This window comes from Polypterus senegalus, chromosome 11 (assembly GCF_016835505.1).
Source record: "Polypterus senegalus isolate Bchr_013 chromosome 11, ASM1683550v1, whole genome shotgun sequence".
In the NCBI taxonomy this organism is placed as follows: Eukaryota; Metazoa; Chordata; class Cladistia; order Polypteriformes; family Polypteridae; genus Polypterus; species Polypterus senegalus.
In genome coordinates, this window is record NC_053164.1 from 66,872,805 (window position 1) to 67,016,983 (window position 144,179).

The following is a 144,179-nucleotide window of genomic DNA, read 5'->3' on the forward strand; positions in this document are numbered from 1 at the left end:
AATATGTAATACATGCTCTGATTGAGTAGCTTCTAAGCCATCCGCCAATAGCGTCCCTTGTATGAAATCAACTGGGCAAACAAACTGAGGAAGCATGCACCATAAATTAAAAGACCCATTGTCAGCAGAAGCGGCGAACCAGCGAAAAATCCATGATATATATTTAGATGTGCTTACATTTAAAATCCAGCGATAGAGTGAAGCCACGAAAGTAGAGCGATATAGCGAGGATTACTGTATATATATATACACATTGTGATGCATGAGTCGCTCTCTTGCACTCCAAAAACAAGACCGAATCTCAGTACTTTAGTTTCTCCAGCTTTATTCAACTTGAAACAGGAACAGCACAGTTATTTATTATAACAGGATCTACCACTCTCATATATACAGACACAGCAAGCTGGCAGGATCGGGGCCAGGTCAGTGGCCAAGTTATACAGTTCCCTACATTTATAACGTTCCTTATGTCACCCATCAACGGCTGGCAGTTATAGCGTGACCCTGATCGGCTTGTAGTTGCTTCTGTAGCACTAAAATACAAGCCCTGTGAGCGTGTGGTTGCCTTGGCAGCGGATGGCAGTCTTCAGAAGAAGCAATTGCACTTCAGCGTGTCATCTCGTTGGGATGGGGGTGATCCCAAAAGATTTCAGAAGGCTCACAATATATATATCTTTTGAGGCATCTAGGCTTAAGTCCATTCAAACCATTATTTGGCAGGCAGCCACAAGGGGTGCTGGATATTTTTGGGAAGAATGGACAGGGGTTCACTGAAACTCACAGTGGTAGATTTATCGGGTCATTTAGCTCCAGGAACAAATTTCTAAATTATCCTCTATCACAGTGGAGCACCAGCAGCGAACAGGTGACACAAAAACATAAATATAACAGGAACAACAAACTTCACGAATTCAAAAGGCGTCGGGTACTTGTTTTGATCCTGGCTGACCCACATAAGTTTCCAGCAAAATGGTTGGATCCTGCAGTAGTGGAGGAATGCAAAGGCACTGTGAACTATGAGGTTAGGATTCCCGCCTGGCAAAAATCATGCAAATCTGACATGTTAAATATTTTGAAGGAGTGGCATGCTTTTAATGAGGTGCTGGCTTGTACGCTGGAGTGTCTCAGACTGAGGTTGCTATTGGAGATGATTTGACAGACATGGAGAGGCTGAGTTACTGTCCCTGATTGGAAGGAACTCTGATGTCTTTTCATCTTTACCTGGCCAGACTGAAATTGCTGAACACAGGATTGTGACTGAGCTTACTGTTAAGGTACAGATGCACCCGTATTGTATTCAAGCAAAGAGGACTGGAGGAGATGAAGCAGCTTGATTTGGTTGTGATTCGCAAGAGTAGAAGCAAATGGCATAGTCCAATTGTTCTAGGCTGTTTATTTTGCCCAGAGGGGACTGGGCGGTCTCATGGTCTGGAATCCCTGCAGATTTTATTTTTTCTCCAGCCGTCTGGAGAATTTTTTTTTTTTTCTGTCCACCCTGGCCATCGGATTTTACTCTTATTCTATATTAATTAATGTTGACTTATTTTATTTTCTTACTGTGTCTTTTATTTTTCTATTCTTCATTATGTAAAGCACTTTGAGCTACATTTTTGTATGAAAATGTGCTATATAAATAAATGTTGTTGTTGTTGTTGTAGGTCCAAACAGGACTGCTCAGTTTGGTTTTGTATAGATTTCAGATGCTTGAATAAGATTTCCAAGTTTCATGCTGACCCAATGCCACATATTGATGACTTACTGAAGAAACTCGGGCAAGCCTCACATATTTCCACCCTGGATTTCACGACGGGGTACCAGCAGGTGCCTCTGGAGGATTCCAGTCGTGAGAGCACCATGTTCATCACCCCAGATGGGTTGTTCAATTCACCAGACTCTCATTTGGTTTTCATGGCGTGCCTTTAACTTTTCAGCAGATGATGGATCAGATTTTGAGGCCCCATTCCGCATATGCTGTAGTGTATCTCGATGATGTTTTCATTTTCAGTAATGATTGGAGATCACATCTCAACGCATACAGGCAGTACTTGACAGCTTGCGGCAGGCTGAGTTGACAACTAATCCCTAGAAGTATAAATTGGGTATATCGGAAACACATTATTTGGGGTATTCTATGGGGACGGTTTGATTAGACCATAGTTGTACAAGGTGGGTGAGGTGCTTGCATATCCACACCTAGAAGCAGAAGCAGGTTTGTGCTTGGTCTCGCTGGTTATTACAGGAGGTTCATTCGAATGTTGCACATAGGGCCGCCCTCTAACTGACCTGACAAAGGCAGTAAGAACCATTACATTGTCTGGTCTGACTTGAAAATCGCTTTGTCATTAATCCATCAGTTGAAATGATTTGTTACAAACGGAACAATAAACTATAATGCACAGTTGTAAATTATTTATTATCACAATACTGTACACAGTTCATCCAAATTTTTGAAGTTTAAAATAATGTTTATTTAAAGAAATTATAGAATTGTTTTTCTTTGAATCTTGTACAGATTTAATACAGCTACAGAAAAGGGCAAATTTTAAAGTAATGAATATGCTAATTGAAGCAAAAAGGCACAATTATCCTCATTGAAATATCTTCAAATGCAGTCTGAAAGAAAAAAAGATCTTATGTAAGGAATAAAGTAACAGAACTTTATACCTTGTGATAAAAGCAATCATTATACACCAATTTCATCACCTATTATCTGAATCTGGTATTTCCTGCACAGGTTTTGGAAAGCCACAACTTATGTTGGCTATAAAGATACAAATCAGAAGTGTGCAGAGGATGGCTCAGTAGTTCAAGAAGGGTTAAATCACATTATTTGTCCTTTGTAACTTACTTTGTTGTCTGTCCTCTCTTTGTTTTCATTGTCTATATAAACAACACAATAGCTATATCATCAATGAAGAACTTGAAAAATGACAACAATGACAACTACAAATACCTGAATAGTGATATCCTAAAATATACTGTATTCCCACCACATAGCAAATTATTTTTTCTGATAGGAAGACCTGGGATGAAATGCCATCTCTTTCATTATTTATCTCGCTATTTTGAATATTTCAGTACTCCTTTTATATTTTTGAAGAATATATTAAATTAGATAAAATCTAGTTATTTAATTCAATAAATTATAAATTATCGTCTTAACTGAAGGCATGTATGATTCCAAAGTGCATCTGTTTGTTAGGTATGGATTACTGAGACAATAACTGCCCTAATAACAGTATTTTTTAATGTAGCACCTATTATTGTTCAAAATATGTTGCATTTTAATAACCCTGGTAGGTTTCCTACAGCAGAAAGTACAATTCCTGGGACTGCAGCACTGAAAGAGACTAGGACAGTGCACTCCACATCTGGCCCAAGTTAAGTGGCTAGGCCAGCAAGGCTTGCAGTGAAGACTCCTCATATTAATTTCACTCACCAAAATCTGTGTCTCATTAATTATTCATTACCACAATATCAAACTTCCAGAACACTGTGATACCTGTCTGAGTATTGCAAGAGAAATAACATAGGCAGCCTTTAGAAACTGAAGCCTGATGCACAAGCTGTGGTGGAAATGAGGAAAATGAAGAAAGCTACAAAGAATATATATGAGGAAATTAGAAATTAAATGAATAAATATTCTAAGGAACAGGTAGAGTAAAATTAATATAATGGGCACCAACTTGATAAACTTAAATTATTGTTGACTATTGTGCAGTGGACAACTACAGCAGATTTTGACTGAGACAGCTGTCAGGGTTATTGCCTTTGAGATCTTCAAAACAGCAGAGCCTAAAAATAAAGCTAGTGGGAAAGATGTGGTAAATAATTAGGATATACAAATGGGCAGAAACAGGAAATCCTGTTAAATTCATCATGAAGTTTTAAAGTAATTATAATTATGGAAGCAACTATTATGGAAAACCAGGAAAATGAAAGAGGACATTGCTTTGCTTATGTAATAGATGTTCTCAAGACCTTTCATTTTAAATTTTGACAAATTTCAGGAATAAGAAAATGCATAATGCTACACAACAGTGAAGAAAGATTATTATTTTCAAGGGCATTTGGATCTGTATTCTTCTGAACTACGTTTAAGGGCATGTGCTTGTCCGGCATTCAAAAGGGATATATTTATCTAGCTAAACTAAAGGTTGCAAATAGAGATTACACTTACATATATAATTCAACTGAAGACATGGTCCCTGAAAATAATCCCCAAACATTTTCCAAACCTGATTAAGATCTGAGAAGGACTGAATGAGGAAAATATAAAAGGACATGTATAAGTAACAAAATGTCAGAAATCGGCTAGAGTTGAAACAGATAACAATTATTACAAATTATGTGCATTACTATGTATAAAGGTCCTCTACCTCATCTGTTCTAAATTAGTCACCTGTCTATTATTGTTATTCCAGTTTATGTCGGCTTTAATTCTGCTCTGTTGCTCTGTTTTGGCTTGTATCCTCTTTATCTTCCTTTTGTCTTTTGATTATCTATTATTTTACTATTATTATAATGTATAATGTTGCTTTCATTAACATAGCACTGTTATCACTATTATTATTTATTTTGATTTTTCTGTTATTACTGTTTCATGACAATTACTTTTTGTACCTCACTATTTTTCTTCTGCTTAAAATCATTATAGTTAGTATTAATATATAATGATACAGTGCTTCTCTTTGTAAATACCCACAGCATCCATGACAGTACCATGGTATGGCATGGCAGGCATGCCCACCTCTGTGTACCAGCTGCAAACTATATTCTTCTGCCAATAAACTGTGGTAGTGAGCCAGTGCTGAATCATGTGCATTCTGTCATCTGCTTGAGAATGATAGAGTTGTCAGGAGCAAGAGGAAGCAGAGTGACACAGTGCAGAACAACGGACAGTGTAGCAAACTAAATGTCTTAATGAAATTATTTTGTACATCTGAATTGCGGTTTAGCAGTAAAACATAGTTGCTGCTAGTTTGCTGCTCAACATGCACCAAAACAAATATTACCTCACTATTATTACTAAAAATGATAAGCAACTAAACATACTGTGTAATATATTGCTCTGAATTAAAAGCAACCAAGAAAAGACCACAGGCTTAAACATATATCATGATGTGATGCAAATAAACCTGTTGCCCCTTCTATAATATATTTTATCATTATAATGACACAGTTAAAACTGACACAATTCAGATTTTTTCTCATATCTGTTTTTTATTTAACTGTTAATATAATTTTGCAAGTATTCCAAAGCTAATTTGAGTGTCTATAGATATCTGTTTTGAAGATGCCCTGAAAGGGAAAAATGACAAAAAGAAATTTGTAAGACATATGTGATCAATAGCAATAGACCGCAATGATTACCAACAGAATGCTGACAGCTTTGTTATGTTACATCCTTGTCAGTGCAGGACATCTATGAATTGATCAGTTCATGATGGGTAGAAAGAGCAATAAAATCATAAAAAATTACAGCTGCTGCTTTGGTTGCAATTATCACTAACAAATTTGTATGTAAAACATTGAGATATGTGAGGGAAGTAGTTTGCCAGTTTTAGAATGTAATTCAGTCATTTACATCAGTATCTGTATTCAAGACTGTCTTTTGAAAACTACCTGCTTGAGATGTGACATTTCTGTTGGAAAGAATATAGCACATGGTCTTTATTGGCTGGCAATAGTTACCCAAATGCTAATTAAGTTATCATTGACAAACTGAGTTTGTATGATAATTCATCTAGATTTTCAATGAAGAGATATGACTGATGTTCTATTAATAGAGAAATAAAATTGTGCAAACTTTTAGTGAATTCTGATTCAATAATACATCTCACGTTCAACTCACATAAGTTATTGTTGGATTTAGTACCACATATGTAAGTGGTTTAAATCTGGTCTGAAAAGTTCTGAATTCTGTTTTTGCTGCTCAAACTTTTCTGAAAAGATTGGATGTGTCACATACCAGTGAAAAAATCGAAACTAAGCTGCAGTAAGAAGGTAACTTACAGTAGTTGTATTCAATTACTGGAAAAACCTCATCAGTTTCTGAGATACTGGAAGCCTCTGGTATCCTTTGGAATTCAAATCAGAGTGGAAATAACATCCTGTCTAAGGATACTTCATTTGGATAAGGCATTTAGACATGAAGAATGTCTCTAGGAATCATGGATATGACTGAAAAAACCAAACACATGCACAAATGTCTTTGCTTTTTTACCTGGGCATGTAAGTCTTACACTTGCCCAGCCCCATCTTTAACTCAAATGCCAGCTTTACTTGTCCGAAGTGAAGTGTCAATAAATGTAACTATATTATTGCTTTGAAAGAAATAAAAAAAGAAAAAGGCATTGCTGGGATGCATTTTCCAGAAGAAACCTAAATAAATGACATGAGGAAATGTTCTCTTCATTCAAATAGCTCAAAGGGCTCATTTATGTTTCTTAAAAATATGATCCAGTTTTCAATTAATTTCTTCGTATCTAAGAAACATTATTTTGGATCACATTTTTGTCTTCCACAAAGTTAAATGGGAGTCTTACAAGTATGAGTAAAACTACTGTTTGTCCTTTCATACTGAAGCAGTTGCTGCACAGTAAACATGCACTTTTCTGGTGCTCCACAAATGATTTTACTTCTCCAGACCACTGATTGTCATTGGGCTATAATTAGTGATTTTGGATATTTGCACAAGCAAAAGGTGACAATAGATGATGATGTCTAACCCATCTTAATAAATGATTTACAAATGATTGCTTTAATTCTAGAAGTTTCAAATATAAAACAATTGAGTTAGAAGTGTATGTAGTGGAGCATAATTATGATTTTATAGTAATAACAGAAACCTGGCTAAATAACAAAGATGGGGATGACTATAACATAGAGGGATGCACATTTTAGGAAGGTTAGACAGAACAGAAAAGGAAGTGGGGTTTCTGTTTATGTCAAACAGAATTTATACACAAGTCCTCTTCAGTTGGAAAATGAGCCCCATCTTAGTGAGGACATGTGGCTTTGATTGGCAAACATTAGTGAGAGAGGTTTTATTTTAAAAGTGTGTTGCAGACTGCCCAATGCAGAAAGTGATTTCAATGCACATCTTTTTGTTAATATTATAAAGGCAACTTTACAGGGGATGTTAAAGTCATGGGAGACTTTAACTACTGAGTATTAACTGGGATAACTTTGCAAATAGTGGAGCACAAGAACAACAATGGATTTTAGACAAAAACAGTGACTGTTTTTAACCCAGTATATTAAAATATCAACATGGAGTGAAGCCTGTCTAGATTTAGTATTTTGTAATAATTAGGATAGAACTGAAGGTTAAGAGGTGATTGAACCACTAGAAGTCAAATGACCATAATATAATAAATACAGTTCTCAGTGTTTTGGAAGAGATACTAAAACTATAAGTTAAGTATAAGTTAAGATAAGTTTAACTTTGGTAGGGAGAATTTTGAGCAGATGTAGCAAAGTCTAATGAGGGTATACTGGGATAAGCTTTTAAGTGCGGAGACAGCTAAGGAGCAGTGGAACAGATTTAAGAACGTTTTAAATATAATGTAGGAGAGGTAAATACCTACATTTGGAATTAAGAAATTTATAAAAACTTTGCAGTGGGTTAATAAGTTAATAATGAGTTGAAAAGAGAGAAGTATCCCGATCCAGTCAGGACAGTTTTAGGCCTCAGACAGATCCAAGAAATTCAGACACTATGAGGCCTGGAACCTGTTTATGTTCATGTGAGAAACACAACGTTTATTTTTACCTTTTGTATAAATATACAATTAAATAATTTCCTATAATTTACTAATTGGATTCAGTGGACATTTTAATGCACTGTGTTGCTTTACCTAGAAAATTGCTTCATTTTATTTTTTCACACAAAAACTTACATTGGCTTCTGAAAACAAATATATATATATATACAGGGATGCGCAAAAGTAGGTTTACAGTCGTGAGTTAGCTGGAATAATCATAACCTGCATGAACTCAGAGGAAGAGGGTCATGTAGCCGGGACAGGTGGGGAAAATAGGCTTATATCATGCATCCTACATGGCCCTCTGCCTCTGAGACTGCATGTCCCTCTATTTCTGAGGGGACTTGCAAACTACATGACCCTCTGCCTCCCAGCTGGCATGACCTCTGCTACTCCATCAGACCCTATACCACTCCTGCCTGTTTTAAGTTACATGTCCCTCTGCCTTTTCACTATTAAACCCCCACCACCTTTAAATCAGAGTTCAGGATTCTCACAGCCAAGCGGTGGGTGGGGGCAGCCTCCGGCTATCCCTAGCCCACTGAGGTTCCACAGTGCTAGAGTATTGTAATGTTTAGGGAGGGATTCTGACTTAGATGTGTTCAGTCATAATCCTGCAGATGGTAGCTTTGCACCATTGGCTCCTCAGCCAAGCACATACACCTAATATCTGAACCTATGGTTCCTCTCGTACTGAGCGGATTGCTATTGTGACAACACCATCATTGTTAGGGTAAAACTAACCTGTCTCACAACGGTCTAAAGTCAGCTCACGTTCCCTATAAATTGGTGGGTGAACAGTCTAGCGCTTGGTGAATTCTGCTTCACAATGATAGGAAGAGCTGACATCGAATGATCATAAAGCGATGTTGCTATGAACACTTGGCGCAACAAGCCAGTTATCTCTGTGGTAACTTTTCTGACACCTCCTGCTTGAAACCCAAAAAGCCAGAAGGATCGCTTTCACAGTCTGTACTCATACAAAATATCAAGATCAAGCAGAGGTTTCTGGTCTCCCTGAGATCGCCTTATAATACATGCATTATGGTGTGACAGGTGTACCTCCACAGTCAAACTCCCTACCTGCCACTGTCTCTGGAGCGGTAAAATGGTATTTCACTGGCAGCCTGTGGTCCCAGGTGGGGTGGGGAGCTTCCCACTTATTCTATGCCTCTCGTATCTTTTCACAGTCCCAGACTAAAGTCAAACTCAGCAGGGTCTTCCTTCCCTGCTGACTTTACTAACTCACTCCCTTGGCTGTGGTTTCACTAGATAGTAGATACGGACAATGGGAATCTCATTCATCCATTCATGCACTTCACTAATTAGATGATGAGGTATTTGGCTAGTTTGGAGCCCGTTATAGTTACTACCGCTGTTTACCCATGTCTCATTGAATTTGGGGAAAGAAGGGCGGCCAGGCAGGACTTGGCAGGCAGGTCAATTCCTCAGCCCCAGGAAGCAGCAAGCTTGCAGGTGGGGCATGCTGAAACACCACTAGTGGGTGTTGCCAGCCACCATCTCCCTATGGCTCTTCACTGCTGACTCAGTGCCGGTTGGGGCAAACAACCTGAATCTGAGGAGACCTGATCCTGGTGCAACAAGGGCCATCACTGGCTTCACACTATCCATGGGTGCAGCCCGATCAAAGGAATTTGGGCCCCACTAGATGCCAGGAAAGTGGTCTCCTGTACACCACATTTCAAGTGTCCAGGTAAGGGCGAGGGTTTTCAGCACTGGGCTCTTCCCTCTTCACTTGCAGTTACTGAGGGAATCCTGGTAGGAACTTTGGTAGGGAGAATTTTGAGCAGATGTAGCAAAGTCTAATGAGGGTATACTGGGATAAGCTTTTAAGTGCGGAGACAGCTAAGGAGCAGTGGAACAGATTTAAGAACATTTTAAATATAATGTAGGAGAGGTAAATACCTACATTTGGAATTAAGAAATTTATAAAACTTCTTGCAGACCGCCAACTGGTCACCTTCTCTGCCGGGGAACCGAGGGAGAAGGTCGCCGCAACCCCTCCTTGGGGTGGGGCGGCACATGGCAGCCGTATGCCACAGGTCTGCTCTTGGGGGACAGAGGGCCTGGGTCCCTGCAAACTCCCCAGCTGTGCTGACCACGGGGAGTGGTGTGGCAATGATCAGAAAGGTGACCCTCAGACAGATGTCGACCCAGGAATGACCCAGGGCTGCATGGTGCGTTTGAAGTGTTGATGATCAATGTGTCCTGCAATTCATATTAGTTCTTGCAGCTAGCTGCGTCCTTCATCGACACACAAGCTAAGTGATCCACTACTAAGAGTAGTTTCTCTCTTTCTCTCGGGCATGGAGGTGGTACCAGGTCATTGAACCACATCTCCGAAGCATATAGGTTAACCCAGCCGTCCGATGAGGGTGAGGGAAGGCAACTCAATGACCAACCTGGCTTGTGTGGGACAAGAGGTCGGGCGAATGCCTGGGAGGGTGAAGCCTGCCACCTCTCCAGCTGCACCCCAGGGAGGACCACCTTTCCGGGAGAGACAGAGGTTCAAGTGTGGAAATTCATGAGGAGGGAGGGCATACTCAGAAAACACCCGTTCACACCACCCTCCGACAACCGTGCACAGGGAGACTTTCATATGAAGTTCTCACCCCAAAGGGGCCTTCGGGAGGGTATTGGGGTGGCTCGGATCTAACTGGTTCTTTCAGTACTCCATGAGCAGAAATAGTAATACGCAGAAACATATCAGCTGGATCCAGAAGCGAATGTCAAATTGGCCAACCAGCCTCAACCGAAGTTTGGGGACCTTTTGAGGACCTGGTGCAAGCTTTTAGGCAGAGTGTCATGTAACTATTTAACATGACCCCTGCCCAGTTTTACATGACCCTTGTTCACTTTGAATTTACATAACTAGAAAGCCCGGTTTCATATGACCCCTTGTCCACCTTGAATTACATAACACCTTGCCCCCTGATGGCAGTAGAACTAGTAATGTGCAGAAACATATCAACTGGGACCAGACTTCCCTGAAGGGTACCAGGGTGCCCGTCAGACTTAGCAGAACAGGATGAGGTGAAGGTCTGCTGCCCTCAATGGCTTCTGCAGAGTACCCAGAATGAACCTCCTCCAAGGAAGAGGGAGAAAAATTTCTACAGTCGGAGATTTGCCTAGGACTCTCAGTCTCAGGACTCTCAATAAAAGATATGAGGCACAGAATAGGCTTGGCTTTGGCTGCATTTGGAAAACCTAGCAAGATTTGGAAAATGAACAAAATATCTAACAAACTAACAATTAAACTCTTTGAAAGACTTGTAACCCTAGTGTTACTATATGAATCAGAGTGCTGGTGTCTTTGGAAGGCAGATGAGAAAAAATACTTATTAGGAAATAAATTGGTTGAGATGGATATTCGCAAATCACAAAGGGAGAAAATATGAAATGAAGTGATTAGAGAAATATTTTGCAGAAAAGAATGCTAATTGATCAGAGAATGAAGACTTCTTTGGTTTGGGCATGTAATAAAAATCAATTAGAAATGACCAAATCTAGAGAATTGTACAGCAATATTGAAGGAGGTTGGAGTAGAGGAAGACAGAGAAAGAAATGGATTTATAATGTAAAGCACAATTTGGAATATAACAGGTTGGATTTGGGAATTAAGCTGAAATGATAAGAAATTGAGTAGAGACATCTTGTTAAAAGCTCATCTTCAATGTAAGCTAAAGGATGAGAAAGAAAGAATAAAAAGAAGGTTGAGTCCCACGGTTACAGTGTCTTTGGTTGAAAAGGAGATAAAGTGTACACCATGCGATTTTGTGGTTTAAATAGTCAGTGAAGCGTTATGCTGTGTAAGCAAGGTGCCTTAAATGCAAATCAGTTATGAGAGCCAAGTGTATAAATAAGGCCTGCACCTTTTCTGCAGTGAGTATGCCTTCTGCTAGTATGGTAGCTGTGGGGATCTCCCTTTTTCAAATAGAAATTAAAGAGATGCCAAGCTTCCTCATGCCTGGTTCTTCCAAGTGAGTATTTCTTCTTCTTATTATTATTATTTTGTATCCTTAATTATGATTTTTCTTTTAGGTGATGATGGCTGGTAATTTAACCAATGACCAAAAAGTAGACATTTAAACAATACTGGAAGAAAGGTCCGAAAGGTTCAACAGAAATGGGCTGAACAATTTGATGTACCTCCACCAAGTATACAGACAATTTAAAGTATACGTAGTAAATTCGACAAAATTTGGTCCTCCTGCAATGCTCCAAAAGCGGTGGACCCGTGAGTGTTAACAAGCAAGAAATGACAGAGTACCCCAGAAAATTATAAAGAGCCTCCTTTGAGTTGGGCATTCCCCATAGATCTTTGAGTCCTCTAATGTACGTTTATGAAAATGTATCGGCCAAGATTGATTCATGGGTTATTAGAGAATGATCCAGATTGTTGTTTATAATTCTGTGAAGTGGTTATGAATGAAGGTAATTGCATTATTGATAAAATTACATGGTCCGACAAAGCTCAATTTAAACTTTCAGGTTCTGTAAATCACCACAGCTGTGTCTACTGTTGCACAGAAAATCCCCATGTAACTACTGAAAAACAGATGAATCACCCAGGGGTTACAGTGTGGGCATAAAGGGTTCTTGGACCTGTTTTATTCCTACAACTCTTACACATGATGCATAATAATGAAGACATCTTCTTTCAACAAGATGGAGCTCCTGAACACTATGCCATAAAAGTGCATGAGTTTCTTGATGAACAATTACCCAACAGGTGGATAGGTTGATGAGGTCCAGTGGAATGGCCAGCACTATCACCAGACCTCACCCCAATGGACTTCTTCTTTTGGGGTGTTGTCAAAGATACGTCTTTTAATGACAACCACGAATTGTGGATGAGATGATTGGCTACATAAGAGAAGCATTTCAAGAACTTGATGACAATAAAGAACTCTGTGCCAAAGTGAGCTTGAGTGCAGCAAGTAGACTACGAGAATGTGTAAATAATGAAGGCCGACAATTTGAGCACTTACGAGATTGTACCTAAGGGTATTGTGCCCTTGTGACATTCTTTAGAGTTAATCTATACTAATAAAGGCAAAGCCCTCACTCACTCACTGACTCACTCACTCACTGACTCATCACTAATTCTCCAACTTCCCGTGTGGGTGGAAGGCTGAAATTTGGCAGGTTGATTCCTTACAGCTTCCTTACAAAAGTTGGGCAGGTTTTATATCGAAATTCTACGCGTAATGGTCATAACTGGAAGCAGTTTTCTCCATTTACTGTAATGGAGATGAGCTTCAACGCCGTGGGGAGTTTCGTGTGACATCATCACGCCTCCCGTAATCACGCAGTACATAGAAAACCAGGAAGACCTCCAAAAGCGCTTAAGAAAACATGCATTATATAATTGAGAAGGCAGCGAAACAATAAGAAGCGGCGAGTGACATATACAACCATATTCATGACTTCTGCTACTTGAAACAAAGCACGATGTAAACCTACACTTTAAATTAAGTTCATAGACAGGCTGCGCTGGCGTTTGTAATTTAGTGCCTGCCCATATAAGGCCGTCCGTCAGCGGCAATCCAATAGCAAACTGCCACGGGTAAATATTCACGGGTGAAGGACTGTGCTTATGGAGAGGAAGATGAGATGGTCAGGGTGGTGTTTGACACAAACTCAGCGAAACTGCGAGAGAAAGTTTTAAGTGCCAGGACTAAGGTAACATTAAATACAGCCATGGACATAGCACGAGATGGCACCAGCACAGCTGGGAACCTTCGATGCATGTACAATGGCGGCTCACGTGAACTGGCGCAGTGCACAGATAAAAGCAACAGTTTCAAAGAGCTGAACAAAACGAATTACACAATTGAAAAGGCAGCAAAAAATATGAAGCGTCTGATAAGCATATTCATAAATCCAGCTACTGCGGAAACAAAGCACACGGTGGAAAAAATCAATGTCCCGCTAAAGGAAGACAGTGTAAAAAAAACCCGTGCATGCAGTGTGTCAGGTCTCAGATAAAGAAGAAGACGAGCTGTTTATTGATGCAGTAAGAAACGAATCGATGAATGAAACCTGTTATCTTTACAGCGATTGACAAACACGGAATGTGACTTGAACACAACACATCCTACAAATACGAGCCTGATTGAAAGAAATAATGATAATCAAATCCTTGATGACAGCAACACTCAGTAACACTCACAAAACAAATACTGTATATTGACAGTCATGTTACGTTATGTTTAAAATGTTCCCTTTTCTTTTTCTAGCTTTTTAAACACACTACTTCTCGCTGCATCTGCGGGTATATATATATATGTATATATATATATCCCGATCTACATACTCAATAATGGATACTTTATTCGCCATCAATGATTGTTTTGGTAAAGCCATACTCAGTGTATTCATTAGATGAGCGGTAAAAAGTAAGAGCGAGGGGAGGATGACTTATTGAGGCATGGAGGCAAAACCACAATAGCATACGGGCTCGATGTACGAAAAAATACATCTTTTCAAGTTCTATTTAGTCCATATTTGTCAAACTCAAGGGCCACGGGCTACATCCGGCCCGGCGTGTAATTATATCCGCCCGAGATCATTTTATATACTGTATTATTGTTATTAATGGCCGGGGATATGAAGCACTGGTAACACAATAAACTACAGATCCCATAATGCAGGGCTTCAGCTGCCTTGCGAACACTTACAGCGTCACGCCGTCTCTTCAGTCGTTTCCTTACTTTGCGAAGGAAGCAGCTTTTCAGAGCTTCTGCACTGTTTTATAAGCGAGCGATATATAAGAAAGTCCTTTTCCTTGCTTATGAAGCAGCCTTTTATTTAATCCACGGGTTCTCCGCTGTTTCATTGTTCATTTATTACGATTTTTATAGTTATTGTGTAGGTTTTATTTAATCCACGGGTTCTCTTCTGTGTTCACTGCGGTGTCTTCTTTCGTTTACGAGCTTGCCAAGGAAGCAGCTTTCTCATAGCTTCTGCACTGTTTTAAAAGCGAGCGACATATAAGAAAGTGCTTTTCCTTGCTTCACCAACGAAGCAACCTTTTATTTAATTCACGGGTTCTCTTCTATTTTATTGTTCATTTGTTACGATTGTTACAGTTATTGTGTAGGTTTTATTTAATCCACGGGTTCTCTTCTGTGTGTCACTGCGGTGTCTTCTTTCGTTTCGACCTTAGCCAAGGAAGCAGAAACTTACAACCACGAAACTTTGTAGCGGCACAAGACTTCAGGTCACATCTCTATAAAACAACCTAATTGAAGCAACTATATTTACTGGCAGTGCCTCAGTGACACAGTTTTATTTCGCATCCCGTTATACCATCTAATCTCCCATTTTAATTCAAAGCGTTCAATTTCCAGTAAGGCTCTGCTTCAATGACAATTAATAAGTCTCAGGGACAAACACTACAAAAGGTTGGCATTTATTTGAGGGATTGCTTTTCATATGGCCAACTGTATGTTGCATGCTCAAGAGTGAGCTCAGCACACAGCTTAGTCATATTACAACCAGAGGGCCGAACTGACAACGTGGTATACAGAGATCCTTAACAATTAATTTTTGACATATTTTCGTTCAGTCTAAAATGTTTACTTTTTATTAATAAAAATATTCAGACAGTATTTCACCTCTTGAAGCCTTGGTATTTTACTAGTAGTTAATAAAGCTATTGTGTCAATAAAGGTATTGGAATATTCATAACCTGCATGTCTTTTTCCATACAAACAACTGTAACTATGAAAACAATAAAAAGACACATACATTCTGTGGTTTTGTTTCAAATGCAGAACTGAGAGACCTTGATAGTTTAGCAGTTTAATAAATGCGAATACACAGGCCTCAAAACTACCAAATCAACTGGTTTCAGAGCAGGAACTAAAAGGAATTGAAATCGACATGAGGAGCATGTAATGTAAGAGTTGGTACACCAGCAAAACAGAGGAGTGGTAGCTGGAAAGTGGGTGGAGTCAAAGAGATGCCAACGACAGGGGTGTCAGCTTATGGAAAAAACACAAACATCAAAACAGCAGATGCTTTCATATTTTTCTGAGGTCTTCACATTTGAGGAATTGGATAACCTCCCACCAGTAAAAGGGACTACTAAGGAGGGAATGAGGAATTACGAAATTGAAGTGGGAGAAATACTGCTCAGGTTGAAATCAAACAAATCACCAGGACCAGATAATATGTATTTACCCTCGAGTTCTTAAGGAGATTAGCGACTACAAATGAAAGTTATTGCACACTCAAATTCTGTAGGACTGGAAAATGACAAATATCATTCTGTTATATAAAAGGGTGACCAGGCAGTTTCAAGCAACTATAGGCCAGTAAGCTTAACATGCATCACAACTGAATTAATGGAAGAAATTGTTAAGGATAACATTGAGCAACACATGGCAAGAACAGGAGTTTTACTGAACAGTCAGCAAGGGTTCAGAAGTGGGAGGTCATGTTTTACCAATATGCTGGAATTCTATGAGGAAGCAACAAATGGATATGATTACAATGGAGCATATGATATTATTTATCTTCAGTTTCAGAAAGCAATTGATAAGGTGCCACATGAGAGGTTGGGCATCAAACTAAAAACAGTGGGTGTTTAGGGTGATGTTTGCAGATGGGTGAAAAATTAGCTCAGACACAGGAAGCAGAGGTTATGGTTCAAGGAACCCTATCAGAATTGGCTGATGTCAAGAGTGGTGTTCCCCAGTGGTCAATGCTAGGTCAACTGCTATTGACAACAAGCTGATTAAAGTTGCAGATAATATCAAAATAGGTGGATTGGCAGATAATTTATAATTATAATAATCATTACAGAGGAACTTGGACACCATACACGCTTGGGCAGATTTGTGGCAGATGAAATTTAATGAAAGTAAATGTAAAGTATTACACATAGAAAGTAAAATTGTTAGGTTTGAATACACAGCGGGAGGTCTGAAAATCGAAAGTACACCTTATAAGAAGGATTTAGGAATCATAGTGGACTCAACACTATCCCATAAGAGAACAATATTTGATTTTAGTTCTGTGTTACCTTCTGTGTTTGAAAGTTCTGCACATAAGTTCAAGTTGATTAACAGCTCTAAATTGCTCCTATGTTAATATGTATATGGTTGAGACTGAATGTATGGAGTTTGAATACTGCCCAAAGGCATTTTTAAATGTAAGTTACTTTTTGAGTGCATTTTATTAAAGGGCTAGTTACTGTATATTTTAAGCACGTTTTGCATATGTTTTGAGCACAAATTCTTTTCAGAAGATTCAGTTCAGAAACTGCATATTGTATATAAGCTTTTATTTCAGACCACATGTTTTAAGTCAGCATGCTAGGTAGACTCAATGCAACTTTTAATTTCATCCAATTTCATTAAATTTAGGTGTCTTTTTTAATTTGTCCTGTTATGGATGGGCACCTTGTCTAGGGTTGGATCCATTATTGCACCAGTGCTGCTGCCACAGGTCCATTCTACCTTCAATGTTATTTTCAAATGAGTGGACTTGACTGGTCCTAGGTGAGGGATGAGACAAAGAGCAGTTCAACAAAACCTCCTATGAAGAATAAAAAATTTGGACGGCGTTTTCCTTCGCCCGGACGCGGGTCCTGGGGCCCCTGTCTGGAGCCAGGCCTGGAGGTGGGGCTCGATGGCGGCGCCTGGTGGCCAGGCCTGCACCCATGGAGCTCAGCCGGGCACAGCCAAAGAGGCAACATGGGTCCCCTTCGCATGGGCTGACCACCAATGGGAGGGGCCAAGGAGGTCAGGTGCAGTGTGAGTTGGGTGGTGGCCAAAGGAGAGGACCTTGGCGGTCCGATCCTCGGCTACAGAAGCTACCTCTTGGGGCGTAGAATGTCACCTCTCTGAAGGGAAGGAGCCTGAGCTAGTGCGTGAGGTCAAGAGGTTCGGCTAGATATAGTCGGGCTCACCTCGATGCACAGCTTGGACTCTGGAACCAATCTCCTTGAGAGGGGCTGTACTCTCTACCACTCTGGAGTTGCTCCCGGTCAGAGCGCCGAGCAGATGTGGGCACACTTTGCCCCCGACTTGGAGCCTGTCCATTGGGATTTACCCGGTGGGCGAGAGGGTAGCCTCCCACCACCTTTGGGTGGAGGGCGTTTCCTAACTGTTGTTTGTGCGTATGCATTGAACAGCAGTTTGGAGTACCACCCTTTTGGAGTCCCTGGAGGGTGCTAGAGGGCATACCTTCTGGGGTCTCCCTTGTACTGCTGGGAGACTTCAATGCTCATGTGGGCAATGGCAGTGAGAATTGGAAGGGCATGATTGGGAGGAATGGTCTCCCGATCTGAACCAGTGGTGTTTTGTTATTGGACTTCTGTGCTTGTCATGGATTGTCCATACGAACATCATGTTCAAGCATAGGGGTGTTCATATGTGCACTTGGCACCAGGACACCTAAGCCTTAGTTCGATGATCGACTTTGTGGTGTGTGTGGGACTTGCAGCCACATGACTTGGACACTTGGGTGAAGACAGGGGGGGCTGTCAACTGATCACCACCTGGTGGTGAGTAGGCTTCGATGGTGGGGAGGATGCTGGTCAGGCCAAGTAGGCCCAAATGTATTGTGAGGTTCTGCTGGGAGCGTCTGACAGAGTTCCCGGTCAGAAGCAGCTTCAACTCCCACCTCCGGCAGAATTTTCAGAATTTTGAGGGAGGTAGGGGACATGAGTCCGAATGGGCCATGTTCCGTGCCTCTATTGTTGAGGCGGCTGACCAGAGCTGTGACCATAAGGTGGTCAATGCCTGTCGTGGCGGCAATCCCAAACCCATTGGCAGACACGGTGAGGGATGCCGTTAAGCTGAAGTCGTCACGGGACCCTTTTGTCCTGTGGGATTGGCCAAGTGGAATGTGGCTTCGGTGGTTGCTGAGGCAAAAACTCGGGCGTGGGAGGAGTTTGGGGAGGCCATGGAGAATGACTTTCGGATGGCTTTGAGGAGATTCTGGTCCACCATTCGGCGTCTTAGGAGGAGGAAGCAGTGCAGTCTCAACTCTGTATATGGTGGGGATGGTGTGCTGCTGACCTTGACTCAGGGCGTTGTGGGTGGGGGGGGAGTACTTGAAGACCTCCTCAATCCCACTAACATGCCTTAGAATGAGGAAGCAGAGCCTGAGGACTCAGAGGTGGGCTCCCCATCTCTGGGACTGAGGTCACAGAGGTGGTCAAAAACTCCTTGGTGGCAGGGCCCTGGGGGTGGATGAGATACGCCCGGCGTTCCTTAAGGCTCTGGATGTTGTAGGTCTGTCTTGGTTGACACACCTGTGCAGCATCGCATGGACATCAGAGACAGTACCTCTAGATTGGCAGGCTGGGGTGGTGGTCTCCCTCTTTAGAAGGGGACTGGAGGGTGTGTTCCAAATACAGAGGGATCACACTCCTCAGCCTCCCTGGAAAAGTCTATTCGGGATCCTGGACAGGAGGGTCCGTGGATAGTCGAATCTCGGATTCAGGAGGAACAGCGTGGTTTTAGTCCTGGTCGCGGAACAGTGGACCAGGTCCACACCCTTTGCAGGGTCCTGGAGGGTGCATGAGAGTTTGTCCAACCAGTCTAACTGTGTTTTGTGGACTTGGAAAAGGCATTTGACCGTGTCCCTCGGGGAATCCTGTGGGGGGTGCTTCGGGAGTATGGGGTACCAGACCCCTGATAAGAGCTGTTGGTCCCTGCACAACCGGTGTCAGAGCTTGGTGCGCATTGCCGGCAGTAAGTTGAACCCGTTTCCAGTAAGAGCTGGACTCCACCAGGGCTGCCCTTTGTCACCGATTCTGTTCATAATTTTTATGGACAGAATTTGTAAACACAACCAGGGTGTTGAGGGTCGGTTTGGTGGACTCAGGATTAGGTCACTGCTTTTGCAGATGATGTTGTCCTGTTTGCTTCATCAGGCCGTGATCTTCAGCTCTCTCAGATCTGTTAGCAGCTGAGTGTGAAGCGGCTGTGATGGAACTCAGCACCTCCAAATCCAAGACCATGGTCCTCAGGTGGAAAAGGGTGGTGTGCCCTCTCAGGGTTGTGAGTGAGATCCTACCCCAAGTGGAGGAGTTCAAGTATCTCAGGGTCTTGTTCACGAGTGAGGGAAGAAAGGAGCATGAGATCAACAGGCGGATCAGTGTGGTGTCTGCAGTGATGTGGGCTCTGCATCGGTCTGTCATGGTGAAAAATCTCAATTTACCAGTCGATCTATGTTCCTACCCTCACCTATGGTCATGACTATGGGTAGTGACGAAAGAACGAGATTGCGAATACAAGTGGCTGAAATGAGTTTCCTCTGCAGGGTGTCTGGGCTTTCCCTTAAAGATAGTCAGATGAGGTGGCTCGGGCATCTGATCAGGATGCCTTCTGGGCGCCTCCCTGGTGAGGTGTTCATGGCACATCCAACGGGAGGAGGCCCTGGGAAGACCCAGAACACGCTGGAGGGACGATGTCTCCCAGTTGGCCTGGGAACGCCTCAGTATTCCCCGGAAGAGCTAGAAGAAGTGGCCAGGGAGAGGGAAGTCTGGGCATCTCTGCTCAAGCTTCTGCCCCGCGACCCGACCTCGGATAAGCGGAAGAGGATGAATGGATGGATTTGACATAACAACTAAAATAACTGTTTGTTTGTCAAATTAAACCACCTTTAAAAACATTTAGTTTTACATGTTCATGTTTAAAAAGACAACTTGTTTATCAAAAAATAATTCAGTATCCAGAAAACCTACATTAAAGGTAAAAGAGTGCAAAGATGCACCATGCCATGTTTGGAAATGTGTCATTAGATACTGTTCAGTACCAAAATAGCATCATATAACAAGACATAGATTGCAAAATAAATTAGAGGAAATATAAAAATCTAGGATATTATCAAACAATAAAGCAACTAGTTGAATGAGTTTATTGACAGTAAAAACTAAACAAAAGTGGAGCAAAGTTAGCATCATTGTGCTAGGAACAGAGTGGGGTGACGGGGTTAATTTGAGGATGCTGGCAGCAGCACTCAACCCACACTCTATGGTTTCAGTGTATTTCATTATAATACATGAAGATTTATCACTCCAGTAATTTTCCACCTGACTACCTAGTTCAAAATATGTGGTAGTACTGGTTGAAAGTCATGGCACTATCCTTAGACTGGGAACAAGTTACTTGACAGTTTCACACAGAAAACCACAGTAGTTTGGCATAAGTAATGTTAGTATAGGGTGTCCCAAAATTCACGCAAGATTTGAATTTGGCCATTTGTGTGGTAAAGTGTTGCCAACAAAAAAGACAGCGTGACAGCTCACAGTTCAGGGTTTTTAAAATGGAGTGCTACCGAAAGAACAAAGCGTTTTCATTGTTGAGCAATATTTTTAAATTATGAAGGTTTGGCAGCTACAGTTACAATTTTAGTACAAAATATGGTGAATAGTGATTTAACTTCATCAACTGTGTAGAGATTAATTAAAAATTCAGATCATGCGATTTAACGTTGTTGGACTTTTTCTTTGGGGTTTTTGAAGTCTAAGGTTTATGCCATCAAGCCCACGACCACCCATGCCTTGAAGGAGGAAATTGAGCCACATTTATGCAAAGCGGTCATGGAAAATTTCAACAAAAGAGTGCGTATGTGCCAGCAAAGCCATGGAGGTCATTTACCCAAAATGCTATTCCATACATAACCCTATACTGTATACCTTATGAATCAATTAAAATTTTACAATTTTATTTAAAACCTGTGTTTTCTATCAAAATTACTTCTTGCGTGAATTTTGGGACAACCTAGTAGGAGACTTTCAGAACTTGTCTTGGCGCTATTGTGCTGAAGTTAGGTGAATAGGATCAATGAGTTTCATTGAGCAGAATAGCATGTTCTTGCTAAAATCATTATAACAAACTAAATAGGAGTTTATGTCATATGAACATTAAATACACATTTAGTACATCATGAATGTTTAAATTTATTTTTGTCTCATATACTTCAACAAATCAACAAGAATAAAAAGTCCACTAACTGACTGATGATGACAATGTGGGTGATGCAGCGGTTATCACTGCTGCCTTATATTTCCAGAAACCCATGTTCAAATCCTAGCCTCATCACTATTTGTGTAGAATTTGCAAGCATTCTCTATGTTCAGTTGATACTAACATGTTCACCAACTAGTGGATATTTCATAAAGCATGACTGCTGTTTCAATAATCATTATCAAATATTATCTTGACTAGGCAGCAGGATGGAGCAGTTGTAGCAGTGCTGCCTCGCAACAAAGAGTCCGTGTTCAAGACCTAGGTTCTCCTATGTGGAGTATGCATGCTCTCTGAGTGTCTGTGCCCCATTTTCCTCCCACAAACCTAAAACATTCTGGTTATTTGGATTGTTATTGATAAGTTTACCCTAGTGTGTTTGTGTGTTCAACCTGTAATATCCATGTGTTCTTCCTGTGTTGCAGCCAATGAGTTCTGGAATAGAGTCCAACTGGCTAGTGTCCCTACCCTAGATACGTGGGGTAAGAAAATAGATTGATGGATTAGTTTAATTTGCAAAACATATAATGTTTACTAAGCGATATCAAACAACATAAAACAAATCACTGGACAAAAGGCAGACTAGAACCCCATAAAGGGTGTTTGCTAAGTGGCCATTCTAAATTGGCCCCAAAAGAGTGAGTACAGGTATGAGAAGTGATGAACTGACCCCATTTCCTGGATTTATTCCCAACTCATGTCAAGTGCTGCTGGGTTAATCACCAGTTGTGTCTATGAATTCTACACACACCTACTGGAAGGGAATGGATGTAATTCATTCTACAGCACTTACAGGAATACACACATTTTGGTATTCTAGAGGACATATAAAGCTGTGGTAGCACTACTGCCTAGCAACAAGGAGGCTAAAATTCATGTCCCAGGTCGTTACTGCATGCAATTTGCATGTTATCGTGTATTCACGTATCTGAGTGCTCTGCTTTCCTACCACAATCCAAAGATATGCAAGTTAGGTGGATGGCAATGCCAAAAGTGTGGCCATAGTGTGCATGTGGTGTGTGTTTGCCCTGTGATGGATCTGGTACCTTGTCCATGGATTGCTCCCCTCTTGCATCATATTCTTGCTGGGTTAGGCTCCAGCTCCGCCATAGCCATGATGAGAATAAAGTAGGTTAGAAAATGGATGGATGGAGAGGACATAAAGACACATTTCCAGAATTCACATTTTGCCACTGGTACTACTAACAGTTTGTTTGCTCATAATACATAGAATAAATACCATTAATAGCTGTCCAATTACAGTATGTACTGGTTGTTAATATGTATTGATAAGTAGGCACTGTGAATTATGGGTGAAAAATTACCAAAATATTCGTAATTAACAATTATTGCCCTCGATATTGTAATTCTTAGTATTAATTTCAATTAAAGAACTACAATGAAACGTATAATGTGTTTCCAACTGCATATACTGTATGCTTTATACACACAACACATTAGAAGCTTCATTTAGTAGTTTTCTAGGTTACCACTTAAAATTGTTGATGTCAAATTGTTAAATGCTGGATTTGTTCAAAATTAAGTCCATTTGAGCCATTATTTGGTAGGTGGCCACGAGGATTATTGGACCTTTTCTGGAAAATTGGACAGGGGTTCACATTGACACTTAAGGGGCGAAATTTGTCGATTGGGTCGCTTTGCTGCAAGAACATATTTCTAGATTGCCATCCATTGCTGTAGAGCATCAGCAATGTGAACAGGAGACCAGAAACATAATTTTGATATAACAAGCAAACTTTGTGAATTCAAAAGGTCATTCAGGTTCTGGTTTTGATCCTGTCTGACCCAAATACTTTTGTGGCAAAATGGCTGGGTCCTTTGGTAGTGGAGGAACACGCAAGTCCAATGAACTATAAAGTTAGGATTCCTGGATGGCGCAAGCCCCTGCAAATGCAACAAGTTAATCTTTTGAAGGAATGGCATGATCTGAATGAGATGGTTACTACTTCCATGGCATTCACTCAGACAGAGGTTGCTATTGGTTATGATTTGATGGAAACTCAGAACGCTGAGTTACTGTTCCTGATCGGAAGGAACTCTGATGCCTTTTATCTGTACCTGGCGGACTGAAATTGCTGAACACAAGATTGTGACTGAACCTGGTGTTCACATACAGTTGCACCCATATCATATTCCAGAAGCAATGAAGGCTATGATACGAGGAGGTATAGCTGATGTTGATACAGGTGTAATTTGTGAGAGTAAGCGAATGGTGCAGTCCAGTTGTTCTGGTTCCAAAACCAGATGGCTCCATTTGGTTTTGCATAGATTTTCACACTTAAATAAGATACCCAAATTTGATGCATACCCAATGTTACATATTGATGACTTACTGAAATGGCTTGGGCAAGCCTTGTATATTTCAACTGTAGATCTCATGAAGGGGTACTGGCAAGAGCCACTATAGGAAACCTGCTGCGAGAACTCTCTAGACACCCATCTGGTCTCCATCGATTTCAGTGGTAGGTCATATGCATTAATCTGAAACTCTTGTAATTCTTGTAATGTTAATTTCAGCAGTAAGTTACTGCTGGATCAGATTCTGTGACTCCTTTCTGCATATGCTGGGCGTATTTTGATGTTGTAGTCATTTTCAGAAATGATTGGTGGTCGCATCTTGACTGCCTACAGGCAGTGTTTGACAGTTTGAGGCAGCCTGGGTTGACAGCTAACCCTCAGAAATGTAAACTGCGTATGTTGGAAACACATTATTTAGGGTAATATATGGGAGTGGTTTGATTAAGCCTCAGTTGGACAAGGTGGGTGAGGTGCTTGCATATCCGTGTCCAGAAGTACAGAAGCAGGTTTGTGCTTTCCTCAGAGTCACAGGTTATTTTTACCAGAGATTCATTCTGAATTTTGTACATATGGCCATCCCTTTCACTGATCTGACAAAGGGCAGAAGAGCCACAGCATTGCCTGGACCTATAACTGTGAAAGGTACTTCTCTGACTTAAAGTCCACTTTGTCTTTGCTTACAGTTCTGTGGAATCAAGACCTTTCTAAGGAGTTAATTTACAGACTGATGCAAGTGTGTTTGGTTTGGGGGCTGTACTTTTCTGAGTTTCAGTGGGGAGGAACTGAGCAGGAAGTTGCTTCCCAGAGGGCGTAATTGCTTGAATATCGAGAAAGAATGTTTGGCTATCAAGTGGGCAGTGGGGCTCCGCTACTACTTGTGGGGTAGGCAGTTTACCCTGCTGACTGATCATGCCCCACTCCAGTGTCTCTACAGGCAGAAGGATATGAATTCTTGACTAACTGGGTGGTTTATTAGCTTTCAACCATTTGATTTTGATTTTGATGCTCACCATCATCCCGGTTCAGCGCATGTCAGCGCTCTCACATCCAGCTGAGCCTAGCTTAGACTGTCACTTCACTCACACTGGTGTGAAAAAGCTGAGTGGGGGATTTGGGATTTTTGAGACCATGAAGCCCCCAACTGCATTGTGCACTGACATTCTGTTAATGCAGGCAGGGACTGGGTTGTCCACTGCGGTGCAACTGCAAGCTCAGCAGCTTCCTGTGTAAGGTGTCTGTTGCTTGCTGGTTGATGTGGGAAACATTTAAAACCAGCCACTAATCTGGCCATGTGTGCCCTTTCTGTCTCTGCACTTGTGTAGGAACACAATCTGTTCTTTTGATCTGAGAATAGAAAAATGCAGGATGACATCATCGTCCTGCTTACATGCTGTGTGTGTTTGAGTGACAGCTCCTGTTTGAATAAATAAGTTTCCGCAGGGCTCCACGGAAATTGGAGTTGGGTGTAGTTCTGTTGGGTCCCGCAGGCACCGCTAGGGTGCTGCAGCTGGGACTCCTGAGCGGTATGGGCAGCGTATTCGCCACACCGGAAATGCTCCAGGTTGTTGCTTGCTGAGTTCGGCTGCACTTCCGGTCGCAACCACCACTAAAGGAGGAGGATGAAGCTTGGAGGAGGAGTGGTGGAAGAAGAAGAAAGTGTGTGGTGTGTTTTGGTGGTGTTTTATTTATACTGGAGACTTTGTTGTGCCTGTGGGGATTACGGGAAGACATGCCCCACAGGTGAAGAAAAAATAAAAGTTTAATTTTAATTTTAATGTGCCTCTGGTGTGAGTCTGTGTCGGGTCAGGCACCCATATAGCACCTTTTGTTACAGTGTATATGATATGTTCTGATGTGCTGCACTCTCTTACCTCATTTAATTGCAGTTGTTTCCTTTGATCAGGAAAAAGGTCCCTATTGCCACACCTAGTAATCCCAAGTGTCAATCCAACGGCACAGAATGCAGTCTTTCCAGCATCGGACTCTGTCTTCATTTCTGGTTCTGTTCAGGTAAAAATTAACATGTTTATATATAAAAGATGCAGTCTGCACACATTATGTTTTTGATAGATTTAATTTATATGTATTAAAAAAATTTAAAATTACAAATCAAACCCCACCCATGAAAATAGTAACTATGAATAAGTTGAAAACAAGATGTACCATAAACTTTTGCTACATCTTGTTTTCTTGTTTTTGAATAATTGAAATTCAGGACTGCCACAATTAATTGACATCTATAATACATTTTATTTATATAGCACCTTTCCCATGCTCAAGGCACTTACAGAATATAAGAAAGAATGGCAGGGTATACAGCAAGGCTTCCCAAAGAGGTCGATATTGACCCCTGGGGTCGATTTGAACTTTCTAGGGTCGATAGTTTCAATAAAAATTTGGGGTCGGCGACAGCAAAATAGACCCCTTACTACTGCTATTTGTTTGTTACTTCAAAATATCTATGATTCCAATAGGTACCTAATTATGAAGCAAAATAATTCAAAAAACACTTTTTGATAAAAATACATTACATACCAAACTTGTGAGCGAAAAGGTAAAATGTGTCATTAAAAGAGTCACACGTAAGAATGCATGAAAATACATGTAGCACAAACATGTCTGTGCATAGTCTTAACGAACTTATCAAAGCAAGTGTGGACATGAAAAACCATTGCATGTGACTAGGGGTCGATGGTTTTAAAAGTTTTTAGTAAAGGGTCTGCGGCAAAAAAGATTGGCAACTCCTGGTATACAGTATATTGCATTGAACAAACCAAATAAATAAATAAAGAAGATTACGACAGTGAATTCAGGGAAAAAAAAGCCTAACAGACAACAAATTGATGTTCTAGCACACGCACATACAGGTTACATGAGAAGGGTAATAAAGTCAAGAGCTAAAAGCCTTCCTGAACAGATGAGTTTTAAGTTGTTTTTAAAATAATTCATGGAGTCAGCTGACCTGATTAATATCGGTAGGTCATTCCAGAGTCTGGGCTATATAGCTGAAGGCCCTGTCACCCATGGAGTGTAGATTAGTGTGTGGCACAACAAGATTGCTAGAATCAGAGGACCTTAGTGGGCAAGCAGGCACATAGTGATAGAGAAGGTCACTGATGTAGTTTGGCATGAGGTTATTTAAGGCTTTGTAGGTTATTAGTAGGATTTTATATTCGATTCTGTAAGACACAGGGAGCCAGTGAAGGCGAGCAGGATGGGTGTGATGTGCTCGCTGCTGCTGGTTCGAGTAAGTACTCTTGCAGCCGAGTTTTGAATAAGCTGGAGCTGTGATATAAGATTAGAAGGGCACCTGCCAACAGCGAGTTACAATAATCGATGCGGGATGTGATAAAGGCATGGACAAGTTTCTCAGCATTAGAAAAGACAGGAAGGAGCGAACACGGGATATGTTACGGAGGTGAAAGTAAGAAAGTTTCTTAATGTGATTTATGTGATTTATGTGGGCGAATAATAGAGGGAGGAATCAAAAATGACACCAAGATTCTTTGCAGTAGAGGCAGGTCTGATGAGATCACCGACTGGGAAGGAGCTCATTTTATTAAGTTGCATTTTAGTCCCAATTTGCAGGAGTTCAGTTTTGTTGCAATTTAATTTTAAAGAGTTCTGCTCCATCCAGGTTTTAATTTCACTTAGCTAAGAAAGCTCTGATGAAGTTCCACTTTTAACATTGAAGTAGAGTTGAGTATCATCTGCATAAAATGATAGCCCAGTCCATAGCTACGAATAATATGGCCAAGGGGAAGCATATAAATACAGAAGAGAAGAGGGCCGAGGACAGAGCCCTGAGGAACTCCTTGTGTGACTGGTGCCGAGCTGGATCTGCTGTTGCCAAGACTAACAAACTCTTGCCTATCAGTCAGATAGGACTTGAACCACTGGAGGGCAGTGCCAGAGATACCCAGCATGTTCTCCATTCTGGACAGTAGAATGTCATGTCTGACAGTGTCAAATGCTGCACTGAGGTCTAATAGAATTAATATGCTGGTTTGTCCAGAGTCTGCTGCCATAAGCAAATCATTGGTTACCCATAGCAGAGCAGTTTCACAGCTGTGCTGCCCTGAAACCAGACTGAAAGGGTTCCATCGGTTATTAGTGGTTAAGTAATTGGTGAGCTGGGAGACTACAACATGCTCAAAAGCCTTTGACAGGAAAGGTAAATGGGAAATAGGTCGGAAATTTTTAAGATTGTCAGCATCAAGGCCAGACTTTTTAACATTGGGGTTACAGAAGCATTTTAAAAGTGAGCAGCACAGAGCCAGTGTCAAGGGATGAGTTTATTATTGTTGTAACAGTCGGGATTATGGCATGAATGCAGGATTTAAGTAGTGTGCTGGGGATGGGGTCCAGTACAAAAGTAGTCTGCCTCATCTTACAAAGCAGGTTATTAACAAACGCAGATGTGACTGGTGAGAACTTAGAGAAGGAGCTGGATGGAGTCAGAAAACAGGGAGAGATATAAACAGATGATGTATTTATGTTAGTTGAATTATTTAGATCTTTAATTTTGTTACAGAAAAAGTGGAGGAATTCCTCACAGACTTCAGTAGAAGAGGTAGTTGGGCCAGATGCAGGATGGAGTAGTAGTTTATTAACTACAGAGAACAAAACCCTTGGGTTATTGTGGCCACTTTCTATTATTCTGCCATAGTGGGTGTTCTTAGCAGCAGTTAGTGCTTCTCTGTAAGCTTCTTTGGTGGTCAGAGAAAGCCTGGATGTGCAGGTGAGGCCAGTCTTACGTGACAGTCTCTCAAGGCGGCGGCCAGCTGCTTTCATAGATCGCAATTCTGAATTATACCATGGAGCTGAACGCTTAAAGGAAACCTCCTTATGTTTTAAAGCAGCTGTTTTATCTAATGCTGAATGAAGGGCTGAGTTATAGTGGTCAACAAGACTATCTAGTGTTGACGGAATAGGTACAGACAGTAAAAGATCAGAAATGGATCCAGAAAGGATAGAGGGACAGATATTTTTAAGGTTTCTGTAAGAAATTTGTTGTTTACAGGTAAGAGGAGGGAAAGGCAGTGAGACAGTGAAAAATACTGCTTTATGGTCAGAGAGTCCCAAATCAGTGCTGTAGATTTTGGCAACAGATAGTTCAGAAGTGCAGATCAGATCCAGTATATGACCACCAGAGTGGGTGGGAAAATCAACATGTTGTGTCAAGTCAAAACAGTCCAGTAAGGATAGGAATTCATTTCTCAGTTTAGATGTAGTAATGTCAATGTCCTGTTAAAGGATGTTTCTTTCTTTAATAAGTTTTGGCATCCAATGTTAAGGCGTTCTGTACCCGGAGAGAACTCCCAGCAGAATCTCAAAATTGTGAAGCTGACGAGGTATTTATGGTGCGTCCAAAATTAGGACCAACTTGTTCCCATCTGCATGGTACTCCCCTCCGGAGGACACGATCGTCAGACCTGAAAGCGGTAGGAGGAGGCATGTTCATTTGTTCTTTTGGGGATAAGGTGCTGGGTTAGGCGTACAGTAATGCCGTTAAAATAGGAGTGTTTTGTGTTTAGAGTTAAGGTTAGTTTTAGTGTTATGTTAACAGAGTAAAAAGAATTTTGTGAGTTGCTTTTGCCCACTAGAGAGCATGCATCATCTCAGGGATTCACCAGGATGCATCGGAGATTGCCGGTGAGTAAAGAATAGTGGCAAATTATTTTGAGTTGCCATCCAGAGGAAGTGACCCACTATTGTCTGAGGGATTTGGCCAGATCTCTCTCTGGATTTGGCAAAAGGTCTCAGTAGACAGTAATGCTTTAAAATGTATAGAGAAGTCATGGGTTCGTCCCAGGCATGTAACAAGGGGGACAGCATTCCCTGCCTCAGTAAAAAAGAAAGGAGGTTAAAGTCCTCCCTGAGGTAATAAGGTTGCAACCATTGGGAGGTAGAGTCCCACAGGAAGATAGGGCTTAAGGTAGAATAAGGTAATTGTATAATAATTGAAGAGTAATCAATTTACGCTAAGCAGTATGTGGAAAATGTTAACTAGTTAAGAACAAGGAATATGGAAGGTTTATGTAGAGTTTGTATGTTCTTTGAAAATTAATGAATATGTATTTTTTTTTTTTTTTTTGCCAGGCAAGGTGTGTAAGTAAATAAGGCGTCTTGATGCACAGCGAATTTAAAGTAATGTGTGTATGAAATAATGTGTTGAAAGAATTGTTTGTGTGTCTGAAAATGTTGTTCTGTGCCTAAGAAATGTGTGAATGGGACATTCCACAAAATGCTGTGCCTGCAGTCTTAACAGCACTTACAGAATTTCAAAAGAGAATTAATTTGAATAAAAGTGTGCTCTTTTCAGTGAATTCTCAAGCATACAATATTAGATTGGACTCCTTCCCTTTTATCATTGCAGATCAGTTTAAATACCTAGGAGTAAATATCACAAGTAAACATAAAGCTCTTTATCGACAAAATTTTGCTGTCTGTATGGAAAAATTAAGCAAGACTTAGATAGATGGTCAACCCTCCATCTTACTCTAGCTGGAAGAATTAACATTGTTAAGATGAATATTCTTCCTAAGCTTCTTTTTTATTTCAATACATTCCAATATACATCAATAAATCATTCTTTAAGCAATTAGATTCAACACTAACCTCATTTATTTGGAATTCAAAACATCCACATATCCAAAGAGACGACCCTACAAAGACCTAAGGCAGAAGGTGGCATGGCTTTACCCAACTTTCAGTTTTATTACTGGGCAGCAAACATACAAGCTATAAAAACCTGGACATGGACACAAAGAGATGAACATATACAGGCTTGTTCCAATAGAAATAAAATCTTGCAGTACTTCTCTATATTCCCTGCTTTGTGCCCCAATAAATGCAATTTATGCCAATATACTAATAACCCAATTGTGCTACACTCACTCAGAATATGGAACCAATGTAGAATACATTTTAAGATGGAGAATCTTTTATCTGTGGCACCTCTGCATGAGAACCACCTTTTCAAACCCTCGCAAACATATGCAGTTTTTAATATCTGGAAAACATTTGGGATTAAATAAGTTAGAGATCTTTATATAGACAACATCTTTGCATCCTATGAACAATTACATTCCAAATTTATTTTCCAGCAACACATTTCTTTCACTATCTTCAAATAAGAAACTTTGTCAAACAAAACCTGCCCGATTTTCCCCATCTTCCACCTTCCTCTATGCTGGAAAAATATTGCTCAGTTTCGAGGACTCAGACAGCCTTTCTGCAATATATAAAATATTTTACAGTCCCTTCCTTTCAAAGATCCAAGAGGACACTGAGAAAAGATCTCTCACTCAACATATCTGAAAAGGAGTGGAAAGTAGCAGTGCGAGACTTCATTCGAGCTCCATATGCATAAAGCATGCAATTATTCAACTCAAAATTATATATCGAGCACATCTATCTCACTTAAAATTGTCCAAAATGTTTCCAGGGCAAGATCCACCCTGCAATCAAGCTACAGCCTCACTGGGTCACATGTTTTGGGCCTGTACCAAATTAACATCATTCTGGACAAAAATTGCCTTTCAGACAGCCTTGATGTCACAATCCCTCCTAACCCACTAACAGCTGTGTTTGGTGTTGTTCCAGATGAGCTTAATCTGGAGAAGGACAAACAAACTGTGATTGCCTTCACTACACTATTGGCACGTAGACTTATTTTGCTAAACTGGAAGAATCCTAACTCTCCTCTTTTAAGTCAGTGGGTAACTGATGTTTTATACTATTTGAAATTGGAAAAATGTAATTCTCAGTTAGAGGATCTGTGCAGAACTTTTCAACACTTGGCAGGATCTCAGTCAATAATATTTTAGAATAAGCTCTTAAAGCACAGAGGAAGCAGATTCTCTCCCATTTCTTTTCTTCTCTATTTATCTTTATCCGTCTATTAAACTCATCAATTTATTTATTTTTACTATTTTTAAGTTTTATTCCGTTGGCCATGCTCTCTTTCTCAGGGGTGGGGATTGATTTGTTTTCAATCCTATTTTTGTAAAAATTGATCTATTTGTAGGAAATGATTACAATAAAATCAATAAAATTAATAAAAAAAAAGAATGGGACATCTTTGTCTGAAATGCAATTGTATTAAACTGAATGTTTAAAGTAAAATATACTGTGCACACAAATTTAGAAATATCTGATAAAGTTCCAAACATATGAGTTAATTTGTGTTAAAATGTGAGTTTTGAAAATGTGTAGTATTTGATAAAGTGAAAACGTCTCCACTTTGCTTATAAAATGTTTATATGTATAGAACATCTTTCCTTCAGACTCTGATCAAGTCTTAGGGTAAAATGTTCTTTGATAATTACAAAATATAAAGGAGACAATTTCTTTCAAAATGCTGCTGGTATGTGTGTGCGTGTGCATGCATTTGTGTCAGCTGATATATTGAAAAGGCTCTAAATGTGAAGGTGCATATTTGTTATGGACATTGTTTTAAATACTTTCCATGAGCTGTAAGGTGATTGAAGTAGGGCTAATACGGTGCCGCAGTGGTTGGCACTGTTGCCCAATAACAGGAAATGAAGGTTCAAAATTTCATATTCTCTGCGTGGAGTAAAATAAATGTAAGCAATGAGAGGAAAAGAATGTGTCAAAGCTTTAAATAGTAGGCGCTATATACTAATAATAAAACTTGAGTAAGTATAATGTGTTAAAGACAGTTTAAAGACAGTTTAAGTAAGTTTGAGTATGTTGTGCAATGTGAAAGATCTCCGTGAGTAAAGTATATTTGAAGGAATTTAAGTGAGTTTGGGAATATGTTTGGTTAAAGACATTTTGTGAAAATATGTGGTGGTGTTTAAAATGATGAGGCAATTGATAAAGGTGTACATAAATGTTTTACATTTAAACTTAAAAACTGAATATGATTAGGTACAATGAAGTGTTTCCAGATTTAGTATACAGTAAATGTGTGTGCCTCAAATGGAAAAAAGTTATTTTAGTAATTTTAAATTAAAGTAAAAAAAAAAGAGAGACATTCTCTAGGCTAGCAAGAAAGCTAGTTATGAGCAGTGGTTTCCAGTCTAGTTAGTGTTCTGTACTAAGATATGCTGTACAAAAGGGGTGTTAACTAACAAAAGGATAGACTGTGCTTTTTCTGCAGATCATCACTCTGGAAAACCTGCAATAAGCATCATGAGCATGAAAAGAGCATGCATGGATTGTAGCCTTAATAAGAGGTCATGGGTAAAAGAAATCAATATTATTAAGCATAGCTAAATTTTATACATCAAAACATATTCTTTAAAGTACTGTATCTAATCGTGTTATGCACTAACTACCATGAGAGCATTTTTAAATAAAAAGTTAAGATTTTAGATTATTCTATTATAAGGCATTGATACAGTATGAGATGCTGATTTCTTTTCCCATCACTCCTTGTTCACAAGTAATTTGAATATCTTAAATGTGAATTAGAATGTTAATGCTTGAATGACTACATAGCTGATAATAGAGTTTAGCTTTATTTTCTATAATTTTATTCTCAAATGAAACATTCTCAAAACTTGTTAAATTCTGAAGCCATAGGTAGAAATGTACAGTATGTGTCAATTTAATTAGTAAAATATTAGGTTAAAGAAAAATAGCTGGGATATGAATATAGAAACTGTTTAGCTTTAAGATTTAAAAGTTGAGAGGTAATAATAGATGTATTTTAAGATGAACTGTAACTTTTGAAAATAACTTGTTAGCCTTAGATTAAGTGAAATACAAATTTCTCCTTCTAAATAATGTAAATCCCAAGACTGCACGTAATTGAACAGTATTCTTTAATTAGAGCAATTGGCAAAGGGAATGTGGAGCTTAACTCTTTTAGTTTTTTATCTCGTTTCCAGAATTAATTAGGAATTTACCAATCCAGACTGTATATATATACCACCCTAACCCACTCTCACCTCAAGTACTGCACCCTCCACCCATCCTTCTGCTCATACCAGCATAGGAGAGACATCCCCACCCACAATTACAGCAGCCCAGGTGAAAGAGAGCTGAGGAGACTTCGTGCCAGCAAAGCAGTGGGTCTAGAGTATCACCACGACTGCTGAAGGCCTGTGCATTGGAGCTGGGGAGTTCTCTGCAGCGCATCTTCAACCTGAGCCTGGAACAGGGAGAGTCCCGAGGCTTTGGAAAACATGTTGCATCACCCCAGTCCCAAAGGTATCACATCCTAGTGAGCTGAATGACTTCCGGTCTGTCGCTCCGACATCACATGTGATGAAGACCATGGAGCGGCTGCTGCTTCACCACCTAAAACCACAGGTCCGCCACACCCTCTGCAGTTCGCATACCAGGAGAAGGTGGGAGCAGAGGATGCCATCATCTATATGCTACACGATCCTTCTCCCACTTGGACAGAGGCAGTGGTGCTGTAAGAATTATGTTATCTATCTATCTATCTATCTATCTATCTATCTATCTATCTATCTATCTATCTATCTATCTATCTATCTATCTATCTTAAGACTGACTTTATTTTATATTTTGGTGATTTACTTGTTATGATGAATATGCTTTAAGTGAAGTCCACAACAATGGCCAAAGTAGATACAACTATAGAAATTTTTTATATTTAGGGATCTATTTTTTGAACAGAATTGATTTTTAACCATAAAACAAACTGCCTAAGAGACAGAGACTGGATAAAATGACCATCTCTTTTACCACTAGCATTAGTTTTGATAAGGGGTATCCCCAACGATATGGGCCTAACATCTCATGAGACACTATTTTTGGGATCCATAAGTAACTTAAAAATTATAGATGAAGTATTGCAATGCTGAATTATATGGAACAAAACTGTTAAGTCTTTGCACCTGCAGGTAAAAGCTGTCTTTCCTAGCACATTTTTAATGACAGCACTTGAATTTAAACCTGGAGACTGAGCTGTGCAGACAATTGAACTCCGAGGAGAAACAAGCCATGCCAGAGAGGGGATCAAGCTGTGGACCAGGCCGTCGACCAATTACTACTGGACAACGTACTCAATTTCCAGTCCATGGGATCACGTGTTCCTGCTGCTAACAAGTCAATTGTGCTGGTGACCATTGAAATCAAAAGATAATCGTGGATCCAGAATTGTAGAGGGCAACCTGCATGGCATCCAGACCAGAGCCTCATTCATTAGATGAAGAGTTCCAGGATATTGCTATCCTTTGCTTTAGGGCACTGGACCCCAAGATCTGATTCACAATTTTATTGTGCAGGGTTCTATGTTCTTTGCCAGAGCTCACCTAATGCGTGCTTGATATGCCTTACAATTTGTCCACTCGTTTTCAATTTTATGACAGTTGTTGACCAAGTACTTGAATTCTTCTTGCCCTAGGAGTTGAAACCACAACTTAATCTTTTTCTGCAGCAATGTCTTTAAGGAAGATATGAGCCATGGAGTTATGGATGGTATAGAAGGAAAGGCTAATTTATCTTCAAGCACAGCAAAGCAAATGAACTCCTTTTCATAAGCAATATGTATTTATTGAATATTTGTAACTATTTTATTAATGGAAATACTGCACAATTATTATTTAAATTGTTTAACCTGTATAGCAATTGGGGTAGTAAACTGAACAAGTTCAGAAAATGTGATTAGCATAACATGGCCAGCACTTACAGATAGAAGTTTCTAGTATATCTGAGTCTATTGATACTTAAAAAGTTTTTGTATGTAATTTGGACTGTTAATCAACATTTAACACATGATTATTAGTACTTGCAGCATTACCAGTTAAAAGTCAGTGCAATTTAATTTTTCTTGGTTATTAAACTTTAATAATTGAATGAATAATAGAGTTTAACATAAAAGAAATTTGTTAACTATGAAGAATGGTAGTAAACTTGAGGGACAGAAGTGTTTTGGGAATAGAGACATTCAGGACAAAATGTCTAAATCCATTAGTAGAAGGTGAAGATATAAACTAGAAGACTCTTGATACAAGCAAAGTGAAGCATTTGTTTGATAACTATTTTTTATGAAGGATGTGAATTTTATTGTGTAATAGTAATTGATACAGAAAGATGGAACAAATATGAATATGAATGTATTCGAATTTGTTTTAGGATTAGATGCAATATTAGGATAGATTTTATATTGGGTTTTAAGGTTTAAATGTGCTAAATTAGATGCAGGGTATAGTACAAACCTTTAAAGATTTGTAGAACATGGTATAAGGAAAAGAAGTTTGTGGGATAGTGCTAAAGTGTTTTTAGGTACTGGGATAATTAGGGTCATATAGACAGAAATAGTTGATGGTAATACAGGACAAATAATTATTGTTTTTTTGGGCCTAAGTAATTTAGAAGTTAGTAAAACAAAGTCATAATTCAGCACAACAGAGATGGAGTGTCTTATGCATGGAGTGGTGCGTGTGCAGTTTGTGAAATTGGAAAGTCCAAATACAAACCAAAGATCCCAGAAGGTGGCAGAAGACTTCAGCATCAATAAGAAGCTTGGGTTCAACCCCAGCAATTTAAATGTGACCATGACATGAGCCAGCTAGTCTCCCTGACATTTACAAGGATGGAGGAAAATGGATTACAGCATTTGTATATGTCCAACAACTAAATTGGAATAAGGGATGGTGAAAAGGTAAAAAGTGTGGAAATAAAGTGACACTAAAAAATCACCTGAGGTGTGTTGGGGATGTGGTCAGCCAGGATATATCAGTAGGGTTTGCTTAGTGAACCCATGGCAACAAGGTTATAAAAAGTCAGCTCAGAACATTTGACAGTTATAACAAAACTGAAACTAGCAGACCCATGGTTTGGGTTCAATCAGAAAATGTTCTACTTGGGAAGGACAGTATCCAAAGTGAACAGGGTAAAAACATTGAAATTGAAAGGAAAAACATCCCTGTAATGATTGTAACAGGAGCTACAGAAAAGAATATAATTGCTATGCAGGAAAGAGCGGAATTCAACTGATAGTAATGCAGGAAGTATGGCGAGTTCAAAGATGCTATTAACACACTGTTTTGGGATTGACTAATTAAACACAAACAGAATTGAATGCCCTGTGAAGCTGCACAAGCAGGAAAAGAGTGCAAGCTAAAGAGTGAGTGAGGCTGAGAGTATGCTTGAAAAGAATGAAAGGTTAAAAATGCTGATTTAGTTGTTTTATAGGGTGACATGTCTGAGCAAAAATGTTGCGAGTGATTAAACATGTTAAAATATTCAGTGTGTCTGAAAAAGTTGTTTTATGCCTAAGAAGTAGCGTGTGAATTGGACTTCTTTATCTGAAATATGCTAGTGCTAAACTAATTGTTCACAAATTTGTGACTTTAGATGTGGTCCACTTCTACAAGTACTTGGGGTCCACAATAATGACAGGTTGGACTGGTCTTGGAACAGAGAGGAACTTTATAAGAAAGAGAACAGCAGCCTCTTTTTCCTTAGGAGACTGCTTTCCTTTAATGTGGGAAGTGACATCCTTTACATCTTCTATAACTTGGTGATGGCCAGTGAGGTTTACTACCCTATGGTGTGCTGGGTTTTAACATCACTTCAAGAGAGGCCCCTGAATCAACAAGCTAATTAAAAGGCTCAGTTCTAGGACACACTCTGGACTATCTGAAGGTGGTAGCAAAGGAGAGAATTAAAACAAAACTGAGTGCCATTATGAACAATGTTGCACATCCTTTCTCTGACATACTGAGTAATTTCAGTCAACAGATTATTCAGCAGACATCAACAAATGCTACTAGTTTAAATACTTGGGATCAACAGTACAGAGTAATGGTGGTTGAGGAAGAGAGTGCAGGCAGGGTGGAATGGGTGGCGAAGAGTGTCAGGAGTGATTTGTGACAGACGGATATCAGCAAGAGTGAAAGGGAAGGTCTACAGTACGGTAGTGAGACCAGCTATGTTATATGGGTTGGAGATGGTGGCACTGACCAGAAAGCAGGAGAAAGATCTGGATATAGCAGAGTTAAAAATGTTAAGATTTTCACTGGGTGTGACAAGGATGGATAAGATTAGAAATGAGGACATTAGAGGGTCAGCTCAAGTTGGATGGTTGGTAGACAAAGTCAGAGAGGCGAGATTGCGTTGGTTTGGTCATGTGCAGAGGAGATGCTGGGTATATTGGGGAAGGATGCTAAGGATAGAGCTGCCAGGGAAGAGGAAAAGAGGAAGGCCTAAGAGAAGGTTTATGGATGTGGTGAGAGAGGACATGCAGGTGATGGGTGTGACAGAACAAGATGCAGAGGACAGAAAGAAATGGAAGAAGATGATCCGCTGTGGTGACCCTAACAGGAGCAGCCAAAGAAGAAGGTCAACAAATGCTACTGGGGCTCCTTTATACAAACAGCAATTCATTTGCATAATGTCTCACTCTGATTGTGACAGCCAAGTGAGACCTTTTCTTTTATTTTAATTTGCTTGCTTTATATTCATTCTGGTGTGTGTTCAGGCTAAAGTGTGTGTGTGTGTGTACATTTATTTATTTATTTACTTACTTACTTACTTACCCATTTATGTGTTTGTTTATTTAAAGAACTTCTGCAAAAGCCAAATTTCCCCTGGGGACAAATAAAGTTCTATCTATTTGCAAAAATATATTCTGACTCAGAATTAGAAATATTCCAGGGCTCTGAATTAGTTTGGGTTAAAATATTATGTATTATGTATTCCGAATGTAATATTTGGTATAATGAAAAGATCTACAGTTTTGCTTGTAAAATGTCTATAAATGTCAATAACATCTTTCCTTCAAACTATGATCAAGTTTAAGGAAAATGTTCTTTTGATAGTAATAAAATATGAAGGAGACAATTTCTTTTGAGAATAAAGAAGATTCTAGTGTGTGTGTGGATGAGGCCGAGTACTCTGTGAAGCTATTGGGAAGTGGAGAATGTGCATTCTTCTTCTTCTTCTTTTGGCTGCTCCCATTTAGAGGTTGCCACAGTGGATCATCTAATAATACTAGTTGTGTGTGTGTCAGCTGAATGATTAAATAGAATCCATAACTAAAGAATTCTTCACGTGGATATATAGGATATTGATACGGTTTTAAAAGTTTGAGCTAGAGTTGTTGGGTAACTTAAGAACTATTAAGTAGGGTGGTATGGTGACACCGATTAGCATTGCTGCCGGCAATAAGAAATGAAGGTTCAAGCTTGCATTTCTTCTGTGTAGAGTTTGTATGTTATCCTTGTGTTTGTATAGGTTTTCCAGATTTGGTATAATGTATGCACCACCTTCCTTTTCAGTGCTGGCCATGCTTTAAATGGAAGGAAGTTCTTTTAGTAATTTTAAACTAAACATAGACATATTTTCTAAGACAGTAAGGACGTTGATGATAAGCACTAGCCTCCAGTTTAGGTGGTGTTCCATACTAAGATATGTTGTACTAATAAGTGGGTGTGTAATGCAAGAGAAAATGTTTAACTAAAAGAGGTAGAGTGTGCTTTTCTACAGAGCCAACACTCCAGAAAAAAATGCAAGGAAAATCTCCAACAATCAATGAAAAACGTGCATGAACTAGCCTTAACAGGAAGTTATGGTTAAAAGAAATAAATGTTATTAAGCACAGATAAATTTTATATATTAGAATATTTTCTTATTTTAAAGTAGTGTAACTGGCAAAGCAGGCAAACCTACATTCTCAATATACTGTACAATGGTGATGCACTAACTACACTGCATTTTAAATACAAATAGATTTTGAATTATAATGCATTTGATGCATGTGATATATTGATTTCTATTCCCATCCACTCCTTGTGTCATAAGTAATTTGTATATTTTAATTGTGAAATAAAATAGAATGTTAATGTTTGCATGACTACATCGTTGATGGAAAGTTAAGTTTTATTTCTTATAATTTGATGTTCTAATTAAATATTCTGGGTACTTTGTTAAAATTCTAAAGCCTAAGGTAGAAAGATATGTGTTAATTTAATTAGTAAAATAATAGCTTAAAGAATCATAACTGAGATATATATATATATATATATATATATATATATATATATATATATATATGAAACTGTTTTATCTTTTAGATAACCTGTTAAGAGATGTTAATAGATCTAAATAACCTTTGAAAAAGTTTAACGGCCTTTATGTAGAAAATGATAAAATATATTCTATATGAATAAGACTTTTAGTGAAATAGCAACACTTTTGTAACTGATTTACAATTTGAGGCTGCAAAAGAAAGAAAAATGTGCACATACAGTACCTGGACAATCCTCTGTAATTAAAGAAATTGAAAAAGGGAATGTGGAGTTTAGCTATTAGAGCTTCTTTTGTTCTCATCCTAAAACTAATCAGAATTTCCCGGTCCAGACTGTGGATTTCTTCCTTTACTTCTCCTTGCTATGCTGACTAAGATATACTCTCTGGAGGACACTAGTGTTATATTGCCATCCATTAAAGTGTACAGTGAACAGAGAGACAGACAAATCTGTACTTTAGAATAATTCACTGGAATAATCTTAAATTCTACAGGAACCTCCCAGAACATGATTCTTTAATAACTTCCACACAGCTGTCAATAAGAGGGAAGAGCTGACTTTGTTTTAAAGTAAATTCATTTTAGATTGCAAAGTTACTTGTATAGCAGCAAAGGTTATGTGTCAATGGTTTAAATATTGTGAGATCAACTGAATGCATCTTCCCTTAGTATATATTAAGATTGACTTTTTATATTGTGTTTTATTTACTTGTTGTGATGAATATGCTTTTCAATTGAGTGAAAGCCACAACAGTAGCCAACCTAGATACAACTATAAAGAATAAGTTTTTATTGAAGGACCTATATTAAAAATAATAGACAAAATGAAAGGAAACATGTACATTGATCACCTGCAGAATTTACTTTAACCATTAAAAGAAATTGGCCAAGAAACTGGATTAAAGTGACCATCTTTTACAGTTAGCATTATTGTTAATAAGGGACACCCCTAAAGAATCAGGTCTAACACCTCATGAGATATTAATATGGGAACCATAAGTAACTTTCTGCAATTACAGATGAAGTATTGCAATACTGACTAATATTGAGCAAAACTCTCAATTCCTGCAGGTAGAAGCTGCTCTTCTTAGCCCATCAGAGATAAAATCACTTTAACTTGAAGCTGGAGATTGGGCTGTAATAATTGTCTACAAACAATCAAATTGTCTGATTCCAAAGAGGAACAAGCCATACCAGAAATGGGATCAAGCCATGGACGTCTAAATAGACTTATAAGTCAATCATTATAATTTAAAAGGACACAAATACCATTAGCAATATTTAAGTGGCAGAAAACACTGTGTTTTTAAGTTAATTTTTCTGCATATTTTAATTATGACAAATTTAAGTTTTAAGGAGTAAGGAAATGTATGCATACCTTAACATTTAGATACGACTTACTTCAGTGATTTGAAAGTTCAAGCATTTTCTGTTATCTGTTTGCTTTATTAAAGATAAAAATATCACATATCTGTTTTTTAAATAATTTGCAACAGGGAAATGTTTAATGTGTAATGGATATTTGCTCACACTGACATGGCGTTACTTTTACAGGCAGATATAACTGTAGCCACATGCACTATTGTTTCAATTGTTATAATGCTGAATTTACTGATGTCTGTTTTCCTGACAGGAGTGTCTTTTGGCAGTGTAAAACAAGTTGAAATAATCGCTCGTAAGGTAAATCTGGAAGTTTTTCTCTGTTTCTTTTATGGAACAGTGATTTGTGAGAGAGAGTTGTTTTGGGCAGGACAGATTGTAGTACTCACTGATCCTTCCTCTAAACCCACATATTCAGGGAAGTAGGGCAGCTGGAGCCTATCCTAGCATACAGTGGTTTCAGACAGGAATAACATATAGACAGGGTGCCAGCTCATCGCAGAATGAACACACAAACACACTCACACACACACACGCATATCAGGGGATGATTTAAAATTGTCAATTCACCTAACCTGCATGACATTGAACTGTCTTGAAACCAGAGAAAATCCACATAGACCCATGTGCAAGCAGCATTTAGAGCACGACCCTCAGATTCCTTACATCTAGTTGGCAGTGCTACCACTGTGTCACTGTGCATTCATTCATTCATTGATTTAACACTGAGGAAAAGGTTCATCATATCGCATCTCTTCAGGTACCGGCAAGTTACGAATGAGTGCCATATAGAATGCTACGTACATGCTTGCGATGCAACACACTTTCAGTGGACTATAGAGCAGCCCTGCACCAATCTTATCCAGGTAGCACCAGCTTCTCTTAAGCTGCCCTATAGTATGTTCTACCACCGACGAGCCCAAGAGTGGAGGTCAGTATAACGCATCGCTCTTGTTCAGTCAGTGGGTTGGCAAAGGGGTGAGGAGCCACGTCTTCAGCGGGTACCCACTGTCACCTGAATAATCATGTTATATGGTTACATTGTACAGATAACGTACAACTGTAACCAAAAAGGTAATAAATGTCTTATCTTACAGGGAAGCCAGCCATCACGCACAGCACCATTTTCAAAGTTTGTTCCCCACACTACTACGTCTCAGGATGAATGAATCATGAGTTGAGCCAGCCCATCTGCAACAACATTAGTGAGGCATTTTCTCATCACTGATGATTTGCACATTAATAGAGTGAAAATGCTTTCTATTTACATAAACAAATTCATTCTGTGAAGGTGCCTTCATAGCAATGTGTGTGCAGTCGATCGCCGATTACATTGGGAAAACCGGACATTGCTGCAAATTGTGCTTTGATGTTTGCCTGTTTAACAGTAATGTACGGAAATCTTATATATCTGCTTGACAAGCGGATAATACCATCCCATACATCTGGCATGGCACGACTAAGTGATGACTGAGAAATACCGGATTGGTCACCCAGTTCACGCTGAAAAGCTCCTGTGGCTAAAAACCGAGAGTGAATCAAAACTTGCAAAGTAGCAGGTAGAGCACAGTTCCTTAAAGTCTGCCTTTGTAAAGCTGGTGCTGGTTTAGCACTTAGCTCCAAGAGGATTGTTCTTGGAAATCTAAACCGACTTAGAGGCAAGTCATCAAAATGTGCCAAGAAATCAGTATGATCTTGGAATACGCGTTCTCTTTTAATCCTTCCATTTGCGAGGTCCTCTAGCAACGCTAAAGCAGCCATGCCAGTGGAATAGTTTGGCCATTCTGTCACCATTATATTGTTACAGGTTTATTACAATTAGGTGCCTTAAATTTATAAGCGATACGCGGTTAATTTCAGTGTATTTGATAAAGCCGCTGTCATGGATGTGGATCTAAGAAAGGGTAACCACACAGGGAGAGTAGCACTGCTTTGGCTGTGTGCCGCCAGTCTGCAAAACCGGCGGAGAACTTGCGTACGACAGGGTATGAGGTACCATGGAAATGTGTGTGGCTTTACGCCAAGTTTAGGTTTTATACATCGTGATTTGAGCATGAAAACGTTCTTACACAACATTTCTATGCGTATGCACCATTTATATATGAGGCCCCTGGTCTCTGAAATGTGCATCGTCTTTCTTTTAAACTTTGCTGGATTATTACTAAGTCCTTGAAGCAGTCAAACATACTTACATATTCCAAGACTTGATGTAAAATCTGTATACTACTTTTGTTGGTTGTGAGAAGCGGCGTTTTTATAGCAAGATGTAAAATCTAAAGTGCTAAAGAAGGCATTTCCACCCAAATCAGCTAACACATTCATTCTATCAGGTAGGAAGTGTGCATATTTTAATGTACAAACATTAAGCCATTTTCTCAATCAGTATCAACCTTGGTACATAAAGTGCTACTGAGGGCTCCACAATAACAGTGATATCAACAGAAAGTACATTATTGCTTGTGTGTTTACACAAAACAAATGATTGTGCATTGGTTGTGTCTCCTTCTCAGATAAACATTTGCCCTACCATCTCTTAAAATTAGACAACTCAACATCATATTTTATAGCTAAAACTTTATCACATGCAGGGTTTTTGGTTCATACTTAAAAATACTTCTGATTGAAGTCTGAATAAGATATTTCAAAACTTTACTGCCCAATATCACTCTGTCTGTCCACTACAAAAGGTAGCACTAACAAAGTATAGTTGTACACTTAGTCAACCATTCACATATTCCTATAGATTTTATTTTCATTTCACCACAACCAGCAAGCATTATGCAGCATGGTCACATTTGTATGCAAAGCACCTTTCTGAACAGAAGCAGAACATTACTTTTACAGTGCTTCTTAGAAATGCTTCTACAAAAATGAAGAATTAATTCAACCTGTGTTTTGCACAGCTATCTTTGAAACATTATCTCCAAAACACACAATATATAGTAATTCCAAATCTTCCTAAATTATTCAAATTGTGGATCCTTTATTTTCTGTGGCTCAAATATAGAACTATTATTAAAATAAAATTCAAGCAGTTTGAACTTTGCTGTGCAACTGATCTTAGTATGCCTGTTTTGATAACAGTTAAAACAGAGGTAATTCAAGATAAAATGATCTATGATGCTGTGCACCCTGACACTACACTGTGTATCTCTTCTGGCAATCCTTTTACAGTTTTCTGTCTGCAAAGTCTGACAGACAACATCAATAACACACTGTTTTGATTTCTGTTCTAATACTTGTTCTAATAGGCCAATAACTCATTCCAAGGAATCACCAGTTGTATTCATGTTGTCATGTGCATGCGCATAGATGACAGCTAATTCACAAACCTGCTACCAGATACGTTTGGAACTGACAACAATGACCTTAACCTTGCCCTCATGCTCAGCATATAGTAAATCATTCTTAAGCACAAAGTGCGTACCCGGTGGCATAGGCCCTTATGTCACCACATGTATTGATGATTTCTTACTTTTCTTTGCCTTTTATATTACAGATTAACACTGTGGACACAGGTCTCAGTTGAGCCAAAGTGTCAATGGTGTTGAACACCTGTCATGTTCCTGAGCTAGAAGCTACTGGACTGAGAGACCAGTTATGCAGCGATGGAAAGAGAAGCCTTTGCGATAAAATGGGCTATTTACCAGCTGAGTTACTAACTTCTGGGCCATGGGTTCACTCGGATGACCAACCATGCACTCCAACAGTGGATGGCACTTCACAAAAGTCAAATCTGCCAGTCACCACATGGTTTTCGACCTTCAGCCTTATCGATTCAAAGTCCTCCATCGTTGCAGTTCTCTCCATGCCAATGTCGATGCTATTTCTTGGGCTCATGACCTCACAGTTCAGACCAACTGACCTGACAGGTCTGGGCTAAGGGGCTTGGGGATGGGAGTCCTGTCACACTTGTGCACATAGGGGACAGCTGAAGGGCTGTAGTGACTGAAATTCAGTGCCACACCAGGGTTGCTACTCTGTCTTAAAGCCTTTCTCTCTTCCTCCCTCTGCAGGTCAGATGATTGATGGCTAGAATCTCTCTGAGGTCACTTCCAGTGTCCATCCATCTCTTCCTGCTGGGAGGAAGGAAAACTGGAAACTCCGCCATTTTGCCAGTTATGTTCTGCACTCATGTTTTAAATGAGCTCAACAATTATTTGCTTGTTTTTCTATTTTGCTTGTGATCCAATTATATAGGATTACAAGGTTGATACCAACTCTTCATCATTGTCCTTTGATTCTCTTACAATGTGTAAACCATAATCAACACCTTGCTTTCATGAGAAGCATACATCCACCTGGTTTGAGGTTGTCACACAATTGGTGATATGACACTTTCAGAAGATGTACAGACCTTAGTAGCTCATAGTTACTCCATACTGAAATCAATATACCCACCAATTCTTTTCTATCTCAAACATTTTTGCTGAAATTTACTTTTAAAAATTCAACTGGTGCCCTTTTAGGAAGAGTAGTATAAGAGTCAGAAAGTAGTAGATTAGAATTTACAAAAGCATTATTTCAGAAATTTCCTTCTGTTGAATAACACGACAATGGTAATCTCTTCTATTTCATGAATTTAATCATTGGTCAATTCCATCTATCCTAAAATACTGTTGTTAACATTATATTTAATCCAGTTTCACTTTGGAAAATTCTATTACATTAGAATTATCAGTTGTAGTCCCAGAAAATGAAACAAATTACAAAACTAAGTTTGATAAATTTTTATTAAAATGTAATAAGCAGGGTGGTACAGTAGGTAGTGCTGCTGCCTCGCAGTTAGGAGACCCAGGTTCGCTTCCGGTCCTCCCTGCACGGAGTATGCATGTTCTCCCGTGTTTGTGTGGGTTTCCTCCGGTGCTCCGGTTTCCTCCCACAGTCCAAACACATGCAGGTTAGGTGCACTGGCAATCCTAAATTGTCCCTAGTGTGTGCTTGGTGTGTGGGGTGTGTGCACCCTGCAGTGGCTGGCGCCCTGCCCAGGGTTTGTTTCCTGCCTTGCGCCCTGTGTGGCTGGGACTGGCTCCAGCAGACCCCGTGACCCGTGTAGTTAGGATATAGTGGGTTGGAAAATGGATGGATGGATTTAATAAGCAGTTGTTTGAGGATAATGTAGTTTTTCTTTTTGTTTTGCACTTTTGTAATAATGTTTTCATCCTGATTTTTATTCTTCTCTTTCAGGTGTTCTGGTTATTTAATGCATTATTTACTAATTGGTGAGTCTGATGGTGAAGTAGTTGTAGCCTTTCATCAGTGTGGTTTGCCTGGGCATCAACTCTAATTGTTTTAATTGTCATTTTTAGGATACAATGAAGGGAGCAAATTTGTTGTTTTCTGAATGCAGAATAAGAGAAGAGAATAAAAGACCAACTAGATAAATGAGATTAATTTTATCACTGATTGTGAATCTGGTTGGAAGAAAACCAACAACCTGAGAACCACTGCCTTAGATAGTACTGTTAAAATCACTATTTCTGAATTCTCCTTTAATGAATAATGTACTTTTAATGCTCTCCTTCTCCTCCTTTAGCTCCATAATTTCCAAATTTGTAACGCCACTTTTTATAGTGCAACACCTGCTGCAGTCCATGAGTTGCTACCTGCAATGATAGCCACAATTTAAAGACTGCAAATTGGTGGAGCTGTAAAATCACTTTTGACAGCTTTAAAGATCACACTGCTCTTTAAAGCTTCAGAAAGAGTCATAGTGCAAATTTTGTGACCCCTCAAACCAGGTATATGTATGCCAGACTCCACATCACTCATTTTGGTCATTGTATGCTTGTGCAGGAGTTAGTTTATTCTGTCATAAAACACAATAAAGTCTCATTACTGGCAGCTCATACCAAAACCAATCTGCAGCCATTTCCAAATTGGGAATGTATCTATTGTGTGAAAAGTTTTATATGTGTTGTGCCACCAGACTATGAACAGTGTAAGAGGAAAGAGGGCATTACCCTATTTTGTTATTCTTTCAGTGGCATACAAGGCTCCCTCTATGACAAAATGCAGATTTAAGAGAGATCCAGAAAGCTGTCTGCACCCTACACATCTGAATTCCAGACAGAATTGTTCCACAGCTCTCCATATAATCTATGGTCACTTTGGTTTGTAAATTTCATCTTATAACAAGATGTTATTCAAAGATGGAAAACATGTCTGACCCTGCAATGGATTGGCCTGTCTTGGTCCTACCTTGCACCTTATGATTGCTGGGATAGGCTGGGAATGCCTTAGGTGGAAGAACTTTTCCTGACTCGGTGACGTTTAGCCAGGTAAAGAAAACCCTTAAGGTCAGATGTGACTGCACCTTTTGCTTCATCTAAACCACTGAAAAAGTTTGTCCAAGTACAAAGCAGTACAGTGCATCCGGAAAGTATTCACAGCGCATCACTTTTCCACATTTTGTTATGTTACAGCCTTATTCCAAAATTTTTTCCTCAGAATTCTACACACAACACCCCATAATAACAACGTGAAAAGTTTACTTGAGGTTTTTGCAAATTTATTAAAAACTAGCAAAATACCCACGCTTCGCAGCGGCGAAGTACTGCCTTAAAATTTTTATTAAGAAGAAAATTTAACCTTTTAAACTGAGGGAAAATATGCCAATAATTATTTGTTAAGGATCTCTTTGTATACCACGTTGTCAGTTCGGCCTCCGGTTGTAACTTGACCAAGCTGTGCGCTGAGCTTACTCTTGAGCATGCAACTTACAGTTGGCCATGTGAACAGTAATCTTGTCTCAAATCTCACAGCTTGGATTGCTGGTGTCATAATCGGTTTGAGTTTCACGGTTTGTTTGAATTATGACAGTATTTGCAGGATTTGTTGTATTGAAGTGACATTCGCATCTGTCAAGCGTTGTAAGCACACAACCGGTTTCATCGATAAAATCACATCCAGCTTTTGAGAGTTTAAACATTCATAAACATCAAAGTGTCCACTACTGAAATCGTCACCTGTGAATGTAAGATGTTTAAGAGGCATTGGCGGTTGTCGAAGGTGTAAAATATTTGGCCATTTCGTACACTTGAAAGCGACAACCGAACAATTCAGCGGCAGCCATCAACTCACATGCAGAACCATAGGTGAAGGGCTTAAGCATTTCATTCTTATAATGCTCCTGTGTAGTGTAATTATCTCCTGTACCGTGATCAGTCCACACCTTGAACCTGTCCCAGTCATTCAATACATAAGACACAATGTTCCTCCGGATATCAAGAGTGAGCCTGATATGGCCGTGTAATATGTAACAAAGAGAATGGAAAAGGTAGGTGCTATCTCGGCATGAAACCACTCGGTAAGTGACAGTTCTTTGATCGATAGTGATCATCTCGATAGACATGGTAATGGGGTTGGAATGATAAAGGAAATAGGTACCTAAGCAATGTAAAGTAAGTGTAAAACACTTATACAATACCTATAATTGTAATAAACAAACAATAAAACAGCGGAGAAGCCGTGGATTAAACAAAAGGCTGTAGTTATCAATAGGGAGACGTGAATCCGTGGCGAAGCAAGGAAGGGAATGTAGAGACTGGAGCGACGGACGGCCTTATATAGGCAGGCATCCAACAACGTGGGAGGCGTTGGGATGGGGACCCAACGTCGCCTCACGGTGACCGAGCTGTAGGCTATTGACGTATATATGTACGTAAGTAGGATTCAGTTAGCGTTGGGAACCCGTGTACCAAATTTCTTGAAGATGGGCCCATAAGTAACAAAAACTGTTGAAAAGTTCAATATGGCGGCTGACACTGGCATCATACCACCGAAATAAGTACGTACATTGGTTTTGGTTAGTGCAGGGAAGCCGCCTACCAAATTCCGAGAAGATGGGGCCATAAATAAGAAAGTTCAACATGGCGGACGTTGTTGACCGTTATGACCGTTACATGTAGAATTTCGAAATGAAACCTGCTTAATTGTTGTAAGTAAGCTGTAAGGAATGGGCCTGCCAAATTTCAGCCTTCTACCTACACGGAAGTTGGAGAATTAGTGACGTTGGAAATTTCAATATGGCGGCTGACAGTGGCGTCCATACCACCAAATAAGTACGTACATCGGTTTTGGTTAGCACAGGGAAGCCACCTACCAAATTTCGTGAAGATGGGGTCAGCCTTCTACCTACTCGGAAGTTTGAAAATTGGTGGCGTAGGAAAGTTCAATATGGCGGCCAACAGTGGCGTCATACCACCGAAATAAGTACAGGAAGCCGCCTACCAAATTTCGTGAAGATGGGGCCATAAATAAGAAAGTTCAACATGGCGGACGTTGTCGACCGTTATCGACCATTATGACCGTTACGCATAGAATTTTGAAATGAAACCTGCTTAACTTTTGTAAGTAAGCTGTAAGGAATAAGCCTGCCAAATTTCAGCTTTCTACCTACATGGGAAGTTGGAGAATTAGTGATGAGTCAGTCAGTCAGTCAGTGAGGGCTTTGCCTTTTATTATTATAGATAAAAAAAATTGAGAAATCACATGTACATAAGTATTCACAGCCTTTGCCATGAAGCTCAAAATTGAGCTCAGGTGCATCCTGTTTCCCCTGATCATCCTTGAGATGTTTCTGCAGCTTAATTGGAGTCCACCTGTGGTAAATTCAGTGGATTGGACATGATTTGGAAAGGCACACACCTGTCTACATAAGGTCCCACAGTTGACAGTTCATGTCAGAGCACAAACCAAGCATGAAGTCAAAGGAATTGTCTGTAGACCTCCGAGACAGGATTGTCTCGAGGCACAAATCTGTGGAAGGTTACAGAAAACTTCTGCTGTTTTGAATGTCCTAATGAGCACAGTGGCCTCCATCATCCGTAAGTGGAAGAAGTTTGAAACCACCAGGACTCTTCCTAGAGTTGGCCAGCCATCTAAACTGAGAGATCAGGGGAGAAGGGCCTTAGTCAGGAGGTGACCAAGGACCCGATGGTCACTCTGTCAGAGCTCCAGAGGTCCCCTGTGGAGAGAGGAGAACCTTCCAGAAGGACAACCATCTCTGCAGCAATCCACCAATCAGGTCTGTATGGTAGAGTGGCCAGGCGGAAGCCACTCCTTAGTAAAAGGCACATGGCAGCCCACCTGGAGTTTACCAAAAGGCACCTGAAGGACTCTCAGACCATGAGAAACAAAATTCTCTGGTCTGATGAGACAAAGATGAATGCCAGGCGTCACGTTTGGATGAAACCATGCACCGCTCATCACCAGGCCAATACCATCCATACAGTGAAGCAAGGTGGTGGCAACATCATGCTGTGGGGAAGATTTTTGGGCGGCAGGAACTGGGAGACTAGTCAGGATAATTGGAAAGCTGACTGCAGCAATGTACAGAGACATCCTGGATGAAAACCTGCTCCAGAGTGCTCTTGACCTCAGACTCGGGGGCGGTTCATCTTTCAGCAGGACAATGACCCTAAGCACACAGCCAAGATATCAAAGGAGTGGCTTCAGGACAACTCTGTGAATTTCCTTGATTGGCCCAGCCAAAGCCCAGACTTGAATCGATTGAACATCTCTGGAGAGATCTTAAAATGGCTGTGCACCGACGCTTCCCCTCCAACCTGATGGAGCTTGAGAGGTGCTGCAAAGAGGAATGGGTGAAACTGGCCAAGGATAGGTGTGCCAAGCTTGTGGCATCATATTCAAAAGACTTGAGGCTGCAATTGCTGCCAAAGGTGCATTGACAAAGTATTGAGCAAAGGCTGTGATGTGCTCATTAGGACATTCAAAGCAGCAGAAATTTTTCTGTAACCTTCCACAGATTTGTGCCTCGATACAATCCTGTCTCAGAGGTCTACAGACAGTTCCTTTGACTTCATGCTTGGTTTGTGCTCTGACATGAACTGTCAACTGTGGGACCTTATATAGACATGTGTGTGCCTTTCCAAATCATGTCCAATCAACTGAATTTACCACAGGTGGACTCCAATTAAGCTGCAGAAACATCTCAAGGATGATCAGGAAACAAGATGCACCTGAGTTCAATTTTGAGCTTCATGGCAAAGGCTGTGAATACTTATGTACATGTGATTTCTCAGTTTTTTATTTTTAATAAATTTGCAAAAACCTCAAGTAAACTTTTTTCATGTTGTTATTATGGGGTGTTGTGTGTAGAATTCTGAGGAAAAAATAAATTTAATCCATTTTGGAATAAGGCTGTAACATAACAAAATGTGAAAAAAGTGATGCGCTGTGAATACTTAACGGATGCACTGTATATTCAAAGCTAAAGTTTTTTCAGATTTAAGAGGTGACTTTATTGCTCTGAAGTTTATGACGGTTGAGCACTATAAATTTTCTAAATCCTTCTTTTTGAACAACACAACATAGATATCCTCCCTCTGCTCAGTAATGGCTGCTTTGAGCTTGAAATTAACCAAACAAGCATAGATGTTTAGCTCTCATACTTACGGTTGTACACTAGAAATAGCAAATTTACGTTCCTTATCATTAAATACCAAAAGTAAAACACTAAATGGTAAACCTTGCAAAAACCAAGAAATTTCAGAAATACATCTCCAGTGTTATATATTTGTCTGTCTTAAATACTTTGCTTCTTGTGTTTTAAGTCAATGCATTCTATAATCCTGGTTTTATTAATAAAGTGTATTGTTTTGTTTCAAGTTTGCATATATATCTTGATATACTGTAAGTCTTATGTCTTGGAACCCCATCTACAAAGAAAGGAAAGGAAAATAATGAGGAACATTTATCAAAATGTCTCATCAATTACTGATATTGTTAAAAGAAAAGCCAATAAATTATGATTAAAATCAATTGATTAATGTCTTTCCTGCAAGGGAAATCGATGCACTGTTTTTCTTTCCCACTTGCAAAATGTTTCTCACTTTGGCATTAATCTGCCATTACTTTTAAGATTATTTATACATTAAGAGTTATTACATTAATTTAATTACCTTTATTCATTTCACCACTTAAGAATAGTAATGTCCTCCTTGGATTAAGTGAATGACCATTGCTTGTCCCTTGGTTTATTAACCATTTACAATCTTATTTTTCAGTGAATGAGCTGGATTCAATATACTGAAGATTACTCCAAATGGAGGCATTTTGACCTCTGTTACACGAGTATTACTGCTGAGGCAGGCTCTGAATTGGTCAGAACCTCCTTCTATGTAAGGACTACTACAGGACTAACAATATGTAGTACATATATTAAAAGTGCCTTAAAATACAGAAATATGATTAACTACTGAATGGTGGCATGCTTGATGTGTCCTGCATACATAGTATATAGTCACTTACAGACTATGGCATATTGGCAATTTGGGAGAATGACTTTGTGTACTTTTGATGGAATCTAATATTTATTACTGGATAACCCAGAGTAAGGATAATAGCAATGAAAATGGTGGTTTCATTCATCCATCAATTATCTAACCCACTTAATCCAGTTCAGACTTACAAGGGCTTGAGACTAATGCTAAGATTCTCTCATCAGTACAGCACAGACTTTATTCTGGAATGCCATGCAGTGGGTGGATTGTGACTGTGTTTGACTATGACTTTTGACTTTCTCTGTTATAGCTCATTTTCATATATTCCTTTGGATTTGCATGTGAACACAATTTATGAAATTCTTCACTTTTTATTTTTTGAGAATATCAAATATTCTCAAAAATGCAGTTACTTTAATGTGCATTTTGTTTAATATATAGTACTAGACATTAAGCCCGTTAGAATAGTCTCGTCCGTTGCGAGAGATGGACGTCTGAAGTGGAGCTCCGCTAGCAGCGTGTTATTTTCATATTATTTGCTTATTATCCTGAGATATCTTGTATTTATTCAACCTGAGAGGGACTGCTACAGTATATGTAAGCACATATAAACATGGCCAACAAGAAGGGGGGTCCGAAAGAATCGAAGACTAAAGCTACATCCAAGCTACGATCAGCAAGCCCTAGTTCGAGATACGGCCTCTCAGAGACAGACCTGGATCAGATGGGCGAAAGTACAGACTCCTCGGGACCACGGTCCGCTACATCGTCGCCGGCTGAGAGCGAAAAGGGGAGCGAGGGTACAATCGTGAGTGCAGATCTGGATAGCTCGCCGATCGGAGAAGATCACCTGAAGCTGGAAAGGGCCTTGAAGTCCGCGCTTCAATTACGCACTACGCAAGCCGGAGCAGCAGGGACACCGGCTTCAGCAGAGCCTGCTGCTTCATCTTCGTACAAAAAGCACAATTGAACTATCTGAACTGAAGGTGCTGCTCGCTGAGCTCACGCAAGATATAAAGAAAAGCGAGAAGGCTAATGAGAAAGCAACGGCAAAGGCACTTGAGAGACTGAAACAGGATTTGAAACAGGAGATGGAAAGGCTGCGTCAAGAGGTGCAACTTGAGCTTCGACAGGTGCTGGGTAAAATTGAAGAGCGCATTCAGGTCAAACTGAGCACGCTTACTGATCAATTGGAGGATCTCAAGGAGACATTCACGTATCGGATTGAAATGGCGAAAAGGCAGCTGCCAGTGCCGAGGAAAAGCAGTTAATGTCAGTTCAATGCAAAAACTCGGAGACAGACTGGCTGCTTTGGAAGATGGGAGTAGAAGGTATAATGTCAGAATTGAAGGTCTGCCTGAGAATCGAGAAAGTTCAAACCCTGTGAAATTCGCAGCTGAACTTTTTCTAAAATAATCGGGAGGACTTTAAAGCAGAATCTGAGATAGCAGCGCTTACAGCACGCGATCAAACACCGTAGACCCGACCAAGATCTTTTATAGTTCGTTTTGAACGATTAGCATTTAAGCTAGAGGTGATGGCACTCCTCAGAAAAAAGGAAGATATTACATATGAAAATAACCACATTCGTATCTTCCTGACTTCTCTCCAGCAACAGCTACTAAACGCGCAGCCTTCTATAACATTAAACAGCGGTTACGGCAAGCCAGCGTCAAATACAGCCTCTTGTATCCGCAAAACTGAAAGTGGAATGGCAGGGTCAATTCTATGTCTTCGCTAGCAAGGAAGAAGCAGAAAAGAATTAAGAAAGCTGATCCCGGACTATTCTGATACATAATAGTGAGTCATGGCGTTAATGATATAGCAATGATTAATAATCTACTGTCTGATCTGTTTGTTTTAAAATACGGGTTTTATCAGCATATATTCTCATTATTATTATATTACTCATTATTACTTAGTATTACTAGGGCTATCTGTTTATGTTTTATTGTGCTTAATTACTCTTTTTTTTTTTTTTCTTTTCTAATTATTTCATCTTACCCTAAACGAGACTGTTCAATATCATACCCTTGGTTTATTGTTATTGCTATTACTGCATTAAGACTTGTTATGCTTATTCTGGACACATTTTAACACCATCCCGGGTTTATTATCTGGGTGTATCATCTTAATGCACTAAAATTGCTGAAGACTATATATATATTTTAAGTGCAAAATTCTTTTTTTTTTTCTTTTTAAAGACTATATTGGTAACAGATATCTCTATCTTTTAACCCTAAAGCGCCACTGCATGGGGCTTGTTTTGCTTTGGACGCTCTGTCTCTGGGTATGTCAGAGGACTGGGACTATGTGAAGTGGGTTTTAGCCTCACTTGGGGAGGCAAAAGGGAGGGTGGGGGTTAAGGGGGAGAGAAAGAGAGCAGGCTTGATCTATACCTAATCTATCCTCAAATCTTTATAATTATAACTACCAACGTAATAATAAGCTGCATGGCAACAACTCTAGGGGAAATAGGAAATTAAGGCTGAAGCTCTCACTTCCAGTTAAGACTATAAAATGACATCAAAAACTCAGAATCAGTGTCTCCATGATGGGACAGTTAACTTCGTAAGCTGGAATGTTAAAGGCCTGAATCACGAATTAAAGAGAAAGAAAGTACTCTCTCACCTAACAGGTCTAAATGCTAAAATAGTATTTTTACAGGAAACCCACTTACTAAGCAAGGATCAGTTCCGCTGCAAAAGACTGGACTGGCCAAATGTTCCATTCTAGTTTTACAAAGAAAACTAGAGGTGTGGGAATTCTCATACATAGAACAGTACCATTTGTAGCATCAGATGTAGTATTGGATCCTGAAGGGAGATATGTAATGGTCATGGGAGACTTATCTAACTGTAAAATGATTTTGATAAATGTTTATGCACCTAATGTTGATGATAAGGAATTTATACAAAATTTATTTGCATCCATTCCCAATCTGAACACTCATAAAGTTATAATGGCTGGGGACTTTAATTGTGTTTAAATCCACTTTTAGATAGGACTTCCTCCACAGGGGGAACAGTATCTAACACTGCAAAGATAATTACAAAGTTTATAACTGATCACAACTTATCAGATCCCTGGAGGTTTTTAAACCCAAATTCAAGAACATATTCTTTCTACTCACCAGTACATCATTGCTACTCAAGGATTGATTACTTCTTTATAGACAATAACTTGTTGCCTAAGATTAAATCTTGTAAATACGATGCTATTGTTATTTCTGACCATGCACCTATGATCTTGGAGCTAAAATTACTAAGCCCCATACACTCACCCGGCAGATGGCCTCAACCCGCTTCTATTAGCTGACGAGAATTGTACTGAATTTATATCCAAACAAATCAAATTCTTTCTAGAGACAAATACATCCCCGAGATCTCTGCAGGAATACTCTGGGAAACTCTTAAGGCCTTCTTAAGAGGACAGATTATCTCATATCTTTCCCACAGAAATAAATCCGAAGCCAAGAAAGTAGCAGAGATAAAAAGCGAAATTACTAAAATAGATGAAGAACATGCCAGACTACCAAGCGAGACTCTACATAGGAGGAGGCAGGCTCTACATTCAGAATTAAACCTCTTGACAACTAAAGAAACTGAACAACTAATTTACAAATCCAGACATCATTACTATGAACATGGAGAGAAAGCTAATAAGCTTTTAGCTCAACAAATTCACAAGCAAGAAGTGCAATGCAATCTCGTAATTACTAACACGAATGGAGATAAAATCATCGAACACAAAAATATAATGCACACTTTCAGAGACTACTATAAATCCCTATATACTACTGAGTTTAAAGAAGACAATACACAATCTAATGCATTTCTGGATACATTACAGATACCACAAATAGACGCTTTAGTGTGGAGGAACTTGATAAACCTCTGGCATTATCAGAATTACTAGATGCTATAAAGTCACTCCAAGGTGGAAAAGCAGCAGGCCCTGATGGCTACCCTGCAGAGTTTTACAAGAAATTCTCCGCTCAGCTAGCTCCCTCCTATTAGCAACATTTACAGAAGCCAGAGATAACCAATCTCTTCCACAAACCTTTCGCCAAGCACTAATCACTGTCTTTCCAAAACAAAATAAGGACTTATTACAATGTGCATCATACAGACCAATTTCACTTCTGAATAACGACGTTAAAATACTCTCTAAAATCATAGCTAGAAGGATGGAGAAAGTGCTCCCTCGTAATATCACAAGACCAAACTGGATTTATTAGGGGCCGACACTTATCTTCAAATCTTCGACGCCTGTTTAATGTAATATACTCACCAACTAAATCAAACACCCCAGAAATATTATTATCATTGGATGCAGAAAAGCATTCGACATGATTGAATGGAAATACCTTTTACTACATTGGAGAAGTTTGGGTTTGGCCCAACATTTGTGCATGGATTAAATTACTGTATACTAACCCAGAAGCTTCAGTTTGCATCAATAACATTTGCTCAGACTACTTTAAACTAGAACGTGGCACTAGACAAGGATGCCCTTGTCACCACTGTTGTTTGCATTGCCATTGAACCACTGGCAATACATTGTCGAAATACTGATCAGATAAAGGGGATTAGCAGAGAAGGACTGGAACAGAAAATCTCATTATATGCAGATGACATGGTACTGTATATATCGGACCCAGAAAATTCTGTGCCTGCAGTCTTAGCAGCACTCACAGAATTTCAAAAGATCTCTGGTCTCAGAATTAATCTGAATAAAAGTGTACTCTTTCCAGTGAATTCTCAAGCATATAATATTAGATTAGACACCCTACCTTTTATCATTGCAGAACAGTTTAAATACCTCGGGTAAACATCACAAGTAAACATAAAGCTCTTTATCAACAAAATTTCGCGTCTGCATGGAAAAAATTAAACAAGACTTGCATAGATGGTCAACCCTTCATCTCACACTAGCTGGAAGAATTAACACTGTTAAGATGAATATTCTTCCTAAGCTCCTTTTTATTTCAAAACATCCCAATATACATTAATAAATCATTCTTTAAGCAATTAGATTCAACAATAACCTCATTTATTTGGAATTCAAAACATCCACGCATCAAAAGAGCGACCCTACAAAGACAAAAGGCAGAAGGCGGCATGGCTCTACCTAACTTCCAGTTTTATTACTGGGCAGCAAATATACAGGCGATAAGAACCTGGACACAAATAGAAGAACATACACAGGCTTGGACCGCAATAGAAGTAAAATCCTGCAGTACTTCTTTGTATTCCTTGCTCTGTGCTCCAATAAACACACGCTATCGGCAATACACTAATAACCCAATTGTGCTCCACTCACTTAGAATCTGGAACCAATGTAGAAAGCATTTTAAGACGGAGAAGCTTCTATCTGTGGCACCCTGCAAGAGAACCACCTCTTTCAACCTTCACAAACATATGCAGTTTTAATATCTGGAAAAATTTGGAATTAACTTGCTTAGAGATCTTTATATAGACAACGCCTTTGCATCCTATGAACAATTACATTCCAAATTTAACATTCCAGCTACACATTTCTTTCACTATCTTCAAATCAGGAACTTTGTTAAACAGAACCTTCCAGATTTTCCTCATCTTGCACCCTCATCCATGCTGGAAAAATATTGCTCAATTTCAAGGAGTTAGACTCCATCTCTACAATATATAAAATCATTTTACAATCCCTTCCTTTCAAAGATCCAAGAGGACACTGGGAAAAGATCTCTCAATTAATATATCAGAAAAGGAGTGGAAAGTAGCAATGCAGAGAATTCACTCAAGCTCCATATGCAAAGCATACAATTATACAACTCAAAATTATATATCGAGCACATCTGTCTCGACTAAAACTCTCAAAATGTTTCCAGGGCATGATCCAACCTGCGAACGTTGCAACCAAGTCCCAGCCTCACTAGGTCACATGTTCTGGGCCTGCACCAAATTAACATTATTCTGGACAAAAATTTTAATTACCTTCAGACAGCCTTGGACTCACAATCCCTCCTAACCCATTAACAGCTGTGTTTGGGGTTCTTCCAGAGAGGCTTAAAGTGGAGAAAGACAAACAAATTGTGATTGCATTCACTACACTGTTGGCACGCAGACTTATTCTGATAAACTGGAAGAAACCCAACCTCTCCTCTTTTAAGTCAGTGGGAAACTGATGTGTTATATTATTTGAAATTGGAAAAATCAAATACTCAGTTAGAGGATCTGTACAGACTTTTTCAAAACATGGCAGGATCTAATCAGTAATATTTTAAAATAAGTTCATAAAGCACAGAGAATTTTTAATTTAGGTATGTTTACAAGCCTTAAATTTTAACGTTTTTGGCTTGCTCTCTCTCAGGGTGGGGATCGATCTGTTCTTAACTCAATTTTTCTTTTGTAAAACTTGATTGCTTTGTATGGATTGTAATAAAATTAATAAAAAAAAAAAAATAACGGGCGGGCTAGAACAGTAGTGAATAAACATTAAATTTTATTTTATGTGCGTGCGCGACTACCCAATCAGCACTCTCCCCAGCAATGATGTCCTTTATTTGCTTATCATGCACGTCTGTGGCTAGGCCATTCACTGTGTGCCCAGCTTCCAGTGTGTGTACATCCACGGTGACGTCGCTGCACTGCCCGCGCATGCAGACTTCACCAGAAGACACACACGGACATCCTGGACGCACACAGGGGTTTTATTAAAGAGGATAATTGCAAGAGTGTACCAAAAATATTTTTTAAATTAATAATACTAGTTCTCTTTAACTTACCCCAAAAACTGACACTGGTTCACTGATAGCACTGTGTTCAACCACACAAGAATAAATGTCTCCCATTTTAGGCATGAAATTTATTTGAGAAAATATTTGAAAGGTTAAATCATCGTTAGGGTAATAGCGGCTAATTTCAACTCCATCAGATATTAGTTGATTATTTTTGTACCATGATAATTTAATGGGTATAGGGTAAAATCCTGTGACAAAGCAGATGAGGTTGTTAAAGATATCCACCTCTAAGTCATTCATAGGATATACTGACACACGAGGAGCATCTGTAAAAAACAAAACAAAATGCAATTTATTAATAAATATACCTTTAAAATAAATACAACTAACACTAACTCTTAACACTAGCCATCCACAGTAAATCAGGTATTGTCTCATTTTGATTAATTTAGTGAATTAATTTAATTAGTGAATTTATGAAAACTAGCTGTGTTACCTATCTAAGGTCAACATAGTAATCAACATAGACCTCATCATATTTAAGTGTTAAAATTTCCATTGAACCATCTATTGGAATGTATTTGTAATACATGTAAGTAATAAATGCATTACATTTTTCCATTACAACAAACACCGCATCAAAAACATTTTGGTAATAAAATGCATTAAATTTTTAATTCAAACACATGGTGCACCACAAATAGTAGCACTGCTTTTATGAACCCCATACCAAATGGCATATAACAGAGACATAGTCCAGAAACAAACACAGATGCTTTTTTTTTTAATTAAGGTGAATACAACATTTTGATTACATTATTTTTGTTTTATATTATAGTTTTGTGTCCCAATCAGTTTTATTTTGCAAGTGATTTTAACAATCATTATTCCAGAGACATATTTTAATAGACATTCTTAATGATAATATCAGGATAGTAGAAGCCATGAAAATAATTTTAACACTACCCTCACTTGTCTCACCTATAGTTCTTGATAACATCAAATTCTTTCTGAGATACAGCTCATAATGGCTATTGGTTTTATTTGACTGTGTTCTCCATGTATTCATCACTGTTACATTTTCATATTTTTGTATTTTTCTGTTTGTAGAGGGCTGATACTTGGCATACTCTAACAACATCACCAATAGAGAGTAAGCATAAATCAATCTAATTGATCATCTTTGATGCTATTAATGAACACAAATTGGTGACCCCTGTCCGAGATGATAGAAGAGAGAAACCTGTGCACATGAAATTTTTGGAGATGAATAAATCTTCCAAGACCTTGGCAGTAGGAAGTTTCTGTAAAGGCAAATATTGTGATACGTGGACTGCATTGGGTGAGGTTTCTTAAGGTAAGCTAATGTGACCTGATTCCTGATGCATAGTTATGAAATATAAAGTTTTAAATAGATTATCTTTGATTGATTCACCTAAAATATAATGATTTAGCTTTGGGATTAGAATTCAAGTTTCTTTACCTTAACATGCTTTATGCCTTTTTCTCTGACCTATTGATAAAACCTGAGTATAGGTTAATCTACTTTATGATGGGTTAATGGAGGTGAACTGAGAATGTTATGTTATCTATAGTAATAAAAGGCAAAGCCCTCACTGACTGACTGACTCACTGACTGACTGACTCACTGACTCATCACTAATTCTCCAACTTCCCATGTAGGTAGAAAGCTGAAATTTGGCAGGCTCATTCCTTACAGCTTACTTACAAAGGTTAAGCAGGTTTCATTCTACGCGTAATGGTCATAACGTCAACAACGTCCGCCATGTTGGACTTTCTTATTTATGGCCCCATCTTCTTGAAATTTGGTAGGCAGCTTCCCTGCACTAACCGAAACCAATGTACGTACTTATTTCGGTGGTATAATGCCACTGTCGGCCGCCATATTGAACTTTTCAACAGTCTTTGTTACTTATGGGCCCATCTTCAAGAAATTTGGTACACGGGTTCCCAACGCTAACTGAATCCTACTTACGCATATATATATCGCCCATAGCCTGCAGCTCGGTCATGTGTGAGGCGGCGCGGGTCCCCCATCCCAACGCCTCCCATGTTGTTGGCTGCCTGCCTATATAAGGCCATCCGTCGCTCCAGTCTCTACATTCCCTTCCTTGCTTCGCCACGGGATTCACGTCTCCTACTGATAACTACAGCCTTTTTGTTTAATCCACGGCTTCTCCGCTGTTTTATTGTTTGTTTATTACAATTATAGTTATTGTATAGGTATTTTACACTTACTTTACATTGCTCAGGTACCCATTTCCTTTATCATTCCAACCCCCATTAACATGTCTATCGAGGTGATCACTATCGATCAAAGAACTGTCACTTACCGAGTGGTTTCCATGCCCGGAGAGCACCTACCTTTTCCATTCTCTTTGTTACATATTACACGGCCATATCAGGCTCACTCTTGATATCCGGAGGAACATTGTGTCTTATGTATTGAATGACTGGGACAGGTTCAAGGTGTGGAGTGATGACGGTACAGGACATAATTATACTACACAGGAGCACTATAAGACTGAAATGCTTAAGCCCTTCACCTATGGTTCTGCATGTGAGTTGATGGCTGCCGCTGAATTGTTCGGTTGTCGCTTTCAAGTGGACCGAAATGGCCAAATATTTTACACCTTGGACAACCGCCAATGCCTCTTAAACATCTTACATTCACAGGTGATGATTTCAGTAGTGGACACTTTGATGTTTATGAATGTTTAAACTCTCAAAAGCTGGATGTGATTTTATCGATGAAACCGTTGTGTGCTTACAACGCTTGACAGATACCAAATGTCACTTCAATACAACAAATCCTGCAAATACTGACGTAATTGAAACAAACCATGAAACTCAAACCGATTATGACAGCAGTAAGCTCAGCGCACAGCTTGGTCATGTTACAACCGGAGGGCCTAACTCACAATGTGGTATACAAAGAGATCCTTAATAATTATTGGCATATTTTCCCTCAGTTTAAAAAGGTTAAATTTTCTTCTTAATAAAAATTTTAATGCAGTACTTCACCAAGTAGCGGGTATTTTGCTAGTAATAAAATAAGATAGATTCATGAATATAAACCTAAAGGCAATACTTGTGTGATATACTTGATTTTGTGAATGTCAGACAATAGTAAACTATATCATTAACTAATCCAGGGTCTAAAGCCCAAAGAACATAGAAAAAAGGGAATAAAGTGAAGGTGGTAACTACTGTATATCTCTAGACAATAAGGATAGTTTTGCCATTGTGTGTGTTATAACAGGTTGTCACCGTGTTCTCTTTATTCTTCCACTTTAAAACAATATCTTTGGACAGTATCCTTCTGCTACCAATGTAATCCTTCAGATTTCCTATATTAATGTACTGTCTTGTAAAATAAATAAGTAAATGAATTAATTAACAATTATTATTATTAAATAAAAACTATTGATTTCCTTCTGATACTTACCTTTCTGTTCAGGTGGAGACTTTTCCGCTTGAATGGCAACATCAACATTATGTAAACAGGTCTGTCTATCAGCTTCTGCCGTCTGAAGCCATCCTGGGACTACATCAAATTTATTTGCAAAATCAGGTAGAGTCATTACTATCTTCTTATTAATGTAATCTGTATAAAACATTTCATTCCCATCAGATTCAGTCTCATCTTCTGCTTCTGTGCTGTTGTAGATGCAGGCAGTCACACTGTTATCTATGTGAAGTTCTACAAGATAAACATAAGTGTGAGTTAAGGAAGAAGTACTCTTTTAACTCAAATAAATATCCACTATATACTACATTATATTAATTTGTTATCTTCCTAATACTCCAATTTTTATATTTCTGTAATACTGATATACAGTAAATCATGGGTGGCCTAGTGGTACGGTAGTAAGTACTGCTTCCTCACAATGCCCATATGAGTTCTTTTGACTACTCCATTTTCTTCCTATATCAAAAATATTTGTGTATTAGATTAATTTTCAGCTTTGCAGTGATATCATATGGGTGTGTGCACTAGCAGGCCCTTCAATGGAGGGGTACTAAAGGAAAAATTATAAAGCATAGCACCATTATAGGACCCTCCTCCCAAGGCAAGCTGAGCACAACCGTCAGGTTTTGGGTGTCTTAGTTGAAATGATGACTGGGAAGGTTTAAATCTATAGGCACAGTTAAAAGGAGACATCTTGGTACCAAGTAATATAATGTATTATGTGTGCATTATGCCAAGGGAAGCAAAGGCTTCCAGCTGTTCTGCAATACACTAACTGAACAGCATAAAAATTTCTTCAAATTCCAAATAACCCTGTCAATCTTCCAATTGCACTCTAGATGATAACTGGAAGAGAATTTCAAGGAACAGCTAAACTTGGCATAAAAATTACCAGAATAGGGATACAAATTGGTGACCCCTGTCCGAGATGATAGAACAGGGAAACCTGTGCAAATAAAAATTTTTGGAGATGAATAAATCTACCAAGACCTTGGCAGTAGGGAAGTTTCTTTAACAGAAAAAGTGAGCACACTTAGAAATTCAGTCCAATGCTACTAAAATTATGGTATCATGATTATAGGAATGAAGATCTGTGATAAAATCCATGCTAATTGATTCCCATGATCTGCAAGCTGAAAAGAAAGGGCTGCATCAATCCCACAAGCAGACCCTGTGAGAATTTAGCATGAGCACATACTTGACAAGGCAAAGTCCTGTATGTCCTTAGACATATGTTTCCATCAAAACATCCATTAATAAGCTACTTAGTTTGAGAAAGGCATAGATGGCCAAGATTTTTGTTGAGTTCATAGCAAAACATTTTCTCAAAAAGGAACATACACACTAATCTCGGAATCAATATCATTAGAGGTGTTAACAGCCTTCATTTTACCATAGCCATAAATCCCAACTTTCTAGTGGAAGAAAGTGATAAAAAGTGACTTGATAAGATGTTGCGTAAAAGATGTTATAGAAGCTATAAGCTGCATGATGAAAAACGCGTTTGGTAGGACCATTATCTCATACATGTGTAAAACCTAAAATCAGCGACATGTTTTTTAGGTCTGTTTAATAATGTCAAACATATGACTCTGCAAGAATTAGCTGTATCTTTTTGTTGTCACTTCTGTCCTATTCAACATGTTAGGAAGTGTTCCATTCCACCTTAAATTACAAATAGGCTATTTCTGCTACCAGAACTAAGATTATATAGAGGGATGTGATTTATAGCAGATTGCATTCCTTTCACTGCTGGCTAGAAACCTGGTGTGCAAATAAAAGCATAGCATTTGTGAACAATTGGGATGATTTTTGGGAAAGGCCTGGATTTTTCAGAAGAGATGGTCTTCATCCTAACTGGAGGGATCTTATGTATTATCCCAAAATATGGCAGCAAAACTGCCTGGTTGACTGATTAGAGCACCATCCAGGCCGCAGTCATGTGATCTTAAATCACAGGCTGTTCTTTATCCCACCTGTTATTTTCCTGAAGCTGTTACCCATAATCCCTGTTGTGGGGCATCCAGTAAATTTAGTCTTGATACAAACCATAAATTAATTGATAACCAAAAATTAAGGTGTATAATTAGACCAAGGGATAAAACCAGACACTCCACCAGGGGCATCTGTAATAGAAATTTAATTCAAATTAAAACAAAAATATATCAGCAGTTCAGAAAGAACCATGCAGTTTTAAATGCTGTTTATTGAACATTCGCTCTCTTGGCACTAAAGCTGTTTTGGTAAATGATATAATATTAAGTACAAAATCTGATCTGTGTCTTCTTACTGAAACCTGGCTTAGTAAATGTGACACTGTTCCCTAGCTGAGGCGTCACCAGATGGATACTCGTCCTTCATAAGTCTAGAGATTCTGGTCGAGGAGGAGGCCTTGGAATAATTTATTGTAACAAAATGCAAATCACTCCTAAAAATTTAGGCAACTTTACATCCTTTGAGGCATTCATTTTAAATATTAAAACAGATTCCAACACAATTATAGTGCTAGTCTACAGACCACCAGGGCCATATTCATTGTTCATGACTGAATTTAGCAACCTTCTGTCTGATTTGGCTATAAATTATGATCACGTAGTTCTGATGGGGATTTTAATGTACACATTGATGTGGAAACTGACACTTTTAGCAAATGTTTTACTTATTTGTTAAATTCAGTAGGATTTTGTCAGATTGTCAAAGGTCCAACTCATAATCATAACCATACATTAGATTTAATTATAACTTACAAAGTTGAAATTCAAAATTTAAATATTACTCCATTAAATGTAGTTATTTCCGATCACTTCTTAATTACATTTGATTTAGTTCTGCCCATGCCACGCACTCAGATTAAAACAAAGACAGTGCGACATCTAGATTGTAATTCTGCTTCAAAATTTATAGATACCTTGAGTAAGTCGAGTGTAATTGTGGAAAACCATTTAGATCAGTTAACATCAAATGTAAACGTGGAAAATAATTTAGATCAGCTAATATCACATTATAATGTGACCTTGAGAGATGCTCTGGACACAGTGGCTCCCTAAAACAAAAGTGATCAAAGCACATAGAAACTCTCCCTGGTTTAATGAAAATACTCAAGCTCTTAAATTAGAGTGTCGAAAACTGGAGCAGATGGAGAACAACAAAGCTACATGTCTTTCAAATTGCATGGACAGAGAGTGTTAATAAATATAAAAAGCCCTCTTTAAAGCTCGCTCAGAATACTATTCTACATTAATAGATAGCAATAATAAAAATCCTAGGGTACTTTTAGAGCAGTGGCTAAATTAACAAATGGGAATTCAGATCAACAGTGCAAAATACCAACAGATATTAGCAGTACAGACTTTATTAACTTCTTCAATGAGAAAATTAAAAATATAAGATCCCAGATCTCAGCATCACAGTACAAACCAAATACTAGCTTAGCAGACCCTGCACATTGCATTCAGCACTTTAATAATTTTAATCCTGTAACTCAGGAAGTCTTAACTTTAATTACTAAAATGAAGCCCACTACTTGTTCCCTAGATCCAGTGCCAACAAAACTAGTAAAAGTGCAATGGATGTTCTTGCAGCCCTATTCTAACCATTATCAATAGTTCATTACTGCATGGCACAGTACCTGATGCACTAAAAGTGTCAGTCATTAAACCTTTACTTAAAAAGTCAGACCTAGACCCACACATACTAAATAACTATAGGCCTATTTCAAATTTACCATTTCTCTCTAAAATACTAGAAAAGTAGTCGCCAGTCAGCTTCAGTCACACCTTACGCATTACAATTTATTTGAGAAATTCCAGTCTGGCTTTCGCACTGGTCATAGTACAGAAACGCACTAACACGGGTTGTAAATGACATTCTGATATCCTCTGATGAAGGAAACTCCACTGTAATTATGTTGTTGGACTTAAGTGCAGCATTTGACACCATTGACCATTCTATTTTACTGCACAGGCTAGAAAGCGATGTTGGGCTTACAGGCCCGTGCTCGCTTGGTTCAGTTCTTATTTATCAAATCGATTCCAGTATGTACAGAAATGTGCTGACAGTACTCCATCATTATACACAGAAGTTCAATATGGTGTCCGCAGGGCTCAGTACTGGGACCTTTACTGTTTTCACTTTACATGCTTCCACTGGGATCTCTCATTAGGAAACATAATGTTAATTTTCACTGTATGCAGATGACACCCAGTTATACCTTTCATTTAAATCAAATGAAGTTTCTCCGATGTTGTCTTTAATTAGTTGTGTTAGTGAATTAAAGGAATGGATGAATGAGAACTACTTGTCTTTAAATACAGATAAAACAGAGATGTTAATTGTTGGAGGGAATGACGCTGATCACAGCAATATTTTGTCGTCATTTAACTCAGTTGGAATCCCAATTAATTTTACTGAATCAGCCCGCAATCTAGGAGTTATCTTTGACTCTAGCATGTCATTTAAAGCACATATTACAAAGTTGTCCAAAACATGTTTTTCCATCTTAAAAATGTTAGGAAATTAAGGCTTTCTAAATAAACAGGATTGTGAGAAATTAATTCATGCATTTATCTCTAGTAGGATTGACTACTGCAATGCGGTGTTCACTGGCTGGTCAAACTGTTCTCTATACAGCCTCCAGTTAATCCAAAATGCGCTGCAAGAATTATTACAAGAACAAGAAAATATGAACACATAACCCAGTTCTTAAATCTTTACACTGGCTCCCAGTTAAGTTTAGGGCAGATTTCAAAATCCTCCTTTTAACATATTTACTTGTCTGAACTTATCATGACTTACAAACCTGAGCACATTAAGATCTCAAGATGCCGGTCTGCTTAGGATTCCAAGGATTAATAAAATAACAGTGGGAGGTCGAGCTTTTAGTTACAGGGCCCCTAAACTGTGGAATGGTCTTCCTGCTTCCATAAGAGATGCCCCTTCAGTCTCAGCCTTTAAATCCCGGCTGAAGACTCACTACTTCAGTTTAGCATATCCTGACTAGAGCTGCTGATTAACTGTACATACTGCATCTCTGTTGTTAGTCATTAGCACTAAAACATAAGTAACATGATAATTATATTTGAATACTAACCCTCACCTATTCTGTTTCTTTCTCGGTACCCAAATGTGGCATTGGTGCCACGCCCACCTGCCAAGTTGTTTGCCTGCCTATGGTAAAGTCATCCCTGATGGAGGATCACAGGAATCATGGGAAAGAGGGTCCTTTCATCGAGCAACGTTTCAGCCGTGGCATGGCCAAATGGGGAGGCAGCTAGATGGATGAGGTCTCCAGGACTCTAAAAATATCCAAACCTAATTATGTCATATCATCTACTGTTAAACCGTACTTCTAAAATTTTTATTATTATGCTGTATTAAGGAATTGTTCTGTTCTGTGTATTGTATTGACCCCTTCTTTTGACACCCACTGCACGCAAACCTACCTGGAAAGGGGTCTCTCTTTGAACTGCCTTTCCCAGGTTTCTTCCATTTTTCCCTACAAGGTTTTTTGGGAGTTTTTCCTTGTCTTCTCAGAGAGTCAAGGCTGGGGGCTGTCAAAGGCAGGGCCTGTTAAAGCCCATTGTGGCACTTCCTGTGTGATTTTGGGCTATACAAAAATAAACTGTATTGTATTGTATTGTATTTTGCTCGCTTTCAATTCTGAAGATAGCATTTTCTGCTCAATTCACGTTTTGGCAGCAAACTTACAGCAGTAGCCATCACCATTATCATGTCCTACTTAACGTTCTGAGTTCCCTTTGTGTCATGGTTCAAGCAGATGATGTCCCAGTCTCAATCCCTGTTATGTTCCATGCCTTTGCATAGTTTTTTTCTTCAATTCCATGTACCTCTTTTATTTTCTGCCTGCCTCACACTCACCAATTTAAGTTCTCTGCCTTACTGATCTCCAGATGTCACTCTCCCTAGACATCTCTTGGCAGGCATGCATCCCTTTCAAATATAAGGTAGAGTGGAGGTGACATGATCATTGTAGGTCTGTGTTAGCTCTTGAAGGTATTCACTCCAAGCTCTGTGTTATTCAGGTGGCAGGGACCTTAGAATATCATGGATTGTTTTGTTAAATCTTTCACATCAATCTTTTCCCTCTGGGTGATATGTGCTTGGTTGACTCTTAGCAACACCACACAACCAACACAGCTCCTTGATAAAACTGGGTTAAACATAACTTTCTTGATCAAAGGGGAGATGGGATGGGCCCCTATAATACACAAACCAGTGACTTATCAGGTCTTTAGCCATAGTCAAAGATATTTGATTCCTTGTGGATACTGCCAGAGTGGTAAACATGTCAGACTAGAACATTTTCAATTTCATCTCTAGACGTTTCCATTAAAGTGTAGACCTTTGCCCACAAATGTAGTGGTGCAGTGATACTACTGCATGTTATAGGGGTACAGCCTTTTCTTAAAACATATTTTGCCAGAGCACATCATTTGCACTCTTTCTCACAGCTCTTCTCATCTTCTGCCATTTTAGGCCAGTTATCAAACATAATTTGTTCTTTTCATGCAGATGCCCTCTAAAATCATGCTTTACATCAAAGACTTGAGACTTTACAACCCATGGCGCAACCAGCTGCATCACTTCTTTCCATCTCTTGGGTTATAAAATGCCAAGAAATAAAACTTCTCATTTCAGTTTTAAATTATTCCATTGATCATACTAAATTTTCAATGAAGATCCTTTGAGTGCCAGGCTTCCTTCTTTGGTCTAATATCTAAACTTACAGATGATTGAACAAGACTTAGATCTTGTTCATTCTTTTGAAGTCTTTAATTGAATCTAATGTCCTGACTCCTAATGGCAACCCATAAAACTATCACCACTTCAGGCTGCACCTTTGCATCCCTAGCTGGCCAAAGAAATGCATGTACCATTTCAGTAGTGAGCAGTATAAATTATTTGTCTGTGTCATTACTTTCTGGTTCTTCTGTCCACATAATTCTTGATAATGCATCTGCATTAACATTCTGACAGGCTGGCTTGTTAAGCACTCAAAGTTAAACTCAGCAGGCTGTGCCACCCATCTCTGTTCCACTGCCCAATGTTGCACATGCCCAGGTATCTCTATGGGTTATGATTCTTGATGGCCAGAAATCTGGTAAACATTATATAAGCATTGCATTTTTCTGTAATAACCAATTTACACTTAAGAATTTAAGTTCGATTAGATGTCTGCATGGTACTAATTTTTAATCTTGCTCCCTCACCCACCATAATTTCATACTGCTCCCATGAGGTCCTGACAAAAATTTCATCCTGTCTCCACCTACTTTCTTCCATACCTGCCTGAGGTCCCGACTGCACTCCTGCTTTTCACTTTAAAAGGCACTTGAATCAGGCTTATAACCTAAGTGGAGTCTTAAAGCAGTAGAATCTCCTACTGAGGCTCACCAATTTACTCATTGCAACGCACTTCCCTGGACTCTGAAATAGCCCTTCACCTGAGCAATGCTTCCCTTGGTAGTACTTGGAAAAATTTAAATTCAACTCTCTGTTTGTTTGAAGAACCCATTTTTGCAATATTTAAGGAAACAACCAAAAAAAAACTTTATCACACCAATAAAAACAGCTTTTAAAACAAAGGAAAGTTTGAATTAACATAGCCGGACTAATTTGAGGTGTTCATAAGAAATATTATGATTTACATCATGAGTTAGAAGTACATAATAAATAAAAATAGAATATTTCAATGATTATTCTACCAACAGTTTGGTCAGCTCCAAACTTCATCTGATAACAAAGGTATAAATCAGAGTTGAGCTGACATTTCTTCATGCTCTCCTTCAGATGAAAAGGCACCCAAAGGGACATTTATTTTAGCATTGCAACTACAAACTGGGTGGATGTGATGGACAAAATAATGCAGCTAAAAGCAGGCACTGGATTTGTAACTGACCGTGACCTTGATCCAATCACCAGAGGGTACACTTTCCTTCAAAACTAGCTGTATTCATCTCTTCTGGTATCCTTTTGAGCTGAAAGTTGACAATTTGCTCACCTTTGAGTGAGAAACCATCCACTTTGTGTGAAGTATAAAGCACACAAACTGTCTTTGGCCTGGAAGCTCCTCTCCATACAATCTTGGGACTGGATGTCCTTAACTAGCTTTAAGATCCACTTTTTCAAGCCAAGCTCAATGCCAGTGTCTAAGCCCTGTCTAAGAAGACTAAGAAGCAGGCATTATTTCAAGAAGGGAACTGCAGCGCCTGCACTCTTATGCCAGAAAGAGTAATTCTTTTCTCCATGAAGTTGCAGAGGACATAGCAAAGAGCCTAACTGAGAAAGACAAACTCACAGCACACCACAGGCAAAGTATCATGTAGCATACATGAAGAGTACACTCTGACTCAAGAACAGTCCTCCACTTGAACCCAGAGCAAACTTAAATCCACTCAGAACCAGACATCTTTCTTGAAGGCTTGGTATCGTTAAAATGATCATCTGTGCCAAAATAAATAAAAATTCTAAATAGCCAGAAAATAACCAGCCTGTACTGAGTTATATGTTTGTCTGTCTTGTGTCCATTCTTCAATGCCAATATATATACAATTATCATATTTCTATAATCCTTGTGTTTATCAATGAATTGTATTATTCTATTTCATATTATGAGTATACTTTAGTTTCCTTGATATAAGCCTAACAAACTGCAGACCCCTTCTACAAAGAAAGGCAAGGAAAGTAAAGTGGGAGCCTTGCCAAATTATTTAATTAACTAGCTGTACTACCTGAAACCTATGTAATTAACATAGACCTCAGTATTATTGTTTGTAGTGCACCATGCAATGCATATGTCTCTGTTATATGTCATTTCGAATAAAATTGTAAAAGCAGTGTTAATATTTATGATGCACCATCTGTTGAAAATGACAAATATCATGCATTATATTACTACAGATGTTTGTGATGCGCATCTTTTGAATGACAGAGACATAGCAACCGGACAGACACACAGACAAACACACAGACACGTATCCTTTTATTAAGGTGGTTTATTCCCATTGCCAAAGGCAAAACTGATAATTGATTAACATCAATCAATCAGTTCTTTTTCTCATGTCAGGCACATTTGTTGTGACTGCCTGTTCTCTTACAGTTCGAGCCACTACAATATCCAAATAATGAAATAAGCTTCTGTATGGTGAAAATATAAACAATCACAAGTGTCACTTTTTCAGTTGCTATTGTCTAGTTGTCTACAGAATAGAGACAGCAATTCATAACTGCGTAACAAGCATTCAATAATGACAGTGAAGGCGCTTGGCAATGACATCCCAAGGTAAACTCACACCACTCAATGGTACCATGGAGGAAGATTAGCAGCAATGTCAAGTCCAAAAGCTGAATATCATAACAATTTTGCTTTTGCTATTATCCTTCTTAAAATGATGTATACTTTGTTTTACAACATGCATATAATATCAAGATGTGGATCAAACACTTTTAAGGCTTTTTTACATTGGGACCCAGGTAGCTATTATCTCTTCATAAAATGCAAAAGTGGGTTATTTATTTTTAAAATGTATCAAATATGCTTAACTTTAGACCATAATATTGTAGCGTATCTGTTTTCCACTAGTCTTTTTTATGTGCTGCCCTCTTTACTGTCAGCTCTGTGCAACCTAATTCATTCAAGAGATTCTCTGTGACAGATATCACCGCTTCCTCATGTTACAAGTTTTTAATTGGTTGGTGTGCTTCAGACCTTTCAGTGCATAACTTACAATGCACTTCCCAGCATTAGAGCTTTGAAAAGTTTCAACATGTGTGCATATGACTCTGACAGAGTGTTCAGAGCATAGAAACAGAAATTCTTAAAGAAGCCATACCCTTACATAATACTTTTACATGAACACTATAATGTTGTCCACAATAAGTGACATAAGCTTATAAATTAAAAATTGTCACATTAATCAGCCAATTACATTTGAAAATAAGTGTTTAGAATTGCCAACAGTCCTCTTTTCATTAAATGAAAACAAGAAAATATTAAATATACATATACAAAAAGTGATTAACTTTATTTTCTGTCACACAAGGATTAATTTTAAGCTGTACAACAGCAATTGGAACACATTTTGTACTAAACAATATTTATAAAGCTAATTCAGTAGAAAACAAATGAATAAATTATTAAATAAATAAATGCATGCATGTGTATGTGTATTTGTGTTCATATATTCCTTTTACTGCATTGTGCATTCATGTCTCTCCTCTGTGCTCCTGAGAGGTATGCTGCCTTAAACACATCCATTTTGTTAAGCACCTCTCCTTACTAGATGGATCAAGTTTAAATAATAAATATGAATAAGGGTCTGTCAATTTAATTTCTAAGTCAAATATTTAGTAGTAAAATTTTCAATTCACCTTTTAAAATTTACTACCATATTAGCATCATTACTTATTTTCCACCTTTCTGTAAATGACATTATCATTTCATAAACTACTTTTTGCATCTAAAAGGATAAAGAAAAATAATAGAAAAAATTAAGTATTCTCAAAATACGACAGGGTTAACATTTTTGTAGCTGAGTGTATCCATCTTGATAAAACCCCAAACTTGGTGTGGATTTTACCTTTTAAATAGGTTTAATTTGTATGGTTTGTTTTTCTTGCCATGCTAATGACAAAGATTATAATTTAAAACATAAAAAGAGGAATTGTTGACAAAATGAAGCGGAGCAGCATTTTCATAGATGAAGAAGAACTGTGAAAAGTGATTCCCCTTCCAAAATCAGGTTTTTACTTTAAAACAGGTTTATCTTTGGCAGTGTCTTTTATTATCTCCTAATAAAGCATATCAATATTTAAAAGCATGCAATAGTGGAACTGAAGGGGTATCATGAAAATACAATTTCCCCTTTCAAATCAGGTTTTTCAACTTTAAAGAACCTTTATTTTCACAGTGTTTTTTCTTATTCCTGAGAAAAGCAGATCAGCATTTAAAAGCACACAGAAATTGAATTTCTCATTAAATTTAGAAAGGAACCACATTTTCACAACTAGAGTAAAATTATGACAATACAATCTCATCTATATATTAGATTCTAAAGTATTAAAGATTTTGGACCTTGATTTCAACATTAAACCAAAATAAATTAATAGAATAGCAATCAGTAAGTACAGAAGAGGATTTTCTTAAAACATGAAAGAAAGAATCACTCTTCTAAGAATCTCTTCTAATTCCAAGTGCGGTTTAGCATTGTGAACTTAGTAAGTATATGCAGTATTGACCATTGATGTTTAAAAAGTGAAATGTTTTCATGTGTATAACTTTTAACCCGTTGGCCATACTCTCTCTCAGGGTGGGGGTCAACTTGTTTTTTCAATCTCAATCCTATTTTTAGTAAAAATGATCGATTTGTATGGAATGAATACAATAAAATTATTTAAAAAAAAGAAATGTTTTCATGTGATAAAATATTTCCTGTAGGGCAAAGAGTTCAGGTCATGAGTCACATGTTCCACATACAATCCAACTCTTGTAGGTATGCTTGACCTACATGCCTCCAATATCTGTAGGTGCGAATCTCACTCCATAAGTTATATAAAATACAACACTGTGGTAATATTAAGGAACATGAGGAAACTGGACTAAAAGAAAATTAATTAAAAATAATGACAAAAACATTCACCAGAATTTGAGTAAAGTGGTTTCAAATAGCATGACTGCAATGGTAGGATCCATAATTCCTTTTCATAACCACATTCAGATATGGGAGGAACTTCATAATTTTTTTTTTAAAACAAACCGAGATAACTGAAGCAGTACAGAGATACTTGATTCTGCTCAGCTCAGTAGTAAGTCAAACACATTTTCTAATAAGGAGTTTGCTGAGCCTTGAAAAACGGGTGCTAAATCGTATTAGGAATTAGCAGAACTTTTAAGAAATTATTTTATCCTGAAGTCCATTGAAATTGCATAATTGTTTTAATGAGCAACATGCCTTGACTGGCATCCAGGCCAGGACAGATTGTCCATTAGCTAGCTGAGAGGCCCTTTAATTGAAGGATGTTGGTGGACAGGCATCTTGACCAGGTTGGTTAGTTGTACCTTTCCAGGTCATTAGGCCATTATAATGGACAGAGACGGGCAACTGCTTCCCTGGGCCATGTTAGGAACCCTCAGGGCTTCATGGAAGTTGTAGTTTTGGTGGGCAGCCCTGTTGGGATTCTCGGGTGCTACTACAGGGAGCTGCTGGAGGCAAATTCTCCTATCACAGGGAACTTCTGCCCGACCCAGAAGGACTCCTGGATGCAATGTGCCAGAAGTACTTCCAGGTCTGGTATGAAGGAAGCTGCTCCACTTCAGCCAGATGTCAGAGTTAGAAGAGTAGTGGGATGACGTTCACTACCTTTAGTACAGTCCTGCAATGGGCATGGGTGAATGCCGGGGTGTGTGTGTGGGCCCTTACACCAGTTAAGTATAAACTGCCCTTAAGACTGTGATGTAAGGTTGAAATCAATGTTACATATTGATTGCTAAGTACTGTATATTTTAAGATTCTTATATAGTTGTACTATATGATGGTGGGGATTTCTTTAGTGTAAATAGTTGGAATTTGCATTAATATTATTTCTGTTTTTGGTTTTAGGAAGGGACAAATTTAATTTAATGTACAAATTCATTTATTTTTCCTTGTTGATGTCAATGTTTAACAGTCTTTTATTTAATAAATGTTTTAATTTAGGTTCATATGTATTTTGTGTCATGTTATTAATATCTTGTGATTTTACACAGGGTTGGTTTGGAACAGCAGCGATTGTACATAACTGTGTAAGTTTAGGTATTCAAAGAAAATTCTCAACAGGGAGTATTAATATATCTTTATATTGGCTAGACATGGGAGAAGAGATGCACAGCCCATTCCCAGGTTATCCTTAGACAGCAGTGGGACGGCGTTTAGGATAAAGGGGTGTTACACAGGGTTTCACCCACTCCCAAATAAAGTAGAAGCTATTTAACTGATGATGTTTAACTGAGCTGAAAATATATTTATGGTTGTTGAACAATTATAACAGATTTATGGTAAACAATTCAACTTTATCAGCCCAATTTCATAAACTGTTGAAGAAAGAGGTTAAAAGGCAAGGGAGAAAAGAGCAAGAAGCTGCTTTTGCAAAATCTACAAAGTTCACTCATTCTTTTCAAGTACTGGTACATTAGGAGTGTCAGAAAAACCTCATTTTGGCATGAGATGCATCACTTCATGGAGTTAAGGTTCATCCTTTCACATAGGATATACTGTATATATAAAGTCATATGAAAAGTTTGTGAACCCCTCTTAATTCTTTGGATTTTTGTTTATCATTGGCTGAGCTTTCAAAGTAGAAACTTCCTTTTAATATATGACATGCCTTATGGAAACAGTAGTATTTCAGCAGTGACATTAAATTTATTGGATTAACAAAAATATGCAATATGCATCACAACAAAATTAGACAGGTGCATACATTTGGGCACCCCAACAGAGATATTACATCAATACTTAGTTGAGCCATCTTTTGCAAATATAACAGCCACTAGACGCCTCCTATAGCCTTTGATGAGTGTCTGGATTCTGGATGGAGGTATTGTTGACCATTCTTCCATACAAAATCTCTCAGTTCAGTTAAACTTCAACTTTGTGACTGATGCTTGAACATTATCCTGAAGAATTTGTTGATATTGGGTTGAATTCATCCGACCCTCGACTTTAACAAGGGCCCCAGTCCCTCAACTAGCTACACAGCCCCACAGCATGATGGAACCTCCACCAAATTTGACAGTAGGTAGCAGGTGTTTTTCTTGGAATGCGGTGTTCTTCTTCTGTAATGCAAAGCACTTTTTGTTATGACTAATTTTTGTCTCATCAGTCCAAAGCACTTTGTTCCAAAATGATTCTGGATTGTCTAAATGAGCATTTGCATACAACAAGCGACTCTGTTTGTGGCGTGAGTGCAGAAAGGGCTTCTTTCTCATCACCCTGCCTGTTCTTTGTGCAAATTGCACTGAATTGTAGAACAATGTACAGATACACCATCTGCAGCAAGATGTTCTTGCAGGTCTTGGAGATGATCTGTGGGTTGTCTGTAACCATTCTCACAATCCTGCATATGCAGCTCCTGTATTTTTCTTGGCCTGCCAGACCTGAGGTTTAACAGCAACTGTGCCTGTGGCCTTCCATTTCCTGATTATATTCCTTACAGTTGAAACTGACAGTTTAAACCTCTGAGATAGCTTTTGTAGCCTTCCCTAAACCATGATACTGAACAATCTTTGTTTTCAGATCTTTTGAGAGTTGCTTTGAGGATCCCATGCTGTCACTCTTCAGAGGAGAGTCAAAGGGAAGACAACTTGCAATTGACCACCTTAAATACCTTTTTTCAGGATTGGCCACACCTGTCCATGAAGTTCAAGGCTTAACGAGCTAATCCAACCAATTTGGTGTTGCAAGTAATCAGTATTGAGTGGTCACATGCATTCAAATCAGCAAAATTACAAGGGTACCCAAATTTTTGCACAGCCAGTTTTTCACATTTGATTTAATTTCATACAACTAAATACTGCTTCACTAAAATCTTTGTTAGGAAAACACCCCAGTACTCAGATGTTCCTAGGAAATGAAAGACATACCACTGTTATCTTTTTAGTTGAAAGTAGAGTAAATTATTATGCAGGCTGAGAGGGGTTCTCAAATATCAATTTGCCAGTGAAAACAAAGTGTTAAAATACAGTAAAATACAGACATTCATTACTTAAAGGGAAACTATTAAGGAAAGCTGTAAAGGGTGTCACACATGTTGTATTAAGGGACACTTTCAAGGCTCTGTGAAGGTAAAAGGTTCCACTCCTTAACAAAAAGGGGTGCTACTGCAAACCATTTCTTTCCTTATAAATGCTCCTGGAGGATTTGTGACACTCTGGAAGCCCTTCTGGGCAGATTGCTATAAATTAAGCTCCAGAAATAAAGAATACATTCAATCTGAGGGACCCACTGGAAGGAGAAGGATTGGTCCAAGATAGGTAGAACAAGAAACAAAGGTGATTGTAACCAGTTTTCTTTTGTTATTTACACCTTTTTCTAAAGGGATTGCCAGGCTAGTGCCCCAATCCTTGTTTCCATGTTCAAATCATTGCTGACAAGGGTTATCATTTAAGGACAATCAAGTTTGGGAGCAATAGCAGAACTACTTATTATTGTTATGTTGTTTACTTCAGGGTTGGCACACATACTCTTAAAAATAAAGTTGCCAGAATGGTTCTTCAGAGTACGGAGCCCCGAGGGACATTGTGTAATTTTGATTTCTGGGGATTTTTCCGTGCACTAGATAGTATCAAGTGAGCACCACATAGTGACAAGTGAGCACCAGATAGATAACAAGTTAGCACCAGATACTTTCAAGTGTGCACCAGATACTTTTAACATCACAGTAACTGAAAAGGAGCTCCATACCTATGCATAATTTCTGATGCATATTTGTTCTGTTTTATAGTTGCACTTAGGAAAAATAGAAATTGGAGACTTTATAGTAGTATACTTTCAGCTTGGTCTTAAACACAAAGACATAAAGTTTGTTCTTGCAGTTTGTCATGGATACATTATCACTGAAAGGCATTTAAAACATATATAAGTTTAAAGGTCTATTTCGTCATAAGGTCTATAGCAACATTGGGGACATTATTGTGTTTATACAGCAACAATTGCAAAGCTCAGGTCAGCTTCATGGCTACCGATGGGTGCACACAAAATGTCAAAAATGGTTTGCATGTGAAGAAGGAATATTTTCGTCCGATATTGAAGGTGGTAGATCCAAGAGGAGTTTGTCTTAGAAAATCCAGAAGACTCCATCAGTGTAACTATTTTTCAAGAGGACCAAACTATATATGGCATTTTGATTCTTATGACAAACTTAAGCCATGTGGTATTTGTATAAATGGTTGCATTGATGGGTTTTTCAGAAATATTATTTGGTTAAATGCATTTACTACAGACAGTAATCCAAAAGTTATAGGAGGCTACTTTATGGCAGCTGTAGAAAGACTTAAAGGTTGTCCTAAAATAGCCAGATGAGATTTGGGTACTGAAAATGTTTACATTATAGATTTTCAAAGGTTTTTCCGCTGTGATATAAATGTTTGCTGCACCATAGACAACTGCTTGAAACAACAAAAGGGCATTACTTTTGCACCATGCAGATCTGGATGTACAGACTGTATTTTCTAATTTAGAAAATACCAGGGGCCAGTGGATTACAAAAGCACATAGCTGTGTTAAATGCTTACTTCATGCCCCAAGAGAACACAACCTTTTCAAAGCAAGCTTTTGTAATGGGCTAGAATTCAGTATTCTTTTTTTTTTTTTTTGAAGTTTTATTAATTTCACTGCAATCCATACAAATCAATACATTTTTACAAAAGAAAAATTGAGTTAAGGACAAATCGATCCCCGCCCCTGAGAGAGAGAGCAAGGCAAACGCGTGAAATTTAAGGCTTGTAAACATACCTAAATTAATCAATTTGATAAGCCAATAGAGATGAATGCAGAAGACAAAGAAATACGGAAATAATTGCTTCCTCTGTGCTTTAAGAACTTATTTTAAAATATTACTGATTAGATCCTGCCATGTTTTGAAAAAAGTCTGTATGGATCCTCTTACTGAGTATTTGATTTTTTCCAATTTCAAATAGTATAACATCGGTTTCCCACTGACTTAAAAGAGGAGAGTTTGGGTTCTTCCAGTTTAGCAGAATAAGTCTGCGTGCCAAAAGTGTAGTGAATGCAATCACAATTTGTTTGTCTTTCTCCACTTTAAACCCATCTGGAAGAACCCCAAACACTGCTTTTAATGGGTTAGGAGGGATTGTGAGACCAAGGCTGTCTGAAAGGTAATTAAAACTTTTGGTCTAAAATAATGTTAATTTGGTGCAGGCCCAGAACATGTGACCTAGTGAGGCTGGATCATTCCCTGGAAACATTTTGGAGAGTTTTAGAGAGAGATGTGCTCGATATATAATTTTGAGTTGTATAATTGTATGCTTTGCGCATATGGAGCTCGAGTGAATTCTCTGCATTGCTACTTTCCACTCCTTTTCTGATATATTAATTGAGAGATCTTTTTCCCAGTGTCCTCTTGGATCTTTGAAAGGGAGGGACTGTAAAATGATTTTATATATTGCAGAGATGGTGTCTGAGTCCTTGAGATTGAGCAATATTTTTTCCAGCATGGATAAGGGTGCAAGATGAGGAAAATCGGGAAGGTTCTGTTTAACAAAGTTCCTGATTTGAAGATAGTAAAAGAAATGTGTAGCTGGAATGTTAAATTTGGAATGTAATTGTTCATAGGATGCAAAGACATTGTCTATATAAAGGTCTCTAAGCAAGTTAATTCCAAATTTTTCCAGATATTAAAACTGCATATGTTTGTGAAGGTTGAAAGAGGTGGTTCTCATGCAGAGGTGCCACAGATAGAAGCGTCTTAAAATGCTTTCTACATTGGTTCCATATTCTAAGTGAGTGAAGCACAATTGGGTTATTAGTATATTGCCGATAACATGTGTTTATTGGAGCACAGAGCAGGGAATACAAAGAAGTACTGCCGGATTTTACTTCTATTGCGGACCAAGCCTGTGTATGTTCTTCTATTTGTGTCCAGGTTTTTATCGCTTGTATATTTGCTGCCCAGTAATAAAACTGGAAGTTAGGTAGAGCCATGCCACCTTCTGCCTTTTGTCTTTGTAGGGTCGCTCTTTGGATGCGTGGATGTTTTGAGTTCCAAATAAATGAGGTTATTGTTGAATCTAATTGCTTAAAGAATGATTTATTAATGTATATTGGAATGTTTTGAAATAAAAAAGGAGCTTAGGAAGAATATTCATCTTAACAGTGTTAATTCTTCCAGCTAGTGTGAGATGAAGGGTTGACCATCTATGCAAGTCTTGCTTAATTTTTTCCATGCAGACGGCGAAATTTTGTTGAAATAGAGCTTTATGTTTACTTGTGATGTTTACCCCTAGGTATTTAAACTGTTCTGCAATGATAAAAGGTAGGGTGTCTAATCTAATATTATATGCTTGAGAATTCACTGGAAAGAGTACACTTTTATTCAGATTAATTCTGAGACCAGAGATCTTTTGAAATTCTGTGAGTGCTGTTAAGACTGCAGGCACAGAATTTTCTGGGTCTGATATATACAGTACCATATCATCTGCATATAATGAAATTTTCTGTTCCAGTCCTTCTCTGATAATCCCCTTTATCTGATCAGTATTTCGACAATGTATTGCCAGTGGTTCAATGGCAATTGCAAACAGTAGTGGTGACAAGGGGATCCTTGTCTAGTACCACGTTCTAGTTTAAAGTAGTCTGAACAAATGTTGTTGATACAAACTGAAGCTTCTGGGTTAGTATACAGTAATTTGATCCATGCACAAATGTTCGGGCCAAACCCAAACTTCTCCAATGTAGTAAAAAGGTATTTCCATTCAATCATGTCAAATGCTTTTTCTGCATCCAATGATAATAATATTTCTGGGGTGTTTGATTTAGTTGGTGAGTATATTACATTAAACAGGCATCGAAGATTTGAAGATAAGTGTCGGCCCCTGATAAATCCAGTTTGATCTTGTGATATTACCGAGGGGAGCACTTTCTCCATCCTTCTAGCTATGATTTTAGAGAGTATTTTAACATCATTATTCAGAAGTGAAATTGGTCTGTATGATGCACATTGTAATAAGTCCTTATTTTGTTTTGGAAAACAGTGATTAGTGCTTGGCGAAAAGTTTGAGGAAGAGTTTGGTTATCTCTGGCTTCTGTAAATGTTGCTAATAGGAGGGGAGCTAGCTGAGCAGAGAATTTCTTGTAAAATTCTGCAGGGTAGCCATCAGGGCCTGCTGCTTTCCGCCTTGAAGTGACTTTATAGCATCTAGTAATTCTGATAACGCCAGAGGTTTATCAAGTTCCTCCACACTAAAAGTGTCTATTTGTGGTATCTGTAATGTATCCAGAAATGCATTAGATTGTGTATTGTCTTCTTTAAACTCAGTAGTATATAGGGATTTATAGTAGTCTCTGAAAGTGTGCATTATATTTTTGTGGTCGATGATTTTATCTCCGTTCGTTGGTGATTACTGAGATTGCGCTGTGCACTTCTTGCTTGTGAATTTGTTGAGCTAAAAGCTTATTAGCTTTCTCCATGTTCATAGTAATGATGTCTGGATTTATAAATTAGTTGTTCAGTTTCTTTAGTTGTCAAGAGGTTTAGTTCTGAATGCAGAGCCTGCCTTTTCCTATGTAGAGTCTCGCTTGGTAGTCTGGCATGTTCTTCATCTATTCTAGTAATTTCGCTTTTATCTCTGCTACTTTCTTGGTTTCTAATTTATTTCTGTGGGAAAGATATGAGATAATCTGTCCTCTTAAGAAGGCCTTAAGAGTTTCCCAGAGTATTCCTGCAGAAGTCTCTGAGGATGTATTTGTCTCTAGGAAGAAATTGATTTGTTTGGATATGAATTCTGTACAATTCTCGTCTGCTAATAGAAGCGGGTTGAGACGCCATCTGCGAGGTGAGTGTGTGGGGCTTAGTAACTTTAGCTCCAAGATCAGAGGTGCATGGTCAGAAATAACAATAGCATTGTATTTGCAAGATTTAATCATAGGCAAGAAGTTATTATCTATAAAGAAATAATCAATCCTTGAGTAGCAATGATGTACTGGTGAGTAGAAAGAATATGTTCTTGAGTTTGGGTTTAAAAACCTCCAGGGGTCTGATAAGTCAGATTCAGTATTCTAAAGAAAATGACATTTCTGCGTGTTGCTTAGTGAAATGGGCTATAAACTAGCATTTTAAAGAAAAGGCAGAAAATTCTGCTCCAGGTTATTGTTGATGGTTATCTATCATCTGCTTTGATTAAGTATCTCATCCACACACAATGTGGTGATGACAGGACTGTCTGCTTCCTCTGGCCATAATACCATTGTTGACAAAGTAAATGTGTTTACGCTATTTGTTCTAGAGAAGGAAATTTGGCTTGCACCATTGTTTCACTAATTGCCATGTTGATCTATGCAGAAACTGAAGCGTATATATATTTCTGGTAAAAGGAGAATAAAGCAGAACAGAGAAGTATGGTCTGAGACTCGGGACTGCTGCCTGTTTCTTTTATGCTTTGCACCATATTGCTGTGGCTACGCCCTGTAGCTACAGTGGATTGTACCTGGCCCAGGTTCCCTAGACCGTGAGGCTGGTAAAACTTTCTACCAGCTGACACAAAATCAAGGTGAGACAATTCAAAATTTGTTATATGGCTTAGGCAAACAGCTAAAGACTGTGGTTTAGAGTGTAATAGAGACAATCAAAACTGAGATGCGGTTTTAAGTAAGTACAATTTAGAATACATGTGGAGGAATTTGCTAGAAGAGTGTTCAAGGCTCACGCTAACACAGTCACTTTAGATAGCAGCACAGTGTGAATGTGTGGAACTGCAAATGTCTGCCATGTGTGTTAGTGAGGATTCTAAAGAGAAAGAAATTGAATCTTATTTATAAGAAAGGTTGGAAACTAAGAGAAATGACAGCAGAAGCAAGATATGGACAACAAAGATAAAGCGTGTTATCAGTGTGACAAGGGAGATCATTTTGCAAAGGATCCAGTATGTCTTACATGAGGGCGGAAATCATAAAATAGCAAGAACCATTTTGCCAAAATGTGTAAGTCTAAAACCATTGCAAGACAGACTGTTAAGTGTGTGGATTCAGATATCTGAAAGAAAGTGACTATGCATTTTTGATAAATGATAGTGACCCAATTACGTTTTCAGTTGGTGGTGTCAATTTAAACATGTTAGTTGATTCAAGAGCAACAACTAATGTTATTGATGAAGCAACATGGGAAATGCTTAAAATGAATAAGATCAAATGTCTTTCCTCAAGAACTGTATGCATATGCCTTAAAGGAACCCCTGCCTGTTAAAGAGACTTTCACCTGTGAAATGAAAATAGGAAAGTGCAGCACCCATGCTGAATTCTAAGTAATAAGTGATGAGGGAAACCCACTGCTAGGCAGAGAGACTGCTAACAGAGTAGGTGTTCTTAAAGTTGGAGTAAACATAGCTAGAGTGATAGATATTAAAAGTCAAATACAGCAACAATATCTGGCTTTGTTCAAATGGGTTGGTTGGTAAGCTCAACATAAAACAAATCAGGTCACACATTGCTGAAAGTGTGACATCAGTAGTCCAGCTACTGCGGCATATCCCATTACATCTCCAAGAAGCAGTATAAGCTAAAATTAGAGGGTTATCGAACTAGATATCACAGAACCAGTATTCGGTGCAACTCCATGGGTAAACCCAATTGTAATAATACCTAAGTCTGGCAAGGAAATTACACTATGTATGGACATGAGGCAGGCAAAACAACCATCATACATGGGCAACATCAAATCTCCATTGTGGATGAACTGCAGTAGGGAATGAATGGCTCTACAGTTTTCAGCAAGCTGGACCTTAAATGGGGTACCACACATTAGAGTTGAACCCAGAATCATGTGGGATCGCAATGTTTGCTGTGCACAATGGCACAAAACGTATGAAAGGTTGGTTTTGGAGTATCATCAGCAAGTGACCAGTATCGACAGGTAATTGCTGCTGCACTTGCAGGGTTGACAAGGGAGGGTTGAGAACATCTCTGATGACATTATTGTTCATTCCTCAAGTCAGGAGATCCATAATCAGAGACTACATGCTATTCTCAAAAGACTGCAAAACTGTGGACTTACCTTGAACGGTGAAAAGTGCCAAATAAACATGGACAGACTGGTGTTTATGAATATGTTCCTGTCAGAGAAAGGTATTTATTCCACAGCTGAAAGGGTTCAAGCTGTACTGGAGGCCAGGGAGCCAAATAGCGAGTCTGATGTTCAAAGTTTCTTGGGATTAGTGGATTATAGCATCAGATTTATTCCATAATATGCACCCCTTTCAGAAACACTGAGAAAGTTAACAAGGAAAGATCTAAAATTCACGTTTGACCCTGAACAGAAGCAAGCATTTAAGATTTTAAAACAGAAACGGCTGAAGCAGGAACACTTGCTTATTTTGACAAAACAGCTCCTACCAAGATAATAGCAGATGCTAGTTCAGTAGGCATAGGAGCAGTGCTAGTGCAGGAGCAGAAGGGAAGTCTGACTGATTGTGAGAGAAGGTACTCACAGACTGAATGAGAGGCATTGTCTTTAGTGTGGGATTGTGAATGGCTTCATTCCTGTGTTCATGGCCGCAGATTTGACTTGGTTATAGCCCACAAGCCATTAGAGGCAATTTATAGCCAGCATTCAAAACCTGTGCACGTTTTGAGTAATGAGTTTTGAGGCTGCAACCATATGATCTCCAAGTGGTTCAAATTCCTGGAAACAGTAATATTGCAGATCCTCTGTCTCATCTGGTCAAAGCAGACATTGGAAAGGACACATACAAACATGGAGCAGAAGAGTATGCTACACCTCAACCACTCACTACAAGAGAAGTGAAGGGGCATCAGCCATGAATATTGAGCCAAGAGAAATGAGGTGTGCTATACAAAATGGCTGTTTTGTAGCAGAACTACAAATTAAAGGACACCATTCCCCAGCTTCCCAATGGTAATGCCCTGAATGGACGTTTGAGGAGAACACAGGGGCGGCTGGGGTCAAGTGGGACCGCTAAGCAGCAAAGGTTCCCCATTGTTTTATGTTTGTGTTCACCCATCTGTCTCGTCTACCATTCTACATGTGGAGTATTGTTTCTATCCTGGATTGTCGAACCTGCAAGGATGTATGGACTGTCTAATGCCTGCTGTTCCCTGGATTATTTTAGGAGAAAAAGAAAATAATCCATTACTGCTGCATTTGGACTGGGTTAAGGACTTTGTTGCGAGTGTTAATTGTTACATGTTTATTGTTGTGTTAGTATTTAATATCTTCATGGGGAAAAGAGAGGATTATCTGTTTATTTGTTTATGTTTTGTTCCATTTAACATTAACATTATTTTATTATTAATTAACATTATTTTATTGACTATGAATTTATGTCTCTGGGTGTGAGTGGCGCAAGTCAGGCCAAGGCTGGGTGTATTTCTGGGATCCCCACCAAAAATAAATACATCACCATCCCTTCAATGGTGTGGATCTAAGTGGCACCAGACCGCTATAGTTTTGATGAATGTAAAGTATATGGCCAAGTACATAGTGAACTGTGTACAATTGGTCAGTTAGTGTTAAGAAGAACGTGTTCTGTATTAAATTAGTCACTTCGAGGTAGTGCTTTAACCTTAGCACCTCACCTCGGAATAGTGGGCATTAAGCAGCACCTGCATAGTAAATTATGGTGGCCAGGTATTCACAGCTGCTGAAAAATGTTAAATTATGTCATGGATATCAGCTAGTGGCAAGGCTGGACATGCCAGTACCTCTTAGGACTAGATTGGTACCTAAAGGTCTCTGGCAAGACCTTGCTGCTGATTTTCTTGATCCATTGCCAGCTGGGCATTCAATATTAGTGGTTGTGACCTGTTATAGTATGAATATGACATTTTTAAGTATACCAGAAAACGTACTAGACAGTTTGCATCAGCTCAGTTTCAGACAATCTGTGAGACAAATGTAATTAAACATGTAAGGACAACACCAAAATGGACACAGGCAAATGGTGAGGTGGAATAACAAAATTATTCATTGCTACTCTCCAAAATGTTTCCAGGACATGATCCAACCTGCAAACGTTGCAACCAAGCCCCAGCCTCACTAGGTCACATGTTCTGGGCCTGCACCAAATTAACATTATTCTGGACAAAAATTTTTAATTACCTGTCAGACAGCCTTGGACTCACAATCCCTCCTAACCCATTAACAGCTGTGTTTGGGGGTCTTCCAGATGGGGCTTAGAGTGGAGAAAGACAAACAAATTGTGATTGCATTCACTACACTGTTGGCACGCAGACTTATTCTGATAAACTGGAAGAATCCAAATTCTCCTCTTTTAAGTCAGTGGGAAACCGATGTGTTATATTATTTGAAATTGGAAAAATCAAATACTCAGTTAGAGGATCTGTACAGACTTTTTCAAAACATGGCAGGATCTAATCAGTAATATTTTAAAATAAGCTCATAAAGCACAGAGAATTATTTTAAATTTGGTATGTTTACAAGCCTTAAATTTAACGTCGTTTGGCTTGCTCTCTCAGGGGTGGGGATTGATCTGTTCTTAACTTAATTTTTCTTTTGTAAAATCTCGATTGCTTTGTATGGATTGTAATAAAATTAATAAAAATAAAAAAATAAAAAATTATTCATTGCTGAAACATGCTGTATATTCAGAGCACAAGTTGAGGTACTGGATTGGAAGTGGGAGCTTCACAAGTATGCTACGGTATACAGAGGTATAGTTCATTCAACCATGGAGAAAAGTCCTGCAAAGTTGCTTGTCAAAAGATGAGGGAAAATTGCTAGATATTATGATGTCACAGGATAATCTGGAAACATGTGACCATGATGCTGAAATAAAAGTTAAAACAAAGCTTTATACAGATAACCATCACAGAGCTACACAAGAACAGGTTGGTGATGAGGTATTCCTGAAGCAAAGAAAGCTGACAAGTTTACAACAAGATTTTACCAGTGCCAAATACAGTAGTAAGTAAAAAGGGAATTATAGCCATAGTTCAATCCCCAACTGGAGCACAATACTCTCAGAATACCAACTTAAATTAAGAAATACTTAATAGAGGATTCAAATGAGCAACCTGTGGAAAATACAGCCATAACAGACATTGATGTGAAAGCATCAACTCAACCTAAAACACAAAATGGGCAAGTAACACCAGCTCAAAACAATGGCTTGAAACCCCACTACAAGCATCAGTAATGCAGAAGACAGGACCTCAGAGACAAGTTAAGTTGCCAGAAAAACAAGATTTTGTCATTAATCAAATTAAACATTAATAAATGTTAAAAAGGAGAAAAAATACTAAGTAGGAGGGAAACAAGACATGACATGTTTTTGTCTTAGGTTGTTGCTTAAGTTTTTGTTTAAGTAAAAGAGGGATGTTATATTTTGAAATGTAATGTTAGTATGTTAGTATGTTAGGACAGGAAAATGAAAACAGCGTTGTGTTCCAATATGGATCAGTGTCCAGTCCAATCATTCAATTTGACAGTCCTAAACTGGGGTAAGGCAAAGGACTGAACAGGTTCCATGTCTCTTTTTCGCCTGTGGTGTAAGTTTTATTAAGTATTGGTCTTAAACACATTAAGGTGCAAGTCAGCCTGTTGCTAAAATGACTAGGAAGGTGATGTCACTTCTGTATGTGATAAAAGTAGGGCATTCTTTTAAATCTTTGGTCTGTAGTTATAGAGCAAATAAGGAGGGTCCTCTACATTTAGTAGAATAAAAAGAAATTTGCCAAAGTTTTATTGATGCTGCACTAAAATCTGTGAAGGCATCAGTAAAATGGAAAGAACCCTCAACATTTGAACTGAAGATCTAACAACTAAAACAATCAACTTAAAAACAAAGCATACACTCAACCCCTTTTCCAAACCCATTCAATCTTGAACACTGCCACTGGGAGCAAAGCAACAAACAACCCTGAGTGGAAAGACTGCCAACTTGGAATTACCTATTAATCCAATGTTGGGAAATGAAGGAAACTGTAATGCCCTGATAAAACCACCGCAGCCATATTGAGAATGTGACTCAAGCCTCTGATGCCTAAATAGCAGTGCTAATCACTGTGCAGCAGTCTAAATTACAGATAAATGTGATTTTTAATAAATGTGATAAATTAAATTTTCTTTTCATAACTTCCTTTAACATTTTAATGTGTAATACTTTTATTAAGTATGCCAATGGGGACTTAAATTGCAGTGGAAGACCCAATGAATTGTACCTTTTGTTTAAAAAATCTTGTTAAGTTTTAATTTAAAGCAAAATAATCTCAGTACTCTTTTATGCAAACAAATCTGTTGTTATTGCCATTTTATCCAATTATGGGAATAATTTACAATTAAAAATACATGATTCATTCATGGTTTGAGAACATGATGATGTGACCAGTCAGCTGCAAGTTGGAATCTTTTTAAATTGTGGTGTAATATATTTGAATGAGGGAGCTGAAAAGATGGTGAGATTAATAATTTTTAATAGAGCACCAAAGGAATTGATATATCACTCTCATCCTCTTTATTATAATTAACATGGCTACAGTTTCCATCCAGTTATTTGTTCATTGTGTAACTTGCTTATCTGGGTCAGGGGTGCTGGGAGTTAGTGCATATTTGGCTGTACAGGGCAAAGAACTGGCTAACCTTGGAAAAGGTGTCACTCTTGCAGTGGCACACATCTACACTTACGAATATACAGTTAGGTCCATAAATATTTGGACAGAGACAACTTTTTCTAATTTTGGTTCTGTACATTACCACAATGAATTTTAAATGAGACAACTCAGATGCAGTTGAAGTGCAGACTTTCAGCTTTAATTCATTGGGTTGAACAAAAGATTGCATAAAAATATGAGGCAACTAAAGCATTTTTTAACACAATCCCTTCATTTCAGGGCTCAAAAGTAATTGGACAAATTAAATTACTGGAAATAAAATGTTCATTTCTAATACTTGGTTGAAAACCCTTTGCTGGCAATGACAGCCTGAAGTCTTGAACTCATGGACATCACCAGATGCTGGGTTTCCTCCTTTTAATGCTCTGCCAGGCCTTTACTGCAGCGGCTTTCAGTTGCTGTTTGTTTGTGGGCCTTTCTGTCTGAAGTTTAGTCTTCAACAAGTGAAATGCATGCTCAATTGGGTTAAGATCAGGTTGCTGAATTAATTATTGGTTCCAAAAAGGCTGTTACAGTGACAGCTCGTCAATGGGGATGGGGTGAGGTTCTGAATGTTTTCATTCCAAAATAAAATGTATTTAGTTTGTGTATATCAAAACGTCTACATTGGCCTTACATATTCTGAAAGACACATGGGACTGCTTAAACAGCATACTTTATTGATGAAACTAACCAACAAACATTACATTTGTTGTTCACTGGGATTTGAAGACAAAGTAATGTTCATTAGCATTACAACTAAAATGTGATTAATTTTGTGTAAACACATAGCACAAATACACATTCAGTATTTGAATGATATTATAGGGAAGTCAAAGGGATGAAGTCTAACTTCATCTGAAGTTAATCCAGTTCAATACTGTTTCCGTACATAGGCATAACATCTGATCACTTATGTGAGAAGCCTTTAAACAAGAGAACAAAGGCTGTTTTAAAGGAGTTCTAAAATAATGGATTAATCTTAAACTGCCAGGGTTGATTTCACAAAGGCACCTTTAAAGTTGAGACAAATGTACAAAACAAGGAGGAAATGTGGAAAATTAACTTATCGGCAGTTTGTGACTTTTGAAATTTGAATCGGATTAGTGCTATAAATATTACTTTTGATTAAGTGTTATTAACTGGCTATCTCCTCCATATATTAATGCAAACACAAATCTTACAACAGCAAATGTCGCAATTCTGAAATAGATATTTTGTTAAAAATATATTTGAGCAGTGTGTTTATGAAAACTTGAAATACTTTGTCTAAATGAAAATTCCTGAATTTTCATGATATTTATTAATTAATATCTGCCATTTTAATATCTGCCTTTTACTATATGTTATATACAGTGCAGTAGTGTCATTTTAACTATGCATCATATAGTGCCTATCTACTTTTAAATATCTGTTGTACAGTACCTTTCAGATAATCACATTAACTTAATATGTTTCCTAAAGGTAGATACTGTTGAAAACTGGGTTCTGATATTTTCAGATAAGGTAAGATAGTCCTACTCACTATGGTGCCAGGAATGGTGATATATTGTATATTAGCAAATGCAAATAAAAATTTCACTGTACCCTGTACACAGGACAACAATGGTACTATAAATTTAGCACTTATATAATAATGCTGATTTTTAATTATTTTTTAAAGATATTAAGCAGTATATATTTTCAGTTACCGGTCAAAAAATGGAACTGAATAAATTTAGTTTGTGCATGTTTGTTATTACATTGAGGGAAATCCCTCCTATACAACAAATGAAATTTGAGCAATGCCTATGACTTATTATTACTGTAAGTGTGAGTTTTAATATATTTGAAGCATACTTTTATTATTTTATTTTTACATTTTCTAAGTACCTGTATACCTATATTTGACTTTAGGGAGCAGATATTGAGTGTGCATGGGGTTGTTTTAGACCCTAACACCCGCTAAAAGTAAGGGATGGCTATATATGCAAAAGAATAATTGCACTGCATAAGTAATATTAAAAGTGAATAGTTTATTTCCCCACCTCATGCAAGCTTACATTTTTACAAAAGAATTGGGAATTACAAATATTTGCAACAATATTCTATTACAATTATGGATGAAATAAAACATTTAATATCTTCTTTGACAAAACACCATTTAACATTCTGCAACTCATTAGAATGTTATTTTTATAAAGAATTATTTAAAAATATACAATACTAAAGCTTAACAATTTATACTATTTTCACAACAGCATATCTATTGCTTAAGTATTAAGATGTGCATTTATTTTATTTTATTGTTTGGAAGCATACCGATTTCTTGGGATTTCCTTTTTGACTTTTCCTTTACTGTCACCTTACCAATGTTACTTAAGGAATAAGAATCATTGCCATGTCTCTCTGTCCTGCATTGTTCTTTATTGATTCACATGTCTGACTAGTTTCTACTCGATTTTTAAGATGACATTTTACAATTATCTCATGAGTTCATAAGTGTACCATTAATATATATACCTACTGTGTGTATGTAAGTATATTTGTGTATGTATTATTTTTTATTGAGCTAGAATCAAATCTCCTGTGTGATTAACTCAAGATCTTCTCTATATTTCTTATTTTAAGATAATATAAACAATTTATAAAATTAAACCATATTTTAAATTTTAATTTAAACTTCATTTATATCTTTAAAGGATTTACTTCAAAAGTATTCACTACATTGTAACTGTAATTATAATAATATTATCTAAAATATTACAATAAACTATATATTTCTGTATATGGTTTATTGTAATACTACTGCTACTTCTTGTGTAACTTGTAACAGATTATTTTACTTACCTTTAACTTCCTGGCTCTGCAAACACACAGATCCCAACAGTACAAATACACATATGTACATCAACATTCTTCAGACTTAAAAGTTTTACCTTTACAAAATAAAAGGTAACGCCTCTGTATTTATTGGAGGATAGTATACACTTGTTTTCTTTTTATGAATGTAGTAAAGTAAAGCTTTTTCATCAGTGGTTGTCTTATAAAGACCTCATATAGCTTCTAAGCCAATGAAAAAATACCTTTACATTTACTCAACTGTTACTAGGAAGACAAGCAACAATCATAAAAGGGCAAATATTACAAATTCAAATACAAGCTGTAAGGCAATTTATACAGGAAAATAATAATTATTTTATGGCATAACATAGAGTAGATTAATTTTTGAAAACATTGTTGAGAGAAAACAAAGAAGATAACCAAAATACTTCATATTTGACTTTTTTATAAACTGTTTTTGTAACTTTGTACTAGTTCTTGTACAATGCAGTACAAGAGCAAGCAATAAACATTGGGGAGCCAGCCTGGCAACCCCATTTAATGAAAACAACAAATATTTGGATTTAAATGCTGCAATCAAAAATTCTGCCAATTCAGCATCAAAATACTTTTGAATTTAGGTTTAGGTTTCAGGCAGCTCTGGAACTTCTTTCACTTTGCAATCCAGTTCCTGAGTGAGACCTTGCTCTCTGAACACACCTCTTTCTATCTGGTCTGGACCAGCAGGGATGGGGACCATTGCTTGGGTTCCTCTTATTAAGGCAGGTGGAAGAAATAGAACAGTTAGCACTGGTATTATTTACCTCTACTGTGCCTTGAAGGTGATTCCCAGGTGTACATGCATGATAAGGCCTCCAGCCTCAGCTTGACCCCTGAAGGGCATGCAGACCTAGTCAGTGGTCATGGACCAAGGAAAGTGCATCAGCACCCAGGATTTCTGGCCTGCAGATCACCCCAAAAAGTGTTATTTCCGGTTGTCTGAGGCCAAGTTCCTTGGCTACGTGGTCAGAGGAGGACAGATCAAGCTGCAATGTGCCAAAATTGCTGCCATTCTGGACCGGTCCTGGCCACAAACCAAAAGGCAAGTACAGGCTTTTATATGATTGATGGGGTACTATCAGAAGTTTGTTCCCAGTTCTTGGAAAGGGCTGAGCCATTAACTAACTTCTCAGGAAAGCAGACCCTAATGCAGTGGTATGGAACCCAAAGGCAGAGACAGCATTCTGTGACTTAAAATGGCCCTGATGTCAGCTCCTATACTGATTTCTGCTAACTTTTTCTTGTCTTTCCTTCTCCAGACTGACATCTTGGACACAGGCCTGGGAGCCATGCTGAGCCAGGTCATTGACAGAACCAAATACCCCATCATGTACCTCTGCCTGTAACTGCTAGAACGGGAGACAAAATATGCAGCTGTTGAGTGGGAGGATGGCTATTAAATGGTCCATCATCCAATTCAGGTATTACCTGTTAGAGCTGGGGTTCATGCTGGTGTTCCAGCGGTTGTTTTTGTGGTTGTGTTCCCACTATGGTTGTATCATCTGCAAACTTGACAATGACAGTGGACTCAGACTTGGTGGTGCAGTCGTGGGTGAGCAGTGTGAACAATAGTGGGCTCAGCACGCAGCCTTGATGTCTTTGCTCAGCCTGATGGTGTTTGATGTTCTGTTGCCAATTGCACTGACTGTTTCCTCTCTAACAAAAGTCTAGAATCCAATTACACAGTAATCAGACTGGAGTGGATCCAGAAAAGTGGGGAGGATGGAGCTGATGTTTCTTTTGACCAACTGCTCTAAGCACTTCATCACGATAGGAGTCAGTGCTACACGGTGGTAGTGATTAAGACATGTCACCATTGACTTCTTCATCACTGAAATAAAAGTGGTCTTTTGAAGCTCGCAGGGACCATAGCCTGGCTGAAAGAGCAGTTAAAGATGCCTGTGAGGACATCAGTCAGTTGGCCACCACAGTCTCTAAGCACACACCCAGGAATGTTGTCTGGTCCTGCAGCTTTCTGTGGATTGACTCTGGATAGCCTTTGTGTTGTTTTCGGCCTTGAAATGTGCATAGAATTTAGTGAGCATATCAGGGAGGAATGTATCAGTGCTGTTGACGTGTTGTGAGGTTTTATAATCTATTAAGGCCTGGATGCCTTGCTACATGTGCCTAGGATCTTTCGATGCCAAATTTCAAAAGCTTTTATAGTAGACAATATTATTCTGTAATAATTGGTTGGGAATTATTAATTTCTAGCATTGTAATTTACAATGTTCACCCTAAGGTTATTATCTTTAATGAAAACAAGTCAAGTTGGGGAGCATGCACTGGTACAGTGCATTGCCGAACCGACTACACAATGAAACAACTCAGGATCTCACTTTGCAACCCCCAGACAGACACACGGTCCAGTCCCACCCTCCGAAATGACCTTCTATCTGCTGCAGCCAGGTGTTATGTGGGCGATCCCTTGGTCTGGTCCAGCCACTTGGGTCCCCAACAATGAGGATCTTACGAGCGGATCACCCTCGGGAAGCGCCACATGGCCGTAGTGCCATAACTGATGCTCCCTCACAATGCAGGTAATGCTCCTCATTTGGGACTCCATGAGCAACCACTCATTCGACACAAAGTCAAACCAACGTGAAACGTGTTTTTAATGAAAACCATTAATAAAAATATTTACACTATGTAAAACTGAAATAAAATAATTAACAAAACCAAAATGAAAACTGAAATTAAACAAAACTATTAAAGTAGCTGAAGAGATTAACTAAAATAAAATAATAATTTATAAAAGATAAAAGATTTTCATTTTTCATCAGAACTGAACTTACATATGAGATAGCCTGGTCTATTATGGCTACATAATTGATAAAAATAATCCTGTTATCCCCAAAATAACAGCCATCGTGAGGTGCAAGCACACTTTTATCAAGTTAACAGTGACTAGTGATGGGGGCAGGTGTTGACATAGAGTTTGCAGTGACAGAGCAAACTGTATACAGGCAGGTAAAATGTGTGAAGAAAACTATTAACTGTGTAATAATTCTTCAGAAATTGAGTGTGACAGCATGATAGATTCTAGTTAGAGTATAATATACTATAGTGAAATATAATATAGTGAAATATACTAAGATGATTATTTTGTTCAACCAGTAAATTACAATGCAACCTCTGAAATGCATATCTGTGATCTTATCACTGCTTCATAATAAGAATGCTTTGGCTTTCTCACTAGTTTGTTCTTGCTTTTTAAGGGGTTGTTTATAACTCATTTACTTCATTTTAATCATATTAATTCACCTTGATGGTTCCTTTTAAGATGAGGCAATCCTCATATGTTCAAGCTTTAAACCACGGTTAGTTAACCCTTTAGTTACCTTCAGTCATTTTCCTTGTGCTTTTAATAATCCATTGTTCCAACTTCATTTAGGTATATGTTTATATTAAATTGTAAAAATTATCATGTGTTGATTAAAAATATTTGATTAAAATTCTATATATCCCACAAGTGCTGGGCAACTTTCAAAGCTGCCATTAACTGACTGACCAAGGCTCAAGAAAGAAGTATCATATGCTCATCTGCTTGTTCTCTCATATTGTAGGTCTAATAGCTACTATATGTATTGCAGCTGTCAGCATTATTCATGAAATGAATTTAAAAGCCTTGACATGTTAAAGTAACATAACACAAATTAGTTAGATTCCAGAACCTTCCAAATGTGTGCAAGAATGCAGTTCCCTGGATGATGGACAGGCACACAAAAGTGAAAGGTAGAAATTATCCATCTTCAACTGGCTGCATTAAAAATGATGGACATCTTTTACCCATTCCTCTTTTTCCTGCATTAGTCAATGACAAACATGGTACAACTCACTAATAATAATGGAGAGGCATACAAAATGAAATGCTGTGATTTGATTGGCTGCCACAGAGCCGTTTTTCAGCCCACCCCTGCTCTGGTCAGTATTAGCCTTCTCAATTCATGTTGGATTTAGTTGTTAATGTAACAATGGCAGAGACACCTGTGACACTTCTTGGCAGAAACTTCTGCTTCAAACAAATGTTTCAGACGGTTGTCTGTGTAAGAACAAAGTCGTATCCACACGCTGCAACTCTTCAACTTTAAAGTATCATTTGAAAGCAAAGCATGTTTGCCTGCGACACAACCAATGATACACAACAAACTTCCATGGATCAATTCAGCTGAACCATGAGTGAACCAACATCAGCTAGGCTAAGTATTGCAATCGCAAAGTGGATTGCAATGAACTGCCATCCTATCAATTTCATTGAAGTCCAGGGTCTCATTAATATAAAAGGATAGCCACTCATTCCCATCTTACCAGCTATCATCAAGAACTATGATCAAGCACAGGATTCATGAGCAGTACAGGGATGAAAAGATATACAGAATGAAACAATTAACACAAGCAAGATACATTGTTTTGACTGGGTATCACTGGACTTTGGTGAGCAATTATAATTCCTTGGGCACAACAGATCATTTCATCGATGAAGATTGGTGCATGCATTTGTTTGCTTTAACTGTACTGAAAATGGAGCAGAGGCATTTTGCTAACGCTTGTGTTGAACAATTCATGACAGTAGTGAATGAATTGGATATTAAAACAACATCATTACTGTTAAGAAGGCTGGCATTCCGATTTAATAAAAAGAGCGTGTAGCATTACTTTGCCTCTTCCGGAAGTCATTTCATCTTTTTCCTGCTTACTCTGTGACAAGCCACAATGCCATTTCATAATATAGTGAGCTGGACATTAATATGTTTAGGGTTTGTATCCTTTGCAGTGTGAGTAAATACAAAAGAAAACCACACAATTACTTACTGTGATATGCACATAAAGGTGAAAGGGATTCTTTTGCTAGTTTCATATAGTGTGCACAAGGTGGAAAACAAATAAACTGGTTATCCTGGAAGACTTGTGTCTCTTGTCTCCGACCGGACATCTGCAGTGTGTCCAACTTCCTAATTCAGCGGTGTATAACTGTGGAGGTCACTAAGCAGTGTCTTCATTATATGGTCCTTCGAGCCAGAACTTAACTGGAACTTACTGCAGACTTACTTACAGACTTACTGCAGAATGTCACAACAATGGCAAGATGTTCCTAGTGTACACCTGAGAAGACAAATAACCATTCCAGTGCATTTGAAAGACTATGACATGACAGGTTTCTACCAAGCTAAACCCTTTTCATCACCCACATTTTCAGTGTCAAGACAAGCTGGCTGAAAATGAAGAGAGAAATACTATATTAGAGGAATACCACTTACCAACTTTAAGTCAGCATAGTTACCACCCCATGCAGTGAACAGCTCAGGATCTGTGAACCTCAAGGATGGACAGACTGACTGAAAACAAAGAAAGTCTGCATAGAGAGCAACAATCCCTGCTTGATATCTTATGAACAACAACACTGAAGGCAGAATGCCAACATACAGAAGGAATAGAGCAACTTTGACAACTTCAGCCCTTGCAGTGTCAGCTAGAACAGCAGCACCAGGTGGACTCTGCCTATCAACCAACACTGTCCCCATGCTATACTACAGAGCCAGAACTGAGACTGGTTCCCATGGAAGAAAAAAGCTACAAAAGAACTAAAAGGCAGAAGCTGAGGAGCAGCACGTGGGTAGGCTTTTGTTTTCACAGCCTCAGCATCACTATGCTACCTGCCTGTATACTATTAGCCGAGAGCAGTACGAAAAGGTGAAGGATACAGCCAGTAGTCCATGTATGAATTGCCTGAAGCCAAGACTTTAAACCCTACATTGGAGTACCCCCATACCTGAATTCTCCAAGAAGTATTATGACTCACTACAGTTGGATTTCTCCTCTGAGTGCTAGTGGTTAAAAATAGATCAGGAGTCTTCCCAAGCTAGAAGTGGACATACAGATATCCTACTCCAACCATTCCTGACCTAGTTCATCATAATTCTAGCGAATTGCTTTAGATAACATTCTTCCAGTTGAAGCCCCAGAAAATTAAATTTTCAGATACTTATGCACAATCTGAAGTTAAAAGAAGCGATGCTGATTGCTGAATCATACATTAATCCACAGGATCCTTTCACAAACACGATGGCTGCTCTCAATAAACAATATGGACAGCTTCACCAGCTAGCCCTGCAAAGAATATTTGGGTTAATGAATTATCAGCTCATAGCTAGTGGAAATATTAAAGCTTGTTTGCACTTAAGTTTGCTCTCTATTAAGCATGTTAGAACAACTAAGAAGGAATGGTGATGTGGAGCTACAGTGTGGTTCTCATGTTTCCAGGTTACTGGCCAAACCTCCACATGACCTACGTTACAATTTCTGCCTCTTCATTCATCCAGAAAAGTGGAAATCCCAACACTAGTTGATTTCTCCAAAGGTTAGAATATGAAATCCAAGTTAATGATGACACAGATAGCCTTTATTTCAAAAAGGCCTCCTAAGAGAAATTACAAGCAAGGTCAGAGAAGCCTGTACAGATTCAAAGACAGGTAGCAAACCCACCACCATTCTTCTGAACACTGAGAAGGTATTACCAGGAAGTCCAACTCAGATTTAAACAGATAAGTAGTCATTTAAGGCATACTGTCCCTACCATGATCATGATAAACACTCCCTGAATAACTGCAGCAGCTTTAAACAACTCACTAAGGAGTAGAGGCAAAGTTGGATATACAGTAAGTTAGCAAACATTACTGGCGTTGCAGAAGAAATCATCAAGCCAATGAGTGAGATCTTAGGATGTGTTGTAAGATGTGTGCCGCTGCCACTTACTGGTCTTGCATGACATCATTGATATTGTGAAAGACAAAACCAAGGAGATGAAGCAGCATCAGATATTCTTCTTAATACTTCATAGGAGGTTGTCTTCATTGACAAGCTGACAAAAAATGGAGAGAGCTGCTAAAAGTTAGTATATGTAGTATATGTCAAACTGTCAATCAAAATGATTAATTACCTTAAGCCCCGCCCCTTTCCTCTGATTGCTGGGTGAGAATGCTGGCCCCGCCTCTCCAGCTGATTGGTGGCCGTGAATGCTGGCCCGCAACCTGGCGGTGGATTGGTGAATGACAACCTGTTCTTGCCTAGACTCCGCCCACACACCTGATTGGCTGAGGTAAGTGTCAAGAGCCGTTTGATGGATGTCTGCCCTCCTTAACCCCTCTCCCACCCCCACCCACCTGCTTGCTCGAGGTAAGTATCAAGCATTTTGATGGATGATGCCTCTGCCTTGGCCCCCAGTCAGGCAGCACCTAATGGCTGGCCTCCCACTTCCTAGCCCCCCTCTCCCGAGGACATGTTCAGACATGTTACATTGGCCCAAGCAACATGCACAGGGCATGAAGAGCGTGAAGGGCCTGCCTCTGCCCTCGGTCAGGCAGCACCTGTTTTGTGGGGTGGCCCCAATTTCCCAGACATGTTTTCCCTTCTGAAAGTGGTGTATAAAACACAGGAGCATTTTTTTCGTTCTAAAGACTCTGTGAAGAAAATGGAATCTTATTTCCAATGCCCCAGTGAAGCTTAGGATCCGCAGGGTCTATTTGAAGGATCGTTTAAATGGGGTTAAAAGACGTTTGTTGCCAGAGTTTCTTGAAGCTGAAGCGGCGGATGAGGGTCAGACTAAGTTGTGTGAAACACGGAGAGAATCAGGCGACAACGATAAGGAAAACTGCCCGCCGCCTTTAGTATTCAAGGCCTGAATTCTGCCAGCTGAAGCGGCTGAGTAACAGACTAAGTGATCTGAAACATAGCTAGATTTGAGCGATGACGAAATGATAAACCCACCTTTATTCTACGCTACGCCCTCCATTTTACCATAAATACTCAACCTGTTAGTCACGGATCCAGATGTAGGACCAGGCCATTTCAGAAATCGTTGAAGCTTTTAAAGCTCTCTGCATATTGGCAGCTACAGACTCTGAAATAACGAGGTCAGAGTAACAACCTCAGGGTTCCTGCCTGAGGCTCCAAAGCCTGAATCTTACCACCTCTATAACTCGGGCCAGTTGGTCGATTGCATTCAGGACCACCAGGAATCTGACCCGGTATTTTAGTATACTACCTGATTACAGTCTCTGGTCAAGAAACGTTGAGACAGACAGTGGATTCCAGTCTCCAGGGTCGGTGAGGTCTTCCCTCGTCTCCCTAATGGTGATCAGACGGAAACCTCTCACCTAGCTCCTGGACAGCCGTGGGTGAACAAACAAGTTCCACAGGAGCCGATGTCGATTGGACTTTCTCAGACAGATATGGACTGCCCCGATGGTGTGCTGTATGAAACCAGGAAAAAGGTTCTGCAAATTGTTAAAGGACTGATGACGTCTCTGCTGGACATTATTGTATACTACAACCAGAAAAAAGAATGTCAAGGCTGTGATATAAATCATCCCGGCATTCCTTCCCTTTTTGAATCTGTAACCATCTACCATCAAGGTCGCTTTCAGTAGATTTTCAAGATTTTCCACAAGTCATGGCTGAAACGACTGGCGGTGAAAGTTCTGGGGTATTATAATATTCTACTGCCGATCGCAAAAATAGACGCAGTGGTTGAAAAGACTGTGGATGAATTTGAAAATACCAGCACTATTTATCATACTGTAATGCAGTCATTTTATGAAATTCATGAATACTCCTACTCTGTAACCCACCGTGTGGCAAATGAGTTTTGTAAGCGTAATCTTAATCATGAGGGTCACATGAACCCGTGGACTGAATATGACCTGGAATTTGATGATCTGATAGAACTTGTGGGTAATTCTGAACCTGAAACAGCAACAGTCTGAACAATTCAGACTCCTAAATAAATGTTTTCTAAGTTGTTAAGTGGTGTCAGTGTCTGTTTTATCATTGGCGATGGAGCAGGTCTTGGAAAAAACATATTATAACTCTGAGAACGCGGGTCCTTGGGGGTAAAGAATCCTTGAAAAGAGCTCTCTTGCAAGCGGTCACCATATTAGGGACCAAGAGGTGTCCGAGTGGTTATCCGGCAGTACACTTACACGATACATAAGCCAGCCAAATCCATTTTAAAAGGAATGATTTGTATGTTTCCAATATAGACGGGCAATGGCAGATCGATCTGGCAGATATGACAAACCTGGCTGAGTATAACCAAGGCTACAAGTATCTACTGACTTGTATAGATATTCTTTCTAAATATGCTTGGGTCAGGGTTCTGAAAACAAAACAGGTATAGAAGTAACCAGGGCTTTTCGAGATATTTTGGAGGAAGGTAAAGTTCCTGTCAAACTTCAGACCGATAGCGGCAAAAATTTTCTCAATCGAGAATTTCAAAGCCTGCTCAATAAACACGGAATCTAACATTTTATCACCACTAGTGAATTAAAGGCTTCAGTGGTGGAGAGATTCAACCGAACTCTGAAGACCAAAATGTAACGTTATTTCAGCTCCTGGAATACCTGGTCCTATCTGCTGGGGTTACAGGAGTTGGTGAAATCTTATAATCTGAGTTATCACCGGGGCATAAAATGGCCCCTGCAAGTGAATAGTTCCAATTCTTGGAAAGTCTTTAAAACTTATAGGCCTAACTAAACCCAAAAGAAGTCTAAAATATAAATTCAAAGTTGGAGATACGGTGAGAGTGTCAAAATCCCGGAATCCTGCCTTCATGTCATAATCCCGACTGTTACAACAATAATAAACATCCCTTGACACTGGCTCTGTGCCGCTCACTTTTAAAATTGCTTCTGTAACCCCAATGTTAAAAAAGTCTGGTCTTGATGCTGACAATCTTAACAATTTTCGGCCTATTTCCCACTTACCTTTCCTGTCAAAAGCTCTTCAGCATGTTGTAGCTTCCCAGCTCACCAATTACTTAATTTGATGGAACCCTTTCAGTCTGGTTTCAGGGTGCAGCACAGCTGTGAAACTGCTCTTCTATGGGTAACCAATGATTTGCTTATGGCAGCAGACTCTGGACAAACTAGCATATTAATTCTTTTAGACCTTAGTGCAGCATTTGACACTGTCAGACATGACATTCTACTGTCTAGAATGGAGAACATGCTAGGTATCTCTGGCACTGCCCTCCGTGGTTCAAGTCCTATCTGACTGATAGGCAAGAGTTTGTTAGTCTTGGAAACAGCAGATCCAGCTCAGCCAGTCACACAAGAAGTTCCTCAGGGCTCTGTCCTCGGCCCTCTTCTCTTCTGTATTTATATGCTTCCCCTTGGCCATATTATTCGTAGCTATGGACTGGGCTATCATTTTATGCAGATGATACTCAACTCTACTTCAATGTTAAAAGTGGAACTTCATCAGAGCTTTCTCAGCTCACAACCTGCCTTAGTGAAATTAAAACCTGGATGGAGCAGAACTCTTTAAAATTAAACTGCAACAAAACTGAACTCCTGCAAATTGGGACTAAAATGCAACTTAATAAAATCAGCTCCTTCCCAGTCTTTCTTGGTGGTGATCTTATCAGACCTGCCTCTACTGCAAAAATCTTGGTGTCATTTTTGATTCCTCCCTTTCTTACTCCGCCCACATAAATCACATTAAGAAACTTTCTTACTTTCACCTCCATAACATATCCCGTGTTCGCTCTTTCCTCTCCTTTTCTAATGCTGAGAAACTTGTCCATGCTTTTATCACATCCCGCATCGATTATTGTAACTCGCTGTTGGCAGGTGCCCCTTCTAATGGTATATTACAGCTCCAGCTTATTCAAAACTCAGCTGCAAGTGTCCTTACTGAACCAGCAGCAGCGAGCACATCACACCCACCTACTCCGTCTTCACTGGCTCCTGTGTCTTACAGAATCGAATATAAAATCTTACTAATAACCTACAAGGCCTTTAAATAACCTTGCACCAAACTACATCAGTGACTTTCTCCATCACTATGTGCCTGCCCGCCACTAAGGTCCTCTGATTCTGGCAATCTTGTTGTGCCCCACACTAATCTACACTCCATGGGTGACAGGGCCTTCAGCTATATAGCCAGACTCTGGAATGACCTCCGAAATTAATCAGGTCAGCTGACTCCATGAATTCTTTTAAAAACAACTTAAAACTCATCTGTTCAGGAAGGCTTTTAGCTCTACTTGACTTCATTTCCCTTCTCTCAGTTTACCTTTCTGTCAAGATGCTCATGTCACCTGTATGTGGGTGTGCTAGACGATCAGTTCTGTTGTCTGTTAGGCTTTCTCTGAATTTACTGTCTTAATCTTCTTTATTTATTTATCTGCTTTGTACTATGCTATATACTGTATACCCTGCCGTTCTTTCTTATATTCTGTAAGTGCCTTGAGCATGGGAAAGGCTATATAAATAAAATGTATTATTATTATTATTATTATTATTATTATTATTAAGGGCTACGAGCAAGCATTTTCAGACGAGGTATTTACTGTTTCTGAACTAGTCCCAGGGATCCCCTGTCTACAAGCTCAAAGATTATGATCGCAAGACATTATAGGTTCCTTTTATGACACAGAGTTGCAAAAGATTCGAGGTACGGACGTCTTCAGGATTGAAAAGATTTTGGCGAAAAAAAATATCCATAGAAAAAAACATATTTTGGTGAAATGGCTCTTATGTTTAACAGTTGGATCCCTGAAAGCTATGCAAAGACGTTAAATACTGAGAATCAGAAATAGTATTTCATTCACTGTGTGTTCACAATGGAGATTAAAAGCTTTTATCTTGTTCTTCCTTGCAACTCTTCCTAGGATGTTTTCCCTAATAATACCATCGCCGAATTTACTTTCAAATTAGCCTCTCCAATCGAACTACAGGATCCCTGGGAAGTTGCATTGGCCGAAATTCAGTATCCGCACACCGAATACCCCAGACAAAGCGGATAATTACTTTATTGTGGTGTCCCCGAATAGTTAAATTTTATACTATTCCAGTGGGTTATTACTCTAGCCTCGAGAAAATGATATCCAAGATGAATGAACTGGTGGCGAAAGAACCAAAAGCCGTTGAGGCCGGTTCAGCAGTCACTGCGATACCGGAAAACACCATGAGATTCGCTACAGGCTCTGGAGCGAAGATTATACGCCATAAGCACTGTGAAGGATGAAACTCTGCATGTCAAGGGACAGTTGGGGAGGATTCTAGGAGCTCATTCGGACATGACCCTAGGCCTGGTGAATGAAGCTCCTTACCCCATGGATATCAGAGCGGGTTTTATACCGTTTACGTCTACAGCGACATTGTGTCTCACCAAAGAGTCGGAGACAGCTACGTCCCTCTCTTGAGATGCGTACATATTGAGGATGAGATGAATAAGATTACCACAATCACCTACGACAAGCCGCTACGCTCTGGTCAGCAAGACTCAGTTTGATACTTTGACCGTTGAAATAAAGACGGATCAGAACAGACCAGTTCCATTTCATTTTGGCAAGGTCATAGTCAAGTTACATTTCAGACCCTGTAGATGTATACACGACTAATAAAGAGATGAGATCTTACCAGGACCGTAGCGCATATGTGCATTATTAAGAAGCTCAAGCTGGCAACGGCCTCCCCGGGTTCTCTGGGGCCCCAGTGATAAATGTTTCTGGGATCGGCGGAATATTTCGGGTTCTGTTTAGAAGAGCTTTGCCTCTCTTGAAAAGAGGATTTGAAATTGTCAAACCACACATTAAATCAGCCGCTAAGAATATTGTCAAAGACGTGGTGGCAGGGGCCATGTCAGGAGCGATGACTCGAGGAAGCGAAGAAAATCAAGCGGGGTCGGGTCTGATGGTGATGAGGAAAACTAAACATAAGAGACCGCCTGGATCACGAGCGACCCCGATCATCAAAGAGATGCGCCGTTCAGCTTTTACATCATTTTCTTCTCTCCGACACAAGGATAAGTCCAGCGTCCTCAGAAAAAGAAATCGAAAAACATTTTTACCTCAAGATTTCTTTCATTCATGGAATGTCTCAAGAGTGTGTGAAATCCGAACTGATCTTGTTTACGGTACCCTATACTCAGATTAGCGTATAAAAAGCATCTACGCCGAGGTACCTCCTCTTTCAGCTCTATCTGAAGTCGCTCCTGCTGGAGTTTCTGATTACTGGTAACGGGAAGACTACTTGGACTTGAATAACATGCTTCTACACGCCAGATGCAAAATCCTCAATGCCGACGGAACTAATCCGCCCCGTGGCCAAGGTAGCCTTTGTTAATTATCCGATAGCTGGTTTATTTTCACAAGTGGATGTAACCCTGGGAGATCGCTAATATCACAGAGTTCCAGCCTTTACCCATACAGGGCCCTTTTGAGGAACTGTTAAATTACAGCAATAGAACTCTCAAGTTCCAATTTGCGTCAGGTATTTTTACAAAGACACGCCAACGAACATGAAAACACAGTCTTGGATGGACCGAATGAGGGATTCAAAATAAGAAACCGATATACGGCCCAGGGTAAACGGTAGAACTTCTCGGGCCTATTCATTCCGACCTGTTTTTTCAAGAAAAAAATTAATTCTAAACGAGGTGGACGTCAGAATAAAATGGTACGGAGCAAAATGAATTCTGTCTGATGTCCAGAGATACTGAGCGTTACAAAGTAAACATTTTATCCGCCGCTCTTTTGTCAAGAAAGTTAAAGTATCGGCGGCAGTGAAAATAGGGCACGCCCACGCTCTCACCAATGCCAATGCCAAGTACCCCGTGGAAAGAGTGAATATGAAAGTTCTCAGTATGCCAGCCGGAATACAAGTGAGCAATAAGGACAACCTGTTCTTTGGACAACTACCCAAGTATGTGGTCCTAGGCATGGTGGATAATGATGCCTTTTCAGGGGATTACGCCAGAAACCCCTTTAATTTCAAGCATAACAATGTGGAGTTCCTGGCCTTGTATTTGGACGGAGAGCAGATTCCAGCCAAACCATTTCAGCCCGATTTTTTTGCTGATGACAACACAGCTCGAGAATATTACAACCTCGTGTTGGCCTCCAGAAAGCTTTTGAAAGACCTGCCTCTTGCCATCAACCGTTCTGAATTCTCCCGGGATACACCCTTTTTGCCTTTGATTTGACACCCGATCAAGAATGTGGAGACCATTTCTCATTGATGAAAACCGGGAACATGAGATTTGAAATCCGCTTTCAACAGCCCCTACCCCATACTATGAATCTAATAGTGTACGCGCCTTTGACAACATTGTTTAAATAAACCAGAGAAGAAACATACTTTTGATAACTAAAAGCATGAACATCCTGCAGATTGAAGAACTCCTGTCCAGTAATCCGTACACAGAAAATCTGTGTGTTGGCATGCGACGAACTGCCTGACAAGATACTTACAGATCTTCCGACCATGATCATCGTCAATACTCACCGTCAAAATCAACCCGAGAGCACTGGTTGGCGATACAGTACATCTCAGAGAAGACGGAACTGGAGAATTTTTTGATTCCTACGGCGCCCCACCAGATCTATTTTCCTGAAGAAATATACAGCTTTTAAACAGAAACTGTAAAGAAATTGTTCACCATACCCGACAGCTTCAAAGTTGGTTTTCCACCGTCTGTGGACAACATTGTATTTTTTCCTGCATCACAGAGGGAAAGGACGTTCTTATAAAGATGTCATGAACCTGTATTTTAATGAACTCACCAAGAATGATTATATGGTTCAAAATTTGTCAGCACCTTGTCTAAGAACACCTCTAGAGGTTTTCAGGATCCCCCCTGTATGCAAAGTTCTATGAGCTGTAATTACAGTATCTTAATAAAGAATAAGCAGACTGTGTAATCAAATGTAATATTTATTAAACAAAAATATAATTACATTTCAATACGGAATTCATTTATTCTTTTGCGAGATCTGGTTTTCTTGCCAACAGGTGTATCGGAAGCAGCAGCAGAGGCTGAGGCAGCGGCAGCAGAGACAGAGACCCCATCTGGGGAAGAAGGTTTGAAGCTCTCTAGAAGTTCTCTCGTGTTAGCATTTGGTACAGCGGAGGCGGAATGTTCAAATCGGCCAGGGCCTTAATAAATTCTTTCCACCCCTAGTTCTCCGATTAGATGGTATGTTGTGACGGGCGGTCAAGTTCCGCATTAGATCGACCATATTCGTGGGTAACGGTTATCCACGAAACATAAACTCTCCCAAGCCATTCCAGTAGGTTGTATTAGGGTTATGTGACATTTTCTGTAAAATAATTTCGATATATTTCTTTGATTTATCCAGTGCACTTTTCAAAATCTCATCATACACCCGTTCTTCTGGGGTACTAGGAGACCTCTTTGAGCGCCCTCGGCGGCTCTTCCTTGCTCTCGGCAGGCATAAATAACATCAGAGACCTGGTTTCTTTATCCACTTTTTCACAAAGGTAAGGTATCTTTGTAAGACGGTCGTATAATTTTTACTTTTGCATTGGCGTTCAAGTCACCGCAATCAAGTATGAGTTTCATTTGTTTATCCAGGTCACTTTCCATAACGCTTAAAAGGTCGGTGGAAGTTGGGGCTTCTAACACGTGTATTCCATATTTATACTCTCGAACCTATTAAGCTAGTAATGAAAGGAATGGCTGCGCTTAATAGGGCTCTAGAGAAACCCTCCTTTCTGATTTAAAAGGGCTTTTTCTTTTTAATGGTAAGTTTTTATCATCGAGTTTTTAACAGCAACGATGCTTCTTCAACAACTTGAACTGTCTGGAAGTCAGGAGTACATGGCCTTTTAAAGTATTGAGAGCTATTTCGCCAGAGCGTAAATTAAATCATCCGAGCCTCACTCAACAGCGCTTTTCTTCGGTGACAGGAGACCCTATGTAGGGTCTTGAGCAGAGAGAGATTTCTTTTTATTCTGCACGACATGCTGGCTCTTTCTCAAATACTCGGAAAATTCGCTCGTCTTTATCTTTTCACGCGACGTATGCCGCAGGCCAGTCGGGAGGAAACAATCCGGTATGTAAACGAAATTCGTCAGGCGTATGGGCTTTCAGATCCACCAACAGATAACCATAAAGGGCCTGCGTAGCATCCTCAAAGGCCTCCAAGAAAAAATTTAACCCTACCAGGGTACATTTGACGCGCCAAATTGGTGATTTGCAGCTTATTTCGAGGGTTTTTAAAGAGGATGATGTAATTGACATTCAGATTTATCGTTCTACTTTTCTTGCCTTGAAAAATAAATTTTGGACCAATTAAATGATGGACAAATTCCTGTGATGAGTATATTTTGTGCAGGCCCTCTCTATCTCTTCGCTATGGCTCGCTTGTTCCATCAAATCGTCGACGATCACCAAGTTAACTCGGTCAGAATTCAGTAGTTCATTGTCGCATAAGGTAGGTAATCCCTCCAAAATCTGGTTTTGGAAATTGGGCTAACAGTTCATTATACAGAGGCTGCCAACAGCTATAAAACCAGACTATATTGTCAGGACAGCGAGGAAGCACATGGTCGCGTGTTCCAAAAGCTTTTCACATAATGCAATTTGCCCGAACAGGAGGTTCCCGAGACTATTTTTGAGTACGGATGCTGAAGTCTAACATCAAAACCCTCTTTAGTATTCATAAGGTAGAGATGTTAAATTCGGTAATAAAACCCTTTTGTTGTACACCACTCAGAATCTTTTTCTGAGTGGATGATTTTGCAACATCGGAGTTTTTGTTCCTATGAATCTGTGTGCCATGAACCGTTATTTCTTTTGTGAGATTTGTGTTCTACAAAACTATGCACTATATCCATTAACGAGTATAGGTTTACCGCTTGAACCATTTTGTGATTGAGAGTAATGCCCTTTAACTTCATGCAGACGTTGCCTTTGAACGCTTTGTATGCGTACGCTTTTGGACCCCAGAAACAAATTCTTCTATGAAGTTGTCAGGATCTAGTTCACTGGTGAGATTCGCCTAAGTAGTCACCAAGCGTGTAGTGTACTGTTCAGGCGAGGCTGTGAAGATAACGGAATCTGTATCATGATACAGAATCCTCGGCCCTAAACGATCCAACAATTCGTACAATTCTAGGCGGGCATAGGCCATTGTGAAAGCAGCGATCACCACATTGACTGGGCAGGGTAGAACGTATCTATCATCCACATACCTCCACTGCACTTGGCGATTTCGCTGACACAGCCAAAATAGGAGATCCGATACACGTCTGAGAACGGGTAATCGAAGAATGCTAGTGTGTGTTTAAAGAATTCTTGGGTGTGCTTAAAAAACGTCATGGTCAGAGAGAATTCAGAAATAACTTGGAAATTTGTCTCTTAGTGGAGTTGGAGGCTATGTTTTCACTACTTCAATAATACGCCTTCTTTTACAAGTCATCAACATAGTGCTGGTGGGATGCTTTATCCTGGGCCCACGATGGCCAACCAGAGGCCTCCTGTTTGCCTTTCAGATGTATTTTGATGTAATCGGAAAATAAATCTGCTTTGCTCTGGTCGTAGTGACATATCTCATGAATTTTTAAAACTCTGTACCCTTTATCTAAGGCCTTGAGTATTTCAACGCTGCACCAGGTTCCTGTTAAAGACCTTTCCCGATCATTATGATGGCAAAGGCCTGTGGATGTTTGGGTTTCTGCACACGTATGGCACAGAGCGAACATCAATTTACCGCAAATTCTTAAAGGGGAGGACCGGAAAATAAAAATTGCGAGGGGCTAGTATGGTGATTTTAACAAGCCCGAAGGATTTATTAAGATTGCCAAACACCTCAAAACAAAGGTCAGATGGCCGCTCGGATAGGTTTTGTTTTGTTGACGTAAGGGTACAGACTTGTAAAATCGTAAAATGCATTTGCTCGTCGCCTGGAACCTTTTAATATAATTTGATAGCTTTGGTACACCCTCCATACAGGGCATCACGGGAATTAATAGGTTCAGGAAACTCAAAGCGCTTTAAGAAATCCTGAAGCTCTGAGTCCTCTTTTTTCATGCTTTCCCATTCATGTTCCCAAATCACTTTCACCGTCAGCTTAAATTTTTCACGCAATTTCTTCAGTTTGTCGTCAAACGTTTGAAACAATTCGGCATAAGGCGTCCCCGTGAGAGGATGTTTAGCTTGCGTATCGTAGCACTTTGGACACCCATGATAAAAGCAGCCAGCGAACTCAAAGGCCATCGGGACACCCTGAACTTCAGTGTAACCAACTAGATAAAACGACCGCTTCTTTACTTCACTGTGATTCAGGACATGCCGAATGTTTATTTTTCCTTCTCGGAAAGAAACATCAGCCATTGAATACAAACATTAGATTAAACTTTGTGAGTGCTTTTGTAATGATCACTTGGAATTATTCCGATTGTATTATCAGGCATTCAATTTTGTCTGTACAGGCAGAGAGAAGCTAGGGTCATACACTGAAAAGGATCAATATTACCGATCCTGAGCACTTCCTCTCTAAATTTCATGCACGCTGTTCTCAAAATATCCACGTCGTTTCTACAATAGTAAGCCATTTCTTGTCTAAAGTTAAAGGTACCACTTTTAATGGAGTCATACCAAGACAAAAACTCCTCTCTTTCCTGGCTCATCATGTGTTGAATACTGTAATATTTAGGATCGGGTACGGTCAGATTATTTTACAGCCCTGAGATGTAACAAACGACGCTTGCCCACTCTCGACGAGATATTTCATTAAGCAATAGCCGCCATACCCCTTGGAATTGTGAGCTATGAACGTGTAATCTTGGTATTTCGAGTCAATATCTGTGGAAGAACTTTGCTACGAGTCCTCACCGGACCAGCTCCATGATTGACTGTTCCAATGCATGCATTGGATGTAATTAGAGATGTGGGTTCCGTCATCTTGACGGCACTCAAAATCGTAGAACACGTACTTTTCATGGATCAGTCTTTGCGGTAAGCTTTGAATAAAACACTGATGATTTTATCCGACTCTTTAATTACCATTCAACAAACACGACAGTGTTTGGGTCAACACTTGTGAGGTTTTGACTCGGCTTTCACAATGTATCTCTGGTTACAGAGAGTGTAGACTCTATGGGCGTCACAGATACTTTCAGACTGACGCATCTTTTCATTAAATTGACACGTTTTGTGGAGTTCGAAGCAAAACCTTGATCAACAGAAACGATGGCAATCGGAACATCGAAAAGCCTCCCGTCAACCCTTTGACAGTCTGTAGATAAACAAACGTCACAGTGCTGCTCACAACGATGTCGTGACGGACTAGAATATCCCGTGTAACAGAAATCACAGATATAGGAAAATCCCAGAAAGCCTTTTAGATTCAAAATACCGTAATAATGCTCATGGTGCAAAACAGGAACGCCGTCTTTGGTTTTCCGGCCTGGGATGCTTCAAATTTTAATAGAGTGCTAGTGTTCGGTGCCTGGTACCAGACGATAATTTTAACCCACATTAGTCTCTCAAATTTTTCAACATCTATAAACTTTTTGTAGTTTTTGATTCACTTTCTGATCAAGTGATAATCCGACCCTGACGTGCAGTTGACGGGCCTCTCGTTCACACAATTTCTGGTTGTTTCTGAACCTGTTGTTTAATACAGCCAGCAAACCCCTGGCAAAACAGCACTGATCATCTGGGTTGAAGGAGATCCATAGGTGCTTCCATTTCTTTTAATGATTATATCATTGAAAAGGGTACATGCTTTATGCCTAGGAGGCCAGATGGAACCGAACCACCTGAACGATTAGCATCAGACTGGAATCAGCTAAACTTTTAGCGTGACTCTGGGGAAGTACTTCAATTTGATTGAAAAGTCCTCAACAGAAAGCGTGCCTCGGGGTTAGGGAAAAAACACTGGGGTTGAGAGGTTCTGCATTTAATTCTAGCTGCACTAGATCCTTACGATTCAAAGTGTTTGTAAAACTGTCTAATATTTACTGAAGGGTCTTGTGTATATGATTAGATAGATAGATAGATAGATAGATAGATAGATAGATAGATAGATAGATAGATAGATAGATAGATAGATAGATAGATAGATAGATAGATAGATAGATAGATAGATAGATGCTTTATTAATCCCAAGGGAAATTCACATAATCCAGCAGCATTATAATGATACAAAAAAACAATATTAAATTAAAGAGTAATAAAATGCATGTAAAACAGACAATAACTTTGAATAATGTTAGCGTTTTCTGTAGCTCTGTAGCTTCTGTCACTGAAGCTACTCCTCTGCCTGGAGATGACACTGTTCAGTGGATGCAGTGGATTCTCCATGATTGACAGGAGCTTGCTTAGCCCATTGTTCTGCCACAGATGTTAAACTGTCCAGCTTCATTCCTACAACAGAGCCTGCCTTCCTAACAAGTTTGTCCAGGCGTGAGGCATCCTTCAACTTTACGCTGCCTCCACAGCACACCTCCGCGTAGAAGAGGGCACTCGCCACAACCGTCTGGTAGAACATCTACAGCATCTTATTGCAGATGTTGAAGGACGCCAACCTTCTAAGGAAGTATAGTCGGCTCTGACCTTTCTTACACAGAGCAAAATCCACTACCAGTTCCTTGGTCTTGTTGGTGTTCAGGTGTAAGTGGTTTGAGTCACACCATTTAACAAAGTCTTTGATTAGCTTCCTATACTCCTCCTCCTGCCCACTCCTGATGCAGCCCACAATAGCAGTGTCATCAGCTTAACATTTGCATGTGACAGGACTCTGAATCGTATTGGAAGTCTGATGTATATAGGCTGAATAGGACCGGAGAAAGCACAGTGTCTTGCGGTGCTCCTGTGTTGCTGACCACAATATCAGATCTGCAGTTCCCAGACGCACATACTGAGGTCTGTCTTTAAAGATAGTCCACGATCCATGCCACCAGTTGTGAATCTACTTCCATCTCTGTCAGCTTGTCCCTAAGGAGCAGAGGTTGGATGGTGTTGAAGGCACTAGAGAAGTCCAAAACATAATTCTAACAGCATTACTGCCTCTGTCCAAGTGGGACAGGGATTGGTGTAGCATATAGATGGCGGCATCCTCTGCTCCCACCTTCTCCTGGTATGCGAACTGCAGAGGGTCGAGGGCGTGGCAGGCCTGTGGCCTCAGGTGGTGAAACAGCAGCCGCTCCATGGTCTTCATCACATGTGACGTCAAAGCAACAGGCCGGTAGTCATTCAGCTCACTAGGACATGAAACCTTTGGGACTGGGGTGACACAAGATGTTTTCCAAAGACAAAACTTCGTAAATGAATCAAGTGTGTAGGCCTCTGAAAAATTGAAATGGCGTCTAATTTCGACATTGTTCAATTTTGGACACTCCACTATAGACAAATTATTTAATCTAGATGCTGCATATTATTTAACTGTTTGTGATTTTTAAAATCCCTTAACTTTAAAAGTTACACACATAACTTGTTCTCCGGACTGAGGAGCTGCGTGTGAGCGAGGGGTGCAGGCACACACAGGTAACTGTTTGCAAGCAAGCTCGCAGGGGCCTCCCCTCAGCGGGATACCTAACATCTTCCAGCTACAGCAACGTGCCTGCTTGTACGCACAAAGCAGCTGCTAGACCCTGTCCAGCTTGTGGGAGAGTGCAGAGCCTGTCGGAGCTCTGAGAGTTTGTCAGCTTGCCGCAGCAATGTGCACAGCAAGAGAGAAAGAAAGCAGGCACATTGCTTTCTGTGGGAAGCCTGTCATTTGGTGTTTCAGTGAGATGGAAAAAGGCTGTTTTGACTTAGATAAAAAAGCAGTTTACAGATGATAAAGCAAAGGTTAGATAGATATTTTAATCTCATGTTAATATTAAAATCATAGCTAGAGCCAAAGAAGATGCATCACTTTTTATACAGCACTTTCAGAAGAGCTTTCAGAAAGGAGAACAAGTCCTCGGAGAGGGGGCTGGGAAGTGGCAGGGCCAGCCAACAAACAGGTGTTGACAGGCCAGGAGAGCTAAGGCAGGCCCTTCATGCACGGACATGATGCTGCTGGACCCTCGACGTGTCTGGGCATGTCCTTGGGAGAGGGGGCTGGGAAGTGGGGGCCAAGGCAGACCCTGGACATGTCTGGGCTTGTCCTCGGGAGAGGGAGGCTGGGAAGTGGGAGTCAAGGCAGACCCTGGACATGTCTGGGCTTGTCCTCGGGAGAGGAGGGCTGGGAAGTGGGGGCCAACCAACAGGTGGTGCCAGACCGGGGCCAAGGTAGAGGCATCATCCATCAAATGGCTCTTGACACTTACCTCGCTAAGCAGGTGGGTGGGGGTAGGAGTAGGGTTAAGGAGGGGCAGATATCCATCAAAAGGCTCTTGACACTTACCTAAGCCAATAAGGCGGAGGGGCGTACCAGCATTCACATCCACCAATCGGAGAAAGGGACCGGGCTTAAGGTCATTAATCATTTTGATTGACAGTTTGACATATACCACCTGGCTTATACTACTCAAACATCCATTAAAATGCTCCTGACACTTACCTCGCCAAGCAGGTGGGTGGGGGTAGGAGTGGGGTTAAGGAGGGGCAGACAACTTAGCCAATCAGGTGGGTGGGTGGGAGTCTGGACGGAGACAGGTTGTCATTCACCAATCCACCACCAGGGAGTGGGGCCAGCATTCACAGCCACCAATCAGAGAAAATGGGGCGGGTTTAAGGTCATCAATCATTTTGATTGACAGTTTGACATATACCGCCTGGCATATACTACTTACCAAAGAGCTGAGAATTTTATCCTGCAACCAGGACAACAACAGTGTTTCCCAAGTGAATTCTATAGCTGGTAAAGCCCTGCCTAAGTCCAGCCGACTCATTACTCTGTCTCCAGAATTTTACAATGTAACAAAGCTGATTCCTTTGGGCGGACGGCTACAACATTGTACCACCTTCACTTCTGATGTCATGCATATAATCATCCTGGAACCAGAGCACCCAGTCACCAAATTGATTATACAAAATTTTGACACCAAGTTAAGCATCACAGGCTTGAACAACTAGTTGCTGAAATACATTGGAAACACTGGATTATATGTGGCAGAGAGGCAATAAAGGGGTATCAGAGCCAATATATGGAATGCCAAAGATGGAGGAGAAACCCAAAGTTTCCCAAGATGGATGACCTTCCTCCTGCTAGATTGCTTCTGTTTAAATCTGCCTTTTATTCGACTGGTATGGACTGTTTTGGTCTGTACATTATTAAAGTGTGTTGAAGGAAGTGAAAATAGATGGGGCATTTTGTTTAAATGTATGACAACCCGCACAAAATTCTTAGACCTCCTTGTTAGTCTTAATCCAGACTCATTCCTAATGACTCTTAGGCAATTATTAACAAATTAAATGAAGTTAGCCAGACATAACATGAAATAACTTGGGCTCATACTGTCTACAATGCATTTTTATTTGCATTTTCCATACCTTTCCATTTTTTCTGATTTGGGGTTGTAAATTAGCCAGCAATGCAGATAGGTATCTAGCAACTCCTGCTTCAAGTGTTCCACGTGAAAGACTGTTTTCACTCACTGGACATATTGTTCTCAAAAGACATCTTCTCTGGCCTCTGAAAATGTGAACAAATGCACCTTAGAAACTGGTTGAATGTTAAGAAGGAAAAATAATTATGATAGTGTTCTTGAGCAATTTTATACACATGTATAAAACAGTGTGCTATGTTTGTCATAATTCTGGCAATAAATTAAATTTTTGAAATACTCTAAGAATTATTTCTTGTATAATACAATACTGACATTATTATATTTATAGTTGATCTGATGATGTAGTTTATAGGATATAAAAATGAAGCTTGTGAAATATGCTCCATAATGTGTGATTAATCCTGATTAATTTCATAACCAGAGTGCTAATAGTCGTGATTAACAAAATTAATCTATTGATAGCCCTAAATATAATATAATATAATATAATATAATATAATATAATATAATATAATATAATATAATATAATATAATATAATATAATATAATATAACACAGGAATCATGTTAACACAGTTATTACTGCTGCTTCACTGACCCATTGTCCGAGGTTCAAAGGACATGCCTTGTTGAAGCTTGTATGAAGCTTGCATATTCTCCTGTTTCTGTGTACATTTTTCTCCAGGACCCCATGTTTATTTCCATGTCTTTCTAAGATGTGCAGATTGGGTTAAATAGTCATTTATGTCACTCCGCATGAGTAGGTTTTGTGATGTATTGGTGAGCTATTCAGTTGTGTTTTCCGATTTGATCCAATGATAAGCATTTGTATACAAAATATATTACAAAAATTATTAATAGAACCCTCTGAAACTGTCACTTATGTACAGTGAAGTGACTTATGTTGTTATGTGTCATTCAGGATTGACTTTAAAATTCTGCTTATGGTTTAGCCTTAAATAATCTCGCCCCATCTTATATATCAGAATGTCTGACACCTTATATTCCAAATGTCTGACACCTTATATTTCAAATCGTCACCTCAAATCCTCAAATGAGTGTCTTCTTAAAATTCCAAGAATGAAACTTAAAAGAAGTGGTGAGGTGGCCGTCTGCTGTTATGCACCTAAAATCTGGAATTGCCTGCCAATAGGAATTTGCCAGGCTAGTAAAGTAGAGCACTTTAAAACACTGCTGAAAACACATTAGTTTAACATGGCCTTCTCATAACTTCACTGTACTTAAAATCCTGATACTCTGTATATCCAACTCATTATAATAACTATTCATGGTGGCTCTAGAATCTGTACTAACCCCTACTCTCTCTTCTGTTTCCTTTTCCAGTGTCCTTTTTTCCATTTACTCAAAGCACGTGATGTTCCAACAATGATGGATGGATTAAAAGCCAGAAGTCTGTATGACCATCAACATCAAGTGACTCCGTGAGAACCCTAACTACAAAGAGGACTATTTCATTTATGTTAGGTAGAATGCCCAGAGGGGACTGGGTGGTCCCGTGGCCTGGAACCCCTGCAGATTTTATTTTTTTCTCCAGCCGTCTGGAGATTTTTTTCTTTTTTCTGTCCACCCTGGCCATTGGACCTTACTCTTTTCTATGTTAACTAATGTTGTCTTATTTTAATTTCTTATTTTGTCTTTTATTTTTCTTCATTATGTAAAGCACTTTGAGTTACCTTTTTGTATGAAAATGTGCTATATAAATAAATGTTGTTGTTGTTATGCAATTAGGGAATTTCATTCATAGCATCGAGATTTGAAGGTTAACATGAAGCATTAAAAACAATAAAAAGGTCAAAATAAATACACACATAGGTATAAATGTGACAAAATCCACAGAAAACAACTTGCACAATTAGCAGTCAATCAGAGCAAGCCTAGCACCTAATTATGTACCTGATACATGCCTTTTGCACACACAATCATACAATAGTTGAAAAGGAATAGAAGTTTAAATTGTTTGTGATCAGGTTGATCAAAACATTTGCAGAGGTGGTGAGAAATGAACAGCACTGCCCTATAAGACCAGCTGCCAGATCAAACTTTCAAATCTTACACCATTAAAGTGATGAACGCAGGTTGGTACCTCTTAATGCAGTCACTTTTGGCTACAATTTAGACTATATATGTAGTAAATGTTCATTTCAAAATAAACATTGTTATTAGTTATAGGAGCTAAGACAGTAGACATGTGATTTGAGATAACCTACACTCAGGTTATGTTTATATGATGGCAACAGGAGTGTACATACGCAACATAATACAGTTACAGTAAATAAAACTCACCTAATACAGTTTCAGTTTTAAACGTAGGGAAAAGAAGAATTTCAGCAAGTGAAAATTTGAGGCAAGTAAAACGTTCTCTTTGTTGTCTTAAGCAGTGGTATAAGCAACAAACGAAGCTGATGGAGTGATACAGTGTGGCAGAGACACTTGAAAGTTCAAGTTCAGAAAATTACACAGTGCCCAAAATAAAAAGAAGTGGTCAAAGTCGACCTGAAAAGTGTGTCACAGACAAGCTGTCTGTTTATTCTGTTTCAGACAATATTACAAATGCTGACCCCTGTGCCAAGGACAAGAATCCACACAGTGATGATGCTGCTGTGTCCAGCACATCCTCAGATACTGGCTGCGCACACACCTCTGCCTCGAAACAGCTGAGCAACCATCTGGCTGAGTGTTGGCAGACGCTGTTCTGGAGTCACAAAATGCAATAGTGGATGCTGTAAGAGATGTGGCCAATGAACTAAGGAATATAAGGGCTGTACTTTGTGATACTGACCACAATTTAAATGAGTTAAAAATAAATGCTGCAACTGATTAATTTTTTTTAATTCTGCTAATTACTTTTAAACAATGTTGTAACACTGTCCGTTATGGCTGATCATATGGTGGGGCAGGATCAGGTTCATCATATCGTATCTCTTCAGGTACAGGAGGCCACGATTGTGTGCCACATTATGCAGCAAACTACATGTTGCACAATGTGATACACTTTCTGTGCACTATAGAGCAGCACATTAATAGAGTGGAAATGCTTTCTATTTAAATAGGTAAATTAGTTTTCTGAAGGTGCCTTTATAGTGTAGCGTTGGCACTGAACACCACAACGGATCAATTCTCTACTCTTTAAATGGCACTTTGAAGTGAAACCCTATCCTTAAAAGAACTGCTTGCCATTTACCACACTAGCTGGAAAAAGCACCTGCGACTGTGCGGAGTTGCCATTTACAGTATATAGACTCTCCTTCTATAGATGATATAATGGCAGCTCATTCTTTTGGGAATTCATCCCTGGCTGATGTAACTTGTCCAGTGCCGTTGCAATAGCAATTTGCATGAAGTTGACCACTCGATTACATTTGGAAAGCTGGACATTGCTACGAATTGCACTTTGGTCAACTCTGATCAACCACAGTGTAAGGAAATCTTATCTGTCTGTATGACAAGCGGATAATACCATCCTATACAGCTGACATGGTGCAACTCAGTGATGTTTGTAAAACACTCAATTGCTCAGCAAGTTTACATTGAAAAGCTCCTGTAGCTAAAACCAAAGTGTGGATAGAACTTGCAAAGGAGCAGGTAGACCACAATTCCTCAAAGTCTGTGGCGCTAGTTCAGCACACAGCTCCAAGAGAATAGCTCTTGGAAACTGGAATTGACTTAGAAGCCAGTCATCATCATCTATCAATACATACTCTCTTGTAATCCTTCCATTTGCAATGTCTTCTAACCGCTAAAGCAGCAATGGTAGATGGAAAAGTTTGGCCATTCCGTACATCGTTATATTGTTACAGAATAATTACAATCAATTGAATTAAATTTGTAAACGATAATTAATTTATGTGTATTTAATAGAGCATGTGTCATGAATGCTAATATGAAAAAGAAAGGTAAATGACGTAGTAATAGTAGCACTGCTTTGACGCTGAGTTCTACTAGCACTGAGCAGAAAAGAGAGTACGCAAGGTTAGGGGCTGTTGTGAAAATGTGCTTGGATTTACGCCAAGTTTAGTTTTTATTCATCTTGAAGTGAGTGTGAAAACAAAAGCAAGCAATAAAATACAAAACAAGTACAAAATTAGCAGAACAGAACACTATGGAATTTTGTAAATGGTATAAGACACAGAATTTAGAGAAAAGGGTAATCATGGTCTCAAATAAGCAAGAGACCAAAATGATTTTCCTCTACAGGGTTTCAACACCCTCTTTATCTCAGTGTGAACAATCTTTGTTGACAATCTTTGAGGATTTTGGATAGATCTGCTGCTGTCTGTAACAAGAGGAGTTGATTGATATATTTGGGAGTAAAGAGAAACATCTGAGCTTCTTTTATGGGAGATCTACTGATTACCTGGATGGAGACCAAAGACAGGTCCAAAACATGCTGAAGGGATTAAATTTCTCAGCTTTCCTAGGAGCATCTTGGAATTTCTAACAAGTACTGCATATAGTTATTGGGAAAAGAGTAATTTGACTGCTGTGACTTCATCTGTCAAATGTGACCCAACAATTGAAATGGGACCTTTGTAATGAATGACATTCCAGAATAATACCTCTTATTCATGAATTCATCATCTCTGCTACTGAAAAAGGAAAAAACTGAGCATAAATAAAAACAATAATGCTTTTAGTTTTCTTTTTGTACTAATTTATTTAATATTCATGTAACAGTTAAGGCATTAAAGTGGATTTCTTCCCATTTTGTTTTTATTTTGAGTTTATATTTTTGTTTAGCGGTGAATCGTGGTTATATAATTAGAATAATTAATATTCATTTATAGCACATTTTGCATCAACATTTATAAATACTGTGTTCTGGTGATCTTTGAATCTGTTAAGATTACTGGATGAAGTTAAATATGCATTTTTTTACAAATGTTACTTTGTGACCAGAGGTAAGTAATAAGATAATAAAATATCAATTAATGAAATTAAAATCTGTGAGTTTAGTGTAATTCAATCTTAGAATAACAGTTAATAGACAATGGTATAACCTTTTACCCCCTGTAAGTTGATGAGAGATAAAACTTTCTTGCTATATCTGAAGTACTAGGGTGTTGTACCGTGTTAGCCATTATGAATGTAGAGAAAAGCCAAGACAATGACACCTTTTATTGGCTAACTAAAAGATTACAATATGCCAGCTTTCGAGGCAATTCAGGCCCCTTCTTCAGGCAAGATGTAACCATATATATGTAATCATATAATATATGTAATCATATAATATATCTGAGATACAGTGTGTTAATTAAGTCAGTTTTAGTTATTGTTTAGAACAGGTCCCATTGCTAGCAGGGACCGAAAGACCCATTACAGCGTAAAAATGGGATATAAGCATACAGTTTTCTGATCGTTTAGAAATGGTTCTGCTGTATAAGCAAACTTAAAGAAATGAAACAAGCTTTATACAGAACTTTTCTTAAATAAGAACTTTTCTTTACTTTGCAATACCAATCTTTCCTCTATTTTTGTGTGAACTGTTTTACTTTGAATTTTTACTAAAGCTTTTGAAAACGAAGATATTTTGTCTGTGGAATCATTTCAACGCTCAAGCTTTTTGTCAGAATTCCATTAAGCATACTGAAGCTGCAGAACTTTGGTCATTTTAGGTAAACGCATCTTCATTTAGAATGCCAGATTGTAAAATGGTGATGTTAATTCACTTTTATTCAGATAAAAAGTGAAAGTAATGTTATGATGGGTAGTTACAACAGCTCTATTTCCACTGAAATGTCACCGCCCTCATCAGAATTTGAAGAGCCCCTTATACTTTCTTCCCTGACACCTGCCCTGTAAAGTACCAATTGATACCATAGAGAGGACAGGATTCAAGAAGCTGTTAACAACATTTGATGAAAAATACAAATTGCTCAACTGCAAGTGCACTACTTACTATGTAGGTGAATGTAAAAAGAAATACAGACATGCATCATGTGTGTTACAGACAGGACAGAGATACAAGTGTATAATTTGAAACCATTACAGATTACATAAATCATAAAATAAATACTTAATATGCATACATACATGTATTGTCGAGGGCGCACAGTGGCAGTGGTAGCGCTGCTGCCTCGCAGTAAGGAGACATGGGTTCCCTTCCCAGGTTCTCCCTGCTTGGAGTTTGCAAGTTTTCCCTGTGACTGTGTGGGTTTACTCCAGGTGCTCTGGTTTCCTTCCACTGTCCAAAGACATGCAGGTTAGATGCATTGGCGGTCCTAAATTGTCCCTAGTGTGTTCTTTGTGTATGTGTGCCTTGCGGTGGGCTGGCGCCTGCCTGGAGTTTGTTCCTGTGTTGGCTGGGATTGGCTCCAGCAGACAATTGTGACCCTGTGTTAGGATATAATGGGTTGGATAATGGATGGATGTATTATCTGTGTTCCAAAATTTCGTTCAACCATATACTATGTATGTGGGTGAATGTCAATAAAAGTTGAGCTGAGTTAAATTGATTAGAGTAATAGTGAACCAGAATCTTTGTTTTCCGTATAGAAAAGAGAAATCGAGAGAGAGAGGTCAGTGTTTACTGACTGGCAGACACGGATGACAGCAAAGCAGACAAATTGTTGAACACAATTCATACAATGGAAATTCTCCCCTTCTTTCACAACTTAATCACGGAACATTTTCAGCACAATTTCACAATATATGAGCCTGCACCATGTCATTTATCAATCTTGCAGTTTAATTGTTTGTCTTCCTGTCCACATCATGTAGCATGAAATAAGTTTGTCGTTTTCAGAGATAGTACTGTTGTTAAACAGCTGTCTCAGACAACTTCTCTTAAAACATACAAAAATTCTGCACTGATGAGATTGCACCTGGGATTGCTGATTGACTGATGAGTTCTACCCCAGACTTTAGCTGAGCTCAGACTTTTCTTCCTGTTTAAAAGTACAGTATACATAAACCATCCAAAAGGAAAAAAGGAAAATATTCCTTTTCTCAAAGATAATGCACAGTTGCACTGAGCTTAGTAACAATGTAAGCATCTGAAAACCTGAATACAATGAAATTATGAGCACTTCTCCAACTGTGCAAAAAGCAAAAATGACACTACTTTTTGTGAAACACAAACAATGTTCCAACACATAATACAAACAAGTACAAAAACAATAATATTATATGTAAAAAGTTAAAAGAAATAATATAATATAACAATGGAACCAGTAGTAAAATTGTAAAATAATACCATTTCACTGGGAAGAACCTGCATTAGAGTAGCTGAAGTATGTGACATTCGGCAGCTTCTGCTCTGTGAGCCTATTTCCCAGCACTGACTAAACAAATTATTTAAACTGCTTTAATTTGGTTATTTTTGTTCAATGTATTTATAGCCTTTGAACAGAAACTGTTTCTAAGTCTATCAGTCAGTAAGAACTGTAATAGTGACCAGTGGGCAACAGTTCAAACAGGTGGTGAAAAGGTGTAAAAGGATCCATAATGATCTCAGTGGCTCTGGTGAGATAGTGGCAATATCTTCCAGGGAGGACAGACAACAACCTGTGATTTTTTGCGCTGTGTTTATGACTCTCTGAGAGACTTCTTTTCTGTTGCCGTGCATCTGGCATACTGTGATACAGAATGCCAGGATGTTCTCAGTGGTTGAACTATAAAAAGCCACCAATAGTTTTGCTCCAATTTGTTTTTCCTGAGCACTCTTAGAAAGTGCAGTCTCTGTTGTGCTTTTTGACCATTGTTGTGGTGTTCTCAAACCAGGAAAAGTTTGTCTGAAATGTGGGTTCTCAAGAATTTGAAGGTCTGCATCCTTTCTACATGGTCTCCATTGATGTAAAGATGAACTGGTTCTGTGCTTTGCTCCATGAAATCTAAAATGAGTGCCTTGGTTTTTGTGGTATTCAGTGTTAAGTTATTCACTGAACACCACTTTGCCAGTCTCTCTGGACCTCGTCTCCATAGGCCAACTCATCTCCTTCTAATACGAGCCCTATTACAGTGGTGTCATCTGCAAATGTAATGATAATATTTGTGGGATGGAATAGGGTGCAGTCATATGTGTACAAAGAGTAAAGTAGTGGGTTCAATACACAGCCTTGTGGAGATCCTGTGCTGAGTGTTATGGCGTTATCATCACTGCCCTTGATGTAGAATAGAACTGTTTCTGTATATTCCCTAAGAGTTGTTGTTCAAACACATCCCAATCTGTTTGTGTAAAACAGTCCTGTAGCTGAATGAGAGCAATTTCAGGCCAAGTATTAATGGTCTTCATAACTGGTTTTGTCCTCCTTCTGAGTGGTGTGTATGCTTGGATGAGGAGCAATGAAAGATGATTCAACTGACCTAAGTGGGGAGTGGTGTGTTTTATAACCATGTTGTTTATTTGAATACACATGATCGAGTGTATTTTCCCTCTAGTGGAGCATTTCACATACTCAGTGAATTCAGAGAGTACAGTCTTTAAACATGCTTGATTAAAGTCACCAGGAATGATATGCACTTCACTGGGATAAGCCTGCTGCTGTTTATTTATTTTATTATAAATGATGTTAAGAGCCATACTAACATTTACATCCGTGGAATGTAAACTGCAGTCACAATTACCACAGTTATCTCTCTTAGTAAAAGAATGGTCTGAATTAATTGATGGAACGTCTTATTCAGGGGAACAATGTCTGTGTATAACTCTGCAGTTAATACACCAGTCATTGTGCACATACATGCATAAACCACTCCCTCTGTTATTACCTGAATTTTTCCTGTCCTGCCAGTGGATTGTTTGGTCCATTAGTTGTATTGCAGAATCAGGGATCTGAGGGTGAGGCCAAGTCTCCATTATGATCATCACACAACAATTCCAGACAAAATATTTGTAGCAATCTGTAGATCCAACCATTTTGTAAGTAATCAATCTTGGTGAGAAAGATGCTAGGTAATGGAGGTTTGTGGGTTTGTTTTCTTAGTATAGCCTGTCAATCATTACTTCTGCTTTTGTATGCTCACCCTCCGATGTCTCTATTGCTTACTAGGTTCATTAATAATCCACAGCGTCCCTGGCACTCTCACTATATCTTCCAGTATGTTATAAATAAATTATAAAAATGAAAGAGGTCTATGATGTTTAATTTATACTGTAATCCAATATCAATTAAATCCTGTTGGCTAAATGCAAGGTTTTCGTGACACAACTCAACGATCAAGAATGAAACCAAAGCACAAGATTGGAGAGCCAATGGCGTATGTTGTGGAGAGGGAGAAATTCACTCTGGCCTGATAGGAGTCAAGAGAACCTGATATCTGCATGGTTTTAGCTATACATTTGATGCACTGTATTTATTATTGGTTTTAAACCCAATGATGAGCACCTGTTTTTATAGATTATTAATTAACTAATGTATTTATTTATTCCTTAAGTATTGAAGAACTGTACTGCACTTTTTATATTTTGGAGTTTTGATCCCTTGACTGTTATAAATAAAAGCACTATTTGCACCATATTCTTGCCTATCTGTGCACTGTAAAGTACAATATAAAATGATTTTATACAGTATATACTATATGTGCTAAGAACTCTTAGTAACAAAACCAAAAAAAGTAATAACAATAAGTAATAAAAAGTAATAACATGAGATTTGAAGAACCTCCTTATTCAGGAATTTGTTCTTCCAACAAACATGAGAAATTCATTGAATGCATCCTATGTGGGACCAATCAAATTTCACAATGCAAACTGGAGTTCACAATTCACAGCCACAGAGCAGAGCAGTCAGTACAACAACATTTTACTCAGTTCTTTTTCACGTATGTGTTTGCACAGTCTTCCACATGTCAGGCTGGTCTTGGCAAGGCACAGTGGTGTTAGTATCAACATTCACAACTATGGAAATTAGCGCAGCCAAGGAATCAGAACTTGCAATCGTCTTGGAGAATTGTGTGTCTAGCTTTGACAATAGAGGGTGAAGTTGTCTTTACACTTACAGTTAATCCAAAGCAGGTTTCAGCATTTAGCAATTAAACAGATATTCAAAGTCTTCCGGAGTGTGTACCAGAAGGACACAGAAATTCCCATTGAAGAGGTGTCAAATCACAGCCCTGAATACTTAATGTGTATCTGGAGGCTACACAGGTTGAAGATACTGCTAACTTTACTAAAAAGCACTGGGACTCATATGCTTTGTAGGTAACCAGCAGCTTCAAAGAAATTAAGAGAATGAACAGCAATGGATCAAGGACCCATCCTTTATCCACTTAGAAATTAAGAATTGCAAGGGGAAAGTTGTAATGGTAAAATTGCGTTTGAGTCTATATGTTACTTCAGGCTACAGTCTACTTAGCAGACAGTAGCTGAAAGTGATTCAATTCTGTTTTCTGCCTCATATTCAATATGTTTGTTTCATTATTCAAATTAATTCTGCAAGCCATCTAAATCCAAGTGCTTTGTACTACCAAAATTAATGAAGACATAGTCAGACAGATGCCACCTAATGTCCAACCATGAACACCAACAACGTGTCTGCTGTGCTACTTCAAATTGCTTTCAGTGCAGGACATTTGTGAATTTGTCAGCATGTGATGGTAAGAAAAGAAATAGAAAATGAAAAATCATTGGTACTGTTTTAAATGCAATAGTCACTGGCATATTTATATAAAGAAACCTGTAGACACAAGATACATATGGGGGGTTTTGAGGCAAAACCACAGTTTAAAAATTTCAAAATGTCAAGGGGAAGCTGATTTCATATATCAATACCTGTTGTAATATTGTTTCAGAAAAATACATCCTTAAAGAGCATTTTCCTTTAGAAATAAGTAATAATTAGACTGTATTGATTGGATACAAAGGCAGTACAAAGCACACAATCCAGTATTGTAGTGCCAAACTACATCAGGCTGCAACAAGGAGATGACCTTTGAGATATCTAGTTGTGATTCCATGTTTTTTTTTTCTTGCTGTTCATGCTTCTCTCAAAGACAGGACCTGAGTCAGATACTGTACAAGAGATAATTTAGAGTTGCACTGCACTGAAAAAATAGCTTTTAAAAAAGAGAACTGTACTTAACTTGTCATCGAAGGCAGCCCAAACTGACAGTGACAGAAAAATCTTAACTTACCAAAGCAGCACCATAAACTATAAACAAATTTGAGTCCCTGAAATAAACAGACAAGTAATACATAATCACATTTTATGAAATCAAAAGGTAGCAGCATCTTTCCAGTTTCCCAAAACTGAGAAGCTACTGAGTTAGCAAGGTAGGATCCAGCATGAGTCAAACATATAACAAAAGAAATTTCTCAATCCAATCAAGTTTGTTTTAAAAGGTTTAGTGAAAATTCAAAAGCAAAACAGTTCACACAAGAATAGAGAAAAAGGTATTAAACATGCAGGATAAAAGTCAAAAAGATGGACAACAAATAATTAGACTTTCCCATAGATTATGCATTCATATATAGGTAAGCATTTTAACATAACTAAGAAAATACTTCTGTCAATTTAACATAACCCTACTAAATAACAAATGGCTCTTACACAAAATATAATAATCATCTGTAAACAAATTCCCTTGATTTCTGTTTCTTGTGTTCATGCCAACAATCAAAGAGAACACAATATTCCCATCCACTCAATGCACAGATTTTTTTTTCAAATGAGAAACTGAAAATAAAGAACTTTTTTGAAACTCAGGGGCAAATGTAATGAGTTTCATCAATCAAGTTATATGTTGGTATACATTTTAATGCAGGTTGTAATGTAAGTCTATTTGGGAGATGCTTATGCAGTATAGAATTAAAAACATGTTTATCAGTTCATTCAAAGCCTAGCATTACAGTATTGTAGTCTAGCTGATAGTTTAATTTCATTTTGCTGATCTGTGTCTCCTATGTAACTTCAATTGGTAATTATTTTTATGTAATTTTGCTGTTGTCGTGGTCTTTGTTTTTTAATGATAAATGAAATACAACATACAACTTTCTGTCAAAGAATTTGAATTGATAGTTTCTTTAGTCCAAGTAGCATAAATGTTCCCTATAAACTGATACTGGGAAAAAAATCTAAATCAGCCTATAATGTCTTTCAGCAAGTATTTATTAACATCAGCTCTTTCCTGTATCAAAGACAAGGCTGCTCCTACACATCGGGGTTTTCATGCTTTCTGTAAGACAAAAGCATTACTGACATTTTTGCCATCCCAGCTGTTTATAATATGTTGGTGCCCATGAAAATGAGTCTTCTCTTACAGCTCATATAGCATCTTATATTCATAATGTAAGCTAAAGTACTGGTATACATCTGTGCAAATCAATGTGTAAATATGTAAATAAAGCAAAAGATAGCATACATGTCTGCAGAGCCATTTTAATCACAGAATACAATGTATTAATTGCTGAGCATATTTTCAGCTGTGGACTAAGCCCAAAACACAGACAGGCAGACATGTTGCAAAACACCACCACACATTTATTTTTCAAACTATTTACAAAAGTCAGTGCACACAACCCACTTTAACCCAAGTCCAGGCTACGCACACACTTTGCCTCTTCTTCAGGCCGCCTCCACTCTCCTTTCACCTGCTTTGTCCACTCCTCACCCGACTCCAGCCTTGAATGAAGGGAGGCGGCCCCTTTTATCCACACCCGGATGTGCTCCAGGTGTCTCCCGGCAATCTCCCACCGACACACCCCAGTGTGGCGGAAGTGCCGGCTATATCCCCAGAAGCACTCCGGGTGTCCCTGCTTCTCTTCACCCCAGCACTTCCTGGTGTGGCGGAAGTGCTGAGGTCTAGGGCTCCAAAGGCATGGGGTGCCCCTGGCAGTGACCACGGGCCCCTACAGGGTGGAGCTTCAAAGCTCTGTACCCGTGGCCTGTGTGTTTGTGTGCCCTTTGGTGGGCTGGTGCCCTGCCTTGGGTTTGTTTCCTGCCTTGTGCCCTGTGTTGGCTGAGATTGGCTCCAGCAGACCCCGTGACCCTGTAGTTAGAATATAGCAAGTTGGATAATGGATGGATGGATGGTTTAGGCTTACAGCACACCAGTGGTATAATTTATAAAATTTGCCTACACGCAAAAAGAGGCTCAAAATGTTTCCACACAAAAGTCGAGATTTGTAAAAGAAGAGAATGTACTTATTGTGAGGTTTTTGAGACCCCAAAACTCCCCCAGGTGTGCGGTGTGCCAAAACTCTGTCAATGCAGGCAGGGATTGCTTTTCTGTCAAGGCAAGGCAACGAAGGCAACCGCAGGTTCACAGCTTCACTGCGTAACATGCCATTTGGCCAATGTTTGATTCTGGGAACAGTTTAACCCGGCCACTGACCTGGCCCCGTTACTGTTTGTTTGCTGTGACTGTGTGTATTAAAGTGGTAGCTCCTGTTTGAATAAGACCCTGGCTCTTCCTGTTTGACTGGAAAAAGTTGGTGTTCTTGAAGCTTTTAGACTCAGCATCTTCTCTCGGCTGTACGACAATGACTCACGAATCACATAATACCAGAAGTGGGTTATTGCACCCATTGATCCTCAATAGGTGTATGGTGTTCCTCTCCCACTGGAACCAGATGAGGCTCCTGCAGGTGCTTCTGCCCTTGCCCATCCCCAGGATGCTGGTGAAGATGGCTCCCTCGGATGACCCAGAGTGTTTCCTATTCTGTTTTGAATGCAAAGCAACAATGATGCACTGGGACAAGAGAGGCTGGGCAGCTACTGTATTTTGGGCCCCCTTTTTGACTAGGGAGGCCCTACAGGTCATGCAAAATCTTTCCTCTGCAAAAGGCTTGATGATTATGACTTCCTGAAGCAACAGATCCTCCTCTGCACAGCCCCTTGGCAAAAGGACATTTGTTTTGACAGTGGCAAATTGATCTGGATCGCCTATATGGGGACAGGTCCTGGGGCCTCATGCATAAATGGTGCGTACGCACAGAAATGTTATAGAAGAACGTTTCCAAGTTCAAATCGCGATGTATAAAACCTACACTTGGCGTAAAGCCACACATTTTTCCACGGTACCTCATGCCTTGTCGCATAAAGTTCTCTGCTCGGTTTTACAGACTGGCAGCACCCAGCATCAAAGCAGTGCTACTGTTACTGTGTGGTCATCCTTTATTTTCCTGACGCAGCTTTATAAATACACTGAAATTAATCGCATATTGTTTATTAGTATAATGCACCTGATTGTAATTAACCTGTAACAATATAATGGTCAGGGAATAGTTATAGTATTCCAAATACTATAACTGCTTCAGCGTTGTTACTCTCACTGCACCTTTTATTCTTCTTTCAGCTGCTTCTGTTAAGGGTTGCCACAGCGGATCATCTTTTTCCATATTACTCTCACTGCACCTCTCAGAGTATTTATATCACTGTATCTGAGTGGGGAATCACAGCAGCAGCTGATCAGAAAGAGAATTATCGGTATACAGCATCAAGCCCACCCTGCCTCAGCCACAGCAAAACGTTTCAAAGCCTTTCCTGTACAGACCTCGCGGTTCAGAAACAGTTTCATCCCAAGAACTTTAAACAATCAATCAGTCCATCAAGTGCTCCTTGTAGAACTGTTTGTACTTATAAGTACAATTACCCCACTGTAAACTTGCACTACAGTTATAATATTGCACAACCTGCCACTTTATAAAGTGCGTAATTACATATGATGACGATATAATTTTTAAGATGAAATGCAGCAAAATATGTTGATTATATTATATAGATAAAACTTTAACTTCATTTAAATAATCCATCCATCCATCCATTTCCTAACCAGCTGAATCCGAACACAGGGTCACGGGGTCTGCTGGAGCCAATTTGAAATAATCTGTATTGTTAATAATTAATCATGTGAGGACACGGTTCTGCAGCGCCAGCTAGTTCACAGATTGATCCTACATTGTGCTGTATTCTTTCTGAGGCTGACGCGACACTGGAAGGATAGATGGATAGAATAATTAAACTTGTATTACAAAGATATTTCAATGTTCCTTAAAGGTTTTCAAGAATCGTCGTTGTAAGCTTACAGATGGATTAACATCTACAATAATCCTCGCTACTTAGCGGTTCACTTTTCATGGATTCATGACTTCGCGGTTTTAAATATAATATAGTAGTAGTATTTCCTAGTCTAAGAACAACAAAACAAGTTCGGTGACTAAGTGCGTTGTAACACGGGCTGTGATTGGTACATGGGAGGGAGACGACAAATCACAGCTTCCCGCTTTCTAATTGGGCCCGTGATTGGTGCTTTGACTGATGCCCAGATCCCACAGCATCTCCCCTTGTCTCTCTGTCGCGGCCATTTCGCTTCAAGCTTTCTCGCCGAGCAGTTTACTTTACACTGTACTGTGTGTGATTTTTTTTGTGGTTTCTTTGTGTTAAACTTCTCTTCAATTTTCACCCCCTGCAATGGCTCCCAAACGTGCTCCTTCTTCCAAGGCTGGTGCTGAGCCTAAACGCCAACGAAGAATGATGATGATCGCTGAGAAGGTGAAACTTCTGGATATGTTGAAGGAAGGAGAATGTTCACGGCTGTGGCCGCCAATATGCAGCCTCGCAAAAGAGCCAGTTCCTACTACTACTACGGATACACCTTCGAAACCGTGGAAGAGGTGCCTCAGGAAATGGCACGCTGTCTGAAGAGACGTAAAATACAGTCATCGGCTGCGCAGTAAAAGTCATTATCACCTTCATCGTCATCATTTTACTGCACAGCATATTCATCACCATCATCACGTCATATATAGGTACGTGTACTTCGCTATACAGTAACTGTAAACTTATCTACCAATTTCATATTGCTTAACAGTTGTCCCTGTTATTAATAGAGTAAAGGGTGGGTTGTAAACAGTACAGGGAGGGTTTAAAAACGTCCAAATACACGTTAAATAATTAAATAAATATGGTGTCCCTACTTGGAAATTCAGTTATTGCGGCCGGCCTTGGAACCTTTCTCCAGATAAGCGAGGGATTACTGTATTACAGAGCTGATTGTGTGGCGATTGAGTATGTGGAGAAAGAAAAGTAAGGACAGGAATTGGAGATTAGTACATTTGAAAGAGACAGTACTGCTACAATAATTTCATCTAAGGTCGCACAATCACACACGTATTCCCTGTTTAATAACATGATTAAACTCCTATCATCATGAAAAGTATACATCTCAGTATTTTAATTATTCAGAGAGCTGTAATATCACGAATGTAATGGATTCTGTGTCCTGTAGGAGAAAGAGAAAGCGGAGGCATGTAGTGATTCTCACACATAGAGCACATGAAAGATCAAATACAAAACAAAGCATTTAACATGCTACTTTAGTTACGATATGTTAAAGTTAAAAGAAGTGGGAGTTCAGGGTGATGTTTTTAGATGGGTGCAGAATTGGCTCAGACACAGCAAGCAGAGGGTGATGGTGCGAGGAACCTCATCAGAACTGGCCGATGTTAAGAGTGGTGTTTCACTGGGGTCAGTGCTAGGGCTGCTGCTATTTTTAATATATATAAATGATTTAGATAGGAATATAAGTAACAAGCTGGTTAAGTTTGCAGATGACACCAAGATAGGTGGATTAGCAGATAATTTGGAATCCGCTATATCATTACAAAAGGACTTGGATAGCATACAGGCTTGGGCAGATTTGTTGCAGATGAAATTTAATGTCAGTAAATGTAAAGTATTGCACATAGGAAGTAAAAATATTAGGTTTGAATACACAATGGGCGGTCGGAAAATCGAGTACACCTTATGAGAAGGATTTAGGAGTCATAGTGGATAAGCTATCAACTTCATAACAGTGTTCAGAAGCCATTAAGAAGGCTAACAGAATGTTAGGTTATATAGCACGATGTGTGGAGTACAAGTCACAGGAGGTTATGCTCAACCTTTATAACACACTGGTGAGGCCTCATCTTGAGTACTGTGTGCAGTTTTGGTCTCCAGGCTACAAAAGGACATAGCAGCGCTACAAAGGTCAGAGAAGAGCGACTAGGCTGATTCCAGGGCTACAGGGATTGAATTATGAGGAAAGATTAAAAGAGCTGATCCTTTACAGTTTAAGCAAAAGAAGATTAAGAGGTGACATGATTGAAGTGTTTAAAATTATGAAGGGAATTAGTACAGTGGATCGAGACTTGTATTTTAAAATGAGTTCATCAAGAACACGGGGACACAGTTGGAAACTTGTTAAGGGTAAATTTCGCACAAACATTAGGAAGTTTTTCTTTACACAAAGAACAATAGACACTTGGAATAAGTTATCAAGTAGTGTGGTAGACAGTAAGACGTTAGGGACTTTCAAAACTGGACCTGATGTTTTCTTGGAGGAAACAAGTGGATAGGACTGGCGAGCTTTGTTGGGCTGAATGGCCTGTTCTCGTCTAGATTGTTCTAATGTTCTAATGATTTGAGAAACTAATTAAATAATTTTAAGATGAAGTTTATGATGTTCTACTTTAATGACAAAATAAACTACGTAATTAAAGTGGAAATTTTGAGATTGAAGTTGACATTTCGTGCTTTTTTCCTACAGTGTGCCTTTTTTTTCTCTGTACCCTAATAAGCTTTCATATGACACTCAGACGGTAGGCTACAACTCGCCTTTTCATGGCGACTTTGATATGTGACAACTTCTTTTTATTTTGGGCACTGTACGACTATGTCAGGCGATGAGCTTCCTTTTGTTGTTTATACCACTGTTTAAACCAACAAATAGTACGTTTTTTCTTGCCTCCACAATTCTTCCATTTTCCTCTTGCTTTGTAATTGTCTTTTCACAGAAGGCTGAGCTTAAGGCGATTTATATTGAATTGCATATTCATAGAGTAATTGAGGAGTTGGGGGGGACAGAAGGCGTGTGCACGAGCGTTACTTTTCACGCTGACCGGGATTTATGGAGCGGAAGAACGTGGAAGTTGGAGTACGCACAGATTCCTGCATCTAGATTTTTCTGTGCGTAAGCACATTTCGGCTTTTGTGCTTACGTCATGTTATAGTGCAAATTCTACGCACAGCATTATGCATGAGGCCCCTGGACTTAGTAGACCTGATTCAAAGGTGGTTTCATGGAGACACCATCAAGCACATTGTGGAAAACCTCACTATTGACACAGCCCTTTGTGATGCAATGCTCCAGAGCAATGTCCACTCTCTGCTGGACTTGACCCGCACACTGGTGGGCACACAAGCTGACTGGAAACAGAGGGGCTATCCTAACATGGTACAAACTTCGACCCAACCATCATGTCACCACCTGCTAGCCAGTCTCCTCAGAGCAATGTCTGCTGTCACCCCTGACTCAGTTCCTCCTTCTCAAGCCCAGGCTCCTAGAGTCGCTGACACCGCTGCTGGGGCACACTGACCAATGCCACAGGTAGAAGGTGCTATAGCAGGAAATCCCAGCTGGGATAGAGCACAGGTGCTTTCTCTGTGATCAACCAGGGCAACTGGCTCAGGAGTGCTGCATCTCGCCTACACAGTCCATGGACATCGGCCTGCCCCAGGTATGCAGCTCTCAGGCTTCCCCAGAGTGTTGAAGAAAGACAATTTCAAGGTCTCTATTAAGTTACCCAGACATGAAATCCAGGTACTGTTGGACTCTTGTAGTGACCTCTGCATAGTCCAACGTGACTTGCTCCAGCAGATTACCTACACAAATACGGGTCAGGTTAACATTCACTTTGTTCATAGAGATGTGAAAGAATTTGAGACTATCTTACTCCCACTGAAATTTAAGGGAAGTCGGTCAAGTAGCCAGCTTAGAGATTGAACTTGATTTGTAAAGTGGGGTAGGGGATGACCCTAGCATGAAGATCCATGACAATTGGATGACTCTTTGCATCAGGTACTCACACCTTCAGCCTCCACAGGCCAGACAGTAGCTGGAGAAGAGTGAGCTGCTGCATCAGGCCAGGGGTAAGTGGAGACTGATACTCTGAACTGAACAAAACAAGCACATGTCACAAATTACTCTTAATATATGGAGCGGGAGGGCTTGATTTTCAAAATTAAGGATAGTTTCTTATATCAGGTTATTTGCATAGAGGAAGGGCTGATTGAACAGTTGGTGGTCCTGAGCGGGCATAGAGAGCGGTTTTAAAAATGCTCATAACCATGTCTTGGGGGTCATCTCGCACGGAGAAGACCAGGAATTGCATTTTGAAATGTTTTTATCGGCAGAATATGGGCTGAAATATAGAGCAATTTTGTAAGTCTTGCCCTGGCTGTCAATTTGTTTCTGCTCATAGACCTTCTAGGCTCCCTGTCACCGATGTCTATTTTGGATCTCTCTTTTGAAAGGATTGGGTTAAGCATTGTTGGCCCACTTCCTAAGATTAAGTGTGGTTATCAGTATATGCTTGTTTTGGTTGATTATGCAACAAGGTACCCTGAGGTGGCTGCCTCGCAGAAGAGCAATGCACAAGCTGTTGCCAAGACTCTATCAGAAATATTCATGCATTTTGGCATTCCTTGTGAGATTTTAACTGACCAGGGTATGCCCTTCACTTCTTGCATCATGAAGCAGCTGTGTGAAAACCTTACAATTAAACAGTTGAGCATCACTGTCTATGATGCACAGATGAATGATTTAACAAGACTTTAAAACAGATGATTTGGCATGTGGCCCATGACGGCTTGACCTCCTTAGACACCGTGATGCCCTTCCTCATGTTTGCTGCGTGGAAGTCCCCTAGGTGTCCACTAGCCTGAGTCCATTCGAACTGTCATTTAGATGCTGACCATAAAGGGTGCTGGATATCTTTTGGGAGGAATGAACAGGGATTTTGCAATGCAACTCACGTGGTGAGATTTGTTGATTGGGTCGTTTTTCTCCAAGAGCAGATTTCTAAATTGTCCTCTATTGCGGTGGAGCATCAGAAGCATGAACAGGAGGCACGAAAATATAATTAGGACAAAAAAATAATCTCAAAAAGGGTAATCAAGTACTGGTGTTGATCCTGTATGACCCCCATAAATTTCATGTGGCATGGCTTGGTCCAGCAGTAGTGGAGGAACATATGTTCCCCAACACATAGGAGTTGGGCGGGACAGAAGGCGTGTGCACGCTGGCGTTACTTTTCACGCTGACCGGGATTTATGGAGCGGAAGAGCGTGGAAGTTGAGACGCACAGATTCCTGCATCTAGATTTTTCTGTCGCGTAAGCACATTTCGCTTTTATGCTTACGTCATGTTATAGTGCAAATTCTACGCACAGCATTATGCATGAGGCCCTGGACTTAGTAGACCTGATTCAAAGGTGGTTTCATGGAGACACCATCAAGCACATTGTGGAAAAGCTTACTATTGACACAGACAGTGTCATCACAGCGGATCAGCGAGCGGAAGCAGAGAGCGGATCAGAGAGCGGATCAGCGAGCGGAAGCAGAGAGCGGCGGCGTCTCCCACAGGCACGTAGCCCTTCGAAAGCACCGAGCAAGTTCACCTGAGGTAAAGCCGCAGCTGACCAGTAGAAATAACCGGCAGTGAGAAATTAAAGTCGATGCTCAGCGGGTGGTGGAAACTTAAAGCGACGGTGATTCAGCTGAACACGGAAAGCCGAAGCACCTATAAAAGGCAAAGATGACTTCAACATTTAATGTAAGTTCTATCTGCTCTCTGCCCATCGAGGGCACGTTTATATGTTGTGTGTCCTGCGGTATGTACAGCTCAGGTTTTCCGGCCGACAGTGCAGATAGCTTCACCTGCCAAAAATGTTTAGTTAATTTAGAGTTGGTCGGGAAAATACGCAATTGGAGGACCGCGTTAGGAATCTGATAGCGATTAGGCAAACCAAAATTGGATCGACTCGGTTTGTTTAGACAATTCGGCTACATCTGATTCGCTTCAGTCTCTCCAGGTCCCACTGTAGTCAGTGCGAGGCCGAAATCAGGAGCACCAATTCAGCCACAGGGCGAGTGGGTAACAGTAAGACGGGGTCTAAGAATCCAAAATTTAGTCCCCAGCACCCAGGTCACCAATTCGGACCCAGAACAGGTTCTCAGCTCTCCGCGCCCTGTGGAAACTGAGAATAATAAAGTGCTCATAATTGGCGATTCCATAGTGCGGAATGTTAGAATTCCAAACTATGTTAAACCAGCAGTTAATGTTAAGTGCCTTGCAGGGGCCAAGATTTCTGGCATAAAGGCGCATTGGACCGTGTTGCCGACGATGAAGTATCTACCTTATTGCTGCATGTCGGCACTAATGATATTTATTTACAGCAATCTGAGGTATTAAAGCGAACTTCATCTCTATGCACCAAAGCTAAAACAAAATGTCGGAATTTAATTGTATCTGGTCCCTTACCAAGATTATATAGAGGGATGTGATTTATAGCAGATTGCATTCCTTTCACTGCTGGCTAGAAACCTGGTGTGCAAATAAAAGCATAGCATTTGTGAACAATTGGGATGATTTTTGGGAAAGGCCTGGATTTTTCAGAAGAGATGGTCTTCATCCTAACTGGAGGTGATCTTATGTATTATCCCAAAATATGGCAGCAAAACTGCCTGGTTGACTGATTAGAGCACCATCCAGGCCGCAGTCATGTGATCTTAAATCACAGGCTGTTCTTTATCCCACCTGTTATTTTCCTGAAGCTGTTACCCATAATCCCTGTTGTGGGGCATCCAGTAAATTTAGTCTTGATACAAACCATAAATTAATTGATAACCAAAAATAAGGTGTATAATTAGACCAAGGGATAAAACCAGACACTCCACCAGGGGCATCTGTAATAGAAATTTAATTCAAATTAAAACAAAAATATATCAGCAGTTCAGAAAGAACCATGCAGTTTTAAATGCTGTTTATTGAACATTCGCTCTCTTGGCACTAAAGCTGTTTTGGTAAATGATATAATATTAAGTACAAAATCTGATCTGTGTCTTCTTACTGAAACCTGGCTTAGTAAATGTGACACTGTTCCCTAGCTGAGGCGTCACCAGATGGATACTCGTTCCTTCATAAGTCTAGAGATTCTGGTCGAGGAGGAGGCCTTGGAATAATTCATTGTAACAAAATGCAAATCACTCCTAAAAATTTAGGCAACTTTACATCCTTTGAGGCATTCATTTTAAATATTAAAACAGATTCCAACACAATTATAGTGCTAGTCTACAGACCACCAGGGCCATATTCATTGTTCATGACTGAATTTAGCAACCTTCTGTCTGATTTGGCTATAAATTATGATCACGTAGTTCTGATGGGGATTTTAATGTACACATTGATGTGGAAACTGACACTTTTAGCAAATGTTTTACTTATTTGTTAAATTCAGTAGGATTTTGTCAGATTGTCAAAGGTCCAACTCATAATCATAACCATACATTAGATTTAATTATAACTTACAAAGTTGAAATTCAAAATTTAAATATTACTCCATTAAATGTAGTTATTTCCGATCACTTCTTAATTACGTTTGATTTAGTTCTGCCCATGCCAACGCACTCACAGATTAAAACAAAGACAGTGCGACATCTAGATTGTAATTCTGCTTCAAAATTTATAGATACCTTGAGTAAGTCGAGTGTAATTGTGGAAAACCATTTAGATCAGTTAACATCAAATGTAAACGTGGAAAACAATTTAGATCAGCTAATATCACATTATAATGTGACCTTGAGAGATGCTCTGGACACAGTGGCTCCCTAAAACAAAAGTGATCAAAGCACATAGAAACTCTCCCTGGTTTAATGAAAATACTCGAGCTCTTAAATTAGAGTGTCGAAAACTGGAGCAGATGGAGAACAACAAAGCTACATGTCTTTCAAATTGCATGGACAGAGAGTGTAATAAATATAAAAAGGCCCTCTTTAAAGCTCGCTCAGAATACTATTCTACATTAATAGATAGCAATAATAAAAATCCTAGGGTACTTTTTAGAGCAGTGGCTAAATTAACAAATGGGAATTCAGATCAACAGTGCAAAATACCAACAGATATTAGCAGTACAGACTTTATGAACTTCTTCAATGAGAAAATTAAAAATATAAGATCCCAGATCTCAGCATCACAGTACAAACCAAATACTAGCTTAGCAGACCCTGTCACATTGCATTCAGCACTTTAATAATTTTAATCCTGTAACTGAGCAGGAAGTCTTAACTTTAATTACTAAAATGAAGCCCACTACTTGTTCCCTAGATCCAGTGCCAACAAAACTAGTAAAAGTGCAATGGATGTTCTTGCAGCCTATTCTAACATTATCAATAGTTCATTACTGCATGGCACAGTACCTGATGCACTAAAAGTGTCAGTCATTAAACCTTTACTTAAAAAGTCAGACCTAGACCCACACATACTAAATAACTATAGGCCTATTTCAAATTTACCATTTCTCTCTAAAATACTAGAAAAGTAGTCGCCAGTCAGCTTCAGTCACACCTTACGCATTACAATTTATTTGAGAAATTCCAGTCTGGCTTTCGACTGGTCATAGTACAGAAACGGCACTAACACGGGTTGTAAATGACATTCTGATATCCTCTGATGAAGGAAATTCCACTGTAATTATGTTGTTGGACTTAAGTGCAGCATTTGACACCATTGACCATTCTATTTTACTGCACAGGCTAGAAAACGATGTTGGGCTTACAGGCCCGTGCTCGCTTGGTTCAGTTCTTATTTATCAAATCGATTCCAGTATGTACAGAAATGTGCAGACAGTACTCCATCATTATACACAGAAGTTCAATATGGTGTCCGCAGGGCTCAGTACTGGGACCTTTACTGTTTTCACTTTACATGCTTCCACTGGGATCTCTCATTAGGAAACATAATGTTAATTTTCACTGTATGCAGATGACACCCAGTTATACCTTTCATTTAAATCAAATGAAGTTTCTCCGATGTTGTCTTTAATTAGTTGTGTTAGTGAATTAAAGGAATGGATGAATGAGAACTACTTGTCTTTAAATACAGATAAAACAGAGATGTTAATTGTTGGAGGGAATGACGCTGATCACAGCAATATTTTGTCGTCATTTAACTCAGTTGGAATCCCAATTAATTTTACTGAATCAGCCCGCAATCTAGGAGTTATCTTTGACTCTAGCATGTCATTTAAAGCATATTACAAAGTCGTCCAAAACATGTTTTTCCATCTTAAAAATGTTGGGAAATTAAGGCGCTTTCTAAATAAACAGGATTGTGAGAAATTAATTCATGCATTTATCTCTAGTAGGATTGACTACTGCAATGCGGTGTTCACTGGCTGTTCAAACTGTTCTCTATACAGCCTCCAGTTAATCCAAAATGCGCTGCAAGAATTATTACAAGAACAAGAAAATATGAACACATAACCCCAGTTCTTAAATCTTTACACTGGCTCCCAGTTAAGTTTAGGGCAGATTTCAAAATCCTCCTTTTAACATATAAAGCATTAAATGGCCAAGGTCCGCTTACTTGTCTGAACTTATCATGACTTACAAACCTGAGCGCATTAAGATCTCAAGATGCCGGTCTGCTTAGGATTCCAAGGATTAATAAAATAACAGTGGGAGGTCGAGCTTTTAGTTACAGGGCCCCTAAACTGTGGAATGGTCTTCCTGCTTCCATAAGAGATGCCCCTTCAGTCTCAGCCTTTAAATCCCGGCTGAAGACTCACTACTTCAGTTTAGCATATCCTGACTAGAGCTGCTGATTAACTGTACATACTGCATCTCTGTTGTTAGTCATTAGCACTATAACATAAGTAACATGATAATTATATTTGAATACTAACCCTCACCTATTCTGTTTCTTTTCTCGGTACCCAAATGTGGCCATTGGTGCCACGCCCACCTGCCAAGTTGTTTGCCTGCCTATGGTAAAGTCATCCCTGATGGAGGATCACAGGAATCATGGGAAAGAGGGTCCTTTCATCGAGCAACGTTTCAGCCGTGGCATGGCCAAATGGGAGGCAGCTAGATGGATGAGGTCTCCAGGACTCTAAAAATATCCAAACCTAATTATGTCATATCATCTACTGTTAAACCGTACTTCTAAAATTTTATTATTATGCTGTCTTAAGGAATTGTTCTGTTGTGTATATTGTATTGTATTGACCCCTACTTTTGACACCCACTGCACGCCCAACCTACCTGGAAAGGGGTCTCTCTTTGAACTGCCTTTCCCGAGGTTTCTTCCATTTTCCCTACAAGGTTTTATTGGGAGTTTTTCCTTGTCTTCTCAGAGAGTCAAGGCTGGGGGCTGTCAAAGGCAGGGCCTGTTAAAGCCCATTGCGGCACTTCCTGTGTGATTTTGGGCTATACAAAAATAAACTGTATTGTATTGTATGTGTCCTATATATTATAAGGTCAGAATACATGGCCGACGAAAGCCCACGCAAATCTTGAATGTTCATCTTTTGAAGGAGTGGCACAAACCACATGAAGTGTTGGCCAAGTCAGCGGCAGTCTATCAGACAAAGGTTGCTATTGGTGATGATTTGAGGGTCATCTAGAAGGCTGAGTTGCTATCACTGTTCATGAGGAACTTGAATGTCTTTTCAGCCACGCCATGGCCAGACTGAAATTGCTGAACACATTTTAACTGAACCCAGTGTTAAAATACAGAAGAGCCCGTATTGTCTTACGGGAGTGACAAAGAATATGATATGCAAGGAGATGAAGCAGATGCTTGAACTGGGAGTAATTTGCAAGAGTAAGAGCGAGTGGAGAAGTCCAAATATTCTGGTTCCAAACCTGGATGTTTTGGTTCGGTTCTGTATAGATTTTAGAAGCTTGAATAATATTTCCAAGTTTGATACATACCTGATGCCGCATATTGATGGCTTGGACAATCCTCATATATTTCCACCCTGGATCTCACGAAGGGATATTGGCAGGTACCCCTGGAGGAGTCCAGTTGCAAGAAGTCCACCTTCACCAGCCCAGACAGGTTGGTTGCTCGATTCACCAAGCTCCCATTTAGTCTCCATAGTGCGCCACTGACTTTTTAGCAGGTGATGGACCAGATTCTGCAACCCCATTCTGTGTATGCTGGGGCCTATCTTGATGATGTGGTAATGATTGGAGGTTGCATCTCGACGGCCTACAAGCGGTGCTTGACAGTTTGATGCTGGCTGTTGTGACTGGCTGCCCTGCAGAAATCCGTGATGCTACAGCAACCCAGGTGGGCTGTCCTCTAGCATCTCTAGGAGGATAATTCCCCAAATGTGCTCTCTTCCTCAGTCCTTCCACCTAGCTGCCATCCCGGCTAGGTAATTGCCCTGGCTATTTGTCACACTGGGTTCTTAGCTAACCCTAAGAAGTGTAAATTGGGGATGTCAGAAATGCATTATTTGGGGTGCTGTATGGGGAACAGTTTGATTAAACCTCATTTGGACAAGGTGGGTGTGGTGCTTGCATATTCATGTCCAACATTGAAGCAGATTAGTGCTTTATTAGGACTCACTGGTTAAGACAGATGATTCATTATGAATTTTCACTCATTGACCTGACAAAGGGCAAAAAAAAATGCACCATTGTCTGGTTGATTGTGAAAGGTCCTTCTCTGACTTAAAGTCCAGTCTGTGGAAATGTCTGTGTAATCCAGACTTTTCTAAGGAATTCATTCTACAGACAAATTTGAGTGCTTTCAGCTTGGGGTCAGTGCTCTCAGTGTTTCGATGGGATAAATATCCCATCACGTTTCTGAGCAGGAAATTACTCCCCAGGAAGTGCAATTACTCAACCATCGAGAAGGAAGGTTTGGCTATTAAGTGGGTGGTGGAGACCCTCCTCTTTTATTTGTGGGGCAGACAGTTCACCCTATTAATGGATCATGCTCGGCTCTAGTGGTTCTACCAGCAAAAGATACGAAATCCCGACTCACTAAGTGGTTTATTAGTTTGCAGCCATTTGCTTTTGATGTTTTTGGGTCTGCGCACATCAGTGCTGATGTCCTCTCACATCTGGCCAAGCCCGTCTTAGATTGTTGCTTCATTCACCCCACTGTGAACAAAATTGGGGGTGGGGGTAAGGTTTGAGACCCTGAAACTCCCCAGGAGCGTGGTACACACTTAGTCCAACGTAGGTTCACAGCCTCGCCACGTAACATGCTGGTCAGCTGACAGCTGATGCAGGGAACACCTAATCCGGCCACTGACCTGGCCCCGTTACTGCTTGTTTGCTGTGACTGTGTGTATTAAAGTGGTAGCTCCTGTTTGAATAAAGACGCTAACTGTTCCTGTTTGGATTGGAATAAAGGTGGCTTTCTTGAAGCCTTTGGATTCAGCATCTTCTCTCAGGTGCAAGACAGTGACTCATGTGTCACAGTACACAGTGTCATGCAAAAGTTTTCAGTCCTCCTGAAAGTCATCCTAATTTTGTGCATGACAATATATTTGTACACATATTCATCCATTCAGTATTTTTAATGTGAACTCTTATGCTGTAACATTACATTTGCAATGTCAAAATTATTTAACTGAAGGAGAAAAACTCAAAAGTTACTGTTAGCATACAACAACAATAACATTTATTTATATAGCACATTTTCATGCAAATGATGTAGCTCAAAGTGCTTTACATGATGAAGAAAGTGAAAAAACAAAAAAAACTCCAGATGGCCGGAAAAAAATAAAGCCATTGTACCTAACATAAATGACCTCATAATCAGTCCTGATTGTATTCAGGGTTCACATGGAAGAACTTGATGATGACGGTCATATGGACTTCTGGCCTTTAATCCATCAATGTATAGACATCACTGTGCTTTGAACCGGAATAATAAACATCAGAGAAAGTAGGGTTAGTATGGATTTTGGAGCCATGAGCAATGATATTGATAATTAAATGCATATACAGAGTATCAGGATTAAATTAAAATGAACCTATGAGAAAGCCATATTAAAATAATACATTTTAGCAGTGTTTTGAAGTGCTCTACTTTAATAGCCTGGCGAATTCCTATTCTCAAGCTATTCCAGATTTTAGGTGCATAACAGCAGAGGCGCCTCACCACTTCTTTAAAGTTTAGCTCTTGGAATAATAAGCAGACACTCATTTGAAGATCTAAGATTACGATTTGGAGTGTAAGGTGAAAGACATTCTGACATATAGGTAGAGCGAGATTATTTAAGACTTTGTAAACTATAAGCAATATTTTAAAGTTAATTCTAAATGACATGGGTAATCAATGTAGTGACATCAAAACTGGAGAAATGTGCTCGGATTTTCTTTTCCTAGTTAAGATTCTAGCAGCTGCATTCTGCACTAGTTGCTATCAATTGATGTCTTTTTGGGTAGTCCTGAGAGGACTGCGTTACAGTAATCTAGCCGACTAAAGACAAAAGTGTGAACTAATTTCTCAGCATCTTGCAATGTTATAAGAAGTCTAACTTTTGCTATATTTCTTAGGTGAAGAAATGCTGCTAGTAATCTGATTAATATGTGATTTAAAATTTAGGTCTGAGTCAATAGTTACCCCTAAATTCTATACCTCTTGAATTTCAATCCGAATGGATCAAGATTATTTCTAATACCCTCATTATATCCATTTTGCCAATCACTAAAATTTCTGTTTTCTCCTTATTTAGTTTGAGAAAATTAGTAGTTATTCATTCAGAAACACAAGTAAGACATTGTGTCAGTGAATCAAGAGTGTCGGGGTCGTCAGGCGCTATTGATAAATACAGTTTTGTGTCGTCAGCATAGCTGTGGTAGCTCACGTTATGCCCTGAGATAATCTGACCTAATGGAAGCATGTAAATTGAAAAGAGCAGCGGACCCAGGATAGAGCCTTGTGGAACACCATATACTGTAGAATATCATGTGTCTTTGAAGTATAATTACCACAACTAACAAAGAATTTTCTACCTGCCAGGTAGGACTCAAACCAAATTAAG

At 39.1% G+C, this 144,179-nt stretch overlaps 1 protein-coding gene and 1 pseudogene across 3 annotated transcripts; both read right to left on the bottom strand.

Moving 5' to 3' along the window:
* Nucleotides 1-2,394: 2,394 nt before the first annotated feature.
* Nucleotides 2,395-92,280, bottom strand: LOC120539118 (H-2 class II histocompatibility antigen, A-K alpha chain-like). 3 transcript variants are annotated; one of them, XM_039768893.1, is made up of 5 exons: nucleotides 92,109-92,280; nucleotides 62,902-63,156; nucleotides 59,478-59,758; nucleotides 4,181-4,259; nucleotides 2,395-2,613 (listed from the first exon to the last, which is right to left on the bottom strand). In XM_039768893.1, exons 1-5 carry the CDS (start codon nucleotides 92,173-92,175, stop codon nucleotides 2,603-2,605), a joined length of 693 nt encoding a protein of 230 aa, XP_039624827.1. In that variant the 5' UTR covers nucleotides 92,176-92,280; the 3' UTR covers nucleotides 2,395-2,602. The 3 variants fall into 3 exon arrangements, with proteins under 3 accessions (XP_039624827.1, XP_039624828.1, XP_039624826.1); XM_039768894.1 differs by lacking the exon at nucleotides 4,181-4,259 and having other exon boundaries at nucleotides 2,445-2,613; XM_039768892.1 differs by lacking the exon at nucleotides 2,395-2,613 and having other exon boundaries at nucleotides 2,620-4,259.
* On the bottom strand, nucleotides 9,922-10,075 carry LOC120539842 (annotated as a pseudogene).
* Nucleotides 92,281-144,179: the final 51,899 nt, after the last annotated feature.

Bases quoted from the DNA above. Each gene is read 5' to 3' on its own strand.
- LOC120539118 (XM_039768892.1), bottom strand. From the start codon at position 92,175: ATGTTGATGTACATATGTGTATTTGTACTGTTGGGATCTGTGTGTTTG. The intron at 59,759-62,901 runs GTAAGTATCAGA...TGTTTTTTACAG, and splicing joins GTCTCCACCTGAACAGAAAG to ATGCTCCTCGTGTGTCAGTA. The intron at 4,260-59,477 runs GTAAGTTAAAGA...TTCCTCATTCAG, and splicing joins AACCAGTGTCAGTTTTTGGG to TCCTTCTCAGATCTTAATCA.